We start from the raw sequence: 141176 nt of genomic DNA, 5'->3' as shown, positions 1-141176 counted from the left end.
TCAGTAAGAGTGTGTCCAGATTCCTGAACCATGATGTCCGCATGTTATGAATGTTCGTGGCAGTGCTCCATGGCTTATGTCATGTGCATGCTCACCATTTTTCCTTCAGCTGGATCCTGTGACAAGAGTTTATTACTCAAGCTAGGTCATGCAGATACTCTGTCAGTATCAGAACAGAGCAACCAGAAGTTAACTTTGACTTCTGCACGTCAGAACGTACAACATACGTTGTGCACTGCAATGAGGAAGCTGGTTTAGAGCTATTACTCCTGATCTGCATCATTTGACATCCACAGGAGTCATGCTATACCACAAATTTTAAATTTAGATCACAGGATTGTGTAGGATTAAGGACTTGGACTTGCATCCTGATTAACCACAGTTCCAGTCTCATATTACTCAGCCTAATGTGGACATAAAATCTCATCTGCACTGTCTGCTCTGGAGAAACATGACTGTATGAAATTGATGTTTGAGGGCTGAGAGGAAAGACTTCTTTGAAAGATATTTTAATGGATCTCTAAATAAAATAAGTGTGAAATTGGTGTAAAAAGCATGTTGACGAATGTGTTATTGTTTAAGGTAAAAGAGGAAAAAACCCGTATTATTGGTAAACCTGTTCAAAGAATATTGCACTGTTACTAGGCTGTACTTTATTGAATTGTAATACATTCACTAAATAAAGGTTAAACGAGCTGAAAGGATACCAAGCTTCCCTTGTTTTTTCAAATGTATGTGAGCTCTGTTTATTTTCTCTGTTTCACTTTTGTAATTTTTCCTTAGAAGAGACTAATAATTAAAGAGGAAACAAATATTCTTTTTACCCCAGGACTGATATACTGATCAAGAGCTGAGCATCAGCATAGAGCACTCAGGTGTGTGTTAACAGAATGTTACACCTCCCAGGAGAAAATTCATCCCAAAGCCAGATGGTGCAATGCTCAGAAAAACTACAAATCTCCCAACAGCTACACCTCAAACTCCACAGGCCTCTGCATGTTAAATATTAATGACAGTTGAATTAGAAAAGGGCTGCACAATTATTTTTTTCAATGGTTACCAGGAGAAAACCATTGTTCTCTTTCTCTGTGTATTTGCACAGCAGCAGATCTACAACAGAATGGCTGAAAAACAATTGAACGTTTGAATTGTCCAGCCATGAAGTCTAGATTCGATTTAATTTAAATGCTGTGGCAGAACCGTGAGAGAGCTGTGCACAAGAGAAACTTAGGATAACTTGATGATCCAAAGCAACATTGTGTGATGTAGAAGAGTGGGTCAAAATTCCTTCGCAATGATGTGAGAGACTGATAACGTCATATAGAAAACTCCCTCGCTGAAACACATTCAGTTTCATTTTCCCACACTTCTTACTACTTTCAGTATTGCGTTGTCATTCATGTTTGCGTGACGGAGGTCACACACATTGTGTGTAAAACAGCCACACGCCGGATGTTGCAACACAGACTTCAAAGCAGCTGACTGCTGTTTCTTATGGGCTCATCATGATTCACTCAGGTTAACAGCTGGATGTGGTACAGCTGTGACAACTGAAGCCATCCACATGACCCACCTCCCACGTGATCTTAATTCGGTCATTCCTGATCACCTTAGCTGGTGTCACCCATTGGGGCTTCCAGGCCCCACATCAGCACAAATGTTTCTTTATACTATACCATATTGCCTGTTGTATTGGGTGCAAAAAATTAGGGCTGGGCAATGTGAGGAAAATCTCAAATCAGAACATTTCTTTTTTGCTGTATCACGATATATGTAAATAACCTAAAGATTCAATGTATCGCCCACCCCTACTAGAAATACTTGTAAATATCTTCAAATACAGGAAGCTATCTGGGCAAAGCGATCTGGAACACGGAAAGTAGAATATCTAAACAAATGTAACCAGCTAACATCAAACACAGGTTATACTTTATTTATCTTCTGTGTTTTTTCACTACCGGTTTGTACACACATACAGAAAGACAGTACTATGACATCCACTTCAAACTGGGAAATGATGCTATGATACATAAGATTGAGACACACTATTCTAATCTACTATTGCATTCTTTGTAAATTTACAGCAAATGAAAGGAAGCACAAATTCAAAGGTTTTTTGTTTTTTTTAATTTGTTTTATTTTTTTAATTTCTGGTTTGGTGCTATTTCTTAACTCAAAATGTCCTGATGTAATTGGACATTTGAGTTAAGAAGCACCAAATTCCAACAACACTTCCCTCATGGTGCTTTATATTGTAAGGTGAAGACCCTACAATAATGCACAAAAACTAAGCCCCTAGAGCAAGCACATTGGCGACAGTGGGAAGGAAAAACTCACTTTTAAAAGAGAGAAACCTCCGGCAGAACCAGGCTCTGAGATGGGGGTGGCCATCTGCCTCGGCCAGTTAGTGATGAGGGAAGGAAGTTGGGGTTTTAAAATGTAATTTAGGTTGCTGAATTAAAAGAATATTTGACGCCAGTTTAAGAGTTTTGTAACATAATCACGTGCACGTTTCAGTTCGATTTTAGCGTGCTCATGAGAAAACCCTCAAGATGACATTTTGGCTCCTCAGCTTGGCATGTTTTTTGAATATGCTGACGACCGCTTCGTCAACCACTGGGTTGCTTGACCTCATTAACAGTATTGGAGAAGGCCACTTTTCACGGAGATCATTGGCTACTTTCAGGCCGAGTTGTTCAATGTTTTCCATGGACATTTTGTAGCTTTTGGACAAAATTTTGTTCCAGATCTTGTGGGAAAGCCTCTGTACAATAAACTCTGATGTTCCTGCATTCCATGTAGCTGCCTCATTTTCTCCCTTCATAGCGTGCATTACCAGATCTTTGGTGACATTTTTCACAGCCTCCTGGTACTCTTCCCTGTGTTTAGAGACACTAAGTACTCTTGTTGGTAATGCCAACAGGTGTTTGGTGAAGGTTGGGACAGTAATACTATCAAGCTGTTCCCTCAGATTGAAAATCAGATATTTTCCCTTGCAGTTGTGTGTTTTGCAAAGATCCTTGAGAATGGCCTTGTCTATGTTTTTCAGCCATTTGGGGGATAGATCCAAATGTTTCGGCTCAATTTCAGGCCAAATTTTTTCCATCAGGCGATCGCTAATGCAGTCAGCAGTGAGGCGCTCTGTGAAGAGCTTGTATTTAGTGGAGACTTGTTCTATGGCCTGTGAAACCACCAACTCAATCACTTTGTTGACACACAACTTTTCCCCACTCAGACAATCAGATGAGGACGACTCTGGGGTTGCCGTCTCCTGTGTTTCAGTCTGAGACTCTACTAATTCTTTTCTCTGCGTGTCCAGTTCTGTCTGCATTTCTGGTATGTTTGTCTCTGCCTGACTTTCTTTAATCTCGCTGGAGTCCTCACTCTGTGGCTGCAGAGCTTTCTTGTCCTCCTCCAGTTCTTTCTCTTCTTTCTCTGCATGCTGACATTTTGTGATGGCCTCTTTGACTTCTTCTGTTGTGTCCTTCACCACTTTCTGTTCTTCCAGGAGTTTCTTATTTTGTTCCTCCAGGACTTTTTTCTCCTGCTCCAGATTCTCTCTCAGTGTTTGTTCTTTCCACAGAGCATTCCACATAGTTTCTTTCAGATATCTTTCATGTTTCTGGAGCTGCGTGAACTTGGCAGACAGAGTGTCCTTCTCCTGTTGCAGCATCAGGATTTCGTTGTCCCTCTGCTGAAGCTGCTCTTTCAGACAGTTCATCTCAAGGTCAAGGTTGCTGACCTTTTCCTGATCTGAACACGTCTGTTGCTCTTTTTCTTTGGTGGCGCTGCTCACCTGCGGTTTGCGCGACACTGATTCGTCAGTGACTCCTGCAGCTTGGTTCTCATACAGCTCCAGCTTGGTGCGCATGTTTGAAATTTGAGTCATCATCTGTTTGATTTGCTGTCTGGCTCTACTTTCACCCTCTTTTAAAAGTTTGTTTTCAGTCAGAGAGTTTTGCAAGGCTTTCCTAACCAGCATGAGGTTGTCGAGTGCACTCTTTGGCAGAGTGAAGACAAATTCTGGTTTTCCTTCCTGATTGCTCATTTTTGATATTTAACTTTGAAACAAATTTAGCGTGTTACACTAAATAAGATATTCAGATGTGAATTCGATAATCAAATGTGAATCAGGGTTTGAAGTTGGCTGTAGCAGAACAAAAGTTCGTCTAGTGAATCGCTCGTGACTGTAAGTAAGAAACGTGCTTGACCAGTGTGCTGTTTCACCCCTATTTATAGAATTTTGGTGACTGTGATGTCATGGCCTCATTCTCTTTGCTTTGATGTTTGAAAATAGTTCCCGCCCATTGAAAATAGGTCCCGCCCACAGGCTCTCAGAATTTGTCAGTTAAATTCATACATTAATTTGAAATGTGTTTTTGTTTATTTTTAAATTTTAATTCATCCCTCTTCTAAATTTAACCTAAGCCCATTTTCAGAGCGCTGCGTGTTCATCACAGCCATAAATATGTTAGAAATGAAGAGATTTCACTGTGTTCAAGTACCAGATTTAGTGCTAATTTTATTCAGTCATCCAGGGTTTGTTTAGCTTGTTCAAATGTTTCAGGTGCTGTAGAACATCTGATTAGTATTGTTCATTAATGCTTGTTTCCTATTCCTGTTCAAAGTAATACTCTGCGCACGCAGCCAGTGAGAAAACGTCTAACGCTAGACCCGCCCCCGGGAGTCAAGCTGCTTGCATCTAATGTCTCTCAGTTACATAGTAAACAAAGCTTGCAAGGAATCACGAATCCAGCATCATTACTAAACATCTAACAGGTGCCAAAAAAAAGAGCAACATTGAGCTGTTAACACTTCACAGCCTGCTCGTTAAACAGACAGTAGGGATCCAGTAGGACTGGACACAACATCAAGCCTCTTGGCTTCTGGTTTGATAACTTCACTCATTTAAAAAAAGAAAAATGCTGTAACACATCAGTGTGACATGTTTGCTTTCATCCTGCATCAAATTAAAACACAGAGAATATGTGTACTAGTTTTTTTTAAGGTGATCTTTTTATTTTTCAACAGCTTATTACTAATTACGGATTTTGGGCAATACTAAAAATCATGACACATCAGGAAAACAAAATCTTATAAAGGACGTGAAGCGATGTCACTGATGTTGTCACTGCTGATGTGACGCTATACCTTGTTTATGGTAGTACCTGAACTGCCATAAAGTTATGTTAACGCTGTGCTTTAGATTACAGCCAGGAGTGTGGCAGAGGAGGAATTTTGCACTTTCATATAAAATCCACTTTTGGACTAAGTAGATCAGTTAATGGCTGGACTATGGAGGAGAAGTTTTTGCAGAAGTTCCTGTAATAACCTACCATTCCCAGGAATCTGCACAGTTCTAGTCCTTTATTTAGGTGTGGGATATTCATTAATCGCCACCACTTTGGCGCTAAGGGGCCGCACCTGACCACGTCCCACTTCCCTGCTCAAGTATGTTACAGTGGCCTTGGCAAATTCACACTTTGTCAGGTTGAGTGTCAGCGCTTATTAATCTTGAAACCTGCATGACACACTGGCAGACAGAAAAGACCATTCGGTGAAAATATCAATTCTGGGGATCTGGAACATGGAAAGCAGAATATCTAAACAACATTATTGGTGTGTTTTGCCTCAGTGTTATTGATATTTATATGCTTATATTTTCACAATTGCAAAATCTCACTGTGGATATAAGAGCCAAATTGTGGATATTTTGCATCCACTTTATTGTGTAATATTTTAATTGATTGGGCAGCACGGTGGCACGGTGGTTAGCACTGTTGCCTCACAGCAAGAAGGTCCTGAGTTCAATTCCACCATCAGGCCGGGGTCTTTCTGTGTGGAGTTTGCATGTTCTCCCCGTGTTTGCGTGGGTTCCCTCCGGGTACTCCGGCTTCCTCCCACCGTCCAAAGACATGCACTTAGTGGGGATAGGTTAATTGGATAATCCAAATTGTCACTAGGAATGAATGTGCGAAGGGAAGTGAGTGCGAATGGTTGTCTGTCCCTGTATGTTGGCCCTGCGACAGACTGGCGACCTGTCCCGGGTGTACCCCGGCTCTCGCCCTATGACAACTGGGATAGGCTCCAGCGCCCCCCGCGACCCTGAAAAAGGATAAGCGGAAGTGAATGGATGGATGGATGGATGTATTTGATGGCTTAGGCCCCAGGAAGACTAGCATCCACTGTTGTGGAAGCTAATGGAGTTCCTTATAAATAAGCAGACAAATAAACACTATTCTAATCTTATATTACATTCTTAGCAAATTTACAGCAAATGAAACAAAGCACAAAGTCACAGTTGTTTTTTTTTTCATTTTATTTTTTAATTTTAATTTGTGGTTTGACACTGTTTCTTAACTCAAAATGTCCTGTTGTAATTGGACATTTTGAGCTAAGAAACAGCGCCAAGCCCCAACAACACTTCCCTCATGGTGCTTTATATTGTAAGGTGAAGACCCTACAATAATGCACAAAAACTAACCCCCTAGAGCAAGCACATTGGCGACAGTGGGAAGGAAAAACTCACTTTTAAAAGAGAGAAACCTCCGGCAGAACCAGGCTCTGAGATGGGGGTGGCCATCTGCCTCGGCCAGTTAGTGATGAGGGAAGGAAGTTGGGGTTTTAAAATGTAATTTAGGTTGCTGAATTAAAAGAACATTTGACGCCAGTTTAAGAGTTTTGTAACAGAATCACGTGCACGTTTCAGTTCGATTTTAGCGTGCACATGAGAAAACCCTCAAGATGACATTTTGGCTCCTCAGCTTGGCATGTTTTTTGAATATGCTGACGACCGCTTCGTCAACCACTGGGTTGCTTGACCTCATTAACAGTATTGGAGAAGGCCACTTTTCACGGAGATCATTGGCTACTTTCAGGCCGAGTTGTTCAATGTTTTCCATGGACATTTTGTAGCTTTTGGACAAAATTTTGTTCCAGATCTTGTGGGAAAGCCTCTGTACAATAAACTCTGATGTTCCTGCATTCCATGTAGCTGCCTCATTTTCTCCCTTCATAGCGTGCATTACCAGATCTTTGGTGACATTTTTCACAGCCTCCTGGTACTCTTCCCTGTGTTTAGAGACACTAAGTACTCTTCTTGGTAATGCCAACAGGTGTTTGGTGAAGGCTGGGACAGTAATACTATCAAGCTGTTCCCTCAGATTGAAAATCAGATATTTTCCCTTGCAGTTGTGTGTTTTGCAAAGATCCTTGAGAATGGCCTTGTCTATGTTTTTCAGCCATTTGGGGGATAGATCCAAATGTTTCGGCTCAATTTCAGGCCAAATTTTTTCCATCAGGCGATCGCTAATGCAGTCAGCAGTGAGGCGCTCTGTGAAGAGCTTGTATTTAGTGGAGACTTGTTCTATGGCCTGTGAAACCACCAACTCAATCACTTTGTTGACACACAACTTTTCCCCACTCAGACAATCAGATGAGGACGACTCTGGGGTTGCCGTCTCCTGTGTTTCAGTCTGAGACTCTACTAATTCTTTTCTCTGCGTGTCCAGTTCTGTCTGCATTTCTGGTATGTTTGTCTCTGCCTGACTTTCTTTAATCTCGCTGGAGTCCTCACTCTGTGGCTGCAGAGCTTTCTTGTCCTCCTCCAGTTCTTTCTCTTCTTTCTCTGCATCCTGACATTTTGTGATGGCCTCTTTGACTTCTTCTGTTGTGTCCTTCACCACTTTCTGTTCTTCCAGGAGTTTCTTATTTTGTTCCTCCAGGACTTTTTTCTCCTGCTCCAGATTCTCTCTCAGTGTTTGTTCTTTCCACAGAGCATTCCACATAGTTTCTTTCAGATATCTTTCATGTTTCTGGAGCTGCGTGAACTTGGCAGACAGAGTGTCCTTCTCCTGTTTCAGCATCAGGATTTCGTTGTCCCTCTGCTGAAGCTGCTCTTTCAGACAGTTCATCTCAAGGTCAAGGTTGCTGACCTTTTCCTGATCTGAACACGTCTGTTGCTCTTTTTCTTTGGTGGCGCTGCTCACCTGCGGTTTGCGCGACACTGATTCGTCAGTGACTCCTGCAGCTTGGTTCTCATACAGCTCCAGCTTGGTGCGCATGTTTGAAATTTGAGTCATCATCTGTTTGATTTGCTGTCTGGCTCTACTTTCACCCTCTTTTAAAAGTTTGTTTTCAGTCAGAGAGTTTTGCAAGGCTTTCCTAACCAGCATGAGGTTGTCGAGTGCACTCTTTGGCAGAGTGAAGACAAATTCTGGTTTTCCTTCCTGATTGCTCATTTTTGATATTTAACTTTGAAACAAATTTAGCGTGTTACACTAAATAAGATATTCAGATGTGAATTCGATAATCAAATGTGAATCAGGGTTTGAAGTTGGCTGTAGCAGAACAAAAGTTCGTCTAGTGAATCGCTCGTGACTGTAAGTAAGAAACGTGCTTGACCAGTGTGCTGTTTCACCCCTATTTATAGAATTTTGGTGACTGTGATGTCATGGCCTCATTCTCTTTGCTTTGATGTTTGAAAATAGTTCCCGCCCATTGAAAATAGGTCCCGCCCACAGGCTCTCAGAATTTGTCAGTTAAATTCATACATTAATTTGAAATGTGTTTTTGTTTATTTTTAAATTTTAATTCATCCCTCTTCTAAATTTAACCTAAGCCCATTTTCAGAGCGCTGCGTGTTCATCACAGCCATAAATATGTTAGAAATGAAGAGATTTCACTGTGTTCAAGTACCAGATTTAGTGCTAATTTTATTCAGTCATCCAGGGTTTGTTTAGCTTGTTCAAATGTTTCAGGTGCTGTAGAACATCTGATTAGTATTGTTCATTAATGCTTGTTTCCTATTCCTGTTCAAAGTAATACTCTGCGCACGCAGCCAGTGAGAAAACGTCTAACGCTAGACCCGCCCCCGGGAGTCAAGCTGCTTGCATCTAATGTCTCTCAGTTACATAGTAAACAAAGCTTGCAAGGAATCACGAATCCAGCATCATTACTAAACATCTAACAGGTGCCAAAAAAAAGAGCAACATTGAGCTGTTAACACTTCACAGCCTGCTCGTTAAACAGACAGTAGGGATCCAGTAGGACTGGACACAACATCAAGCCTCTTGGCTTCTGGTTTGATAACTTCACTCATTTAAAAAAAGAAAAATGCTGTAACACATCAGTGTGACATGTTTGCTTTCATCCTGCATCCAATTAAAACACAGAGAATATGTGTACTAGTTTTTTTTAAGGTGATCTTTTTATTTTTCAACAGCTTATTACTAATTACGGATTTTGGGGAATACTGAAAATCATGACACATCAGGAAAAAAAAATCTTATAAAGGACGTGAAGCGATGTCACTGATGTTGTCACTGCTGATGTGACGCTATACCTTGTTTATGGTAGTACCTGAACTGCCATAAAGTTATGTTAACGCTGTGCTTTAGATTACAGCCAGGAGTGTGGCAGAGGAGGAATTTTGCACTTTCATATAAAATCCACTTTTGGACTAAGTAGATCAGTTAATGGCTGGACTATGGAGGAGAAGTTTTTGCAGAAGTTCCTGTAATAACCTACCATTCCCAGGAATCTGCACAGTTCTAGTCCTTTATTTAGGTGTGGGATATTCATTAATCGCCACCACTTTGGCGCTAAGGGGCCGCACCTGACCACGTCCCACTTCCCTGCTCAAGTATGTTACAGTGGCCTTGGCAAATTCACACTTTGTCAGGTTGAGTGTCAGCGCTTATTAATCTTGAAACCTGCATGACACACTGGCAGACAGAAAAGACCATTCGGTGAAAATATCAATTCTGGGGATCTGGAACATGGAAAGCAGAATATCTAAACAACATTATTGGTGTGTTTTGCCTCAGTGTTATTGATATTTATATGCTTATATTTTCACAATTGCAAAATCTCACTGTGGATATAAGAGCCAAATTGTGGATATTTTGCATCCACTTTATTGTGTAATATTTTAATTGATTGGGCAGCACGGTGGCACGGTGGTTAGCACTGTTGCCTCACAGCAAGAAGGTCCTGAGTTCAATTCCACCATCAGGCCGGGGTCTTTCTGTGTGGAGTTTGCATGTTCTCCCCGTGTTTGCGTGGGTTCCCTCCGGGTACTCCGGCTTCCTCCCACCGTCCAAAGACATGCACTTAGTGGGGATAGGTTAATTGGATAATCCAAATTGTCACTAGGAATGAATGTGCGAAGGGAAGTGAGTGCGAATGGTTGTCTGTCCCTGTATGTTGGCCCTGCGACAGACTGGCGACCTGTCCCGGGTGTACCCCGGCTCTCGCCCTATGACAACTGGGATAGGCTCCAGCGCCCCCCGCGACCCTGAAAAAGGATAAGCGGAAGTGAATGGATGGATGGATGGATGTATTTGATGGCTTAGGCCCCAGGAAGACTAGCATCCACTGTTGTGGAAGCTAATGGAGTTCCTTATAAATAAGCAGACAAATAAACACTATTCTAATCTTATATTACATTCTTAGCAAATTTACAGCAAATGAAACAAAGCACAAAGTCACAGTTGTTTTTTTTTTCATTTTATTTTTTAATTTTAATTTGTGGTTTGACACTGTTTCTTAACTCAAAATGTCCTGTTGTAATTGGACATTTTGAGCTAAGAAACAGCGCCAAGCCCCAACAACACTTCCCTCATGGTGCTTTATATTGTAAGGTGAAGACCCTACAATAATGCACAAAAACTAACCCCCTAGAGCAAGCACATTGGCGACAGTGGGAAGGAAAAACTCACTTTTAAAAGAGAGAAACCTCCGGCAGAACCAGGCTCTGAGATGGGGGTGGCCATCTGCCTCGGCCAGTTAGTGATGAGGGAAGGAAGTTGGGGTTTTAAAATGTAATTTAGGTTGCTGAATTAAAAGAACATTTGACGCCAGTTTAAGAGTTTTGTAACAGAATCACGTGCACGTTTCAGTTCGATTTTAGCGTGCACATGAGAAAACCCTCAAGATGACATTTTGGCTCCTCAGCTTGGCATGTTTTTTGAATATGCTGACGACCGCTTCGTCAACCACTGGGTTGCTTGACCTCATTAACAGTATTGGAGAAGGCCACTTTTCACGGAGATCATTGGCTACTTTCAGGCCGAGTTGTTCAATGTTTTCCATGGACATTTTGTAGCTTTTGGACAAAATTTTGTTCCAGATCTTGTGGGAAAGCCTCTGTACAATAAACTCTGATGTTCCTGCATTCCATGTAGCTGCCTCATTTTCTCCCTTCATAGCGTGCATTACCAGATCTTTGGTGACATTTTTCACAGCCTCCTGGTACTCTTCCCTGTGTTTAGAGACACTAAGTACTCTTCTTGGTAATGCCAACAGGTGTTTGGTGAAGGCTGGGACAGTAATACTATCAAGCTGTTCCCTCAGATTGAAAATCAGATATTTTCCCTTGCAGTTGTGTGTTTTGCAAAGATCCTTGAGAATGGCCTTGTCTATGTTTTTCAGCCATTTGGGGGATAGATCCAAATGTTTCGGCTCAATTTCAGGCCAAATTTTTTCCATCAGGCGATCGCTAATGCAGTCAGCAGTGAGGCGCTCTGTGAAGAGCTTGTATTTAGTGGAGACTTGTTCTATGGCCTGTGAAACCACCAACTCAATCACTTTGTTGACACACAACTTTTCCCCACTCAGACAATCAGATGAGGACGACTCTGGGGTTGCCGTCTCCTGTGTTTCAGTCTGAGACTCTACTAATTCTTTTCTCTGCGTGTCCAGTTCTGTCTGCATTTCTGGTATGTTTGTCTCTGCCTGACTTTCTTTAATCTCGCTGGAGTCCTCACTCTGTGGCTGCAGAGCTTTCTTGTCCTCCTCCAGTTCTTTCTCTTCTTTCTCTGCATCCTGACATTTTGTGATGGCCTCTTTGACTTCTTCTGTTGTGTCCTTCACCACTTTCTGTTCTTCCAGGAGTTTCTTATTTTGTTCCTCCAGGACTTTTTTCTCCTGCTCCAGATTCTCTCTCAGTGTTTGTTCTTTCCACAGAGCATTCCACATAGTTTCTTTCAGATATCTTTCATGTTTCTGGAGCTGCGTGAACTTGGCAGACAGAGTGTCCTTCTCCTGTTTCAGCATCAGGATTTCGTTGTCCCTCTGCTGAAGCTGCTCTTTCAGACAGTTCATCTCAAGGTCAAGGTTGCTGACCTTTTCCTGATCTGAACACGTCTGTTGCTCTTTTTCTTTGGTGGCGCTGCTCACCTGCGGTTTGCGCGACACTGATTCGTCAGTGACTCCTGCAGCTTGGTTCTCATACAGCTCCAGCTTGGTGCGCATGTTTGAAATTTGAGTCATCATCTGTTTGATTTGCTGTCTGGCTCTACTTTCACCCTCTTTTAAAAGTTTGTTTTCAGTCAGAGAGTTTTGCAAGGCTTTCCTAACCAGCATGAGGTTGTCGAGTGCACTCTTTGGCAGAGTGAAGACAAATTCTGGTTTTCCTTCCTGATTGCTCATTTTTGATATTTAACTTTGAAACAAATTTAGCGTGTTACACTAAATAAGATATTCAGATGTGAATTCGATAATCAAATGTGAATCAGGGTTTGAAGTTGGCTGTAGCAGAACAAAAGTTCGTCTAGTGAATCGCTCGTGACTGTAAGTAAGAAACGTGCTTGACCAGTGTGCTGTTTCACCCCTATTTATAGAATTTTGGTGACTGTGATGTCATGGCCTCATTCTCTTTGCTTTGATGTTTGAAAATAGTTCCCGCCCATTGAAAATAGGTCCCGCCCACAGGCTCTCAGAATTTGTCAGTTAAATTCATACAATAATTTGAAATGTGTTTTTGTTTATTTTTAAATTTTAATTCATCCCTCTTCTAAATTTAACCTAAGCCCATTTTCAGAGCGCTGCGTGTTCATCACAGCCATAAATATGTTAGAAATGAAGAGATTTCACTGTGTTCAAGTACCAGATTTAGTGCTAATTTTATTCAGTCATCCAGGGTTTGTTTAGCTTGTTCAAATGTTTCAGGTGCTGTAGAACATCTGATTAGTATTGTTCATTAATGCTTGTTTCCTATTCCTGTTCAAAGTAATACTCTGCGCACGCAGCCAGTGAGAAAACGTCTAACGCTAGACCCGCCCCCGGGAGTCAAGCTGCTTGCATCTAATGTCTCTCAGTTACATAGTAAACAAAGCTTGCAAGGAATCACGAATCCAGCATCATTACTAAACATCTAACAGGTGCCAAAAAAAAGAGCAACATTGAGCTGTTAACACTTCACAGCCTGCTCGTTAAACAGACAGTAGGGATCCAGTAGGACTGGACACAACATCAAGCCTCTTGGCTTCTGGTTTGATAACTTCACTCATTTAAAAAAAGAAAAATGCTGTAACACATCAGTGTGACATGTTTGCTTTCATCCTGCATCCAATTAAAACACAGAGAATATGTGTACTAGTTTTTTTTAAGGTGATCTTTTTATTTTTCAACAGCTTATTACTAATTACGGATTTTGGGGAATACTGAAAATCATGACACATCAGGAAAAAAAAATCTTATAAAGGACGTGAAGCGATGTCACTGATGTTGTCACTGCTGATGTGACGCTATACCTTGTTTATGGTAGTACCTGAACTGCCATAAAGTTATGTTAACGCTGTGCTTTAGATTACAGCCAGGAGTGTGGCAGAGGAGGAATTTTGCACTTTCATATAAAATCCACTTTTGGACTAAGTAGATCAGTTAATGGCTGGACTATGGAGGAGAAGTTTTTGCAGAAGTTCCTGTAATAACCTACCATTCCCAGGAATCTGCACAGTTCTAGTCCTTTATTTAGGTGTGGGATATTCATTAATCGCCACCACTTTGGCGCTAAGGGGCCGCACCTGACCACGTCCCACTTCCCTGCTCAAGTATGTTACAGTGGCCTTGGCAAATTCACACTTTGTCAGGTTGAGTGTCAGCGCTTATTAATCTTGAAACCTGCATGACACACTGGCAGACAGAAAAGACCATTCGGTGAAAATATCAATTCTGGGGATCTGGAACATGGAAAGCAGAATATCTAAACAACATTATTGGTGTGTTTTGCCTCAGTGTTATTGATATTTATATGCTTATATTTTCACAATTGCAAAATCTCACTGTGGATATAAGAGCCAAATTGTGGATATTTTGCATCCACTTTATTGTGTAATATTTTAATTGATTGGGCAGCACGGTGGCACGGTGGTTAGCACTGTTGCCTCACAGCAAGAAGGTCCTGAGTTCAATTCCACCATCAGGCCGGGGTCTTTCTGTGTGGAGTTTGCATGTTCTCCCCGTGTTTGCGTGGGTTCCCTCCGGGTACTCCGGCTTCCTCCCACCGTCCAAAGACATGCACTTAGTGGGGATAGGTTAATTGGATAATCCAAATTGTCACTAGGAATGAATGTGCGAAGGGAAGTGAGTGCGAATGGTTGTCTGTCCCTGTATGTTGGCCCTGCGACAGACTGGCGACCTGTCCCGGGTGTACCCCGGCTCTCGCCCTATGACAACTGGGATAGGCTCCAGCGCCCCCCGCGACCCTGAAAAAGGATAAGCGGAAGTGAATGGATGGATGGATGGATGTATTTGATGGCTTAGGCCCCAGGAAGACTAGCATCCACTGTTGTGGAAGCTAATGGAGTTCCTTATAAATAAGCAGACAAATAAACACTATTCTAATCTTATATTACATTCTTAGCAAATTTACAGCAAATGAAACAAAGCACAAAGTCACAGTTGTTTTTTTTTTCATTTTATTTTTTAATTTTAATTTGTGGTTTGACACTGTTTCTTAACTCAAAATGTCCTGTTGTAATTGGACATTTTGAGCTAAGAAACAGCGCCAAGCCCCAACAACACTTCCCTCATGGTGCTTTATATTGTAAGGTGAAGACCCTACAATAATGCACAAAAACTAACCCCCTAGAGCAAGCACATTGGCGACAGTGGGAAGGAAAAACTCACTTTTAAAAGAGAGAAACCTCCGGCAGAACCAGGCTCTGAGATGGGGGTGGCCATCTGCCTCGGCCAGTTAGTGATGAGGGAAGGAAGTTGGGGTTTTAAAATGTAATTTAGGTTGCTGAATTAAAAGAACATTTGACGCCAGTTTAAGAGTTTTGTAACAGAATCACGTGCACGTTTCAGTTCGATTTTAGCGTGCACATGAGAAAACCCTCAAGATGACATTTTGGCTCCTCAGCTTGGCATGTTTTTTGAATATGCTGACGACCGCTTCGTCAACCACTGGGTTGCTTGACCTCATTAACAGTATTGGAGAAGGCCACTTTTCACGGAGATCATTGGCTACTTTCAGGCCGAGTTGTTCAATGTTTTCCATGGACATTTTGTAGCTTTTGGACAAAATTTTGTTCCAGATCTTGTGGGAAAGCCTCTGTACAATAAACTCTGATGTTCCTGCATTCCATGTAGCTGCCTCATTTTCTCCCTTCATAGCGTGCATTACCAGATCTTTGGTGACATTTTTCACAGCCTCCTGGTACTCTTCCCTGTGTTTAGAGACACTAAGTACTCTTCTTGGTAATGCCAACAGGTGTTTGGTGAAGGCTGGGACAGTAATACTATCAAGCTGTTCCCTCAGATTGAAAATCAGATATTTTCCCTTGCAGTTGTGTGTTTTGCAAAGATCCTTGAGAATGGCCTTGTCTATGTTTTTCAGCCATTTGGGGGATAGATCCAAATGTTTCGGCTCAATTTCAGGCCAAATTTTTTCCATCAGGCGATCGCTAATGCAGTCAGCAGTGAGGCGCTCTGTGAAGAGCTTGTATTTAGTGGAGACTTGTTCTATGGCCTGTGAAACCACCAACTCAATCACTTTGTTGACACACAACTTTTCCCCACTCAGACAATCAGATGAGGACGACTCTGGGGTTGCCGTCTCCTGTGTTTCAGTCTGAGACTCTACTAATTCTTTTCTCTGCGTGTCCAGTTCTGTCTGCATTTCTGGTATGTTTGTCTCTGCCTGACTTTCTTTAATCTCGCTGGAGTCCTCACTCTGTGGCTGCAGAGCTTTCTTGTCCTCCTCCAGTTCTTTCTCTTCTTTCTCTGCATCCTGACATTTTGTGATGGCCTCTTTGACTTCTTCTGTTGTGTCCTTCACCACTTTCTGTTCTTCCAGGAGTTTCTTATTTTGTTCCTCCAGGACTTTTTTCTCCTGCTCCAGATTCTCTCTCAGTGTTTGTTCTTTCCACAGAGCATTCCACATAGTTTCTTTCAGATATCTTTCATGTTTCTGGAGCTGCGTGAACTTGGCAGACAGAGTGTCCTTCTCCTGTTTCAGCATCAGGATTTCGTTGTCCCTCTGCTGAAGCTGCTCTTTCAGACAGTTCATCTCAAGGTCAAGGTTGCTGACCTTTTCCTGATCTGAACACGTCTGTTGCTCTTTTTCTTTGGTGGCGCTGCTCACCTGCGGTTTGCGCGACACTGATTCGTCAGTGACTCCTGCAGCTTGGTTCTCATACAGCTCCAGCTTGGTGCGCATGTTTGAAATTTGAGTCATCATCTGTTTGATTTGCTGTCTGGCTCTACTTTCACCCTCTTTTAAAAGTTTGTTTTCAGTCAGAGAGTTTTGCAAGGCTTTCCTAACCAGCATGAGGTTGTCGAGTGCACTCTTTGGCAGAGTGAAGACAAATTCTGGTTTTCCTTCCTGATTGCTCATTTTTGATATTTAACTTTGAAACAAATTTAGCGTGTTACACTAAATAAGATATTCAGATGTGAATTCGATAATCAAATGTGAATCAGGGTTTGAAGTTGGCTGTAGCAGAACAAAAGTTCGTCTAGTGAATCGCTCGTGACTGTAAGTAAGAAACGTGCTTGACCAGTGTGCTGTTTCACCCCTATTTATAGAATTTTGGTGACTGTGATGTCATGGCCTCATTCTCTTTGCTTTGATGTTTGAAAATAGTTCCCGCCCATTGAAAATAGGTCCCGCCCACAGGCTCTCAGAATTTGTCAGTTAAATTCATACATTAATTTGAAATGTGTTTTTGTTTATTTTTAAATTTTAATTCATCCCTCTTCTAAATTTAACCTAAGCCCATTTTCAGAGCGCTGCGTGTTCATCACAGCCATAAATATGTTAGAAATGAAGAGATTTCACTGTGTTCAAGTACCAGATTTAGTGCTAATTTTATTCAGTCATCCAGGGTTTGTTTAGCTTGTTCAAATGTTTCAGGTGCTGTAGAACATCTGATTAGTATTGTTCATTAATGCTTGTTTCCTATTCCTGTTCAAAGTAATACTCTGCGCACGCAGCCAGTGAGAAAACGTCTAACGCTAGACCCGCCCCCGGGAGTCAAGCTGCTTGCATCTAATGTCTCTCAGTTACATAGTAAACAAAGCTTGCAAGGAATCACGAATCCAGCATCATTACTAAACATCTAACAGGTGCCAAAAAAAAGAGCAACATTGAGCTGTTAACACTTCACAGCCTGCTCGTTAAACAGACAGTAGGGATCCAGTAGGACTGGACACAACATCAAGCCTCTTGGCTTCTGGTTTGATAACTTCACTCATTTAAAAAAAGAAAAATGCTGTAACACATCAGTGTGACATGTTTGCTTTCATCCTGCATCCAATTAAAACACAGAGAATATGTGTACTAGTTTTTTTTAAGGTGATCTTTTTATTTTTCAACAGCTTATTACTAATTACGGATTTTGGGGAATACTGAAAATCATGACACATCAGGAAAAAAAAATCTTATAAAGGACGTGAAGCGATGTCACTGATGTTGTCACTGCTGATGTGACGCTATACCTTGTTTATGGTAGTACCTGAACTGCCATAAAGTTATGTTAACGCTGTGCTTTAGATTACAGCCAGGAGTGTGGCAGAGGAGGAATTTTGCACTTTCATATAAAATCCACTTTTGGACTAAGTAGATCAGTTAATGGCTGGACTATGGAGGAGAAGTTTTTGCAGAAGTTCCTGTAATAACCTACCATTCCCAGGAATCTGCACAGTTCTAGTCCTTTATTTAGGTGTGGGATATTCATTAATCGCCACCACTTTGGCGCTAAGGGGCCGCACCTGACCACGTCCCACTTCCCTGCTCAAGTATGTTACAGTGGCCTTGGCAAATTCACACTTTGTCAGGTTGAGTGTCAGCGCTTATTAATCTTGAAACCTGCATGACACACTGGCAGACAGAAAAGACCATTCGGTGAAAATATCAATTCTGGGGATCTGGAACATGGAAAGCAGAATATCTAAACAACATTATTGGTGTGTTTTGCCTCAGTGTTATTGATATTTATATGCTTATATTTTCACAATTGCAAAATCTCACTGTGGATATAAGAGCCAAATTGTGGATATTTTGCATCCACTTTATTGTGTAATATTTTAATTGATTGGGCAGCACGGTGGCACGGTGGTTAGCACTGTTGCCTCACAGCAAGAAGGTCCTGAGTTCAATTCCACCATCAGGCCGGGGTCTTTCTGTGTGGAGTTTGCATGTTCTCCCCGTGTTTGCGTGGGTTCCCTCCGGGTACTCCGGCTTCCTCCCACCGTCCAAAGACATGCACTTAGTGGGGATAGGTTAATTGGATAATCCAAATTGTCACTAGGAATGAATGTGCGAAGGGAAGTGAGTGCGAATGGTTGTCTGTCCCTGTATGTTGGCCCTGCGACAGACTGGCGACCTGTCCCGGGTGTACCCCGGCTCTCGCCCTATGACAACTGGGATAGGCTCCAGCGCCCCCCGCGACCCTGAAAAAGGATAAGCGGAAGTGAATGGATGGATGGATGGATGTATTTGATGGCTTAGGCCCCAGGAAGACTAGCATCCACTGTTGTGGAAGCTAATGGAGTTCCTTATAAATAAGCAGACAAATAAACACTATTCTAATCTTATATTACATTCTTAGCAAATTTACAGCAAATGAAACAAAGCACAAAGTCACAGTTGTTTTTTTTTCATTTTATTTTTTAATTTTAATTTGTGGTTTGACACTGTTTCTTAACTCAAAATGTCCTGTTGTAATTGGACATTTTGAGCTAAGAAACAGCGCCAAGCCCCAACAACACTTCCCTCATGGTGCTTTATATTGTAAGGTGAAGACCCTACAATAATGCACAAAAACTAACCCCCTAGAGCAAGCACATTGGCGACAGTGGGAAGGAAAAACTCACTTTTAAAAGAGAGAAACCTCCGGCAGAACCAGGCTCTGAGATGGGGGTGGCCATCTGCCTCGGCCAGTTAGTGATGAGGGAAGGAAGTTGGGGTTTTAAAATGTAATTTAGGTTGCTGAATTAAAAGAACATTTGACGCCAGTTTAAGAGTTTTGTAACAGAATCACGTGCACGTTTCAGTTCGATTTTAGCGTGCACATGAGAAAACCCTCAAGATGACATTTTGGCTCCTCAGCTTGGCATGTTTTTTGAATATGCTGACGACCGCTTCGTCAACCACTGGGTTGCTTGACCTCATTAACAGTATTGGAGAAGGCCACTTTTCACGGAGATCATTGGCTACTTTCAGGCCGAGTTGTTCAATGTTTTCCATGGACATTTTGTAGCTTTTGGACAAAATTTTGTTCCAGATCTTGTGGGAAAGCCTCTGTACAATAAACTCTGATGTTCCTGCATTCCATGTAGCTGCCTCATTTTCTCCCTTCATAGCGTGCATTACCAGATCTTTGGTGACATTTTTCACAGCCTCCTGGTACTCTTCCCTGTGTTTAGAGACACTAAGTACTCTTCTTGGTAATGCCAACAGGTGTTTGGTGAAGGCTGGGACAGTAATACTATCAAGCTGTTCCCTCAGATTGAAAATCAGATATTTTCCCTTGCAGTTGTGTGTTTTGCAAAGATCCTTGAGAATGGCCTTGTCTATGTTTTTCAGCCATTTGGGGGATAGATCCAAATGTTTCGGCTCAATTTCAGGCCAAATTTTTTCCATCAGGCGATCGCTAATGCAGTCAGCAGTGAGGCGCTCTGTGAAGAGCTTGTATTTAGTGGAGACTTGTTCTATGGCCTGTGAAACCACCAACTCAATCACTTTGTTGACACACAACTTTTCCCCACTCAGACAATCAGATGAGGACGACTCTGGGGTTGCCGTCTCCTGTGTTTCAGTCTGAGACTCTACTAATTCTTTTCTCTGCGTGTCCAGTTCTGTCTGCATTTCTGGTATGTTTGTCTCTGCCTGACTTTCTTTAATCTCGCTGGAGTCCTCACTCTGTGGCTGCAGAGCTTTCTTGTCCTCCTCCAGTTCTTTCTCTTCTTTCTCTGCATCCTGACATTTTGTGATGGCCTCTTTGACTTCTTCTGTTGTGTCCTTCACCACTTTCTGTTCTTCCAGGAGTTTCTTATTTTGTTCCTCCAGGACTTTTTTCTCCTGCTCCAGATTCTCTCTCAGTGTTTGTTCTTTCCACAGAGCATTCCACATAGTTTCTTTCAGATATCTTTCATGTTTCTGGAGCTGCGTGAACTTGGCAGACAGAGTGTCCTTCTCCTGTTTCAGCATCAGGATTTCGTTGTCCCTCTGCTGAAGCTGCTCTTTCAGACAGTTCATCTCAAGGTCAAGGTTGCTGACCTTTTCCTGATCTGAACACGTCTGTTGCTCTTTTTCTTTGGTGGCGCTGCTCACCTGCGGTTTGCGCGACACTGATTCGTCAGTGACTCCTGCAGCTTGGTTCTCATACAGCTCCAGCTTGGTGCGCATGTTTGAAATTTGAGTCATCATCTGTTTGATTTGCTGTCTGGCTCTACTTTCACCCTCTTTTAAAAGTTTGTTTTCAGTCAGAGAGTTTTGCAAGGCTTTCCTAACCAGCATGAGGTTGTCGAGTGCACTCTTTGGCAGAGTGAAGACAAATTCTGGTTTTCCTTCCTGATTGCTCATTTTTGATATTTAACTTTGAAACAAATTTAGCGTGTTACACTAAATAAGATATTCAGATGTGAATTCGATAATCAAATGTGAATCAGGGTTTGAAGTTGGCTGTAGCAGAACAAAAGTTCGTCTAGTGAATCGCTCGTGACTGTAAGTAAGAAACGTGCTTGACCAGTGTGCTGTTTCACCCCTATTTATAGAATTTTGGTGACTGTGATGTCATGGCCTCATTCTCTTTGCTTTGATGTTTGAAAATAGTTCCCGCCCATTGAAAATAGGTCCCGCCCACAGGCTCTCAGAATTTGTCAGTTAAATTCATACATTAATTTGAAATGTGTTTTTGTTTATTTTTAAATTTTAATTCATCCCTCTTCTAAATTTAACCTAAGCCCATTTTCAGAGCGCTGCGTGTTCATCACAGCCATAAATATGTTAGAAATGAAGAGATTTCACTGTGTTCAAGTACCAGATTTAGTGCTAATTTTATTCAGTCATCCAGGGTTTGTTTAGCTTGTTCAAATGTTTCAGGTGCTGTAGAACATCTGATTAGTATTGTTCATTAATGCTTGTTTCCTATTCCTGTTCAAAGTAATACTCTGCGCACGCAGCCAGTGAGAAAACGTCTAACGCTAGACCCGCCCCCGGGAGTCAAGCTGCTTGCATCTAATGTCTCTCAGTTACATAGTAAACAAAGCTTGCAAGGAATCACGAATCCAGCATCATTACTAAACATCTAACAGGTGCCAAAAAAAAGAGCAACATTGAGCTGTTAACACTTCACAGCCTGCTCGTTAAACAGACAGTAGGGATCCAGTAGGACTGGACACAACATCAAGCCTCTTGGCTTCTGGTTTGATAACTTCACTCATTTAAAAAAAGAAAAATGCTGTAACACATCAGTGTGACATGTTTGCTTTCATCCTGCATCCAATTAAAACACAGAGAATATGTGTACTAGTTTTTTTTAAGGTGATCTTTTTATTTTTCAACAGCTTATTACTAATTACGGATTTTGGGGAATACTGAAAATCATGACACATCAGGAAAAAAAAATCTTATAAAGGACGTGAAGCGATGTCACTGATGTTGTCACTGCTGATGTGACGCTATACCTTGTTTATGGTAGTACCTGAACTGCCATAAAGTTATGTTAACGCTGTGCTTTAGATTACAGCCAGGAGTGTGGCAGAGGAGGAATTTTGCACTTTCATATAAAATCCACTTTTGGACTAAGTAGATCAGTTAATGGCTGGACTATGGAGGAGAAGTTTTTGCAGAAGTTCCTGTAATAACCTACCATTCCCAGGAATCTGCACAGTTCAAGTCCTTTGTTTAGGTGTGGGATATTCATTAATCGCCACCACTTTGGCGCTAAGGGGCCGCACCTGACCACGTCCCACTTCCCTGCTCAAGTATGTTACAGTGGCCTTGGCAAATTCACACTTTGTCAGGTTGAGTGTCAGCGCTTATTAATCTTGAAACCTGCATGACACACTGGCAGACAGAAAAGACCATTCGGTGAAAATATCAATTCTGGGGATCTGGAACATGGAAAGCAGAATATCTAAACAACATTATTGGTGTGTTTTGCCTCAGTGTTATTGATATTTATATGCTTATATTTTCACAATTGCAAAATCTCACTGTGGATGTAAGAGCCAAATTGTGGATATTTTGCATCCACTTTATTGTGTAATATTTTAATTGATTGGGCAGCACGGTGGCACGGTGGTTAGCACTGTTGCCTCACAGCAAGAAGGTCCTGAGTTCAATTCCACCATCAGGCCGGGGTCTTTCTGTGTGGAGTTTGCATGTTCTCCCCGTGTTTGCGTGGGTTCCCTCCGGGTACTCCGGCTTCCTCCCACCGTCCAAAGACATGCACTTAGTGGGGATAGGTTAATTGGATAATCCAAATTGTCACTAGGTATGAATGTGCGAATGGAAGTGAGTGCGAATGGTTGTCTGTCCCTGTATGTTGGCCCTGCAACAGACTGGCGACCTGTCCCGGGTGTACCCCGGCTCTCGCCCTATGACAACTGGGATAGGCTCCAGCGCCCCCCGCGACCCTGAAAAAGGATAAGCGAATGGATGGATGTATTTGATGGCTTAGGCCCCAGGAAGACTAGCAACCACTGTTGTGGAAGCTAATGGAGTTCCTTATAAATAAGCAGACAAATAAACACTATTCTAATCTTATATTACATTCTTAGCAAATTTACAGCAAATGAAACAAAGCACAAAGTCACAGTTGTTTTTTTTCATTTTATTTTTTAATTTTAATTTGTGGTTTGACACTGTTTCTTAACTCAAAATGTCCTGTTGTAATTGGACATTTTGAGCTAAGAAACAGCGCCAAGCCCCAACAACACTTCCCTCATGGTGCTTTATATTGTAAGGTGAAGACCCTACAATAATGCACAAAAACTAACCCCCTAGAGCAAGCACATTGGCGACAGTGGGAAGGAAAAACTCACTTTTAAAAGAGAGAAACCTCCGGCAGAACCAGGCTCTGAGATGGGGGTGGCCATCTGCCTCGGCCAGTTAGTGATGAGGGAAGGAAGTTGGGGTTTTAAAATGTAATTTAGGTTGCTGAATTAAAAGAACATTTGACGCCAGTTTAAGAGTTTTGTAACAGAATCACGTGCACGTTTCAGTTCGATTTTAGCGTGCACATGAGAAAACCCTCAAGATGACATTTTGGCTCCTCAGCTTGGCATGTTTTTTGAATATGCTGACGACCGCTTCGTCAACCACTGGGTTGCTTGACCTCATTAACAGTATTGGAGAAGGCCACTTTTCACAGAGATCATTGGCTACTTTCAGGCCGAGTTGTTCAATGTTTTCCATGGACATTTTGTAGCTTTTGGACAAAATTTTGTTCCAGATCTTGTGGGAAAGCCTCTGTACAATAAACTCTGATGTTCCTGCATTCCATGTAGCTGCCTCATTTTCTCCCTTCATAGCGTGCATTACCAGATCTTTGGTGACATTTTTCACAGCCTCCTGGTACTCTTCCCTGTGTTTAGAGACACTAAGTACTCTTGTTGGTAATGCCAACAGGTGTTTGGTGAAGGCTGGGACAGTAATACTATCAAGCTGTTCCCTCAGATTGAAAATCAGATATTTTCCCTTGCAGTTGTGTGTTTTGCAAAGATCCTTGAGAATGGCCTTGTCTATGTTTTTCAGCCATTTGGGGGATAGATCCAAATGTTTCGGCTCAATTTCAGGCCAAATTTTTTCCATCAGGCGATCGCTAATGCAGTCAGCAGTGAGGCGCTCTGTGAAGAGCTTGTATTTAGTGGAGACTTGTTCTATGGCCTGTGAAACCACCAACTCAATCACTTTGTTGACACACAACTTTTCCCCACTCAGACAATCAGATGAGGACGACTCTGGGGTTGCCGTCTCCTGTGTTTCAGTCTGAGACTCTACTAATTCTTTTCTCTGCGTGTCCAGTTCTGTCTGCATTTCTGGTATGTTTGTCTCTGCCTGACTTTCTTTAATCTCGCTGGAGTCCTCACTCTGTGGCTGCAGAGCTTTCTTGTCCTCCTCCAGTTCTTTCTCTTCTTTCTCTGCATGCTGACATTTTGTGATGGCCTCTTTGACTTCTTCTGTTGTGTCCTTCACCACTTTCTGTTCTTCCAGGAGTTTCTTATTTTGTTCCTCCAGGACTTTTTTCTCCTGCTCCAGATTCTCTCTCAGTGTTTGTTCTTTCCACAGAGCATTCCACATAGTTTCTTTCAGATATCTTTCATGTTTCTGGAGCTGCGTGAACTTGGCAGACAGAGTGTCCTTCTCCTGTTGCAGCATCAGGATTTCGTTGTCCCTCTGCTGAAGCTGCTCTTTCAGACAGTTCATCTCAAGGTCAAGGTTGCTGACCTTTTCCTGATCTGAACACGTCTGTTGCTCTTTTTCTTTGGTGGCGCTGCTCACCTGCGGTTTGCGCGACACTGATTCGTCAGTGACTCCTGCAGCTTGGTTCTCATACAGCTCCAGCTTGGTGCGCATGTTTGAAATTTGAGTCATCATCTGTTTGATTTGCTGTCTGGCTCTACTTTCACCCTCTTTTAAAAGTTTGTTTTCAGTCAGAGAGTTTTGCAAGGCTTTCCTAACCAGCATGAGGTTGTCGAGTGCACTCTTTGGCAGAGTGAAGACAAATTCTGGTTTTCCTTCCTGATTGCTCATTTTTGATATTTAACTTTGAAACAAATTTAGCGTGTTACACTAAATAAGATATTCAGATGTGAATTCGATAATCAAATGTGAATCAGGGTTTGAAGTTGGCTGTAGCAGAACAAAAGTTCGTCTAGTGAATCGCTCGTGACTGTAAGTAAGAAACGTGCTTGACCAGTGTGCTGTTTCACCCCTATTTATAGAATTTTGGTGACTGTGATGTCATGGCCTCATTCTCTTTGCTTTGATGTTTGAAAATAGTTCCCGCCCATTGAAAATAGGTCCCGCCCACAGGCTCTCAGAATTTGTCAGTTAAATTCATACATTAATTTGAAATGTGTTTTTGTTTATTTTTAAATTTTAATTCATCCCTCTTCTAAATTTAACCTAAGCCCATTTTCAGAGCGCTGCGTGTTCATCACAGCCATAAATATGTTAGAAATGAAGAGATTTCACTGTGTTCAAGTACCAGATTTAGTGCTAATTTTATTCAGTCATCCAGGGTTTGTTTAGCTTGTTCAAATGTTTCAGGTGCTGTAGAACATCTGATTAGTATTGTTCATTAATGCTTGTTTCCTATTCCTGTTCAAAGTAATACTCTGCGCACGCAGCCAGTGAGAAAACGTCTAACGCTAGACCCGCCCCCGGGAGTCAAGCTGCTTGCATCTAATGTCTCTCAGTTACATAGTAAACAAAGCTTGCAAGGAATCACGAATCCAGCATCATTACTAAACATCTAACAGGTGCCAAAAAAAAGAGCAACATTGAGTTGTTAACACTTCACAGCCTGCTCGTTAAACAGACAGTAGGGATCCAGTAGGACTGGACACAACATCAAGCCTCTTGGCTTCTGGTTTGATAACTTCACTCATTTAAAAAAAGAAAAATGCTGTAACACATCAGTGTGACATGTTTGCTTTCATCCTGCATCCAATTAAAACACAGAGAATATGTGTACTAGTTTTTTTTAAGGTGATCTTTTTATTTTTCAACAGCTTATTACTAATTACGGATTTTGGGGAATACTGAAAATCATGACACATCAGGAAAAAAAAATCTTATAAAGGACGTGAAGCGATGTCACTGATGTTGTCACTGCTGATGTGACGCTATACCTTGTTTATGGTAGTACCTGAACTGCCATAAAGTTATGTTAACGCTGTGCTTTAGATTACAGCCAGGAGTGTGGCAGAGGAGGAATTTTGCACTTTCATATAAAATCCACTTTTGGACTAAGTAGATCAGTTAATGGCTGGACTATGGAGGAGAAGTTTTTGCAGAAGTTCCTGTAATAACCTACCATTCCCAGGAATCTGCACAGTTCAAGTCCTTTGTTTAGGTGTGGGATATTCATTAATCGCCACCACTTTGGCGCTAAGGGGCCGCACCTGACCACGTCCCACTTCCCTGCTCAAGTATGTTACAGTGGCCTTGGCAAATTCACACTTTGTCAGGTTGAGTGTCAGCGCTTATTAATCTTGAAACCTGCATGACACACTGGCAGACAGAAAAGACCATTCGGTGAAAATATCAATTCTGGGGATCTGGAACATGGAAAGCAGAATATCTAAACATTATTGGTGTGTTTTGCCTCAGTGTTATTGATATTTATATGCTTATATTTTCACAATTGCAAAATCTCACTGTGGATGTAAGAGCCAAATTGTGGATATTTTGCATCCACTTTATTGTGTAATATTTTAATTGATTGGGCAGCACGGTGGCACGGTGGTTAGCACTGTTGCCTCACAGCAAGAAGGTCCTGAGTTCAATTCCACCATCAGGCCGGGGTCTTTCTGTGTGGAGTTTGCATGTTCTCCCCGTGTTTGCGTGGGTTCCCTCCGGGTACTCCGGCTTCCTCCCACCGTCCAAAGACATGCACTTAGTGGGGATAGGTTAATTGGATAATCCAAATTGTCACTAGGTGCGAATGGAAGTGAGTGCGAATGGTTGTCTGTCCCTGTATGTTGGCCCTGCGACAGACTGGCGACCTGTCCCGGGTGTACCCCGCCTCTCGCCCTATGACAGCTGGGATAGGCTCCAGCGCCCCCCGCGACCCTGAAAAAGGATAAGCGGAAGCGAATGGATGGATGTATTTGATGGCTTAGGCCCCAGGAAGACTAGCAACCACTGTTGTGGAAGCTAATGGAGTTCCTTATAAATAAGCAGACAAATAAACACTATTCTAATCTTATATTACATTCTTAGCAAATTTACACTGTAAAAAGAATAACCCTATTCAAATTTAAAAAAATGATGTCCAATTGTCACATCCAAAATATTTGGCTTCAGAGAATCCAAATTGAGTCACTTGATTTGACCTGATACTTTTATGTTGATATAAACAATATTACTAGACTTGACTGAAACTTTAAATTTTGCATTGATCCAAATTGATTTTTTTTACATAGAACCATATTTTAATTATTGAACCAAGCTAATATATTGAAATTTAACCAACCTAATGTATTCACATCGAACCAAATTAACATGAACTAATATGTTTGTGTTGAAGCCAGGTAATTGATTTACATATATTCAAACTATATTTTTTACATTTCATTTTATTTCAGTTCAAAAATGCTCTGCATTTCCTATAAAAAACAAGACAGTTGGCCAACCAATTATTTCAAAATTATTTATTGTTCCAAACCATTTTAACTATAATCAATAGAGAGGATTAGTAATATACAGATTTAGTGCTACGACAGAAATGATTAGAGAAATGTTTGTTTTATAAAACCTGCAACCTTTTGAAAACCAGTATAAAACCTGCAACCTGTCTAAAACTGGCATAAAACCATTATAAAAACTCTTTTTAAACCAATTTGCAAGTACTCAAAAATGTTTATATGTGCACTGTGCCTGTACAATGTAAAAAAAAAATCTACACATGTATCAATGAAATCAACTTAAATCTCCCTTTCAAATGGGTGTTCTTATAATTTTTGAATGTAGAATACCACTGCAGGCCAACCAAGAAAATAACCAAGCACACATGCATGTGCACATACACATCCACACATGCATGCAAACACACTACTGTGCAGTGTTAAGTTCACAATTAAGTTTGCGAATCTTAGAGGTCATCTTGTTAAAGTCAAGCTCCATCATAATCTTTTGAAGAGCCTCAAAGGTGAACCTGAATCCTCGTGGATATTCCATTTTAAGAGCATAACAGAGTCCAAAGACCATTGCCACTCCAGCTGCCACAGAAGGCAACTCATTCAGGACTTCCACACCATCAATGATTATCCCGATGTCTCGACGCTGATGTAGGAGGCTTGAGTTGTCCCTGAAGATGAAGAGTGCCATGGTGGTTACTCTGCAGCTCTTCCTCAGCTTCATCTTTCTGGGATATCTTGAGGTAAAATATGGAACAAAATGTACAAGTGAAGAACTGAAGTCTGGCACACCTGATAAATCTTTGACCATAATAAACTACTATTTTGATAGTTGTTTGGTCACAGACTATTAGAACAATTATTTGACTAATCAGATTGTGAATTGCATAATCATTAAATTAAATCAATGGTGGAAAATTTTCATAAATGTTCCACAAAGCCCAAGAAAAAAAAGAAAACAATACAGAACCCTAAGATATTAACTTGATGAGTTGATTAATCGTTGCTGTCCTACATTAATCATTGCATTTAATAGCAGAGTTGTCAAATTTACATCAAGAGACTGCATCTCATGTAGAGACAGAACAGATATGGACATACCATGTATTCTTTTATCAAGTCCTCAACACATCAGCAAGGTGAATGAGAGGATAATGATGGAGGGTCTAGATTATTATGAAATGTTTAAAAAGGATGTGCAGTGTAAATGCAAAATGATACCTGTTCAGATTAAATGAAAATGTATGCTTCAGCCATGGAATGGATGGAGCGATCTGTGGTTCTGAAAGCATACAGAAAAAAAAGAATAATGTTACTTCTCTATAAAACACATAACATAGAAAAACCAAGAAATACGTAACATGACATACACATCCTTATAAAAAGCTAGTACTATAATTTGATTTAGGTTTACCAAACAGTCTACAGACCAGCCATTAGCAACTAAGTTTGGCATAGGGTCAATTTAATGCTGTTAAAATTAAAATTTCTTCAGAAAATGCACATTTTTCCGAGCCGCGCCTGAAAGTCAATTGAAGGAATTAGTCTTATGTCATTGATCTTATATGCTGGCGTGTTATTTCTGTCTCTAAATCATGCACATTAATAATTATCTTTTGCGCTCGGTGTACACACACATAACACACAGATATTTATATGAAGAGAGACAGAGACAAACGTGCGCGCACAAACACAAGCTTGTGTCTAGAAACCGCGCGCTCACCAGAAAAATTCAAACGAAGCGGAGCACGGAGTTATACTATGAATGTTATGAACTATGAACTTATGCTAGCTAGCTGTATCCACCACCGATGCATCGTGGTAACGCTAGCTAGTTAGTATACTGGTAAAAAACGGCTTTTTGCCTAACTTGCATTCCTGACTGTGATGGTCGGTTTCTGGTAACCAGTTCTAACGTCGCGCCGGATAGCTAGCTAGCTTGTAGCTAGCAGCTACAATCATGCAAAAATTAGGGGTGGCTGTCGACCCAGCTTAAATGGGGTTATTTTCTGCAATTTTGGCAATACAAATTATAAAAGCTTTTGTAACACACTTGGCTTTACTTACGTTTATTTTCAGATGAAATTAATCAAAGATGTGACACGATGTTTCCAGCAGCCATGCAGAATAAAAATGGGTCCCGGTCTATTTCTGGTGGGCGTGTTCAAGTGCAAATCACTTTGACTCAAATTAAAGATATTATCTGTTCAACATGAAAAGAAATATGTTTTGAGAGAAATCAAAAACTTTGCGTTGTGTCCTTTGTACAGATATTTAGTTTCATCCAAATCAAAAGTGGTATTTTAAAATGCAAAAAGAAAGGGTTTCACAATCAAATCAATGATTTTATTCTGTTTTGAATGGCACTTATTAGATTGAATGAATGACTGCATGTTAGACTTTTTTCAGTGAAGGGTACAAGAGGTAAATCGAAGAATAACCACACTGATCCGGCCGGGTGAAGTCAAACAATGATTTAATGCACGCGTGGGAAGATCACTGCATACGCAGACAGCAATTGATGATCTTCGACTTAATCAAAGCATAAACATATATTTTATACCATCAGGGCTTAAATTTAATGACGCCCCCTCAACGTCAGATCCATTTCATACATAGGTCAGATCAAAACCACAATAACTTTTAACACAGTTTAAAAAGAACATTGTCTTCGTCTTCCCAGCAGGTACTTCCTGTCACTGCCGGATGCTCGCTTATCATCTTGACACATGAGCAGCAGTTCTGCTGTATATATACAGACACCATGTTTACATATATATTTAGCATCAACATAATGTTCAAAAGGAGTCTGATTCTTCAAGTGATAAACATTTGGCTTGGATGTCCAGGAACTCTCGGCCAGAGCTTTTCAGCTGCCGGCTACACACACACACACACACACACACACACACACTGTCAGATTATAATATTATTTTATGCCATGTTATGCCCCTAATTAAAGATTGTGAATTATTATGTAGTCTTAGTTTGCATTATTCTCCTGAATTAGAAGAAGCTGATAACTATTGCATTAGTTAAACTGATTTGCATTACATTAGACTGCTGATTTATTGTGGATGAATGATATTGTTTTATGATGTTATAAGAAATACTGTTTGCAGAGTCATCGCCTTATTTGTCTGATTAGAAGAGAACAGAACATGCTGGAGTTTTCTGCCCCATCTCAGCAGGAGCAGATAAACAGGGAGCCAAGGTCGTAGCTTAGGCGCCGTGTGAGAGAAAGCATGTGAATGTTTAGGCTTTTGTGATAAGGTGGGGGCACCAGAGGCTATAAGAGTTTGATCAATGCTCCACCATTTTGAGATCTGAGGCTGTCTGCATACAGTGTCCATCTCCCACATGTGTGACCATTAAAATCATCGTTTGACTTAACCCGGCCGGACCAGTGTTGTTATTGTGGTTTTTCCTCTTGTGTTCATCCCCAATTTTTGAACTCGTAACAACACACACACACACACACACAACAACACAACCTCAGGTCCCGACACGTCATATGCAGTGGAGGTGTGATGAGCTCATTGAGCTCCGCTGTGTCAGCCTCACCTGCAGCCGTGCACAAATCAAAGTGAAGTAAGAAAAACCAGAACAAACGCACACTAATCATGAAGCTACAGAGCCCCTTTACTCACATGGGTAAGGAATATTTTCATTGCATGTCCACATGTTGATGTGGCAACAAGACATATACAGCAGGTTACCCCACAGTCAGACGCCTGCCATCTACCAGCTAACTGTGTGAAGAGGAAAAAATGCTATAAATGTCTGTTTTTTTGTTGATACGCCTGCTCAGTTTATGGTAGCAGCAACTTAATCCAGTGCTAAGCACAGTGAGACTGATTACGTGGACATTCGTAGAAACCTTCTTGTCTGGAAGGAGGGATGGCAGACTCAGTCACTGCTGACAATAATTTTAACCTGTTACATTCTTTAGAAAAGATGATCCAGTGAAATAGCCTTTGAAAAAGGGTCTCTTCACATGTAAACAACAATTATTTAATACAGATTTAATAATTAAAGCCTCTCATTTTCCACCTCATTTACCCTTTAATTTACGACTGATATGATGAAATGGTTTGACACACAGTGAAATGATTTAATACACAGCAGAAAGTGCATATTCAAATTCATCTCCACATTAAGATGAGTAATGCCTTGAGACATTATATCTGTGGCTAAATCAGACAAAAGGTCAGAGTCCTAGAAAACACAGCCAAGTGATCTCAAATAAAACATTCTACATGACTCGGTCTCTTTCTAGTCGTCCTGTGGATATCAAGTGCACATCAGGAGTAAAAGTTCTCGGCCAGCTTCCTCATTCTTTTATTGCAGTGTGCTGATGGGGCGGGCGGATGATGAGCTGCCACATTTGCTGCGGCTGCAAACATACAAAGTCCCACTTCACCTTCAGGTTGCTGCTCTGTGCTGGCCCCTTTAAGCTCATCTTTGTCAGGGTTTGGATGGAAGACTTTATAATAAATAATTTTAAGTATTAGACCGAGGACGTAAACTGCAATAACACAGGCAGCTGTGATTAAAGCGTACGTGGGCTCTATCACAAAATCAGGAGGATCTGTGCTCATCTTCCAGCACCACACAGCACAGAGGATGCAAATATCAGTCAGTATATACCCGTGATAGAGCGCAGTCCTGTACCGCGTCTTCCCCTCGGCCACATTAAACCAGTCGAAATACCAAATGATGCCAACAGTGGCTCGATAAAGCCATTCTCCACAAGGACTATCCATGAAGTCCGTCTTGGATCGCCAAGCGAAGAAGAATAAAACCAACCAAGAGCAGATGAAGTGGGCAAAGATGAAGCAGGGCAGCACGGAGGCGAAAAGAGCGAGAGCAGTGAGACGAGAAGAGATGAGAACCAGGTTCCAGATGAAGTAGATGACTGATGAGGATATCTTCTGGTTTTCTTTGGCAGGCAGGAAGGAGCGCAGCGAGCGATGGTAGGTCGTCACAGTGCAGGCGATAGCTGAGGCTGAGCCGACGGCTTTTAGAACTGAGGGAGAACGAGAGGCAGCGTCAGAACAAGCAAAGAGAAATGTTGTGAAGTGTGCCACTCCACATAAAGACAAGCAAACTGGTCCCAGAATCAGCAGACTTTTAATGTATCATAACTTTGGTATATTTAGAGAAATTCTAGGTTCAGGTTGTGCAAAAGTGCAAAAGTCTAGCATAGGCCTCAGTTTTCAACAGAGTCACATATGAAAATTTTAGGTCTGAAAAAACACATTTGAAAATGTTGGCTTCAAAATGCAGATAAAAATCAGACCTTTGATATGGTAGAACTGTTTGGATCAGGCCCCATCACTCACATAAAAATAACCTAAAAAGCACTTTGTTAAGTTTTCCCAACTGAATGATCAGGAAAAAGAACAAGGATCCCATGCATCCCAAGCATCACAGATATTAAACTGGTCCAGGTTTGTGATTGAAACACTGGTTTATGCCATTAGACTAGTGGTTATTTAAAAAAATCTGCTTTCAATTTGTAACATTTGAAGTGGGTGTAAAATTGATTTGAGCTCAAACATGTTTTTCAGCGCTGAATAATTCACGTGGATATCGCCTGTATTTAAGAGTTATCGAAGATCAACAACATCACATTTAAAACCACTCCCATGTACTTCACCAGCCTGTAACTCACAAAGCATTCGTAGTATGAAGGTAAAGTTTTGCATGATTTCAACAAATATGCCAGAGTTCTTATACAAGGAAATCAGCTGATTCTGTGAGGGTCATGTGGAAGACAATGACCTGTCTTGGGTTCCTCTTCAAGCATTGTTCCTTTTAATGGTTAGGGATTTTCCTGCACAAGACATTTTTAGATATGCATGTGATCGGTAGCTGGAGTTACAAAGGACACAAATTACATTACTTTTTTTAAAAAGTTTTTTTTTTTAAACTGTGGCACAGAAGAACATGTGTCTGTATTTGTTTGGATTAGGCTAATCGTTCTAGGCCAAATACATGTTTTTGGTCTCTCACTCTTATCAGTTTTTTGTGCATGTGGCAGAAATTAATCAGGAATAATACTTTAAACAAAAACATGTAAGTACAATAAACATGGCTTTGTTTTTAAATCTTTTAGCCGAGCGCCGGCAAATGTTTCAGCACGTGGTGACCCTGTTGTGTAACTTTATGTGGTCTGCCACTTCCTGTCCAGGTTACTGAGGTTCCTAAACACTGAGGTTGGAGTAATTTCACTTACAGATGATAAAGGAATATCTGGGAGGGGAGACATTTCACAAACTGAATGGTTACTGAACTATGGCTTCATATTACAGCACCACACTTGAATTGAGTGAGCTCTTTAGAACAAAGCATTCTTTTAAAAATGTTTTTGACAGCGTGGCTAGCTACCTTAATTATTTTGTACACGGTGGCACTGAGATCAAAGATCTGTGGCTGAATACTTTTGTATTGTGCATATTGTATTTGTACTGTGTACAAAAAGTGCATACTCTATGTCTAAGAAAGTACACTGCTAGCATAAAAATACTTCGATTTAGTTGAAGTGAATATGGGTGAGCTGATCTTTAATTATCTGAAGACTTTAAACTTACTTTAAAGTAGCAATGAGCCACCCCATTTAGTTTTTCATTAAGAATTTATTTTACAGTGTCACTATTTCTGCCCAAAACATACATGACTTTAACTCGAGTAATAAACTGTACCTGTAACAGGATCCAGATGGCCCTGCTGCAGAATGATGGTGAGCATGAGTGTGAGCTGCGGGGCGCTCTCTGAAAACGTCTCTACGATTCGCAACATGCTCAGATCTTGGCTCAGAAACACAGCTACACTCTCAGGGTCAGGGAGCTTTGTGCGGAAGCTTTCTACAGCCTTTTCCAGGACTCCTGCGTGCCTGAGAGCCAAAATATAATAAATGAGTCACAACCAGGTAAAGCAAATCCAAATGTCAAACACACCTAGTTGAATTTTCCTGAAAGCATTCTTCTTATGGAAGCAAGTGAGCAAATAAAATCAGTTTGCCCGACACACAGTGAAGGAAAGAAAACAAAATGTAGCTTATCTTGTGAAACAGAGAAAATTAAAGCATGACTCGGGAATTCGGGAAGTTATAAATGCTGATTTTCACATAATAGTTCAAAAATAAAATAAAATGAAACTGACAGAACCACAGCACTACAGATGATGAAACCTGTACTCTTGTGGTTTAATGCACAAACCTGATGGAGTTCTTGCACTACAGGCACTTTAAACACGCTTTATTAATTTAATACTACCTGAAGTAGATGCCCAGCTGGAAAACATGCAACAGTTTGAGCAGCCTCTTGGTAGGCCAGCCCTCGACCTTTGTCTTCATCCTGAACTTGTCATAGCTATACCAAAGCCAGCTGTAAGCCTGAGTGAGCAGTGACGAGACCAGGAGCAGAAACAGCAGAACAGCAAGGCACACGTAGGCCTTTTCCTTATAGAAGGACACAGCGGTCCATATATCCAGCCCTATGTCAACCAGGTACAGCGGCAGGCCCACACAAGTGAAGAGGAAGTCCCAGCAGGAGTATTTAAAGTTAGCCTGAGTGCCTGACATGTTCACCCGTCTCTCTGCGTGCCTCTAACACAGCTGCATGTGATGCATGAGCTGAAAGACAACTTATATAGACAGATAACGAAAGTAAACTCAAGATTTGAGAGTTTCAAAACCCCTCCTACCAACCAGCCCGTGTCCTGAAACTTATCTTAAAGGCACATTGTGTTAATTCACACACATACACACCTCCTGCTGGCGAATATCCCGTTAACAGTAAACATCGTATTTGGATGACTTTCAGAAAGACTGAAACTGAAATTCCTTTCTGGATATTTTAAGCATCATCCAGAACTCCTGCCCTTTAGTCTTCTCCTTACCTGGCACAGGTTGACAGCTGTGAGGTGGGAGCACTGCATTAATGCACCCGCTGGTTTACCTAAAGGGGAAGCCCAGATCTTTTTACTGTAAGCCAATGACTTACAGTAAAAAGATGTGCGGATGCTCGTAATCTGAGTTTGCAGAAAGACACAAAAACAAAAAGAAGTGACTTAACTTAGGTACTACTTTAATAATTGCACGGGACAGATGAGGTAAAGGTTTAAAAGGAAGTAATCCCCTTAACCTTTCATACCAGCTGACAGCATGCCAAAAAGTGGCTCCAAACACTATCAACTCTTTTACAGAACAGAGTTTCAACATATTGTAAATGATGTAAATGATGATGTGGAGGCAGGTTTACTGAAAAAGCTGGGAGATGGATGTGCTTTCAGCTCTGTATGTATACTAAAGTAAAAGTATCTTGGCACATGACATATTTGAACAAGCTAAACAGATAGTGGATGGATGAGCGACAATAACACTAGATTTGGCAGCTAGATGCAGAGAAATATCTAAAACATTCGTGTCTGTGACAAATCAGCAGGTTAGCTGAACTTGCTTTACAACACAAAAGAAAAAAGTAGAAACCAAGCTAGTGGATTTAAAACACTTGACCAGCTTTTGAAAAGAAACTATGAACGAACGAACTTACAGTGAAATTTACATTCAAAAAGGTTCCAGCAGCAACTCTAACAAGATAAAATAAAACACACACACGACAACAAAGGTAATTTAAAACCTCAGAAACAAGTTTTGCAGTGTTTCAAAAACAAATTCCAATTTAGAGGGAAAATCCAGATCTCCCACACTTTTAGTAAAAAAGAAAACCCACTAGAAACAATGTACAAATGTAAGATTGCTGTTTTTATTTTACTCTTTAACCAAGTCTCTTTATTAAACCATTTATAGCTTAGTTTTTATAATTACATATTGAATAAATACAATTCTATTCTAAATCTATTTCTAGAAATCCTAAAGTGAACTGAACTATAACACCTATATAGAAAAACTGTCTTTCTGCTCACACTTAACAGTAATATTTAGGCTACTAACAGGCTGGAGTAATAAAACACAATTAAAAAGCACACAAACAGATTTGGTTTAGCTTATGAAACTATTCCTGCTTCAAACAGAATGAAAAATTAAAGCTGTATGCAATTTTTTTTCTAACGTAATTTATACATTAGCCACAACACTAAAACCTTTAGCAGATTTTGTATTTGCTGAGAACACCCATAAACCTACCAACCACCAAACGCTCTCACAGCTCCTGTGTTGGTAACCCAGCAGGTCTGAGAGGCTTTGACAGCATGAGGCACATAATTAGGCAAGTGGTGTTAATGTTGTGGCTGACTAGTGTTTGTATAGTTACAGTACAGTATTTGTGGTTGTAAGAAGCCACTGTGGGAGCATCTTTGTGTAAACACTGGACTGAGCTGAGTGCTCATCAGGTATTTCATTTGACACTTCAGTTAAAAATGTATCCAGAAATCCCCTTTATTACAATATAAACACTGTCTGTATGTTTATGCTTGAATGTAAAAGTACACTTAGTGTAAATACAAGTTTATTATTGCAAGTTTCTTGTTTCATGTACGATTTTAGAATCTGTACTTTGAAGCCACAGAAGGGAATGGTTCACTTCAGACATGTTTGCACTAGTGGGAATATTCGCATTTGCAGAGGTGATATTGTCCTATGTGCACATTGGACTATGAAGCTACAAGTTGGAGACCAGCTAATGTCTGATCTTAATTTGTCAATCATTTATGTTCTTAAGTGCACTTTGGCTGGGAAAACTTCAGAGTTTTAGTGCACATTGGAAAACTATTTTAGTGCACTAAGCCTGCAGAAAAAAACTGCAGCACAAATCTGAGAAACAGAAACAGATGCTTCATTCAGTAAAAAGCCAAACATCACAGATGAGGGGGCTCGGCACCGTTTGTGCCGTGAGGGTTTCGGAGGACTCTTTGATCTGTGTAAAAATTAGTGGCGTGGCAGGCCATGCGTTTGTTGACAAGTGTAGAGGACGGGGTGCTGTCCTGGATGGAAAAGTCTCTAAAGGACACTTCTGCATCAGGCAGATCACTGGGCAGTCTGGGCTCCCTCCCCAGAGGTCTCCACAGTTTAGGGTGGAAACAGCAGTAGTACAGAGTTTTAAAAAGCAGCCCCAGGAGGTAAGTGAGAGGTAGAGAGATGAGAAGTGGGAGGACGAACGCATCAGTCTGGACCAGGTCTCTGTAGCACCACCAGGTCACCAGCAGGATCACCCCATCTATGGTCATGAAGGAATGGTAGATTAGACTCCTGCCACGGGTCTGACCCTCAGCCACGTTAAACCAGCTGAAGTACCAGATGAGCCCCACGGTGGACCGGTACAGCCACTCCCCACCCACGCTGTCCATGAAGTTTGTCCTCTGTTGCCACGCCCAAAGCACAAAGACGAACCACAGCATCAGAAAATGGGCGGCGATGTATCCAGGAAGGACAGAGGAGAACAGGGCGAGTGCCACCACCCGTGGAGCGATTAGCAGCAGATTCCACAGGAAATAGATTAAGGAGGACCCCCATCCCTGCTTGGCTTTCTCTATGAGGAAGGCACGCAGGCAGCGGTGGTAATCCACTACCATCCAGGCTATGGAGGTGGTTGAAGCAGCAATACTTACAACTGAAAAACAGAAGTCAAACCAAGAGGAAGTGAACAAGTGCACAACTGTGATGTTTGCTTGCTGTTCACAGAGAGAGAACTCACACTGAACTGTCCTGGCCTTGTTGGTGCGAAGTATGACGTGGATCATCAGGGTGAGCTGAGGTGCGCTCTCACAGAAGGTCTCGATAAGACGGAGCATGCTCAGGTCATGTGTCAGGTAAACGGCATACTCTGACCCTTCCTCTTTCCTCCACCAGACTCTAAAGCCCTGACGTATGGCGGAGATGTGTCTGAGTGCGGATGGGAGAGCAGCGTGAGAAAATGACACAGCAATGAACAAACCAAACTCATGGAAATAATCGGGTGTGATTCATTAGGAGAGGTCAAAAACAGTGTGACTGAGCTTTTCATACCTCATTAATTCATTTTTATGCAGTCAGTTGTGCTCAGACTTACTGGATTTACAACTTACCACACCTGACACTGACATTTGTACATGGCTTGAGGTGTTTTAAAGAAAAATATATGGTTTCATTTTTGATTAAAAAATAAAGAAAGTGAAAAAACTATGCTAAGGAAACTTTCACAACAAACAGGCAGAGGCCTTAGCTGTTGAAACACTTATTGAGAAACAGATTCAGTGATGAATTCGGAGTGATTACATGAAATGACCTTACTAACACTTAACAGATGTGTTTTACATTTACTTAGTTCCTAAAGCTAAAACCCGGGATGTTTTACTGTTTTAAATTATTAGCACCCTGAGTTTATTTATCATTGCCAAACTTTAAAATGTTCAAAACAGGTACTACTATACCATAACACCTTTATTCATAAAGTACTTTAAAATAAACCGGGGTTCACAAAGTGCTGTACATATAAAATAGCATAAACAGAAAATAAAATCAAACATTAAAAAAAAAATAGAGAATTAGAGAAAACAGAAAAATGGAGCCAACCTTTCAAAAGGTGCCAGAGGCTTCAGCAAATAAATATGTTTTAATACGAGTCTTAAACTCAAAAGGAGAAGACGCGCATCCGAACAATCAAGCAGCTGCATTACCCCGATGTTTATCAAATTACAATTTTATTTCAGTTTTAAATTTATGGACTGTGCACTGTTGCTGTTCAAACATGAAAAACCTAGTGTTAAAGCTAAAATAAAACTGCTTTAACCTTGCCACACTTCCATAAAATCCTGCCATTTAGTCTTCTCCTTACGGTGACAGCTGAGAGTTGGGAACTCTGCGTTAAAGCACCTGCGGGTTTACCTAAAGAGGAAGCCCAGTTGTAGAACATGCAGCAGGCAAGACAACTTCACTCTGTCCCCGAAGAGCACGCTTTTCGCCCCAGTGTGTTCGCTGAAGCCCGGCAGCTCTCGGTCGTACTTGAACCAGAACCAGCTGAACATCTGGACCACGACGGACGACAGGACCATGAGGCCAACCAGGACTCCGAACCAGAAGAAGTCTCCTCGGCAGTAAAACTCAGTGGCCACCCAAACATCGGAGCCCCAGTCTACGAGAAAAGTGCACACTCCGATCACGGAGAAGACGAAGTCGGTCCAGGAGTACTTTGAAAAAGTTCCGCGCTCCATGGCTGAGCCTCCCTCTCTCAGCAGCTAGCTGTCCACTCGAGCTACCTGTTTCTGAGAAGCTAACCTTCAGCTAACGTCGTGTACCGTTATTTTCCTCCCAAAGTGGCTCCACAGTCTTCTTCACCACGATGAAGAGAGGTTGCAGAGGGTTTGACATTTTGAGCTCCAGTAAATTAATGTTACGCCCCAAGACAAATAAATTACGTTTAAAAACTAAAAAATACTTCCAAAGAGAAGAACGGGTGTGTTTGTGTGATTGTTGGCCACGCCCACCGCGGCTCATGCAGGTTTTAAACGCATCACAACAGTCAGAGCACCGCTTTCCGACATTCGCCATTTTTATTTCAGGCATGAGGCTAGCAGTTTCAGAGAATTTCCAGCAACGGCCTCCTAATTGCAGTGCTCTTGGGCCACAAAAAATACTTGTTTCTTATACACTCTCACAAAGTTTCTGTAGTTGTTTAACTACGCTTTTAATGTCTATTTGTTGTTTGTAGTCCGGTGCCATCAAGGAGTGCGTCTTGTCGCAAATCCTTAACTGGCCGATCTCCCACTGTTGTACCTTTGCGTGAATTGCACCCGATAGTTTCAGTGTTTTAAACAAAGCTTGTCATAGCTGTGTATGCTTGTGGATTTATTTGCGTACTTAGAAATCCGATTACATACACAGTGATCTGAATAGTCACACACAGATTTTAATATGCACACAAAAACTGAGATAGACATTCGCACAAATAGTTCTGGTTCAATAATAACCCCACAATGTCTGTGATAACTAGGAATGGAAACTCCTATCCAACGGTGGCTCTGGTCTAACTGTAAAAAGTTATTTTCATTCATTCTTAAAATCGCCTAATCGCACGATATATTTTCTAAAAACTAAAGTTAAAAAAACTAATACAACCCCCCTTTTAGTCGTGGCCTATCATATCAAAGGAGGGCCTTATGTATGGCGGCAGTCTCACGCCTGCGCTGTAGCCGCTTGGTTGTTGTCGGGTTTGTCGTTTCGGCAGCACGCTCGGAAGAGGCAGCAGCATGTCGCGGGTGTATATCGGAAGGTTGAGCTACAGAGCCAGAGAGAAGGACGTAGAGAGGTTCTTTAAAGGCTACGGGAAGATACTCGAAGTCGACTTGAAAAACGGGTAACGATGCTGTGAATTAATCGTGTTTAACATGGAAATTGGTGCTTGAAGGGCCGCGTACGGCCTTGTTGAATCCAAAGCGGGTCAGACTTGCTAATGCTAATATAGCTACTCTACACCAAATTTCGCTTTTCCCGTTATTACGCGTGTTTTTTTTCCCTAAAGTACGCCTTCGTTTTACACGAGTGCTTGTTTTATCGATGTAAAGGATGTAAAGGTCAAGCAAAATTTTCCCATCTTTATTGTTGGTTATTGTTTGCGTTAGCGCCAAATCGCTAGCGAGCTAATGTTGGACGTGGCAAAGTCAAAGGCGGCTGTGTGCATTACAAGCAAACGGTCTGCTGCAGCTGTAACTTCACCCACCGTTATATTTTTAACGCAATATGAAACTGTAGGGGGAATAGTTTCAACCGTATGCATAGCCTTCCTTTACGTTAAATATCTCTTTGCAGTCGTACTGGCGCTAATCTGAACAAATTAACGTGTAGGGCCGCTAAAATCTAAGGCTCCAACCGGATGGTTTTATTGTCTCTATAATATGATTGAATAGTCTGTAAAGTTCGATTACTTGGTCTGTATGTGTCACAAAGCTGTGGAAAAATACCCACTGATGGCTGAGATATAAAATTTACAAAAATGCACAACAAAAATTTGTATTTGTTCACATTTGAGGAAGTAAAATGGTGTATTGAGAAATTTATGCGTTACAACAGCCAACAATATTAAATGAGAGGTATAATAAAAAATTGGTTCAAGGAAGTCGAATAGCTTAATAAAATGTAGTAATTCAATAATAATATATAAAAACATAAAAAAAACATATAAAAAGCTTGATAACATGAAAATGTTTAGAAAAAAAACAATAGGAAAAAGGTTAAAATTTATATTACTAAAATAAAATAAATCATCCAAGTTAAAAAAAAAAAACAACACACACACAACTTGTCAGTAAAAAAAAAACTAAACAGGAGCAAAACTTAAGTAAAATTTGCATAAAGTATTATATCATAAAACACAGATAACAGTAAAAGATGTAAAATGTTGGATTTAAAGTAGGGCTGCTCAATTAATCGAATTTTAATCACGATTACGATCTGGGCTTTCAACGATCATTAAAAATGACTGAGCCGATTATTAGCCCCTCCCTCATTTATCCGCGACACCTTAAAGGCCGGTCCGTGAAAATATTGTCGGGCATAAACCGGCCCGTGGCGCAAAAAAGGTTGGAGACCGCTGATTAAGAGGACCCGAGGGAAGCTCGGAAAGCTAAGCAGAAGTTATTTGGAGAGTGACTGCCGTTGGTTGAAAAGAGAGTTAAAAAAAAAACTTCAGTGGTGTTGCACACTATTTTATATTATTTTTTAAAGTCATTGTTAACCCTTTAAAGCCGGTCAGAGCAGCACGCTCCGTTTTGCGTAACTATTTTTAAATCCCTGTAGAACCTGAACCGTGTAAGCTAGCGCAATAATTTGTTTTGCATATGAAACCGGAGGAGTTGTACTTACATCTGATGCCATCAGCTTGTCCTCGGTCACGGTTTCGTTCCACATATAGCTTTGCAAAAATTGCATAAAAAGCGCTTGCAGGAACAAAAACATAATATTCCAGAAACACGCTTTGCCGTTCCTATCAGCTGTTCGTAACACTTCCCACAGTGAAATGATGCACCTGCTGTTTTCTTTGCAAATTTGCATCATAGGATTGTTTTTTGTTTTTCCTGCAGTATATAAAAATTGCTGTATCTCCAAAATAAAACTATGAAGACACTCAAAATAAATTTCCTGTGGTGGGAAACTATTTTTTGCAACTTTATTGTATTTAAAGTTTTGAGGGATAAGCCTCTTAAATTTCTCCAAGTAGAAATATATGTAAACAAAACAAAAGCGATTTTCAATTTTTTTTGTAGTTTATTGCACTTTTTTGCAATTTATGTAATTACTATGGACTTAATGCATACATATTATTAAAATATGGGCTATAACAGTTGTATTGATGTATAGCAACTTGAAATGCTCCCACAAATGGCACTACAGCATGTAAAAAAAAAAATAATATAAGCTCTGGTGGACTTGGTTCTATAGTAGGTCTTAAAGGGTTAAATAAATATCGTCAAATAATCGTGATCTCAATTTCAGTGAAAATAATCGTGATTATCATTTTTGCCATAATCGAGCAGCCCTAATTTAAAGGACAATAATAATTTATCCTGCTCAGTTACCTGCTGCCATCAGTAAACTTGTTACATTGCTGCAACTCTGCTGTAAAGTCCTTTCTTCTTTTTATTTAAACATGTTTCATTTCCATCTGCAGGTATGGGTTCGTTGAATTCGACGACCCCCGTGATGCTGATGATGCAGTATATGACCTAAACGGCAAAGAGCTGTGTGGAGAGAGGGTCATTGTGGAGCACACCAGGGGACCACGTCGTGATGGAGGCTATGGTGGTGGTGGTGGTGGTGGAGGAGGAGGTGGTGGAGGAGGTGGAGGAGGAGGAGGGCGGAGTAAGTGTCCAGCGGTGTATTTCCCGTATTTCACGTGAATAATAATTTATAAGAAATCTCATTTATTTCAGGGAATTCTTAAATTTCATGGGGGGCAGAACTGGTCCTTGGTGGCTAAAGTGCATTCAGTTTATATCATAATTTCATGGTGGAAACTGACAGAGGTGGTTTTTCTGTAGCTGGTTCTTAGAATTGGGTGGAGTGAGGTGAAGCTGGTTTGTTCTCTATTAATTCAATTTTCGTTTCTGGGTCACACCTTCACAGTAGTTTCATCACAGTTCACCTTTGTTGCAATCTCAATGAGCATTCCTGGTTTCTAGTGGTGTTTTTGAATTGGGGAAATCTTACTCATGTACTACTTAACAGTTGCTTCTGCGATGCAGTCCCTGACAGATGGCGGCATCTTTCTTTCTGTGATGGAAAGCTGGAAACAGGCAAGGTGGAACCTAAGAAAGAAAATGGCGCTGCTCTGCTGTCTAAAGTGAACATTTAACAGTTTAACCACAATTTGGCATGTTATCACGGACTGATTAAGCTTTTCAAATCAGGATTTGACCAATATCTGGTCCTTGTGTCTGGTAGGTGTATCCCCGATACCTCTAGATCGTTCTTTGAGAACCAAAGGGGAATTATTCCTGCTAAGCCACTGACCTCATTTTCTTTGTTTTGGTCGTTGAGACACTCCCACCCGTCCACATTTCACTATTGTTCTGGCTTGAGTGAGCCTTCTAGGTTTCTAGTGGTCTCTTAGCCTGCGAGTACATCTGAGTTTCTGGATAGAGCAGTAATTTGGTTTTGAATTGCTTTGCTATACATCACTTCACAGCTTCTACTCAGAAAAGAACAGCAGGCGTGGGAGGAGGTGTCGTAACGTGATTAAATCTGTGTGCACCAGAGCCACCAATGACTTCTTCAAATATCTTGGGTTTCCATGTGATGGATTTGAAACTAACAATACATGTGAATGTGTGATGATGCAGGAATTGGCTTACTAATTAAAACAGTATAAATGTATTGATTGAGCATTGTAGAGTAACTATTTGACTGTCAAATATCTTGTAATCTATTGATGTCTTATTCCGTTTTTATTTCATTTAAAGTGATTGTCAATTTAAAGGTAAAGATTTAACAAAGAACCTCAATGTTTTAATTGAAAGAGTCCTTTGCTGACTGCCTGCCCCTATTGCTGGCCATGGTGTCCCCCCTTTCCAAGAGTGTGGTTTGACCATTCTGGGCCCCTGGGCAGACCAAAAAAGGGAGCCATTGTGAATGAAGACCGCTTTTCCCATTAGGCCCAGGCCGGGTGGTGAGGATGCCATGGGGTTAGGAACAGATGTGGGTTCAGCTCTTATAGGTGCCTGAAAAAAAACAACATGTTTTGTATCAGTGAAATGTTTTTAGATAGGATAGATTAGACACTTGATTTAGTTCAACGTAAGTACTTCCTCCTTCAGTTATTAATTTGATTTTTATTGCTTTTTTCTTTTCTTTTTTCTTATTAAAATAGGCCTGTTGAGCATCAACCAAAATTTAATATCCATAGGGTTTTTTTTTCTTCTTGTTGGCTTAAAAATTTAAAGAAAGACTAATAGAAAGAAATAATTAGGGTCTTTTTAGGAATTAATAGCTTTTTCTCTTTTTTTCAGCCTTTTTGCTTTTTCCCTATTTTGTTTTCTTTCCCAAGAGATTATTGATATATTTTAATAGTGTGTAGCTGGAAGTTTAGTATGACTGCACCATCCCGGTTGCTTTCCAGTCCTCATTGTTCCTTCTGTTTCCTTGTTACCCTGAAAGGTGGATATGGACGCTGGGGAGGAAGAGACAGATATGGTCCACCTATACGGACAGATTATCGGCTTATTGTTGAGAATCTTTCCAGCCGCTGTAGCTGGCAAGACTTAAAGGTATGTTTTTGCTTAATTCACCCTCCTCTCTCATATTAAATACTTATTGTGAAGGAAGTAAGGCTTACAGTCCTGATTTTAAAAAAAAAAAAAAAAAAAAAAAAAAAATTGAAGTGAACCATTATTTCAGCGTTTTAACATTTCCCATAGTGAGATTTTCCCCGTCTTTTTCTTTTTTTAAAATTTTTTTTTTTCCTTATTTTACCCAACTTTAAGAACGTTGCATTAGATTTTGATTTTTGTTTTTATTGTGGCCACATGATTATATAAACATTCATAAAGCACAACACACCCATTCTGATCAGGTTGTCCATAAGGGAAGATGTAATATGAATCCATGATTCAGAAGCTCTCATGGATTTTATGTAAAATATTTACATGCAGTTTGGTCAGAGCCTCCAGTGGACACATTCTCATGATCTCATCTGTTTCCTCTCCTTGGTAGGACTACATGAGGCAGGCGGGTGAAGTGACTTACGCTGACACCCACAAGGGCCGGAAGAATGAGGGGGTGATCGAGTTCAGGCTCTACTCTGATATGAAGAGGGCCCTGGAGAAGCTCGACGGCACAGAGGTGAACGGCAGAAAGATCCGGCTCATTGAGGACCGTCCTGGTGCCAGGCGCCGCCGCTCGTATTCTCGTAGCCGCAGCCGTTCCAGGTAAAAAAGGCACTGTTGTTTGGTATTATATTAGGAATTGCATGCTGCTGCAGTCGGATCCAAGATCGATAAATGGTATAATATTTTGTCAGGTCTCGCTCCAGGAGCCGCAGGTCTCGTAAGAGCCGCAGCCGCAGTGAGAGCAGCAGTCGCAGCCGCTCCCGCTCCAGGTGAGAAAAACTTTATTTTGCTGTTTTGTCCAGAAACTGATAGATGTTCGATCGATTTGTCCTCTCACTAGCTGCCTTGAGACAGCTTGAGACTTTGTATCCAGTTCAGTTCATTTGTTTTTATAAGTATGTTACAGGAAACGTGTTACGCTCATTTATAGCTTTCATATTCGTAGACTCTACTAGAGTTACTTTGCATGATTCAAATCAAGGCTTATCTTTCTTTCTTATCCTCTTTGTTGTGACTTATTACTTCATCCTGTCTGTAAGAAGCCGTTATAGCTCCTGTGCTCACAGCCAGAGCCGTGAGACTGAGATTGCCATATTAGGATAGATCTCTCGTTCTCACTGTAGAGGAAAGCTAGCTGAAAATAAGGGGTTGCGTTTACTTCTATCCTGACTTCATTAATACAGACTTTGTTTAAATATGACCATCCGTTACTGAAATCGTGGGTGTATATATAAAAATAAGGAATGCATAATGGGTTTAATAATACATGTACAAAAATGTAAATAAATCTTCAGGTCAAACTTTCAGTCTTTGTCATAAGACGATGACATCGCGCATTGGTTTGTAAAGTCGTGCTTAGCTGCAAACGGAGCGTTTTCAGGACTGCAACTGCAATTAGGACTGCATGCTGCCTGGCTAATCCTTTGTCATTAACAATAACAAAGGATGAGCAGATCCTGAATAATCCTCCTTTGTGATTTCTGATTCTTAGTTACTAAATATGACTGAGCGCATAAATTGATCATAAGTGTTTACTGAGGTTAGCGCTGAGGGCTGTCTTACTGTAGACTTCTATAGGGCAAGAAGTCTTTTATTTATTTATTTTTGTATGGTGGCCTTTAAAAAGCATGAAGACTACGTACTTTCTCTTTACTGTCTTCAGACAGGATGTAGAAATTTCTGTTTAAATTATGTCTCTCAGATGCTTTTAAAGCTGCTCACAATCATTCCATTTTTGTGTTGCGGAACATCGAAACAGAGAAAACAGACCTTAGAAAAACCCCTAAAATTCTAGTAATTTTACCCAGCTGTTCAGTGCTTTATGTTAATGAGAATTTTGGTGGATGGGTTGGTGCAATAAGACTTGGTTTGTCTTTTGTCCACAGAGCTGCTTCTCGCTCCCGCAGCCGATCTCGTAGCAAGAAGAATAAGGGAAAGGGCAAGAAGGAGGAGGAGGAGCGCAGCAACGGCGCTCAGAAGAACAAGGATCGCAGCCGGAGCCGCAGCCCCAAGAGTAAAAAGAGCAAGAAAGAGGGGAAAAAGGGCAAGAAGGGGGAGTCCAGGTCCAGGTCTCGCTCTCGTTCTCGCTCCAGGTCTCGCTCTAGATCTCGTTCTGCATCTGGAGCTAAGGATCAGTCAAGGAAATCTGTCTCAAAGGGCCGGGAGGAGCCCAAGAGCGATGACGAGGGCGGCGAGCCTGAGCGAGGCTCACGCTCTCGTTCTCGTTCCCGTTCTCAGTCTCCTGAGGAGTCCAAATCCAGAGCCAGGTCTAAATCAAAGTCCAAATCCCGTTCCCCCTCACCTGCCAAAGCCCGCTCCCGTTCCCGCTCCGCCTCCAGATCGGAGTCCCGCTCTAAATCCCGCTCCCAGTCTCGTTCTCGTTCCCGTTCCCGCTCTTAGTTCAGATTTTGGACTGTTTGTCACAAGCCCTCCTCCCAGTGTCTCCCTCCTGCCCTCTATTTACATTCCCCGTGCCCGACAACACTATCCTCACCTCCTGTTTTTTGATAAGTAGCTGTAGAATACCAGGCGCTCATGCTCGATGTCTCTTATGCACATGCTACTCCATTTCATTTGCCCTTTACCAACATACGTTTTCATTAGTGGTGTTTGTAACAATAACAACAGGGTGCAATGTCAGTTTTATAAGTTCAAGCGAAGGTATGGTATTTGTCTTAGCCTTTTTTAATCAAATGTAGAAGCATACTGTTTTTGTCGATATGCTGGTTGGGAACACCTTCCCCACTTTTGTGAAATCCTTGTAATCTTTGTTTCACATTAAAAAAAAAAAAAAAAAGGCTTGTTCTGGACTTGTTAGTCATGTTTATGTTGGTAATAAATTCGGTGTGTGAGGGAAGCAGGTTGGCTCTTTTATTTATTTATTTATTTTTTTTGCATGATGGTGTAAATATCACTGGGGTGAGTTTGTGTTTCTTTGTTTGCTCAGAAAACAGTTGGAACAGTTTTTAGAAAATGTTTTTGGGGTTTTTTTTGTTTTGTTATCCTATGTTAACATAGGATTAATTAAAAAAAACAACAACAACAACTCATAAGGCAGTTTTATCTGTTTTTAAAAAGCCAAAGATGTGTTTTGTAAAGTAAAAGGCTGGTTTGACTGCTGGCAGGCTTCAGTTTCATAACGTAAATTCCTCTCAAACTCAGCTGATTACACGTTTTCGTCTAATAAACAATTAGTGGGTACATTTTTATTCACGCCAAGCTTAATATTACATTTAAATTTATAAAACTGATTCAAGCCACCTGTTTTCCACGTGACAGAAATTTAAGTAGGATAAATCAAAGAACCCTGTTACCGTGATTCCTTGGATGACATGATTCACGATACACTTAATATTTAATCATTTGTCTAAGACTTACTTTGAAGGTAGAACTGTAATTTGTCAGTAAGATCGCTGAAACAACAATTTAGTCCTTAGGCTCTGATTTTATCCATGATGTGAGAAGAAGAAAACATGCAGTACAAAGTCCCAATTTTTACTTTGTGTGTTTCACATCTTACAAAGCCATCCACTCCGTCTACCCTTTGGCTGACTTCCCTGAGTTAAACTATAGCTGCTGGCAGAATTGGTCAAGTCAGTTTTCCTTAGGTTTCCAATGTGTATCTGCATGTGAGCCATAACAGGAGCTGGCTAAATAAATACTCTTCGCACACAGGAAAGAGAGTGTTTGAGAATACACTAAGAATTATCAGAGTTCATAGAAGGAAAAACTGAGGTGACTCGGATCATAAGAATATTTTCCATTTTATGGCATAAAGTTTGGATATGTTCAGTGACAGATTCTCAACGTTGGGGTGTGAGGACTAGAAGGGTTTGGTTTACAAGACCTGTGCTGCCAAATGGTATGGGGACTGTAATTAATTTTAGATCAGTTTAATAGTTATTTGCACTACTGAGCACTCAAAACAAAAGTTATAGATTCCCATGATCAAGTTGCTTGTGCATGTGTGGCAGAAGGCTGTGTGCGTGAACCAGAGCAAGGTCAAGAAACAAAAGCCCTCACAGATGTTGCCTCAGATGCAGAAAACTAGATAACAGGTTAGAGGGAGGGAGGCAGGTGTATCGGTCCATCCCAATGTGAAGCTCCAGCTGAGGGAGGAGAGGAAGAGCAGAACTTTGCTACGTAAACAACGGCCGCTTCTCAATAGTTTTGACCAATCAGATAAACGCACATTCTCTATAAATCTCTCTCCCAGGAGTTGGCTACAGCAGACTGCTGCTGACTGGTTTTATAACCAGAGGGAGATCCATGTATTATTCTTTGGACCAGAGCTGACCACACAACAGCAGCAATAAACCTTTCTTATCAAGTTCTGGTGTGGAGAAAATATTTTTCTATAAAGATTAAACTTTATTAAATAATTTAAGTTTCACCACAATTCAGTCCATATTAGTCATTTACATTTTTTAATACTTTAGTTTGACCTAAATCACAGAAAGCTTTATTAAAGGCAGGACTTGCACTGGATTATTGATCCAGCATGAACCAGACGATAAGCATTACAAATATTTGTGTTTAACTTTATAGGCTCTTTATTCCATTTTTAAATGTTATTACAACCATGGCAATTTATATTTTTGTCATGAAATGCATTAAACAAGTGTCTAAGATGTGCTTTTTGTAATCCCATCTAAAGCAAATTGTGGTTTTAACACAGAAGACTCACATCAACATCTGCTGTCATGTGATTAAGGCGCCCAGTGTGAATGCATTCATTATTTCCTTGGTCTTATGTTTTCCTTTGAGGGGGAATTTTTAATTTTTTATGATGTTCTATGAAAGGTTTGCAGCACAAACAGGCAGACTTGGCCGAGGATACTAAATGTCCCATTAAACCCCAAATTAGTTGATTCTGCTTTGGACAAATTACAAAAACCCCAAAGCATGTTCAACAGTTTACTGTTCATTTGAGGCCGCAGAAAACAAACAAACAAACAAAGAGTCCCTTTCTTTGCTCTGAGAGCTGTGAATGCTACAATCTATGCAACCTGTGGTGAAAGCTACGTCTTTATGTAAATACAGTCCTATGATGTGCATTTTGTATAAAATACTTTTAATTACATATGAACAGTCATTGAATTACAAACTACATGGGCAGAACTTCCTCTTTTCTGTCACCCATTACTTCAGTCCTCATCCTTTCACACAGCAGAGCACAGCTCCTCTATCTCCCTGCATCAGGCTGACAGCATGCAGGCTGGTAAACAAAGCAGGCAGATACAAGTCGTGCTAGCCAACTTCAGTCATCGTCCTCTTCCTCGGAGGAAGAGCGCATCACGCCTCTGCTGTCGTCTCTGTAACACCGGGCCAGCAGGCGCAGCTGCTCCAGGGCCTCCTGGTAGTCTGACACTTCAGGCCCTTGAGAAAGGAAGCTGGGGGCAACACGGCGGATGTCGAAAGCACTCACACCGCGATGCAGCTCGGAGAGCCAGGGGTCGAGCGCAGGACCCGACTGGAGGGAAGTCATGACGGGTACGGAGGAGACGACACGGGGCGTACCTGCAGAGAAAGATCATTCATGAAAACCTATAATAGAACGGCTCTGCGTTACACACAGACAAAAACAGAAAAACACTCACTGCCAGGCGGGGGCGGCTGGCCCTCCAGGAAGCCCTGAGCACCGAGGGATTGACTGAATATCTGCGGGAAAGGTGGTGCCAGCTCACTGGGAGTAGAAACCAGCTGCAGAGCCCTGAGACAGGGATGACAAGATGATGGAGAGAGCAAGGGTGAGAGATGAGAATTTGTTAGGAAAAAAAAAGAAATAGCAAGTGTCACGTGTCAGTGCAGAGACTCACAGAGGAGCTGAAGGATAGAAGGATCTGATGTAGGAAGCCAGGACGTCCTCTCCGCTGTGGAGACTGTGCAGAGGAGTGGGCGGTTTAGTTCCTGCAGCCAGCGAGCTGGTGAAAAGAGAATAAAGGGGGGGGGAGCAAGTTGTTTATTCAAAAATGTTGACAAAACTGTCATTCACAACCTTAGCTGAAGTTTAACCTAAAGTCATTAGCATAAAGACACCAGAGCAACCTCCCCGAAGAGAGTCCAGTAACCATCACAGTGGCAGACATCCAAGAACGGGTTTCCAGTATGAAGAGCTGGACAACACCTGTTATCAGGTACCCTGCTGAGGCGCCTGTATGCAGTAAGGGTCCTAGGCTAGACCCCTAATGCTAAATAAGCCTCCAGTATGAAGAGTTGGACATGAGGGAGAGAGATAAATATGAATGCTACGGTAAGGGGGACCCAGGACAACGTTCAGGGGGGAGATATCCACCAGAGTGGAGAAAGGCACTAATCAATGCAGCACAGGAACAAGCTCTGAGGCTGGGGTCTATCACACACCAGCTATCATAGATGAAGAAGGTCAGTGGTAATTTCGTAGGGGCAGAAGCAAACTTAAACTAAAGAGTCAGAGTAGAATATAACTGACTCAATAACTTCATTCTGACCTGATGAGTTTCTGGCCTTCGAAGCCTTTGAGCGTCGCCCACTGGCCGTAGCATCGGCCGTCTCCTGCTTCAGCGCACCCAGACAGAGGCCTCCACGGCAGTACGTCGGTGTATGTGCTCAGGGCGTCAGGGAGAGAGGAGCCGTGCATCATGGGAAAGGGGACGGCACCATAAGCAGCCACGACCTGTGATTTAAACATTGGTTACCATAATCTCAGGCATCTCCACAGATAAATAACCTAGCTGCAACATCCAGCTAGCTTGTGAGACTTCATGTCCTTTATATACCTATAGAGCTTCGAGCTGGTTCCTTTCATGACTTGATTAAAAAAATAAAATAATATTTGCTGAAGGGGGAGGAAAAAACCCCCCAAATAAACGAACAATTGTTAAATACCTTCCTCCCTGATACAGCCAAGTCATCTGCCAACTGCCACATGGGGACGCTGTTATTTCTCAGCCTGTAAGGTGCAGTAAGGGTGTCCAATGCCAAAGCCAGGACAGAACTGGAGTGGTACCACAGTGAGGGCTGGCACAGAAGACAGACAGATACATGTTTATATATAATCCTGCATACCTGCACATATAAACTGTGTTTCTATGAGTTGAATTATCTCTTTAATCAGAGCTGTGCCAAAGTTTAAAGTTTGAGTGCTTACATTTGGATAGAACATAAAATAAGTCGGTACAAGGTCTTAAAATAATTGCTTGTTGACCAAAGGACACAATAATAGTACTGCAGCCAGTCTCACATCATAACTGAGGTGGGTGAACGTCGTGGGAGAGGACGGTCGTCTTCCCAGACCACCTCGCAAGGTCAACGGGCAGAACAAAGAACTGTGACTGGCCATGTGTACCATCCCTAAAGTGCAGTTCAGCAGGCGGTAGAGATCCTTCACTGGCGTCTGTTCAAACAGAGACAACAAATATAAATAAAGAAGCCGCGTTACAAAACATTTGCTTTTAAAGAAAGAGACACTCACTGAATCTGGGTGACTGACGGGTAACAACCCCCAGGTTAGGATGCCCCTTCCTCCGTAAGAGTCGTGAAGCAGCTCAGTGACCTTCGACCCCAGACCTGCAAAGCCATCAGCCAAGTCGCACAGCACCTGGAAGCCCTGAAAGGAAAAAAAGGATTGAGGAAGCACAAAGAGATATGCAAGAAGATGGCAGATACGAAATGGTGTACAAGTAAACTTTGATTAGCATCTTTTTAAAGGTCTTACAGTACAAAAAAATATTTCTAATTATAGGGGAGAGTGAAATGGAAGAGTTACCTGAAGGTAATCGCACTCCTCCACAAAGAAGTGCAGCCTGTCCTCCAGCTCCTCGAGCACCGACCCCTGGAGGAGAGACTCGCCCTGGCCGAAAGCCTCCAGACGGTGAGCCTCTCTGAACGCCCATAAAAGCAAATATAAAGCACTCAGTTTAAATACCTCATAACTGTAAGTCAGCAAGTCTCAAGAAGCCTTTTTAAGTGTGGTGGAGAAGCAGTTGTGGGTATGTTTTAGATCTTTATTTCATTCTGTCAACCAATTTAAGAATAGAATTAATTTAGAAAACTAACTGAATGTTCTTTAATTTTATTCTAAAGTATTCATGTTTCATCTAATTACTTTAATAAAACAAAAAAAATGACAGATTGGATATGTGAAGTTGTATAATAAACTTGTTTATACATTTTCTGCCTTTTCTTCCATACTGACCCACAGAGAACAGTCAGTTTTAATCCTGATTGTGAGGGAAGGCTGACATCTAGTGGTGAAACGCAGGTGAGGGCCTTCCACTCTTATTTTGTGGTCTAATATATAAAAAGTTTTCTCTGTCATAATAATCTAGATCTGGAGAAACTTCTTTGATGACAACATACAACAGTTTGCATAATGAGGTTTGGAAAATATTGGGAACATTTCCCAAACATTTTAAGCTGTTTCGATGAGATGTGACAGGAAATTCTGCACCTGCAGTTTTTATGTTGAAGTTATGGCTCTGACTCCTTTAGAGGTTCAAAGTAAGAAGCATCAACAAACTACAGGTAATGTTGCACCCGCCTTACCCATCGTGGTTGTACTGGTGGATGACCGAGATGGTCCGAGGGTGCAGGTGGATCCTGAGGAAGTCAGACCACACCTTCACGCTGCACTCCAGCCTGTAGCTCTTCTGTACTCTAGCCAGGTGGCTGTTCACTGTATCCACACTCAGTGACCTTGCTGCTGGGAGAGATTGGTTTTTTTTTAAGCTCATGTGATGATTTTGGTACAGAAACTTGTTATTTCATGCACGTTTGGTTGAGAGGTTTTCATACCTGAGCACTGAGGCTGGGAGCTGGAGGGAAAATCAGCCTCTGCGAGTATCTCCCCTTTCTACACACAAAGAACAGAATGACGGGCTCAACTCTTTGGAGACGTCTCTATTGAGCTATTTTTTTTCTGGAAATTTGCTCTCGCACAGCCAGTTTCATCACTTATTGCATTCTGTGGATTAATTTGGGAAGCTATGACACACAGCAGTGCGTCCTTATTTATTACTTACTTATAGGGATTTTTACAAAGAGAGAAAGCAACGGTGATCTGTAACCTGGTCGCAGTCAGTGATGACACGCATGTATGCGAGTCCCTTCAAGCAGTCCAGGGCATGACACGCTTCGACCCGACTATAACTGTAATGTGTGTGTTTGTTGTGAAAATCTCTTTGTGTTAGTTTTCATTTCTACTTGAAATACTCACATCCAACTTATCAAGGTCTTCAAGGAAGGAGTTCTTTGCAGGAGGACTTTCTTCGTGCATAGTGATACTTCCATCCCTGCCAAATTTAAAAAAAAAAAAGTTTTCAGTATATACACTAAATATGAACAGTCTTAGGACCAGTGCATGTACTAAATGGATTAGTTAAGAATAATGGCGACTGTCAGTGCAACCCCTTAGCCTCCTAGCAGATTCACCTATGTATCAATTACAAAGTCCTACATTGGCTCATTTTCATGTCATCGTATTCACAAAGTGTCCATACCACCTGCCCAGTGGGGTGACTACAAATACTCATTCCTTTTATCACCACAGGGTAAAAAAGGGATATGCTATAGGATTTGATTTGTCCTATAGATAAATAGATTTAAATGTAGATAAATATCCATATGTAAACAAATAAACAGACCAAAAAACAAAAAAAACAAAACATGTGACAGTGTTGAAACCAGAAAACAACACAAATAAAATTTGTTATACCAGGCAGAAAACAAATAGAAAGGGTCTTGTTTACCATGTGACAGCAGACGTGTCCTTGCCTGCATCGTACAAACTTCCCTCCTGTCGCAGAGTACGAAGACTTCCTGTTACAGAATGAGAGAAAGACGGTCAGAATTCACCAAAAAAAACAAAAAAACAACAACTTTGTAACAAGTGCTCTAAATTAATGCTAACATATTATATTTCAGTCAGTAAACTGGACAAAGTAAAGACACAAAGTTTCCAGTATTTCTAAAAGCAAGTTACCTTTGAGATCCATGGCAATGAGTCGTGGTGTGTAGGTGACGTGGCCGCCCAGAGTCTGTCCTTCACGAAACACGACATCGCTCTGGATCTCACCTGGCGGTGACTCCGGATCGTACGATAAAGATGCATCCTGCAAACAAAGAGAGGAGCACCTCTGTTTATCTGCTAGCACGGTCAAAGCAATTGAACAATGCTTACAGAAATTCACAAAGCAAACGTATCATTGTTAACAATCAACAGTCCCGTTCATGAATGTATATACAACAGGTTGACAGTAAGGTGCAACCCACTGATTACATGGTCGAACAAGAACACCAGTTTAGACTTCAACAGAAAACATTTAAAAGAGCACAAATCTGGGGGGAAAAAATGAAGAAATCTTTGCACAGATGAAACCTAGATCAACTTGAACCAGAACACTGGAAGAGAAAAGTAAGGAGAAGGAGAGACACTGATTGTCATCCCAAGCATACCACAGTATCTGTCAAACATGGGAGAGGCAGTGTTGTTGCATGGGCACATATGGCTGACAGTGGAACCAGGTTATGAGTGTTCGCTAATGATGTGACTTGACAAAAGTAACAGGATGGATGCTGATGTGTACAGGCCTGTACTTTCTGCTCAGTTGAGCCAAAAGCTGGAAAATTTATTAGACAGCACTTCACAGTGTAAAAGAATAATGACCCCAAATCATCCTGCAAAAGCAACCTTAAATATTCCTCCATGACCAAATCAGTCACATGATTTCAACCCAATTCAGCATTTTTATTTTTTTTAGCTACTGAAGACAAAACAAAAAGCAGAGAGACCGACAAACAAGCAGCAACTGAGGGTGGCTAAAGGAATAGCTTGATATAGAGCACCTAAAAGGAGATGGGGAGAACAACACATTTGATGAGGTCCAATTTTGGATCTTTATCCATTTATTAAAAATAAACCTTATGTTTTGAAATACGAAAACTTTTTAATTGAGCTAGAGCCTTTGAAAATGGGGGGACTATATATAATAATATTTGCTTTAAATCTTGGACCAACAAATTATGGACCTAAATGCTCAGGTAACAGTTCTGAGTGTTTTTTATGAAAAGCTCGTAACAGTTTGCTAACCTGCTAATTCAGCAGCTTTAGCCACACAACTGTTGGCGGTTATGCCTCTGTTTATGGTCAATGCCATGCTGGTCAGTTTGACCATACTTCGTGTCCCAGTCTGTCAAACTGAGACTAACCAGAGCTAACGGTTCACAGCAAGCTCACAAGTTTGACAACACATGCACAGCTAACGTTAGCCAGCTAGCCTAACGTTAGCCTTGCACGCGCACTCCTCACCTGTAAATTCCACCAGTGAGTTCCCGCAAAGTTGGAGTAATGTCCGAGCTGGAGGGTGATCACCTCTCTGCAGAGGCTGCTCATCGTGACGAAAATCAACACGCAAGACAGAAGATAAAGCCCACAACTACGAGCATGATGGGCATGTTTAGAATTGACGGCACTGAGAGGAGACGAGCTAGCAGCGGCGACGGCTGCAAGCCATTGGCTGACAGGAGAGTAAGACGAAATGTGATTGGATGGATCAGCGACGTCAGTATGATAGTTTGGTTTCACTGTGCCTTATATTCACGTGGGGTCCAACCATCCAGTACTACAGTACTGCGTGTTTGATTGTTTATTAGACTGTTTCAAACACTCAAAGAGTATGTGACAAATATTTATATTAAAACTCATCTGAGGCTTTTTAAAATAATGCAATAGTGAACACAATAATATGAGTTATGAGTAATAAATATGTTTATATACATTTTTAGGTAATGTGATGTTTGCTTTGAGAATGATTTGATGGACAAGTATAAAAGTAGAGGATGTAGAGAAATTATATGATAGGTGCACCAGCCTCAGAAATTCCTCTGCCACTTCTGACTTCAGTCAAACAACTAACTTTCTGGTTAAAGTTTAATTGTTTTGTTTTGTTTTTTGTTTTTAAATGTATGACATAAGTTTGTAGAAGGTTTACCCGAAGTACTTTGTGTTTGTGTACAGCTGATGCAGAACCTTTCAGATAATTATTCAAATATCCACGCTCCCTGAACTTAAAGTGACGATCAGTTATTTATATTTCCTAATCAGGTTTTTATTTTTACGTTTTATTTTTTTAATTTATTTATTTTAAAGAAGTTTAGTTTCAATGAGTTTCCTGAATGGATTTGCTTGATTTAGTTTCTTTTTTATAAAAACATGGCCAGGTACAAAAACTTAGATGAGAACACACATTTAAAACAAACCCTTTTTGAAGACAGCTGAATCACTGTCCAGTAGACATCAGAATTCTAAGCAAGCAAATACACTAAAGGCAAAACTAATAATTAAAACTAATTATTTGTATATGTTTTGTCTTTTGGTTTATTTTATGAGCACACAAAACAATTCAAGATCCCGTTTTTCTTTCAGAAGTGCAGTTTTTATTTTTACTTCGGTTAACTAAGATATTATTCAAGTTTAAATTTCAGGTTTTAGTTATCATAATAATGGGATTTTAAAAAAGGTATATTTTCTACTGTAGAATCTTTAATATGCTTATGATGGCATACCATTTGTGTTCTGTGCAATTTATATGTCGCTTTTAACAAAGCGTAGCAGTCAAAGGCAAAAATAACTTTCAAACACAAAGTTATTTATTTTCCAGTGTCCATATGCTCTGCAGGAAGTAGTCTTTGTCTTGTTTTCAGGATGTTCATCTCATCAAAGTGTAACTCTTTTAAATCAGGTGTTTGAATGTGAGAGAAGACTGCAAATGAGCTGTCTGAAGACATTACAGAGAACTCAAATGTGAGCAGCTGGTTTTTATTAAAGTCACAGGGAGTGGTCGAACAAACACATTTGATGACTTTAAACTGTTGAATTAGGGTTTTAACTTATGAAGCGATGGATAAATGAGCAGTCCAGGCTAGTTGTAGGGTTTACTGGCTTCCACTGAAATAGGACACAAAGGACTGAAAAATGTCGCGCACATCCTGCATCTTCCCCTTCAGGGTGGATCGCAGGTTGTCAGTGGTGTCCTCAAGGCGATCTTTGATGTCCTCAGCTGTATTCTGAATCTTGAGCTTCATGTTCTCCATCTGAGACGTCAGCAGGTCCTTCAGGGTGGTGATCTTTGTCTGGGCGTTGTCTCGCACCTGAGCAAAGTAAGGGTCCAGTCTAGTCTTCAGGTCCTCCACGTTCTCAGAGGTGCGGGACTGAAGCTCCTCAAAATACTCTGTGACGTGTCTGAAAAATATATGTTTATATTTATATGCTTATTAATAGCTTAATCATTAAGACATTAAGTTAAACTGAAAAATAGACAAAAAAGTGGTAAAAGTTCCCACCAAGGTCAAATTCTTTCCTTCTTTCACACCAAAATGTTTCTTACATTTTAAATTCACCAGCTAAAAAGCATCAAATCCTAATATCTGAGCTGAGTTTGGGTTATTTCACCTGAATAATCCACTCACTATCTGTTCCTTTGTTTTTCTACACTGTTAAAACCCCCCAAATGTTGTTATTTTTCTGGTGAGGTTGTCCCACTCACCTCTTGATCTCCTGTGTGTCCTTGCTGAGGCGCTTCTTCATTTTACGGGTGTAGGTGGCAATTCTGCTCCTGACGTCGTCGGTGTTCTGCTCCATCATGGTCTGAAGCTCCTGGACGTACTTGTCCATCTGCTCTCGGGCCTCAGTCATGTGTTCACGGAGTTTGTCGGCCATGAGCTGCAGGTCTTTTCCCAGACGATCTGTGGCTTCTTGAGTGTAGGGAGCCAGCTTGGTCTGCAGGTCATCCTTGTACATGGCCAGCTCAGCCATGCTGTCCTGGATCAGGGTGCTGTTCATGGACGGGAGAGGAGATGGATCGGTTTAGAGGTTTTGTCTGTGGTTTTGATGCATTCAGGATCCAAAGGGGGTAAAGCACTGAATCATTTAAGATAAGTAGAAATATCAGCAGATTTTAATTGAAACACTGAGAAAGATTCGGTAAACTGTAGGACTAAAGCAAAACTCAGGAGACGCACAGGTCAAAGTTCAGCTCTCAAAATGTCTCACCTCACTGCAACCTGCTGATCAGACTCTGACACTCTGCTGTTATATAACAAAGCCAAAGCCCAGCACCATTTTGTTAAGAGCGTTTCTGTTGTAAATTCAGTGTTTCTAAGTCGTGGAGTTAAACTTTAGTAACTAGATAGAAGCAATTTGTATTTAATTTATGAAGTGAAAATTTCTGTGAACTTAAACTTTAACAAAAATATTGAAATTAATGGTTGGCAGCTGAACTGAGACACTGACTGAGACAATTGCATGTTACTGTTTTATATTAATAAAGGATAAAATCTATGAGCTGGATTCAATTTTTAATCACAATTTTAGTGATTCAAATGCAGCCGACAGCCGAGCAGCACTGATAAAAGTCAGTATGCTCGACTACGATTACAGGAATAATTGAACTCACTCCAGTTCCCTGCTGATCTGGGAGCTCTTGATGTCCTTCACCACTACATCAGCCTTTGAGTTCAGGTCCGTGATGTAATCCCTAAACTTGTCGACTGTGGTTTCCCAGCTGTCCTGCCAGTCCTGCTGAAGCAAGCTTCGTGCGTGGCAGCCTGGTTTGAACAAAGGAAAACATGTCAAATGGTCACTTTTGAATGGTTTTCCATCTTTGATCAAAAGATGCAAATTGTAGTATAAGGCTTTAAAATTATGTTTTAATTTGTCAAATCTGGGACCTATGGCAGCATTTAACTGTTAAAGGACAACTCTGATGACTAAAAAAGCTGCAGAATGCATAGTTTGTTTTATTCAGTATGTAACTAAAAGTTGAGTTGGTGTAGGCCGCATTTTTGCAAAATAAAAGCCCCCAAATGTAACAGGCGCTTACATCTTACGTCCTCATTTTCTTCTCACTCCTGTATTCTACTTTGCATCCACTTTTCTTTCTATTATTTGACCCTAAATAGACAATAAACTCACTTGAGAAGACTGCCAGTGCAAGGATTACTGCAAACACCCTCATGATGACCAGAGATTAGGACACCTGGAATATGATGTACAAATAAATTTTAGTTACAAAAGACTAAAAAAAACGTATTCAAGAGACCCTTTATTGACAAATACATAACATTTTGATGTCTAAATCATCTAACTCTCATTTGATTTGATTAATGAATCTAATAAGTATTCAAATATTTTGGACTGCAAAAAGAAATTCGACTTTTAAAGATTTCAGATCGGTAATCTTACCTCAGCGATCTGATCTGTGACGTCTGTGAGAACGACTGAGCTCGTCTCCCAGTATTTATACAGTATGGGGGCTGTTGATGTAATCACATGGATGTCAAGAGGAATTCTGACCCGTGGCCGAAGTTCCCGACTGCGTTGTTGTAACTTTATTGCTGAGCGTGTCGTTTTGGCTCCACGTCGCACACAGAAAGGAGACGTGCAGACACAGGTCAGAAATAGTAAACACTTTTGGACTCACAGCTTCCTCTCTGGATCTTCTGCTGAACTTGTGTTTGAGTTTGTTAACTAAAATGTGATTCTTTCAGCCACTCTGCCTCGAGCACCATCACATGATCAGAGAAACACGATTTTTGGTTTTCTTTTACCGTGACCTTTTCAGCCAGTGCCAGCTGACAGCACAACAATGACGAGGTTAAAGGTCGTTTTTTTGATATCACTGTTCATTGGATCTGGTTCAAAGTCTTCTTTAATTGCCACTGTGTTCATTTCTAGGACTGATATAAGATGGGAAACTTTCCAGTTAGCAAGTTTGACACAGAACAGAGCAAAGTTAATAGCTTTATTGTCTGCAGATGTGGGAACTTACATGTAGCCTTCTTCTTATTAAATATATATGTAGAAAATGTGATACATTAAACATATAACATGCAAAAAAAAAAAAAAAAAAAAAATCAGAAAAGTCATGAAGACATCTACACTAATATACAAATATATTGCTTTACAAATATTTAGACCAAAAAAAACTTCTATTTTTATTTTATATTTTTTATTTGTAAGAAGTCAGAAATTAATCAAATATATCATTCAACCACTAAAACTATTTTTTCTGTTCAAGAATCGCACTAAATTACTGTCATTTGGCATCTTAATCGAAAAATAATAACATGCTTTACTGGTTTTTTCAGCTGTTTTCTAAAATAGTAAATGTGAAAAATAATTGATAACAAAATTATTATATTTTAGCATTAAAAATATATAATTTTGATTAAAGATGTTGCACTGGTGGATAAACAAATATAGAAGTATAATATATTTTGGTAATTATGAGCATGTTTAACACTGCGGCATAAACCTTACAATAATACATTTGTAAAGCACTGTACAGTAACATTTATGTATTTTAGCATAAAGGAATATTGCAATCCAAGCACATTGTGTGTAGTTGTTTGATTTATTTTTAACAGCCAAATAAACTATTAAATTTATTACTTCATGTTGACATTACTGTTTGAAATTGTGTAATTAAAACAGATAATATTCAGTAGTGCATTTATTACACACTAAATTGTTTTTATGCATTTATTCAGTTTATCGATTTAACAGTTTTGCTTGTCTTATTTTTTCTTCTTCTATTTTGACCTCTAAAAATCAGTAAATAAAAACAGCAACACTAAAAGTTATGTGATCTTTTATTTTAACGAGTTACAAGGCACTTAACATGAATAAAAACGAATGCCTTTATTTATCAATTTAAATAATAATTTTATCATTATTTATTAAGTTTAATATTTATTTGATATATATTTTTAGTGAAACAGCAAAGAAACCAAACGGGAAACTTCTGTATTCTGACAAAGTGTAATTAATTATCTTTGTAACCAATAAAACAAACTCTGTGCTTTGTAATTAAATTAATGCCACAGTATTTTGGCAGCATGTGGAAACACTTTTAAAGAAGTTTACTTACCAATCAGAGGTTGGGCCCTGTGAGTATTTGGTTTGCATGACAGTGAACACATATATTTAAGATATGGGAAAAAGGTGGAGAACTAGAGGATTTTGCTACGGAGAAGAATGAGGGCAAAGAGAGAAACACAATGTGTAAATGATGAAATCACTGGTGACCATGTGACGAGCAAACGTTCAACCAAATCTGAGCCCCTGTACTGTTAAAGATATCGTCCCGATGCATTGATTGAAAAGTCGCTCTCTTCTTAAATCCTACTGAAAAAAATGGTATGATCACCAGCCACACCGACAGGGCGAGGGTGGAGGGGTTGACGGTTTTGTTCAGTATTTACTGAGCTTTTGTTCCTTTGTTGCTTTTTTAGAAGCTGTCTTCCTTTGTCTTGTCTTTGTGTCCCCTTTATTTCCCCTCTTAGAGATTCCAAGCCCTAAGCCTCATTCTTCATTGTGGTTGACTTTGCCCACCTGTGTCCTTTGGTTCCCTGCATACTCGTTCTACTTAAAAGTACTCAATAGTTTATGGAGAATCTGCAATTTTTTAAAAAATTAAAAAAACATGTGTAATGTTTGCTGCAATATTGTTCTTTTTGATGTTTCACCCATAAATACAGGGCAGCTTTCTCATTTCTGTTGAACTGCAGAATTAACAGCTGTATCTGTCTTAACCTTTCCTGAACAGTGAACATGCCGAAAGAGCCAAACAGAAGATCAAAGTTATCACAGAGATAACAGTCTGACCTAGTAGCAAAACCTATGTAAAGTCAGATAACACTGGCTACCAGATCAAGTGAGGCAGTAAATTTTTAAAAAAGAGGCAGCTGAGTGCATTTTGTTACCTGATGGTGATGATTTTTCTGCTCATCATTTAAACGTTTGATTGTTTTTTCTCTGCAGATTTGCTCGGTTTGTGTTTGTGAGATTTTGTTAAACACATAAAGGTGACCGTGCTTGACTTCATTTGCACATTTTTTTAAACATCACATGTATTTTCTCTTTCTAACACAAAGAAAAGACCAAAAGTTCCTTGAATGTGTTTATTGTTGTTTGTCAGATAACACTTTTAGAGGTAAAACGTAACATGTAAGCCAAGAGCCCTGAGAGGCTCTTTCACAGATATAAAATCTGTAACATGAGGTATTGTGTTTTCTATGTAGACATTAAAATCCACCTTGATTTAGCAGCAATCACTGATGACAAGGCAGAAGAAAATATCTGACACCTAGTTTTTATTCTAGTCCATTTACAGGGTCAGTTTTAAGCACGCCCGTGGATCAGACCGTTGATTTTCTGGCTTATCTGGGTCATCTGGGCCTCAAAGCTCCTCTGAAACTCCTCCAGGCTCTCCTGCATCTTCTCCTTTATCTCCTCTGTGTAGGGCACCATCTGAGCCTGCAGCCGGTTCACTTTCTGCTCCAACTGCATCTTCAGCTCCTGGCTCTTCTGCTGCAGAGCAGCCTTCAGGGCCTCTGGGTCCTCAGCGTAGGAGGCCGTGTCTTTCTTCAGCTCCTCCACCTTGGCCAGCAGCTCCTCGGTGTAGGGCTGCAGTCGGGCCCTCACGGCTTCCAGATCCGTCTCCATTTGGGTCTTCAGCTTTTCTGCCTCCTGGGAGAACTTAGACATGAAGTCCTGGGCCAGAGGAGCCACCTGAGTGCGCAGGGTGTTGGTGACCGTGTTGATGGCATCAGTGCTTGTTGCAATGAAGGTGCTGCAGAGATAAGCAGAACTTTGAATTAAAACTTCTTCATCTTCAAGTTTTTTCTGTCAATATAAACTAAAGCCACTTGAAACACAAAATTCAAGCTTTTTAAGCACTGTAGGACTCTTACTTCATTTCCTGTCCCATTTCGGACTCTCTCATCTTCTTCAGGGACTCCTCAGCGGTCGCGGTTACCTTTGCAACGTAGTCCCAGAAAGCATCTTTCACCATTTCAGCCTTCTGTTTGGGCTGGTCGTGCCATGTGACGTTGGCATTGCAGCCAGCTACGAGAAATGAGGCAAAAGCATTTCTCATTCACTGTTGTTTGTGAATATCATGAATACTTCTTGATCAAAGATAATGGATGAGAAGTCTCTCACCAGTGAAAACGGCGAGGACGAGAACCACGAGGACCTGCATGTCTGACGTGGCACCTGTAAAGAAACTCAGTAAAATTAACAGTTTGTGGTGATTTTTGTCAGAGAAGGCAACAAATCTCACTGCTGTCCTAACTGGTGCACCTTCTGTTCAGTCTATCAGCTGCTGAATGCTGTGTGTGCTGTCAGGACTCAGTATATATAGGCAGCCGGTCGTGTGGAGGAATCAGGAGTAAAGTCCAGCGCTGAGTGCTGTTCTGTCATGGCTGCTTCCACATCACAGGAGTGCTAACAGTGTCACTGCACACATCTTTCAGAGCAGCATCTGACCTCTCTCACTGCTGACATGACTGACATTTTGGTGTTTATTTTGGAAATCTACAAATTCACACATGATCAGAACTTTAATTCAATTTTACATCATGTTTTTTGATCTGATCAACTCTGTGAGGCTTTCTGTTTTCTGCATACAAACATCTGTGGGTTGGCACTGAATGGAAACTCCTTTTTTCTAGTGCACAAAAAGGTTTTTATAAACTCTTTCATTTAACAAACTATTATCACCAAAAAAAACTCCAAGACTGGTTGAAATCAAAACTTTGATGCTCTAAAGACGCCAAAGGAAGCACACTGGTGCTGGAAAAGAGAGAGGACAACACTTCCACTAAAGGCAATGGTGCGGATCGCCTGCTGGGGCCATAACTAGACAATAAAAGCAAGTATCACACAATTCTTTAATTTAAAAAAACAGACCTAACATGCAGAATTGACAACGAAGGGCAGGCAGGGGGTGAACAACAAAGACTAATACTTACATAATCACTAATAAAACATACGAAACAAAGAGAAAAGAACTGCATTTTGATACAACATAACACAAGTCCAACAGTGTTATTGTGTAATAGGGTAGAATTAGAGAAAAGGAAAACAACAAAGATAGATGAGACCACGAGGAGCAAACCCTCAAAATTAATATATAATAAATAAATAATGAAACAGTTAACTCACTGAGACAACACTGAGATGTAGAGAGGGGGAGGAAGAAAAGGGGAAACACTTCAGAGCAAGGAAGGAAGGACAGTAAAGAAAGTAAAACTAAGCATTAAAACACATAAATCACAAGTACAAAGACTCTGACAGGCAGGTAATTTAAAATGAATGTTTCTTTCAATTCATCCTCTGAGGGGATGTTGGAGCCACATGTTGTGTTGGTTTTTAACACATTTCCATAAGCCAGACTAGCATCGTCACCATCGTCTTCATCTTCTTCTCCCAGTGATTTCCAGTCCTGCAACAGTTATTCTACTGCACCGGAAAATCCGGAAGTTTCCCCTACTTTAAAAAGTTATGCAAACTTGCTTCCTTAAAAAAAAACTAAAAAACAACAACAACAACAAGTACAGTTCACATACTTTGACTCAGGACAGTCATGGTAAGGGAACTCTTTCACTGTACTTAGAGTAATTTAATTTCTAAGAACTGGCAAATATTTGTCTGGAACTAATTCATTTGTACTCCTAAATGAGAAAAATCAAGTTAATCTAAATGTCCAGCTAAGTACTGGCAACTTTAAGAAAAAGAAGTTTTTCACTTGTTAAATTGATTTATTTACAGTAGTGGATTAAAAGAGCAGCTAAATACTTCCCTAAAAATTTTCATTTAAAACATATTATTGTTTTTGTTAAAGCCTTAATGCTATCTTTATTTTAACTTAATTTTAATTATCTGCTTCTTTTTCTTCTTCTTTTTGCTGCTATCCATCCACAGACCTTCTCTGAGGTTTCCCTCCAGCCTGGCAGCTCCATCTAGTGAGAGAAAACTAGAATTTTTATGAGTTACACATTAATAATCAAGTTGTCCATGTAAACAGTCGAGTTTCTACCATTTCTCTATTGTACATATGTAACTGACCCATCTGGTTTTACAGATTCACTTCATCACAGAGTCTCAATAAAGGTTGAATAAAAAAAAACTTTAGGCATTGTTTTGATTTTAAAGTGAGAAACAGTAGATGTAATTTGTTTTACTGCAGTGCAAACAGCGTGTGTCACAAAGAAATCTCAGGTCAGTCAAGTGTGAGTCAGACTTGGTGCCCTCTGATCTGAAAATTATCTTCACTAAAGAACGTCCTTTGGCTGTTCCCTCTCAACAAACTGATAAGAGAAGCTAAAGTCTTCCTCTCAGGACAAACTGCTGATAAACACCACGCTGTTTTCAAATGATGTATATATATATATATATATATATATATATATATATATATATATATATATATATATATATGAAAAAAGACCTTGAAGCAACTGAAACAAGCGTGTGGAAGTTGGTAGACTGAAAAGATTTTCATTCAGTTTCTAATAGTTTACAGAATTAAAATTGTGTAGCTGTACAGATGTTAAGTGTAAGGCTACGTATTTGGGAAGAGTGAGGTGGAACTATGAGGGCAGCGTGTACGGGGTTAGGGCTGGGTTATGTTCTCTGAGACGTGCCGTCCAATCACGTTACAAATCCTGGAAACCTTCGTAGCTGTAAAGCTGTGTGGTCAATGAGTCTTGCTTTTATTAGTCTTTCACTAACTTCACATACTGTATATGTAAATATTTCTTTAATTTCTCTCATGTTTTAAAGCCCTCACTGTGTGCATATTTTTATTCTTTAGTCTGCTGCTGTAGCACAGTAATTGTGGGATCAATAAAGTATCTGTCGAGCCATCAAAAAGCCATAGACTGTATATAAAAGACAGAAACCATTCATGTGCAAGATCAGGTACAAAGGTCCAGAAAATGGTACAAAAATAACTTGAAGAAACATTAATAGTTCATAATTCCTGGATTTGTGGTATATGAAGCGTGCTATATTCATTTAGTTAGGTTTAAATTAATTAACAAAGTGTCTGAGAGTTTGCTTGTTGGTCTCTGAGATCAGATGGGCAGATATTTAACACACCGATCAGCACAAATAGTAGTAGGCATCTACTAATTAGGGCAACAGAAGACTTCTTCACCTCTGAAAATCCACCAGTGGTTAAAGTTTGGGTTCAGTTAACGTCCAACCATTGTTATAGACTTTTCACTTGGTTTATGTCAGTTTGTTTCTATTTCACATGCAACTTTAAAAGTCTAATTTGTCCCAAATTTCCATTAACACAGTCTCAGAAGCCACGAGCAGAACAAAAACGGTAAATAGGTGCAGTTCAGTGACTCATATCAGTGGAGGTGAGGTCAACGGCTGCTTGTGTTGGCGCACCTGTCAGTCAAAGCGGCCACTCCCCTTAACTCTAAGCCTTTAATAAAATCCAAATAGATGATTAAATAAAAATAAAAGAAAGACCATACAGTTGTTATAAAGGTGTAAACCAACCAAAGAGACCCAAAACAATTTTTGTACCAGTCTCGTCTTTATTTCATCAATACAAATAAAGACTTAAACATGGTGGTCTATGGAGGAAATCTAGCCAGCCTCAAATGGAAATTACAGGGGAGGCAACCTGGTTTTCCTGTTTCTCCTGAAAAAAAAGCTTTCACGAGTTGTTTTCTGCTGCACCTGATTCTGTTTAGGATGTTCAAACCTAAAGAAAAACTACTCTAACCAAGCCAGATTCCAGTAAGCCTGTATCATAAGATATGGAAACACTAAGATTGTGACGTGGAGTCACAACAGTGACAAGAAACTGTCCAGCGGGGCAACCAGAGGAGGACTTTAACCTTCAGCGTCGCTATAAAGCCCGCAAGCGGTCGTCTGCACAGCACAAACCATCAGACAGTGAAGAAGAGACAAGCTGCATCTGTAAGGTAAAAGATCTTATTTCAAACTATATAATCTTAAATCAACCACTAAATCCAGCTTTAAACTAAGCACCTGTTCTCTTCATCCAACAGCATCAACTTCAATCATGAAGACGCTCATCGTTCTCGCTCTTTTCTCCAGTGAGTAAATCTTCCCTTCAAATTAAAAGCGGAACCCATTTTAAATCACAGCTGATCAAATTAACCGTCTGCTTTCATCCACAGTTTGCAACGCCAACATCCTGTGGCCAGAGCCTCCCAAGTCCAACCTGGAAGTGGTGAAAGATGCCTTTTGGGATTATGTTGCAAAGGCCACACAAACCGCTGAGGAGTCCCTGAAGCAGATCAGAGAGTCCCAGCTGGGAGAGGAAGTGAAGTAAGAGTCAGCATGAGGAGTCTGAAGAAGTACAAAATATGTACATATATTATATGTTTTCAGTTTAATAACTTCCTGTTTCTGTGTATCAGCACCAAGATCTCTCAGAGCGCCGACACCGTGAATCAATACGTCGCTACGCTGCACACTCAGGTGGCTCCTTTGACCCAGAACTTCATGACTCAGTTCTCCCAGGAGGCCGAGCAGCTGAAGGCTCGCCTGGAGAAAGACCTGGCCGCTATGGGCACCAACGCAGAGGAGATGGTGGCGAAGATCCAGATCAAGGTGGATGAGCTGAAGAGTGGAGCTGAAGCCTACGCTCAGGCCATGGACCCAGAGCCCATGAAGGCCGTCCTGCAGCAGAAGAGCCAGGAGCTGAAGGAGCAGCTGGAGCAGAGCATGAGCCAGCTGCAGGCCCAGATGGTTCCCTACACCGAGAACATGAAACAGAAGATGGAGCAGAGCCTGGAGGAGTTTCAGAGGAACATGATGCCCCTGACCCAGAGCTTTGAGACCCAGGTGGCTCAGAAAACCCAGGAGATCCAGCAGAGGTTGGCTCCCTATGGAGACGAGCTGAGGGAACGGCTGGACTCCAGCGCTCAGGACCTGCAGACTCAGCTGAACGCCCTGTGGAAAACCTTCACCAAGATCGGCCAGTAAATGGACTCTGTCTCAGTCTTAAGCCTTAAGCGCTTTCTCTGTATCACAAACCAAATATTTATTTCATCTTCACTCCTGTCTGTTTTATGAAATAAAAATCCAGAAGTTCTGCATTTTCTGCGTCTTGATTATCATTAAAGGTGTGTCAGTAATTCAACGAGCATGTTTAATCTCTGAAAAGCTTTACTCATAAAAAGTTGAACATTGATCTTACCAGTTGGGGAATGGGGGGGGGGGGGGGGGGGGGGGGGGGGGGGGTGGTCAAACTCACTTTAGTTTTATGATCTTGTTTTTTTCCACATTCAGTTTGTAATTACACAGCACAACAAACCTTTAAATTTAGAGCATTGTGAATAGTTAAAATACTTCTCTGGAATTTTCATACTTTGCAAAGGACCTTTTGGTGGGCCAAAGGTTTGACACCCTCCATCTAAAATAGCATAATGTATCGCTCACCTACAGATTAGTAGTAGCGGTAAATAGGTGCCCCAAGGTCAATAACTATTCATCATAAGTAAATACCAAGCTTCAGTGGCGCTCATATATGTACTGGTATACATGTTAAGCTTTAAATGCCACTGGAGGAGTGCAATTTGTCATGATGTTTATGTTCTATAGGCTGATAATCCTGAAGGATCACTATTTTCATACCAATTAAACATGTGCATCTCTCATGTCTCAAATTGATTTATATCTATTATTTATACTTCCACTTGTTCTATTTACTTTTTCCATTAGTTTTTACTACCTGTCTCCAACTTCTTTTATTAAATACATCTAAAAATATTGCTGTTGTGACAAACAGCCTCTGGGATGTACTTCTGGTTTATGGATCTAACATGCGGGAGAAAATATCTTAACAGAGAAAAGTCCTTTGGCTGTTCCCACAACAACCTGATAAGACAAAGGAGCAAAGTCTCCAACCCAAGATAAACTGATGAACAATTCAAATGACGCATAGAGAGATTGAAGCAAATGAAACAGTTATTCAAGCAGCTCACTCTGTTGTACTCCGAGCACAAAATGATATATGTGAAAGATTTCATTCAAAAGTTCTGTTTTACTTTCAATTTGTTAGAAAGTGATTAATGCCACCTCTTATTGATTTGTGGGTTTTGTCTTCTTTTTAGGACATTGTAAGGCAGACTAAGAGGGGCTAATTCTGATCTATTTTCCACCATAGAATATATTTACTTTCAGTTTCTAATAGTTTATGATATTAAAGTTAAACTGTCGTTGGATCCTAATGGTGCAGACCAGGAGATGTGATGCCCACAAACTACAATAAATATAAGGCAAAGAGTTTGTGTGGGTCAATGAGGGGCATTTACCAAAGCTGAGCCTGAACTTTTGACATTAAACATTAAAACTGCATGTTATAGATTTGCCATTTGAATATGACAAATAAGCTGTAATTTATTACAGTTCCTCAACTTACTATAAACATGAATGGAAGCTGACGTTTCTTTCTGAACTTCTGTGGTATGTTCATTGCACTTGTGTATTCCTCTTTTTCTATTAGAACTATTAACGCACAGCCACAAACAGTTTCAGTTGTACAGTAGAAATCGATTGATCCTCTCTTTGAGCCACATGTTTCTTGTGATGCATTTGTGGACATCTGGAAACTAGAATCAATCAAAATGTGGGATACTGATTCAGTACATACCCATACTACAGTACCGATTGGCAAGCTTAGTTACACTGACAACAGAAAAAAAAACTTGGCGTGGTAGATTGTTTATACGTGGTATGCAGATCAGCATTGCTGCCTCACAACAAGAAAGTCCTGGGTTTGAATCCAGCGTGGGATGTCTGTGGGATGAGTTTCCATGTTCTCCTTGACTCTGTAGCTTCCTCCCCCAGTCCAGAATCACGCATTTTTGGTTAATCGGTGATTCTGCTGCCTTGTCTACTCATTTAGCTCCACTCAAACAGAACTAATCCAATAAGATAGCGGTGAAGTAACCAGTTACGTGCTGTGAGGGGTGAAATTGAAGTTTTTTTGTCATCACAGATGATGAGAATGCCTTTAGTTCCTCCTCACAAACCTGTGATCAGGTGTAGGCTTCTTCTCGCCCTATGACACCCAGGCTCCAGCTCTGCTACAACCCTGAAGCAGACTGATGACAGATGCTGATTATCTGCCAAAACTGGGTCATTCTTGAAGGTTGCCAGGCAGAGGTAATTCAAATTCTGTGAAATAAACGATATATTGTTGAGGAGAGCAACTGATGCTTTCACAATATGCTGCAGGAGTATAAAGGCTAAAAAATGGTCATGGTAGTGCCATTGCTAGGTGGATGTCAGGCAGCATATCATAGATAATTTAACAAGTGGGTATGAATAAGATGTGAAATAAAAAAGTGATACAATAGTTTTTTATAAAGTGTTGTAGGTGGCTAAAGCCTAAAAACATTTATCCCATTGGTAGAGTGTTGCTAGGCAACATGGCAACAACATGGCAACAACATAATATCTGATATTAGATAAGATGTACCTGTGTGCAAAGTATGATTGCTCAACTCCTGAAGGTTCAGGAGTACGCACACAGCAGCTACAAATGGCTCTTAAAAAAAAAAGTTGACGTTGACAGAAGGAAACGAGCACAACGTCCAGTTTTTGTAAGAAATTGTATTGATCAGCTTTGAAGAGGTATATACAGCTCATATATACTGTTCAGTATGTATGTAACATAAAAAAGGCAACAAAACAAGTGATGCATTGTGAACATGACATACAGTACAGTACACTCCTTCCTAACACCTGGTAAACTTGTCTGTAACCAACAACTGATACTTCTTTCACTCACTGCACACAAAGACAGACTTAATGGTAAAAAAAAAAATATTAATAAGAGAAATGTTTAAATCAGGAGCAAAATAAAAAATAAACATGACAGGCACTGAACTCAAACAAAGAGCTCTGTAAATCTGTCTTCTAATGTTACGTCCGCCTGCTGTCTATGTGTCTGTTTATGACGAGGGTCTGCTTGTTCCTGACAGGTAACATTATTCATCACACTACTGATCATCGAGGGGATTCGTCTTTAAGGATTAGAGTCAAATGTAGATTTATATTAACCGCTTATATTCACCAGATGTGGTGAAAAATGATTTGAGGAAACCAGCACTATAATTATTGGTCAAAGCTACCAAAGAGGTCACCGGCAGTTTCCGTGGTAAAGTCTCTAGGTCAGTGGTGCGTCTGCGCCGTTTGTGAGCCGGCACTACGTCGGCCTAACCGATGTTGACGCCAAAACCGCACTGGAACTTGTTTTTGCGGTGGTTGAGGAAGCCGGAGAGGGCCAGAGAGAGGGGCAGCGGGAGCAACTTCTTTTCCAACGTTGCCCCAACTATCCAGTTACTGTCAATTGAACCTGAAAGAGGCAGAACGGCAGATTTAAAGTAAGAAAAACTCTCAAATTGAGAAAGCCTTTGTGTATATGTACACCTCTGGATTTTTCTAACCTGGTGCGTTTCACAGCTGGGTGTGATCGTGTCAGTTTTTAACCTCCATTTGAATGATTTTGGAACATTACACTGGGATGAGACTTTGTGGGGGGGAAAAATACACCCAGCAATGTCTTTGCTTCCAGTTCTGGCTTCTTCTCTTCCTACATTAGCATTATGTGGCAGTAATGTGGCAACATCTATCATTCAGCAGAATACTGTAGCGGCCTCCTCTGCCTTAATGGCGGTTCTTGTCCAGAAAGTGAGTCGCTTTCTTGTTATTGGGCAGCAGTATGACCTTAAGCACAATTTAAGTGGACACACAACAAGGGATCGTTGTGTGTAAGCTCGCCACACCACAAACTCATCTGTCCATTGGTTGGATGAGATAAAAACTAATGAGGACTTATTTTCTTACTGCAGCAGTTACATTTCTGTTTGGTAAACCTACCAGATCCCATTGACAAAAAACACAAATGTTATCTCACAGAACATAAACCATGAGGGTTTGTCAAGCTGCTGTGATGCTAGTTTGACTCCAAATTTGTCTTCTTTCAGGAGGCAGATCACACTATCCCAGCATCCTTGTGCCACACTACATCCGTGAATCTTCTCTTTCCCAGCAGCTCCATATTCAGCATCCTTTGTCCAATATATTCACTATCCCAAAACTCATCCAACTTCACTCAAACAAAACTAACCCAATGAAGCAGTGGTGCCCTAACCAGCTGTGTGTGGGGGTGTCAGCACAGTCTGGAGGCTGTGATGAGAGTTCCTCGTCAGTTCCTCATCACCAAGAGCAGTGAGACAGCAGCTCGAGAGCCAAAACTCATCAAATACATCCTATACTCACCCTGGAAGAAGTGAACAACCTAAGGATGGGACGACGGGGCAGATTTAAGCTCGACTGCTTTAAAATTACCTTTTTTTTAAATGTATAACCATTTGGAAATTCTGAGGGGCTTATAAAACTGGGACACAGTTTTGTTGCTAGGTGGGCAATTTCTGATGCAAGCAACTTCAGATCTTCACAGCTCATATTTGACACCACAAGGTTTATAAAAACTCTAAAAACGCTATAAATGACAAAGCACATTTATAACGTCGACTTTGTTCTATAATCTGTCACAAAAATTTGGCTGCAAATAAAATGCAGCGATGGATGAAGATGAAACTGCTCTCCTGAAATTATTTTACCAAACGTGCACATCTTTACCTTTAAATTGTAAATTTGCTTTAGGGACATCTAGCTGGTAGCCAAACGACATACTGGTGTCTTGCATGCGGGCACTCGCCTCAAACTCCACACCGACCTGTAACTGTAGAAGAGACCGATCATCATGAAGGCCGACTGTAAAAATACTGAGTCCTTTCTTACAAAAAGGATGCATGCGGATGCGGTTACCTGATCGTTGGCTTTATGGTAGTAAGATGCATGAGCTCCCGCTGAGCCGAGTGTTAAAGTGGCGATGTAGTTGTTGCCTACAGAGAAGTAAATCTATCAGTTAGGACATGTGTCTGACGTTATAGTTCAGGCTTTGTATTAATCTTTAAACTGTGTCTCACCTGTGTATCTGCCAACTAAAGACATTACTGAGCCCTCCTCTCCAGGCCTGCGGTGATAAACCAGCTCCCCTCCCAGAGCCAGAGCCGGCGTTATGGACTGGAGGTAGTGTGCGACGACGATACCTGACAGGTGCACGACAGCAAGATGACAACAGATGTTCAGATGCAGATCACAGTTTTGTTTTTGTCTGACTACATAGCTGCTTTTCACCAATTTAAAAGAACAGACAACAGTAACAGTGACCTGCACAGCATCTGTGACTGATGACCTACCAGAGCCAACAAGGACATCTGGGTTTCCGAGCGTGACAGTTGCAGTAAAATCTTCTCCCCTGAACTCAGCGTCGCCCTGCCAGTTCACAAATTTGTTTTGCTGTGTCTGAGGATACAACATATTTAACAGTTAGAATCATGCAAGAACAATAACACATAAAATGGAAACATCTCAGAAGACATTTTTGAGCGTAGAAACTTCTCGCCACATGAAAAAATAAAGATAAAAATAAGAATCTGACCATGAAAAAACCCAGCAACTTCTACTGTATAATGATGGAGCAGATATAGACACTCTGCACATCTGGTGCTTAATAATCAAAGATAACTGGAAATGTGGCTGCTAACAAGTGACGCATCCCTAGTTTTATCCCACAGGGTTGTGTCAGAGAGTCCGGTGGAAAAATCTGTCAAACATGCAGAGGTGCCTGCTGTGGTGACCCCTGGTGAATAAGGGACCAGCTGAAAGCAGGTTTAACTGGAAATGTGACTGGCACAAAGTGCTCCGAGGGGATTTATGTCAAAATGGCACGTCTTATCACAACGGAAAATATATGAATAAACTGTAAATGTAAAAAGTAAAAAAATGCCAACATGACACATTCTTTTAGTCTTTACCCCTTGAAAGCCAACTAGGAGTAATCCATGAGGCTGTTTGTTTAACAGAGAGGTTTCTGTAATATTTCAGGCCTGCTTATGGAACAAATTAAATGGGTCTGCAACAGAGGGTACAGAGGGTGGTCTCTGCATAGGCAGCTACCCTCAGAAAAACTGAAAACTATTCTTATAGTCATCAAACACATCTTAATTAATATATACTTATGTGTCAAAATTGGCCATTTAGGGTACTGGGGAGGTCTTCAAACGTTGCCTTTATATAATATATAAAAACATCAGCTGACTCTAGTCTGAAATTAGTGGGAACCCCCCCCCCCCCAAAATCAATCATTCGTAAAGTGTAAACTGTGATTTTGTGAAGACTTCAAAATATATTAAAACACTGGCTCAGTCTGATAAAGTCCAAAGCCTTTAACTTGTTTGAACTGTTGAATGATCTATTAAAAAGTATGGTGGCACACTAGACGGCCAAAGTTGGTTGGATTGTTTTTATTATTTTCTTTCTATGGAGTAAAACATTTTTATTTTTAAAGAAATTACTAAAAACTGCAGTGAATTGTTAACAAGAGTCACTGCAGAGCCCCACTCGACCCACACATTTTGATGGTTGTATTAAAGGGAAAAAGTCCAGACAGCAGTAAGAGGTTTCACCTGGAAGGCCACTTTGGATCGTATCCTGTTGGTGATCTGGTGGATGATCTGGGCGTTAAGGCTGCCGCTGTTGTCCATGTCTCCCACCATGACTGGAAAAGACTGAACAACAGGAGAGTGTTTGTATAACAGTTTAAACCACAGCGTAAAGATGAGATTCACATTGAATTTAAGGCTTCACACCTCTGCTGGACCCGTCTGCTTCGATCCAACATACGTAGCACCGAACCTGTAGAGGGAATCTCCAGTGGTGCTCAGCAGCACAGTGTGAATCACCTGCAAGCACGCAGATTAAAAATGCACTTTATTCACATTTATTACAGTTCGCTGAAAACAGTCCAGTGACGGCAAAACTTTAGACTAAAACGACACCGTAAAATCTGAGTTTGAAATATGTTGCTGGACTTCATGAATCGACATAAAGGAGAATCGCTTCAGTCATGCAATGACTGTAAAAACCTGCGTCAATGCCAAAGTTTGACACAATCTTATTTTGCTTCCAGTATTTATTCCCCCTCTCATTCTACAGACACAGGGAATCTTAAGTGTATATAATCTAACTATCTTCATCACACCATCCTTGAACATTTGGGTACACAGATATCAGTCGAGACAGCCAATTTTAGCCAAGCTAATAACAAGGTTAAATGAGCTTAACTGACCTGGAAGTGATTGCTAAGACCTTTATTAACAACTAGCTTCACGCCTTCCATCTGCAAAGGAAAAACCTCTGAGGAGAAAACACACACAGGTAAGACAAATCGAGAGCAAACAGACATTCCACTCCAATAAACATTTTTTTTAAATCTGCTCCTCTTACCTTTGCACTTCCGATGACACTCGTCAAACGCCCCTGGATTGGGCAAAGCATTTTCTGACTCCTGCTGCTGAGCAGAGGTTTCCCCAGACTGGGGTATAACTGCGGAAACTGGAGGCATCCCAAAGCCCGGAGGCACCGTCAAGCCAGGGGCAGGAGTGCCGCCCGAGGCTGGTGGTGGTGGGTTGGGGGAGCTGGCAGCCAAAACACTGCCCATTCTGAATAGCCAGGACAGAAACACAGAGACAGAGAGGGAAGGACAGAGTGAGTAGCTGATTTATAACGCAATAACAGACTGCCAGTACAAGCTGAGGAAACGTTAAAGGAAACTTGTTATGGTTTTCTTCATTTTCTCTCATATCCTGTATATATACTGTTACAACACGCACTCAAGTCATGGTTCCAGCAGCTTTTCTACTCTTTGTGCTGTATGATGTCAATAATAGCTGATATCCCCAATATCTCCAGGCAAATAACTCTGTCTGTGACCCACTTACTGTTTTAACCTTCTGTTTGTGAGGGTCAGCCAATCAGAACAATGTTGGCTTACAGGAAAAGAAGCTTAAGCAGCTAGTTACAGATGGGGGAGGAACTGAGAGTATATCAAGGCCCTGAATTAAAGGCCTAGGTCTTGGATTATTTTGGACTAGAACGCTGTAAAGCCTCTGCAGTAAACATGTGGAGCTCGATATGAGCAGAATAGGTTTCTTTTCAACAATCAGCACTGTTAGTATAAGTATAATACAAATATGTCAATAACACAGGCAAACCTAGAGACTACTCATATTTTATCCATATCAATTACAACATTATCAACTAACTTTGAGCATCAAAACTGAACCCAGCACAGTAACAGAGCCCCACCACAAAGAGTCAGATGCTATTGTTTAGCAACTGTCAGAAAAGCACTTCAGTATGGATACAAGGGATTCATAAGCTTGGAGTCTTATGATTTAGACCAACCAGTCAATCATCCTGAGCTGGTTCTAGTTCCCCAGGACGGCAAAAAGTTAATGAGCTGAGTTATCGGTCCACTCCACACTTAAAATAGTCCTGAGTGACTTGAGCAGGGTATGTTGTTGAACAAAACTGGAGTTTTAAAGTCAGAGTTTTCATGTCATGATGGTGACTCTCTTAACCTGGTAAGATCACTGTGGTGACTTCAGCTGAGGACATGAGCTGGTCCAGAGGAGATTATGTTCAGATTTGGGTTTAAAACTGAGAGGAACCATCACCAATTCTCCTCCCTCTAAATGTGATATAAATCAGATAATGTCTGATCAGACATTTCCACTCACCCCAAAACAAATCTGTGATACAAACCATTACAAAATAGGCCCCACAAGCACTGAAATTATGTAGAAAATAGCAGCTTTTGAATGAATTCAGAAAATGAATTATTTTCTGCAGCACCAGGAATACCTTTAGGTTTATCTTATATGCATCCCCTATTCTCTGATAACATCACTGAAGCAGCTTGCATTCAAGGGATCCATTTGTGCAGAGGCGTCAAATGACACAGCCTTTTATGTTAGTACACAGAGCTTGGAGCCGAAAGCATGGGCTGGGAAAGATGATAACCACTACTGTGACACTTGTTGTCTTTGACAGGGGTTTCTGGTTTTGTTGAACCAGCAAACACAAAGTCAGTCTGACTACATCAGACCTGTGTTGTAGCCCACCCCTCTGTTTTCACACTAAAAACTCAAGTCAGCATAGTTTCCAAAATGACAGTAATAAATCGCATACACTTTAAAATATTAGTGTGAACATACAGAGCTGTAGATTTTTTTTCGCCCTTTCTTGTTTCTCTTTTTTTTTCTTAATTATGAAGGAATAACGTTATCCAAACATACCTGGCTCTAAAAAACTACCTGCCCTCTATACCTAATAACTAGGTACCATTGGCAGCAAAAACTGCAATCAAGCAACAAAGCAGCCCTGGACCATCACACTACCACTGCCGTGTTTGACTGTTGATATGTTTGATATGTTGTTTGTTTAAATAAAACGCTGTGTTAGTTTTACTTCAGATGTAAAGGAATTCAAACCTTTCTAAAAACGTTCATCAGTCCACAGAATATTTTCCCAGATATCTTGGGGATCATTAAGACGTTTTAGTAAAAATCCTGGATGCCATTTTTGTCCAGTCTCTTTCTTGTGTTTTTTCATCATGAACTCTGACCCTGAGTGAGGGTTAGAGTGAGAGCTGTTCTTTAGATGTTGTTTTTGGCTCTTTTGTAACTTCTTTTGGAGTAATTTTGGTAAACTGGCCACTCCAGTGAAGGTTCATCACTGTTCGAAGTTTTCTCCATTAGTGGATAATGAGCTTAGCTCTCACTGTGGTTCACTGAAGTCCCAAAGGCTTAGAAATTGCTTTGTAACCCTTTCCAGAGTGACAGATGTCACTAACTTGGTTTCTCATCTGTTCTTGGTTTTCTGTAGATCGTTGCATGATTGCAGATCTTTTAACCTACTGCACTTTGTCAGAGGTTCTATTTAAGTGATCTGATAATTCATCAGCTCTTGCATTAATCAGGCCTGGGTGTGGCTACTGAAAGTCAATTCAACTTTCCAAAAAAATGTGATTAATTACAGTTTGGCTTAACAATAAGGGGTAATTACTCTTTCACAGCACTATACCTTTAGCAGCAGCACCCTGTACCACTCTGTCCCACCACCTGCCAAGCGCCACTAGGAGGATCCCGTTTCTCTCTGATGTTGCCATTAAGTCATAAACTTATAATTATGTAAAAGCATATCACGGTGACAGATCAAACTGATCCTTTCGGAGTTTGGGAAGCGTTTGCTTGAACTAATTAAGCATTAAAACAGCAGTGCCTCAGGTTGCTCATGAGTGAACATGTGCAGAATAGGTGTAGTGTCCCTTTAACCTTCCTTCCACACAGCTCACACTCATTCATTTGCAGTTAAGGTAAAAAGAAGGCGGTTAAATTAAACTAACAATGATGCAATAAGAATGAAAATGTCCACAAACCAGCAATTATTATATACTCTCATAATTTTTTGTAGCTAACACCCTGAATGGGAACTGCCTCATGTATAAGAAAGCATGAATGCGTTAGCCGTGCTAGCTCCTTTAGCACCTGATTAGCTTGCTGGCTAGCTTTACAAACAGCAACTGACAGCCTGGAGATGAAACGCTGCTGCTTATGGAGGAAAACTGCGGCCGATCTGTGAGACAAAAGTTGCCGAACAAAACCGCCAACACGCTTCCACTGAAGCGTCACGTTATATAAAATACAGAGCTTTCAAATGCTACTCACGTTGTGATTTCCAGAGGACGATACAGCCGGAAGTTGAAGCCAATGGCACCAACGAAGAAGACGCGGGAGCCCCGCCTTTTTCGTCAATGCAAAATGATGATTGGATGAAGGAGCATGTATCCGCGGACATAATTGACGAAGTCATCTATCAGTCATATGAGGCGTCCTTGACGAATCGCAGGCCGGGCTTCGAGATGATGTAATGCTCATTCTCAAGCATTATTGGCTAAACAAGGAACGGTCAGCCGTAAGGGGGCGGGGCGCTGACGCCGATTAAGAGAGAATAGGCGGGCGGTTGGTTGGAGTTTTAAGGGCGGTTGTAGTAAAAGGTGAAGAAGAAATACTTTCAAGGTCAAAAGGTAGCCTGAGGATCTCCAAGCAAACAAAAAACATTGTTTTCAAACAACAGGCCTCTGTCCCATTATGGCTACACAACGAGCAGCACCTTTACATTTTTTAGCTGGAGGCCCAAAACAGTAGATGAACAGTTAGCAAGGTGGAGAAAGACGTACACATACAAACCCAGAGTACACAGAGAAAAATGTACTATCATCTTCCACTAGTGAAGTGCAATACTGCAAACTTTGGTATCCAGCCCACACCAAGTAAATACAGGGCTGATACCAAGAAGGACACTGATACAAGTTTAACCTATAAAGGTAGCTTGAGTGACCACTAAATCATGATTCATACCTTCTGTAATAATTACTTAAATAAATAAAAATAGATGTTCAGATATTTTTCATAATGTATGTTTGAGGTGTGGCTTTTCCATTTCCCCAAAAATATTTTATTTACCACAATTCACATGCAGATAAAAATGGGTTATATACTGAACTTAGAGGATAGACACAAGGTCTTAATCCTATTGTGCTAATATCAATCAGATACGAGTACCAGCATTAGTGTCCACACTATCGATATTTGTATTGATCCGCCCACCTCTCTCCCCAAAATACAGCATATCACTAGGGTTTGGATAGCTCAGTAGTCATAAAAATGAAATGTTTAAATTCAGTGTCTGACTCATCAGATTGTTAGAGGCCCTAAAAATTATCCTGGAAAAACATTTGTGGAATCAGAACTGCCAACAATCCAACAAACTGACATTTCAGATCTTTCTGCTTCTTTTGGCGTCTTCAGAGCACAACATGTTTAGCTTGGTCCCATCAGGTCGCTACAGATGTTCATCTAAAGTATGTGTGAAGTTGTATGGAATCAAAAAGGTGGAGAAATAAACAGCCAACAACAGCAGCCAGTAAAGTTCAGGTCAATTTATTGAGTTTCTTATCAGGCCCTGAATATGCGTTTCCATGTTACAACAATTGAGGACAGAGTTGCTGGAATATACCTTGTGCCTCTTTAATGCATTTTGTAGGCAAAGAAACCCAAAAGCATTTTTTAATAGTAACAATGGAAGAACGTGTTTTTAAATGTCATCCAATCAAAATCATTTCAGTGAAAATAAAAATGGGTGAAATTATGGGAAAGAGGGAGGAAACATGGAATCTTGTTTTATACCAATTCAGGTCCAATCTAGTCATGGTTTTAGGAAAACAGGGCCAAAAAAAAAAAAAAAAAAAAAAAGTACCAGTAAGTACAAGGAAGGAGAACAATTCAACAAAAGGATAATTTAAACCAACACTTATCTGCCAATTTAGATCATAAGCACCCACTTCTACTCATGCGACTTTGTCTTCATCTACTTTTAATTTTACCGCCACTGTTCTGCATCGAAGCTGCAGGGGGACTGCTGCTCAGCTTACAGCAAATCTGCTGAGTGTGTCATTAAAATCTGGCAAAAACCTCCAGCAGCAGTGGTCGAGTCTATTTTAGTGCAGCAAATCCACGGTAGAAATATTAGCGGCATTTAAGCCTTTAACACTAATAGTCCACATTAAGATGTTAACTTTTGTTTTACACCAGCAGGGAAAAAAGAAAATTCATTATAGTATCCAAGTCCTCACCCTTTCTCTGATTTTAACTTTGAATATGTTTCTGATAATATCCCTGCCTCCCGCCCCTGTCAGCACTCCATTTAAAGAGTGCCAACACTCACATACAAAGACTTTATGACGACAACAAAAACCAACATTCATGACTACATTCAGCATAACTTCCTCTGTGACAGGTTAAGCCCGACAAAACAACAACATCGACTTAATGCTGTAGTTTCTATCGGTTACGACTCTCCCCCCCAATTCAAAACATTCGACTGAGTCGAAATGAGGCTGCGCTCGTTACTTTAGAGTGTAAGAATGTTACAACTGACTGCGCAAACAGCAAATATATAGCTAAGAAACAGCTGGCAGATTCATTTCATCTCATCCCTAAAGTAAAAATCCAACCATTTCACAAAGATCTCGGGTGTTCAGCTAAATATCTAATTTTCTGTGTCACAGAGGAGTTTATGGACTGACTGTCAGGGAAGTGAGTAGGAACACAAACCACTGAAGGGGGAAAAAAAGAAAACAAAAAGAAAATCTCATTAGAAATTATTTTGTGTGTCCACAAACATCAACTTCTGGAGCAAGCGGGAGATGGAAAAAAACAAAAGGAGAAAAAAAAACTAAAAAACAAATCACATCCCTGACAACTGTAAACACCCACATCAATACTTAAGACATCGTACTTGACCAACAAAACAGTCTGCACGATAAGCTCGCGTACACGCAGCCTCGAGCTACAACAACAGGTCAGTTTGATTCTTTTAAAATCATGCATGAGTAACAAATTTGGCTCCAAATCAACTGAACCTGTTGGATTTATCCACAGAGATAAAGCTGTTTGGATGAGGCTGCATGTAAACACGATGACTCTTATCAACTGCACACACACTCTTTAAAACACCCATACCCACAAACACACACCCACCCCAGATCAATCAACTCGCACGCACGCACGCACGCACGCACGCACACACAGATCCCACATCAATCAACTCACATGCACACACACACACGCGCACACAGATATCCCAGATCAGTCAACACACACACACACTCGCTCATACGACATTCAACTTTTTTGGTTTTGCTTCAATGTAAATCCTGAAAATCTATTTCAAGGAAAACAAAAGGAAACAATACAAGTCTACTTCCTCTTCCACCAATGAAGCAAAGCATTTTCATTTTTTCTTTTTCCTTTTATAACTGTAAACAACGAGTGTAAACAATGAATCATTTACCATTTTCTTTCCTCAAAATGATTCAGAATACCTCGTATAAAGATTGCCCTACTGGGGGAAAAAAATAAAATAAAATAAAAATCACGGCACTTTGATCTTCCATCACACAAACGTTGAACAGGTTCAAGGAGATCACAGTGCTTCATCACTTTCCACAAACTCTTATTTGTTTGTTTGTTGTAACTCTCTGGCAGTCAAAACATAAACAAGTTTTCTTTTTTTCCCCCAACTTCTGGGGGAGAAAAAAAAATTACAAATAAAACAAAATCAATGCTTTTTGACTATGCTTTAAGTCCCAGAGAGATGATTCAAGATGCTCGGTGAGCATCTGATAAAACACTTGGCTTCTGCAAAACTCACCCCAAAAACTCCAACGGTTACCCAGTGCTAAAGCCTCACCCTGTCCCCACCCCCCAAACTGCTTAGAGCAACAAAAATAAATCTTAAAAAGCAAAATTTCTTTTTAATAATTCGTGATGATCTGTGAGGGGGCAGGGGAAAAAAAAATAAAAATAAAAAAAAAAATAAAAAAATCAGCTGCCCATTCAAAGATGCTACAAGTTTGCTTAAAAGAAATCTACCCCTCACAAAAATTGTCACTTAAAAAAAAATAAAAAAAATAAAAAATGTGTAGGCTGTGGAGAGAAAAAAAAAAAATTGTTGCCGCACGAGAGAAAAAAAAAAATTAGTTGTTTCCAATTGACTTTATATGTGGTCTTTTAAAGACTGAGCGGGTTTCATTCCTCTGTGGTTCATGAAACCAGCTCACATCCAGTTTGTATTTCATTAAAGCAAAGCCTGAAGCGGAGCCTCTACTGCAGCAGCAACGTGAAGAGCTTGGCATTAAACCACCGGGCTGCACAGCTATTATTGGCAACTAATACATTCACCGACGTTAATTTTGTCATGAGGGCTTAAAAACACATTTCCACCGTGCGTTTCCTCGATTAAAAAAACAACAACAAAAAAAAAACAAGCAAACAAAAAAACCCCAAAAAAACCAAAACCAAAAACAAAACAGAAGCTGTGTGGGGAAAGAAAAAGTTAAAAGTGTTGTTTTGCACCAATCGTGGACATGCTGAAGCTCATTTATCAGCTGTTTTGAATGAGTCTTGAATGCATCATCCTTTTCAGGAAAAGAGAACATATTTTCATCCAGCAGCTACAGCGACCAATAGATTTACACTATTTACCAGTCAATATATATATTTTTTTCTTAGCTGTAAAAGAACAACAGCTTTAATTTAATGAAGCTGCTACTCATCTCCCATGCTGCTTGTGTGTATCTGCAGGCCAACATACTCTACGAATCAGTACAGGGGCCGTCTTCTCACATTAGCTCTGCTCATGTTTTATTCATGGTGGAAGGGAAAAACAGTCACGTAGTATTTAAATAAAGCTGCCCTTTTTTATTTTTTATTGCAACGTTCACATTAAAAACAAACGTTCACATTCAGGATGGTTTTGAGCCATGTTTCTGCACACCTCTCAGCGGGAGAGCAGTGTGTTGTCCTTTTTTCCTTTGCATAATGACTAAAGTTTCAATAAACTCAGGTTACTATTGATTCGTCTTTGTGCTCGTACTCTGCTGCGTGACAGTCGGCAGCAGGCTATGAATGGATGAGTGCACACGGGAGTCAAGTAAGGCACTTAAGTGACCACAGCAGTGTGAGTGGACAGAGTGATGGCTGGTGTAAGTGCACCACTTTAAAAAAAAAAACAAAAGAAAACAAAAGAAAACAAAAAACCCCAAAATAGACCAACTTTGCTGCTGGAAGTGAAAACTGTCTCCAAAGGCGACGGGTTCAAAACAGCTCATTTCTCTAATTCTAGGAATTGTTAAGCTTTCTCGCGGTCCCAGCTTGGTGCAAAGCACACTTTAAACCTCTAAATGTATAAAATAATGAGGCAGCTCTTGTTGAGGAAAAGCTAAAGAAATGCTCCAAAATAAAAACAGCCTTTGTTTCTTTTTTTGTTTGATTTTTTTTTTTTTTTTTTTTTAAGACATCCATTCCACAGGCTCGGAAAACAAGTGACGAATGTAAAAATGAAGAGTTGCCTGAAGCCTGGGTGCAAGCGCTGATGTCTGTGCAAAAGCCCGGTGTGTCTCAGCGTCCTGAGGAAGAGGACAAAACATGGATTAGGAGCACATCGTCAGTCAAGTTACCAACACAAGGAGCCACACTGCATCTGAAATCATTCACTACTCACTTGAGTGGGCTGTATAGTGAGTCCGGCTATCTTTCAGTCTGAGTAAGATTATACCCTACATGGCATTTGTCCTCATAGGGGTAAGAATGACTTTGATAAAGCAAGTGGAAGGCCACACATTGACAAAAACTCCCCCCAAAAAAACCAAACAAACACGACACAGAACTGGTAAGGCAAGTTGCTGCAAACTCTTCCATGGATCAGCTGATCCTCGCTCCATGATTTCAGTCATTAAGTGTTTAATTTTTTTTACACATCCTTTTGTGCAAACAGATTAGTCCATCCTGACAAAGCTACAGCTGTTATGATTTTTGGGAGAGATTTTAGGCCGGATTTTTAATATGCTGCATCAGCATAACCACCTCTGCAAATGACAAAGTTAAGAGAAGAAAAATTTAAGAAACTGTTTTGTGAGCCAATCCCAGGCATGTGTCCCCTACCCTACAGCATTTAATGCATCTCACAATGCCTCAGGAAAAGTAGTGTACAGCTGATGTGCACTGCCCTCCACAGAACCCCATCATACGCTGAGCAAACTATTTTTTAAGCCAGCTGTGATTAATAAATGTAATTGTGTGCCAGCAAAGACATAACAGAGACAAAGGCGCGAGTAGTCTCTGACAGCATTTCATTTTACTGATCTAAATCTTTCACAAATCTAGCAATCTTTGGCAATTTTTTTTTATATAAAACTCTGTTTTTTTCCCCATGTTAGAAATCTAGTTCACCGCTTTCTTTGCCCACCTCTACATGCCCAAAGTTGCTTGCCATTTAATTTAGCTCATGCTAAACTATATATTTAAAAGGTAAGGAAAGCATTTTAAAATGAACTTGTTCACATTTAAAATCATGGTAAATATTGACCAACTATCACCCTGAATTTACTTTTAATCATAGCTGTGAAGCTCAATACATAGAACTCCCGGGATAGGGAGCAGTGAATGATTTCAGACAACCTCGCTTTTTCTTGGCATCGCACCTGTTTTAGGTGCTGTCCTGTTGGCGCTTCTCCTCGACCTCCTCCACGTCACAATCTCCGCTAGTTGAGTGGTACTCGGCCACATAGAGGCTCTTGTCGATGCTGCTGGGAATGGGCTTAATGTCGGTCACCAGCTGGTCTTCAATGGCCTTCAGGTTGAAGCGATCCTCCGATGTGATCAGGTTGATGGCCAAGCCCAGGTGTCCAAACCGCCCTGAGAAACATGAGAATGTGGTTAATATACAATGTCCAGTTTAAACTAAAAACAAAGTATGTCATTAATATTGTGGGGGGAAAATAATCAAATAAAATAGTACAGTAGAGAAACTGTTCCCAAGGGACATCAGAACATCAAAACCATGACATCAGTCACAGTCTGAAGCGCTGTGAGCGTGTCAAACATGAAAAAACAAAAAAACAACCCCATGAATTTGGCAACTTGTGCCACGTGGCGAGACGTCACAGATGCAGATTGCGAAGTCCAAGCCTGTAGTAAAGCTTTAGTTTTGTGCTTTCTAACTAGTTTGCTTTTTCCTGTTTCACTTCATGTGGAAATTTTGGTTTGTGTTTACTTTCATTTCAGTTACTTTGCAGATTGAATTCACTCGTTTCAGTTTAGTTTTTAAAATAGTATCATAACACAGACCATATTTTTCAGAGGCGGCTTTCACAAGTTCAGAACGGACGTAAAATTACAAAAGTACTTTTTGAAGGCAGTTGAGTCACAGATTAAAGCGCTAAAGCCTGACATTTACTCTGTTAAAAACAGGGCAATTGTTAGAGCAAATAGCAGTTTATGCTCAGCACTGTCATCCTTACAGGCAGTAACACCAGTTTTTGTAAAGCTATGACACTCTTTTCAACTGTGGCTTTAGGGTTAGCGACAGGATATTTAGACCTCTGATGGTTAAAATGAGAGTTTTAACTGTGACATAAGAAAAGAAACACTTTTCTCTCATTGTGCATCAGGGGTTGCTGTGCGCCATGGTTTCTAGCTAAATACAAGCCAGTTATAAACTTTCAAGCATCCTGGAAAACAATTTCATTTACAAAAAAAAAAGCAGGTAAGCTTTAATGATTTACATTTACAAACAAAAACAAAACATACCTGATCTTCCAATACGATGCAGGTAAGTCTCTGCGTTCTTCGGGAAGTCGAAGTTGATAACCACGTTTACCGCCTGGATGTCAATTCCTCTGGTGAACAGATCTATTGGAAGGCAACAGAAGATTACAGCAGTGCTACAACATATCCTGGATTAACTCTGAGGCTTTTGTGATGCACAAGTAGATATTCCAGTTAAAACTCACCAGTGCACACCAGATTTCTGCACAGTCCATTTCTGAAGTCGTGGAACACACGGTTTCTGTATTCCTGGAGAAAACAAATGATCGCAAATCATTACTTATCCAACATCGGGATTTGCTTTTCTTCAGCCTGAAGAAAATGTATTCCTCATTGAAATATTCAGGTATTTTAATACCGTGATCAAAGTAATTTTAAGGTTTTAAAAGAATCTAACATTAATATTTATATAGATGGAGGATTACGAGCAGGCATATTCTTTTATTTTGCGCCCGTCATTCATTTGAGAGCCCACTAATGTTCTGTTAGCATAAAAACATTGTTCTCACCTGCATCATTTTAGCGTGGATGTAGAAGCAGGAGTAGCCCAGCTGAGTGATCTTCTTGGCCAAGAGCTCCACTCTCTGAGTGGAGTTACAGAAGATGATTGACTGGTTGATTTGAAGCTATGATGGAGAGGAGAAAAAAATAAGTTATTCCTAGCTCAGAATGAGCCTTTGAGGGCATTTTCATCTGTGGAAAGTAAAAGCAATAAGCCTGTGTTTCCTTATCTGATAAAACCTTTTAAAGAAAGGAATTAAAATAAAAAAATAAAGGTAAAGGGAGTAAAATTTAATCAGGAAACACTGGATTAACACGGGCTAACTTGTCACTTTGAAAGAAGTGTACTTGTGGTCACAAAGTAACCGCAGTTAACAGAGAGTCGGTTACCCTGGAGAAGAGTGTGTTGAGGCAGTGAACTTTCTGCCTCTCTGTGACGTAGGCATAGTACTGAGTAATGCCCTTCAGAGTCAGCTCCTCCATCAGGTTTATCTCATAGGGCTTCTGAAGGTGCTTGGCCTACAGCAAAGACACAGAGAGATAACAGTTCACACAGTGCTTTTAAAAATGTGTTTTCAGAACTGTAAAAGCTTCTAGGACATTTCTGTCATGATCATTTTCTGCTCTTCTTTATGGAGAAATTTCTTTTTGGATGCACTGTCACTGAAACCACCACACAAGTAGTACCTGCTTAGATACTCAGAATTTCAAAAAAAGACTTGTACAAACAGTAAAAGCAATCGTATCCTGTGACTGTAAACTAAATTTGCTTTAGCTGAATCAACCCTGGAAATGTCCACAACAAAGAAAGAAACAGATTTGGGCGCGACAGGAGCGGAGCTCGGTCTGCAGTGTGAGCTAAGTGGAGCCAAGTGGCTCTGAGCCAGCAGGCTGGACAAGCAGCGCAGTAATTAGCCGTCTACTCACCATGAACTTCTGCACACTGATGGGGAAGGTTGCAGAGTAGAGCAGGATCTGTCTGTTCTTGGCCAGGAAACTAATAATATCTTCAATAAGCACCACAAAATCCTGAGACAGCAGCTTATCCGCCTGAAGAGAAACGGAATAATAATTACCACGAAGCAAGCCTCTTTTCTTACCCGATACAACACAATACATGAAATAACAGCTAGTTTCTGAAATGACTTTACTCATATTTACCTCATCCATCACCATCATCTGGACTTTATCCACCTTTGCCACTCCCTTCTTTATCAAGTCCAGGATCCTGCCAGGCGTGGCAATGACCACATGCACTATTGTGAAAACAGAACTATGATTATCATCAAAACTTCCTTTTTACGGGGCATTTTGTGACAATATTTAACAACAGATAACACACGGAATTCAGAGTGACAGCCTCCATAACCTCTCATGGATAAAAGTACCACAAAGCTGGTTGATATGAATCTTTACCGGTCTCATCCAGACGCATGATGTCATCTCTCAGGTTGGTGCCCCCGGTGGTGGCCATTACTTTGACTCCTCCCAGGTGTTTGCTGAGCTGGATGCAGATCTGGCTCATCTGCAGTGCCAGCTCACGAGTGGGCACCATGACAATGGCTGGAAAATTTAAAAAAAAAAAAAAAAAGAAGTAGAGATTACAAACATGATAGATGGTATGTGATTTCACAAGCTGTTTTCACACATGAAATTAATCTGGCTTTTTAGTTTTACAGTTGTCCTTTCTGCTAGGCAGCACAAAGATGGCCACTTGCTATATTAGCTGTGCCTTCAAACATCACAGAGACTTTGCACTTGAGAACTTAAAGGTTAATGTCAGGCTGAGGTCCATCCCTGTTGGCTCAGTCCTAGAAAAGATCTGGGCTGCAATGCATGTGTGAAATCTGCTTTGAAGGAAAAACATAGAACCAACAGAAAAAACAAGGCTGGCGAGACAATGACGATGCATTAGCTTCTCTTTCTATAGCACGTGCTTTGTTTCCTAGACAAACTGAAGGAAATGCCATGTCAGGTAAAATGGAAGCATAGGAAAACAACACAAGTTAAAAAACACCTTAAAGAAAAAGGTAGTTAAAACTGTAGTCAGTAAAGCTTATATTTGGAGTCCAACTATAAAACCAAAGGCAGTGCCTCACCCTGTATGTGGTCCTTTTTCAGGTCTATCCTTTCCAGCAGTGGGATGAGATAGGCTCCACTTTTCCCTGTTCCATTCTTGGCTCGGGCCAGAATGTCCCGTCCAGACAGGGCGATGGGAATGCTCTCCTCCTGCAAGGAACCAACAGGCAAACCGTCTGTCTCATTACACAAACATACTTGCCTTTTTTATTTCATGGACACAAATGAAATGTGTGTCTTTGTCTTACATGTTTAAACCATGGCATTTGTGCTTTTAAGGTAGACCATAAAAACAACCCGAATTGTGTCAGCATGTGTAAGCATCTCTCAAATCAAACAAACAAAATAAAATGTATAAAACTGTATGACCGTACAAGTAACCCAGGTTTTTTTCCCCCCATCATCCACAGTGATAGTTAAAATTAGGTAATGGAGATAAAGCCACTATTGTGTTAGATTCTTGTAATAATTCACTTGTCTTGTCACCAGGCTGTTACATTTTTATGTCAGTTCACATTTATATTTTCTTTTCAGTTAAATTATATTTAAAGTTTAAGGAAATTATTTGTTTAATAAGACAAGATTTGTAAAGTTTAACAAATCTGATTTACTTTATAATGAGAAATAATCCTGATCTAAAAAGTGCACCACATCAACCGTGCTGCAGATGATGTTTACTTTTAATGTTAATTTTTGATGAGTTTTAAAGAGAGTACAAAAGAAACAGGATGAAAACACCTATTCTTTTTAAAAAAAAAGTCAAATGCTGACGCACAAATCAACTGATATTGGCGTATATACTGTCAAAAATGATTCTCCCCCCCCCCCCCCAAAAAAAACACAACAGAATACAGACAAATGTGTTTGTCTAATACAGAAATGCCCAGCAGAATGGTTACATGTGTTGGGTTTTCTGTCAACATAAAATTGTAAGTTAATCAATGGGGTCTATTTGGAAAGAAGATAAATGATAATAAATATTGAGCATACCTGAATAGGGGAAGGTTTCTCCCAACCCATCTCAAAGATGCCCATCAGGAGTTCTCTTTTGAGACAATAATCTTCAAACTCATTCCCCTTTGTGGACGTCACATCCTGCAGTGGTCACAGAAATGGTTAGGACATCAGGAGAAAACTAGTCTGAAGCGAAAGCATGACAAGAAACTGAAATCAAATTTTAACTCACTGAGGTTTTGACCCTGTTGTCTTTGGGAGGGAGCTGTAGGCTCTTTTTCCAGTCATCTCCAAACTTAATACCACCTCCGTCCTGAGAGGCTCCTCCTGCTTTCTGGGGAGCACCCAAAGTCTTTCCTTGAGTTGTTGGTGCTGGCTGGACTGCAGCTGGTTTGGTCTGCCCTCTGAGCTGCCCGTTCTGCTTATTCAGTCCCATGACGACCGGGCCCACACTTTCTGTTCTGGCGGTTGCCATTTTCCCTGTTTTTGTCTTCTTTTTTTCTGTCCTTTGAAGTATTAGATTTTTGCGTCTTAGGTTTAATTTTTAAAAATTCTCTTCAGATGTAAAAAAGTTTAATAAAGCATTAACAAACGATATTCTCTCTCTTTTTTTGTTTGAAGTCCAAAGCTGACGACAGAAGTGGATTCGTAGTATTTACATATACACACGTACGTGCAGTTCGGTCCCCTTCAACAACAGAGTGACTGACGTACACAAAACAACCAAAAAAAAAAAAAAAAACTTTTTACAGAAGAGCTCTTCAAAATGAAGAGAAATTTGCATTCATATGCATGAATATACTTGTCCACAATATAGAAAAATTATATGTGAACAAGTATTGAAGCAGTTCAAGTCCTGAAACAGAACAACTAAGGCAATCTGAACTTGGGGATCTTCAATATAATCTTACTTCAATACTTAAACTTCTCTTTGTGAATGGAACAGTATTTCTTATTTCCACTTTTGAGTCCATTAGAGTTGCTCAATATCCCTGTTCTTGACAAAAAAAAAAAAAAAAAAAGGAAAGTAAATGCCCAACTTTGTACAAGTATCTCCCCAAAATTATAGTCCGTAATGCTTTCTGTTTATTTCCACTGTGTGGGTATAAGTCACTCCAAAAAAATGGATCCTGAAATCAAAAATCACACAAGGGGTAACTGAGTCCAAAGCCCAAAAAGCTTTCCACCCTTGCTGAGTCTTCAGTGTGTGTGGGGGGTGTGAGTTTCCTTTCTCCTCCAGGTGTTTGACCCTCTCTCCTTCGACACTACAGGTCTTCAGCTCAGTCTGAAGTGTGAGAGTTGTGGCCTGATCGCCTGCTGCCTCCTCAGAGTCAAAGCCAACAACTCAGACTCCTCACCTAAAAGAAATAAAAGCACGAGATTTTACATTTTTAAATGACCATGAACAGCTGACTCTAAGTCCCAGTTATAAGTAGTTTACCTATTTACTCTCTTGATCATCAGTTGCACTGAAGATGACATCATAACCCAAAATAGGTAAATAATGATTACAAAATGAGAAAAAGAAGCAAGATCTCATAAACAAACAATTCGGCATTTTTGGGATGTTTGCATTTAAAGCCATCAGGCTGCCATGTTTAACTCCTTATCAGATTACTTGTAATTTGATTTCTTTGCATAAAAACAGGTAGGACTCACAGTGGCCTCCATAGCTTTAAAGTTGCCCTGTTCCAAAGTAGACCCAAACACTAACAAATATTTTTTGTTCCGTTTTGTTGGTAAATAAATTTACTTTCAGCGCTCGTTATCTGTGACAGCAGAGATGACAGCGTAGGTGGGGATGTTCCAGATCCTGTTTTAACTTTTCATAATGCCACCAATAAACCACTACTGTTTCAACTGAAAACTACCTCTAACTAAACAAAAGGGAAATTAAAAGGATTCGCACCATCAAATTTTACAGGAGATTAAAACTCCTGAGTGTCAAAGACATGCCTGATCATCTACATCAGAATTCCCTACAAAATTTGAGATCTGCAGCTTCTCATTTCAACTTATTGAATTGCAGATATCGCCAACATCCTGCAGTCAAAAACAATACACAAATCAATCACAAAATACACTAATGTGACATGTAGTCACGTAGCTGGGTTTCAGAGGGGTCTGTGGTTATGATGTACCTATGACATATATCTAACCCTTAAGTCTAATCTGTTCTGTTAAGGGTGTCTCTGAAGAAATGTTACACACACAGTCAGTTGGCTTTGAAGTAATGGAGCAGCAGCTACAACAGGCCACACAGAAACCTAGTCTGCCAGTCATTCTCACATATTTGACAACGGTTAAACTCCAAAAGCCCACAGATGCAAAAATGCACTGGGAAAAAAAATTCATCATCAAAGCGGACTTTTCTTTCGAATCTACTGTTACTAATATTTATTAATTCTTTATTTAAACTGGCAGCATTCTTACGTGATTTCATATTAAATATTGATGCTAAATGCAACATAGTGAAATAATAGTGCTATATTTTTAAGAAGTGAACAGTTAGTAGTAGTTCGTTTATAAGCATACAGATTAATTACAGAATACCTACAGAGTAACTAACTAATGAATATTCAGTATATAGAAACACTGAATATTTCCGTATTAAAACACCATACTCAACAGGCTGTGCCACTTTTATTAAAAAGCTCAAACTGCGTTTTCGGCTTCTTGCAGACCCTTCCCCCTTTAGATAAAGTTGTTGAGAATCTGCTCTTTTGTTAGTAAAGTTGGCCGACTTCTGCCCTGAACAGTGATAAATAAAAGCGGCAGTTATTTGCAGAAAGCGACACGCTGCTTCAGCACTCCGAGGTTAGAGAGGTGAACCTGCCAGGTGGCAGCCCTCAGATTAACGAAGCCCAAACTGTCAGGATTTTCTTCTTTTTTTAAATTGAGTCTATCCTTTACTGAGGCTCAAATCAGCTTGAAACAAATCAAACAATCACAGTTTGAATCGATTGCCAAAAGCTGCTCACAGCGTCATAACTTTACCAAGTTTTTTTTTCCTCCACCGTTCAGACTGCACATTAGCTTAAACTTAATTTTCACGCAGTTTTCCAAACGCACTCTGAAATTAATTAACTTTAACACACCAAAACAATTACTTTGGATTTGATAAACTTTACATACCTTCATTTATTGATTAATATCTTACATTAACGCTGCCTCTAAGGAGAAACACTAAATACGTTATGCTAACGGAGCTAAAGTTAACGAGCGACTGAGCCGTTAAAACGTTCGTTCGTCTTTTACTTTTTATGATCTTTTAATTTATCATAACGATAACAATGCGATAAAAATGTACTTTGACTGGGTTAATTCTTTTGCAATGTTTCCACTAAAGCTTCATGGAATACGGCTATCCTCCGGACTAATTTAGCACAAATAACTCCACTCGCTAACGTTAGCTACATGCTAATCTGCTCATAGCAACTCAGATGTTTTTTACAGAAAGTAAACGCCTCAAAGCTCCGCAAACCTACCTTTATTGTTTTATTTTTCTGCAACGAACACTCACTGCGCGGTCGATCAACTATTTCCTTTACAATAAGCTTCAATCACTGATTTTTTTTCTGGATATAAATCTCCTCTATTGTGTTTCTTCTTCCTTTAAATCAACATGGTCGCCTCTTCTTCGTCTCCTCTTCCTCGTCGTCTCTCTGCTGTTTATCACACGTGAGACTCCAAGACGTTGCTGCCACCTGCTGGCGCACCTAGTTACTGCTACATAGGATTTATATTTTTAACTATAATTATATTATTCATATGTTTATTTTTATATTTTATGGAATGATTAAATAAAAGTTGAATATAAAAAAAGCTCTGTAAAGCGATCAATATAGCAATATAGCAATCTAATCAGCCACAGAGTTTTCTTCTCAGTCATAAACGCACCTTTTTGTGACTTTTATACAAAGTCACAAAAAGTGCCTAATTACCTGAAACACAGCTCACAGTTGTTTTAGATCTTTGCCCACACATTCTTTGCTCAAGGTTACAATCACCTACCGATCGTAATGGGTTCAAATGAGTTCAAATATGCACTCTTACTGCTCTGACTCCTTAACATTGTAAACCTGTTTCCCATAATGTTTGGTACAGAGATGAATGGTAAATAAAAGCTTCCTAGCTCAGGCAACATTTCTGGCAGCTAATACTGAGGGAGCAACAGCTACATTCTTGCTAAAAAAAATCTAACCTACATCCCAGAGAGTGTCAATAATAGAGGGTTAATTTGAGGATGGGTACCTAGAGGGATGAAGTATCTCGGGATTAGGCTAAGCCAAGATATGGAGGACCTACCCCAACTCAATTTTGACCCAGTCCTACTAAAAATAAAAACGTCTAAGGAGCTTGGAAAGAAAAGCGTCTGGACTTCTTCGAGGTGTTTGAAGATGTTTCACCTCTCATCCAAGAAGCTTCTTCAGTTCTAAGGGTCAATGGTGGGGAGTCCCAGATTTAAACCCAGTGGGAGTTTCCCCCCAAAGAGGGACAAAGGACCCCCTGATGATCCTCTACCTAATCACATGAGCCAAGGTGTGAAAGCGGGTGTGGTTCCCAATCAGCCAGGGTTTCGGGTGAGCTCATTGTGAAACCTGGCCCCACCCTATCATGTGATTTCCCGAGGTCAGATGGCCCAGGATGTGAGTGAGTGTTAAGGCGTCTGGGAGCAAAAAAGTGGAGCAAATTAAAAATCTCATTGTGGGGCAAAATAAATATTGTAAAAATGAGTATAGCTCCCCAATTCAACTACGTATCATGTTACCAAATGTGATACTGCCTGTTTTCTTCAAACAGAATGAAAACTTAATTAAGCAGTTTCTGTGGGATGGGAAAAGGGCAAGAATCAAGCTAAGTAAATTATATGGCCCTAGAGAGAAGGGCGGCTTAAGTTTACCCGATCCAAGACTATATTCAATCTCATTCGAGGTGGCAAAATTGGTTAATTACTGGGGAAAAAAATCAAGCTGGACAGGAATGGCTGAGTATAGAGTCTGAGATTTATACCCATTATGACCCAAAATGTATGCTGTCTCAAAGCCGCACTTCAACAAACGCAATTTTGCTTCACTCTAGCCAGGTATGGCTGAATATAGAATTCTTAAAATATCACCTCATGTGCAGTTTTACTCATCGCTTTGGAACAATCCAGCTGTTCGTATAGGGGGGAGAAAATGGTGTTTTGGAAATTGTGGCAGTCTCATGGCATAAAGGTTATTAGTGACTCATTTAAAGATGGGGAATTTATGTCCTATATAGATCTTGTCCAAACATACAAATTGGAAGGGAAGGAACGTCTTTGGAGATATTTGCAAATTAGATATTGTGTGATGTCCAAGTTCAGAAGGGGACATGGAAATCTTGTTCTAAATTTTATAAATATTCCTCGGGAGCGCCACACAGCATAATGCTTTTATAAGTTGGTAAATGATAATAGAAGTGGGTGTTCGAATATTAAAACTTTGTGGCAGAAAGATTTAAATGCACCAATTCCAAACATAAAATGGACGGGAATTTTGGTAGAAAATGGGATTTATGTTAAGGAGGCGAGGAGCAAATGCATACAATATAAAATTGTGCATAGATATTATCATACTCCAACAAGATTACACAGCATGAAGCTTATGCCTGACTATCTCTGTTGGAAATGTAAAAGTGAGGTGTGGACTTTCCTACATTGTTTTTGGAAATGTTCCCTTAAAGCTCCTTTTTGGAAGGAAGTCGTCACACTTTTAAAAGGTTGTTCAGGATCAGAAGTGCCCTTAACTCCTGAATTGTGTTTGTTAGGAGACCGTTCTCATATTCCAAGAATTCATAATAATGTTTTTACGGTTGTTATGGTTGGACTGGTAACTGCATTGAGGGTTATCCTCAGGCACTGGAAGACTACAGCACTTCCTGAGCTGAAAGACTCAGAGCAATGGCAGAGACTGCTTCCTATGAGTCCATGCTGAATAAACTTAAAAATGATACAAAAGACAAAGATAAAATTTGGGACTACTTTTGGAGCTATCTGAAGCACACAGGAAATCACGACCATAATACCATAATCTGAAGGATTATTAACTGTGACTACCAGCCAATATGTTACTTTACTGTCATTTTTAGTTGCCCGTTTCTGTGTTTATTCTTTCAGAACCTACTGTAAGTTAGCTTCTCTTTCCTCTCTTAGACTTTTAAGGAGGGATGCACACCAGCAGTTTTCTTGGTTTCTCCCCCCCCCCGCTCTTATACAGGTTTAAGTACCGTATATGTTTTCAAAAAACTTGCAAAATATGAGGATGTGAGAGCCATGTTACATTCCCTCAGATTCACAGGTTATTCTGATAAGCTAAGGTGATGCACACTGTGACCTCTGGGTTCAGAATGTGTTTCACTTTTGTTGTCAGTAAAACCTGCCATGCAAGCTTATGTAAAACAGTAACACTAGAGAACACAGAAAACAGTACAAAGACCACATATTAAATGTTAATACTGAAAGGTCTTATTGTTTTCTTGATGGACAATAACTCAGGTATAATATTGTTTTTCTTTTTAAAGACTGGAAACGTTGACCCAGATAGATAAAGACACAGGCATATCCAAGATGTGTTTGAATCACACAGTGACTGCTGACTCCTGTTCCTCAGACTTACTGGTGCTCTTGGTGACAATGGTATCCTAGATGCTTATTAAACTCTAAGAGCTGGCTCAACAGGTTTGATCCCAGTGACGTTGCTGCTGATGGTGGAACTGTATCGCCATGTGAGGCTTTCAATGGGAACAGGAATTATAAACTTCTCGTGGACATTTTTGTAATTGATGTGACACATCAACGCCCTCACTCAAGGACAACGAGGCAAACGTAGAAAGAGTGGACACACAAATTCCTTTTCTAATAGAGCTAGATGGTTGTGTTTAAATCAGTTTTGACTTATTTATAGCACTGATGACTCTGCCATCATTGATCGAGGTTTCCTTCAGAGTATTGCCAGCTGCTGTTGAGTGACATAAGCCAGGAAATGGACTGAGGTCTGCACTTGTAGCAGACAAACATTTTTATCTTAACATTAAAGCTGAGCGCAGCTATTTAGCTGACAGAGTCCGATTAGAGGACGCAGACAGATAAAGGGGAGAAAAAACTGCAAGAATGAAGGAAATGACTGGCAACAGAGCAATCCGTATGAAGGCTGTGATCCTAAAGTTGCACACACTTGAAAATTTGAAAACGAGAAAAGCCATCAGTGTGTTAAAAACTAAAGCGTTTATTTCACCATTTACTGCCACCAACATAAACATTGAATTTAAACTAATCAAAAGCAAGTTTACTTCCTGTCAACATCTGTGACACCTAACGTTGAAGAAGGACAGGTAATGCTCAGATTCACTAATCTGAGTTATCACCATGCACCTCATTAAAAAAAATGCAAATGCAAAAACTTCAGAGTGTAGTTTTATTCAACAGTTGTGAAAGAATAACAACATGATAAAACAGTTAATTTACACCTTATAAAGTTACTTTCACGCTGGTACCAGATACTGCTGGTAAATACAAGGTGATGGCCTTTTTAATGGTAAGTAAACATGTAACAAACTGTAAAAAAAAGAAACAACAAAAAACCCAACAACCCAAAACAGATGACACACCTTATCCAAATAACAATAATAATGATAATAATAATAATAATAATAATAATAATAATAATACTACAGTGCATCTGGAAGGTGATTCCTATACAAGTAAACCATTAACACCGGTCAGTTTGACGTAGGCATTGTGAAATAAAGTGTTTCTAACATAGATCGTATATGTTTAGACAGCTTTGAATTTTAGGCACAGCAGCTTACTGACTTCAGAAATCTTCCATCAGGTGATAAATTACTACAAGAGCTGGTTATTGTGATTTTCTGAGTTAAATTTCTGTCAGTCTGTGATACTCTGAATGTTCAACAGATTGTAAACATGTAAATCCTGGTAGAAAAATACTTCATAACTATGTTTTTTGTCGTTATTATTATTATTAGGATCCTATTAAAGCTGGTTGTAAGAAGTTTTCAGTGGTTCTCTTGAACGCGACTACCTACAGAAAACGCTGTGCGGGGTTAAAGTGCAGAACGACAAAGCTTCCTCCACTTTGTGCTTGTAATTCCTCCTCATTTGTTTCTTTTTCACTTTTCTGTCAGATCTTTCTCTCTCTTTTTTTCTTTATTTAGAAGTCCCAAGAATATTGGATCAGTCATCCCGATAAGTTGGCACTCTTAACACATGTTTAATTAAGTCTCTTCCACAAGATCGTGCGGTGGGTTTTCTTGCTCAAAAACCTCCCTTATTCGTGCTACGCAGACTTCTGCAGCCACATCCGTCTCCTTGGAGAGCTGGTACAGGCTGAGGAAGCCATGTGGGAGGTCCTTCGCCACTGTCAGACTCACAGGTTGGCCCATGTCTCGAAGCTTCTTGGCAAACATCACAGAGTCGTCCAGCAGGGCATCGAGAGCAGAGGCCTGCGTGGGAGGAAGAGTCAATTCAAATTCTGCTGTGAGTAATAGACTGCAGTTCAACTCACACTGGACTTTATGAGGAGAAATCAAGTAAGCTAAATGTTAAAAGTGCCTTTTGTATCTAGTACATTTTCTAGAGCATCTGTCCCGTTGAGCCACTGTGTGACTCAGCTACCAATGATCTGTGAGTGCTACATATTGTCTCAAATGACAGTCTCGAAGCACATGTGATTGGACCTCTGCCTGTGGTCAAATTTTCTCCTCGTTCCTCTCACAAAACTTTTCTTTTACCCTTTCTAAATGTATCTAAATGTGTTCCATGTGCCTCCCTGTTCTGCAGCCTTTTGAGCCAGCCACAGCAATAAAGTTGCTTTAGAAACACTCTCTTGTTATGTCTTTCTGCTGGAGTCATAATCAATGTTTTTCTATTCCACCTATTTTTTTCTGTTCAGGCGAGAGATCTGGGGCTCATCCCAACTGTCATAGGACAGAGACAGGGTACACAATAGACAGTCTGTCAAAAGACTAACACAATAGCCCTTTTCCAGTGGTACCTACTCAGTTCGGCTCAACTCAGTTTTTAGGGTTTTCCAATAAGTGATAGTACTTGGTAACAGGTACTTTTTAAGTACCTGCTCAACCGGGATTTCAAATGAGCGAAGTTGATCTGAAAAGGTGACGTCAATGGACTGCATGCCACTGATTGTCCAATCAATGGCATCACTCAATGAGTCATGAGAGCAACTCCTTCACAAAAAAACAAAACCAGCATTTCGAAGACCAGAATAAAAACGAACAATGTGGCTCATACGTCAGACAAAAAGCAATACACAGAGCAGTAGGTACAGTGGCTTGCAAAAGTATTCGGCCCCCTTGAACTTTCCCACATTTTGTCACATTACAGCCACAAACATGAATCAATTTTATTGGAATTTCACGTGAAAGACCAACACAAAGTGGTGCACATGTGAGAAGTGGAACGAAAATCATACATGATTCCAAACATTTTTGTTTTTACAAATAAATAACTGCAAAGTGGGGTGTGCGTAATTATTCAGCCCCCTTTGGTATGAGTGCAGTCAGTTGCCCACAGACATGCCTGATGAGTGCTAATGACTAAATGTGCACCTGTGTGTGATCTAATGTCAGTACAAATACAGCTGCTCTGTGACGGCCTCAGAGGTTGTCTAAGAGAATATTGGGAGCGACAACACCATGAAGTCTAAAGAACACAGCAGACAGGTCAGGAATAAAGTTATTGAGAAATTTAAAGCAGGCTTAGGCTACAAAAAGATTTCCCAAGCCTTGAACATCCCACGGAGCACTGTTCAAGCAATCATTCAGAAATGGAAGGAGTATGGCACAACTGTAAACCTACCAAGACAAGGCCGTCCACCTAAACTCACAGGCCGAACAAGGAGAGCGCTGATCAGAAATGCAGCAAAGAGGCCCATGGTGACTCTGGACGAGCTGCAGAGATCTACAGCTCAGGTGGGGGAATCTGTCCATAGGACAACTATTAGTCATGCACTGCACAAAGTTGGCCTTTATGGAAGAGTGGCAAGAAGAAAGCCACTGTTAACAGAAAACCATAAGAAGTCCTGTTTTCAGTTTGCCACAAGCCATGTGGTCCATCTAATCTGACTGAGCTGGAGCTGTTTTGCAAAGAAGAATGGGCAAGGATTTCAGTCTCTAAATGTGCAAAGCTGGTAGAGACAAACCCTAAAAGACTGCCAGCTGTAATTGCAGCAAAAGGTGGTTCTACAAAGTATTGACTCAGGGGGGCTGATTAATTACGCACGCCCCACTTTGCAGTTATTTATTTGTAAAAAATGTTTGGAATCATGTCTGATTTTCGTTCCACTTCTCACGTGTGCACCACTTTGTTGGTCTTTCACGTGGAATTCCAATGAAATTGCTGTAATGTGACAAAGTTCAAGGGGGCCGAATACTTCTGCAAGCCACTGTATACCATATCGTCTCGATGTCCTCCATTGTCACTTGTTGTTTGTGTCAGACACAGATGACATCACAGGACTTTTCTCAAGTTGAGTCAAGGCGAGCAGAGAAGGCACTAGTGGAAAAGAGGCAACAGACCCGCTCATCGATCTAACCCCATGCATGGAGAACCAGTCAAGAAGGCCACCGCTAGTAAGCAGTGACTGAACTTCAAAATAAAAGTGTGGGGATTGTTGTTATCCACTGGTTAGAGTGATAATTAAGTAAAGAAAAACATTAGTTTCAAATATACTTTGGGCAGCCTTTAGTATACATGGGCGAATATATGTATACACCCATGTATACTGGATGTCTATGAGTGTGAAGCCCATGGGCAAAACTAATCAACTAAAGAAAAAGACAGAGGTGTCTATTGTGTGACAACAAATCGAGTTTTATGGCTAGAAATTCCAAAAGTTGCCCAAATCCTAATCTAAACATGAACTCTTTCCATCTCCTTTCTTACCACTATGTGCACAGGTGGCAGGCCTTTCAGCATGCTGTTGGGAGCCAGCAGGGGTGACACAAATGGATTCTTTATAACTGGACAGGATGTTGGGTTAACCATAGCAAGAGACTCAGAGCGCAGAGGCTCAAAGCCTTGTGGGTAACAAAGCTGAGCTCCAGAGTTGGGTACGGAAGCTTGGTTGGACATGTGGGTTTCAGTCTGTCTCTGTGAAGACGAGCGGGAGAGCGAGCGACCTGAAGTCCGCCTTGGGTCCAGAAAGGACTGGATCCAGTTAGAGGCACCCTGAGTGAGATCACTGAGCAGCATGGCCGTGTCTCTACTCAGAGTGCTCAGAGTGCTGCTCCCCATTGCAGGCTGCACCGTCTGGTAGTCTATACCTGAGAGGATACCAACGTTTAGTCAGCAGAGGAAACAGCAACCGTAAAGAAAAACAAACAACAAAAACAAAAAACCCACACACGAGTCTGGCACACACTTGTGAATTATTAGAGAATATCCACTGAACTACAAATCAGCAGATATGCCCAATACCTAAGAGTTTTACAAGTACTTTTTAAGGTACTTTAAAAAGAGGGTGTTCTATTGCTTATACATGAGAAGAATTTGTCACATATGAACAGAGGCTTTCTGTATCCAGCTCAATCCCACAGTCCAAAAACATGCTATTAGTGATTTTAAAGTGGCCATGGATGAGAGGTAGATAGAGGGTTTGACTGTGTAACTATACAGAGCACTGTATGGTTATAAGAGGGTTGTATTTCAAAGTCTTTTCAGCGGTTAGTAAGTTGTACTTGAGAAAAACAACTGAAAAAACAGCTTCAGAAGCACTTGGTATTAAATCCACCGAACATCTATTGAATAACTCTTGGATTATCTTTGACAGAGACCTTCTGCTTCAGTCTCAAATATAACTGATGATCGTGAACAGTTGTATCACAACTACTACCCAACTACAACTTTGAGACTTTATTCCAGTAAGTCTTCTCATTTTCACCTTGATTTAAATCTAGATGTACTATTGTCTGTATACCAATAGAGTCTTGGGGGATTACAACACTCAGTCTCTTTTTGACCCTGAAACACTTCTTGGGTGCAGCTGGGTGCAAGAAGACAAACGCAACAAGTGCCATCGTTAAAACAACAACAACTCAGGAACCTAAAAGAAACCAGATGAAGAACAGCAAAACAAATGTAAGATATGTGAAATATGAGCATTAATGGATTGGTGAGGCTGTGCTGGCTTTATCTTTTGGCTTATTACGCCAGTAATGAAGTCAGAGAATGAGAGGCAGTGGTGGAGTGAGCCAAAAAATAAATAAAGAGAGGGAGCAGTGTCAGTAAAAACAAAGCGGTGAATCATAAAAATAATGCGTTATTTTCAGACTGTTTTACAGCAGTTACATTCCAGAGCGCTAATAAACACACCCAGATCTCTGCTGCTCATAACTGACGAGCAGGCTTCATCACGTCTGCTGCGGCTCCTTTGTGTGTATCAACCGTCACATTAACATTCAGCTCTAAAATGCATTGAGACAGCCAGGATGTAATCTGCTCTGTACATTTTTAATAATAGATTCTGTGATTCGTCTCTACGCCGGCTGACTAATTTGCCTATACAAGCCTTCAAATTTTAGCCAAAATGATCTTTTTAAAAGTTAATTATCTGGAAATGATCAGAAAGCAGATCAAACTTCCAGAGTACCAGTGCTGGTTTTTGTTACTCTGCATCACAGACATTAAATTGGTGCAGGGCTGCTAGTATATCCCATGATATTGATGCTTATAGAAAAAAAATGTGCTTTTGGCTTTAGATTGTGACACTTGGATTAAGTGTAAAATTGTTTGGTTCCAGTTTTTAACAGAGCTTAAGGTTGTTTATTAAGAAGGTATATCCTGAATCTATGACGGCTACAACTTACATGAGGATGTAACTTGTAAATATATTTACAGATATTAAGGAAAATGTTTGCATGGCTTCATTAAATATACCAAATTATACCCAGTCTGCCCAGTCTGCCAGCAGACTCAGCTCAACTCAGTTCTCTTTATATAGTGCCATATTACAGCAACAGTTACCTCAAGGCGCTTTACATTGTTTTTGTAGGCTAAACCCCAACAATAATACAGAGAAAACAGCGAAAACCCAACAATCAGATGTCCCCTATGAGCAAGCGCTTTGGCGACACTGGAAAGGAAAAACTCCCTTTTAACAGGAAGAAACCTCTGGCAGAATGAGGCTCAGGGAGGGGCGGCCATTGTTGAAATTATGTCATTATTTCCCGGTTTAAAAATGGTTGTGGTATGACAGCAAAAGCAGAACCACATATAGTACAGGTCCACTCAGACAAAGCATGAAACACTTATATTATTAGAATGATGGTGATAAATACATGTCTTTGTTTTTGGTAATTAACAACAAGTGAACAACAGGTCACATGACTGAAACCTTCCAGTTTTTGCTTTGGCAGTTATGCGTGGCTGACAACAGGAAGACATCTAGGCGGTGCAATGAAGATTAAATCGAAGGTAGGCACGGATTTTGTTTTTAGTACATGCTTAATTAGAAGTTTGACAGGGCAGACAAATCGTAAGTTTTTCCTCCCGCATTTGACGGTTTATACATAAATCCTCTTAATATTCCGTGTTCTTGTCAGGTGGCACCTGGATGTACTTGTGTTAAATGATCTGTAAAACAACACACCTGATCTCCATGCAGGCACACACGCCCTGCACACACACATACCTGCATAAGCATTAATGCACTTGGTGAGTACACCTAGAGGCAACAGCGGGTCAATGAGAGTGAGCAGGCGGGAGGGTGAAGCATCGGTGGTGAGCAAAGTGGCGGGGTAGGCGGCCATAATGCCATCAGGGATTCGGATGCCGGTGGATATGGCCTTCATGGACACGGTGATGCAGAGATTCCCTCCAGCACTGTCGCCTGCCAGACAAACTCGCTCTGCAGTGGAGCCTGACAATAAAAACAAAAATAATTCCCACAATAATTCTTTGGGGCCATGGCTGCAGATTCAGATGTGCTGTTGTGATATTTTTAAACTGTAAAAATACTTCCTGCCATGATTTTGTCAATCTAGTGCTCAATCTACTACTTGCAGTAAATGCAGTCATTTATGTGTGGTGTACTGTTGTGTACTTTTTTTAACTTAAGATATCTCAGACTATTTATCATCTGTTTTTAAATTAATCTCTCATGAGAAAAAATTAAACAAGAGAAAATTCCTAAAGTATAAAAAGTAGAGAGTGGGGTAAAGGATGATTTTATGGCTTTCTTGGCTTTGGGGTTCATGAACAGTTTCAAAAATTCTCAGAAAAACTTATAAGAAAGACGAAATTTGAAAAAAATAGGTCATTATGGACTGGTTTTACTGGTTTGCCCCACTTTAAATCAAATTAGGCAACATGTGGTCCATGAATTACAATGAGTTTAGCTTTACAGTAAGATAACACACACTGACCCAGCAGGTGACAGTTATTCAGTGCCCAGCAGTAGGCGTAAAAACATTCCTCTAGAGCTCTGGGAAAGGGTGCTTCAGGTGACAGAGAGTAGTCGACGGAGAGGACCGGGACATTCAGCTCCTTCGACCAGCTGCGAAGATAGTTCTGCAACACGAGTGGGTTAAAAGGCATGCGATTAATTTATTTTCACAGGAATGCAAGATCTAATGCTACCTGTTACTATTATTATCATTGGAATTTGAGTAGAATTAATCAGAACAGCTATGACAGATAAAAAAGAAAAAAGTCTGTCTTCTGTTTTGTACCTCGTGAGACTTCGAAGTCTGGGCCACAAAGCCCCCTCCATGGAAGTGGATGAGCAGCCAGGGGGAGCGAGGCTGTTTCTGTACCCAGGGCAGATGGGTGGAGATGGGGGGAGGCTTAGCACGGGACAAAACTAGAAGCTCTTCACTGTCCTGTAAAGTGAAAGGATGAGATCATAAAATAAAGTAAACAAAGCAATCAAGTCTTTTAACAGAAGTCATCTTTCAGCATGTGTACAACCACATTTTTGCAGCTCTCTAATGAAAACCTTGAATATTTCCCCTGTGCTCATTTTTCATTGCCCATCCATAAGCAAATTTTACTGGTTACTAAAATAGCTCTACTAGTTTTATCCAATCTCAAAAACACATAATACAAAAAATACAGAATTTATTTACTGCACTTATTCTGTAAAAAGTCTGATCCTCACCATATTGGTCAGTCGTGTCAACAACTGTATTTACATATTATAGTCTTTTAAATGCCTTCTCTACATAAAATGTCTTTTTTCTTCTTCTTCTACTCTACGAGTTGTTGACCTTCACCTGTCCTTCTCGGAGTTCATAGGAGATCAGACGCATGTGGACTGGCCCGGGGCCCCAGTGAGCTATTGGAGGTGACACGGTGACAGAGAGCCTGGGGTCGGAGGCCAGAGGAAGGCGTAGAGTGACTGGAGGCACGGTCATGGTGAAGTTTACTTGCACTTGTTTGGAGGCTATTCTGTTGAAGCCCTGAAAAGAGTAAGAAATGGAAGAAAGTTCAAATGCTGAAGATAACTTTAGGTAAAAGACAAGCAAAAGAAGGAGTCTGTGATTCTGCCTACTGTTAATAGGCCGGACTCTGTGAGGTTCCAGAAGGACTTCCAGAACTGCATGTCCAGATTCTGGGTAATGCGCTCAAACTCAGCGCCCCGGAGCTCTGGATCAATAACATACTTCCCTGATGTGAGGAGAGACAAGGCTGCTGTTCCTAAAGGAGGACAGATACTTATTTTAAAGATGGTTAAAGGTAAAAATGCCCATTCAGAAGAAGGAAATGTAACTTTTGACAACATCCTAAATAAAATAAAAAAAACCTCACCTAAGCCTGACTGTTGTTTACCATAGGTTTCTCCATATGAAACCATACTTATGACAACAGTCTGCAGGAATGGGCGAATGGAAGGGGAGTACTGTGAAACAAAATAAGAGGGGCATTTAATAAATACATTCAAAAGACAGGGCTCTTACTTATTTTTAAGTATTAATTACAACCACAAAACATAAGAGACTTGTGTGAAAGACCTAGGGATCGGTTCACCCTGCCTGGGACAGGGTTACCAGGGGCTCGCCCTGGAACCAGGCCCAGGAGCATCTGGTGGCTGGGCCTTAGTTCATGGGGCCCAGTGTAAACTTGCCTAATCTGCATATAGTAAGCGTAATGAGCCTATATTACAGTACTTAATGATAGTCTGTGAAGCCTTTGCTTTTATTTCTAAATAATAAAAATAAATGTAATTTAAGCTGCCAGAAATTAAATCGCAGTTAAAATCCTTGTCATGTTTTTATTAGGGGAAAAGTCTAAAACCTACTGCAGGGCTGCAGGTGGCAGAATTGACAAATCAAACCAACAAAAAAATATATATATATAATAAAACAATAAAGTTGATTACAAATATGTCTCCACTGTTAGCTGACCTGAAAGCCCAGACAGCGGCCGTAGAAACACGCTTTGTGCATGGAGGAGTACTCCTGCACAAAGCTGCGGCTCAGGTCCTTGTCCTGCAGGGAGTACAGCTGGCCGCAGTCGTTGTCGTTGATCAGCTGCTGGGCGAGATGGAGAAGAGCTCGGAGCTGGCAAAGGGCGCTGCAGTACGCCTCCATCTCAGACGTGTTGTGGTCAACCCTGAAGAAGGGGTTGCTGTAACTGGAGGCAATGTAACGGGCTTTGTGGATGATGTGCAAAAGGCAAGCCTCCAAGACCTGAAAGAAGAAACAGGATGAGAGGTTGGAAGGCATACATGAAATGCACATGTTTATTATGGCTTTTCATGAAATATAGTTAATTTTAAAAAAGGCTCTCATGCAGCCCAATCACACACTGAGATGATGGGCTTTTTATATCTGTAGTGATTATTATAACATTTATGATGTGCTCCAAAACCTATGAAAATTTAAGATTGTTTTAATCTTGGTTCAATCTTGGTACCTACTATATAAACTTAAGGAAGAACTACATTTCACAGTAGTGTAACCACCAAACCTTAAACCACACAGGAAGTCAACCATTTTTAAACCATTAAAGAATTTTGTGGTTGTTTTCCAATTTGCAGAGTTTGTACTTTAACCCTTTAAAGCCGGTCGGAGCGGGCACGCTCCGTTTTGCGTAACTATTTTTAAAACCCTGTAGAACCGGAACCGCGTAAGCTAGCGCAATAATTTTTTTGCATATAAAACCGGAGGAGTTGTACTTACATCTTATGCCATCAGCTTGTCCTAGGTCACGTTTTCCTTCCACATAAAGCTTTGCAAAAATTGCATAAAAAGCGCTTGCAGGAACAAAAACATAATATTCCAGAAACAGGCTTTGCCGATCCGATCAGCTGTTAATAACACTTCCTACACTGACGTCAGCGCGAACTATCGCATGTCCGCCATTACCTGCCCGTAACCGGAAGTGACGTCATTTTCACAGAAAATGTAGTTTTTTATTTATAGGCCTTATAAGCCTATTCTGGTGTTTTTAAAAGTCATGTTAGACTTCATGCTTTTCTGAATAGTTTCTGGGATGCCTAGAACTCAAATTGAACTGCTTTAAATCGTTTATTTTGATGCACCTGCTGTTTTCTTTGCAAATTTGCATTATAGGATTTATTTTAGTTTCTTCTGCAGTAAATAAAAATTGGTGTATCTCAAAAATAAAATTATGAAGACACTCAAAATAAATTTCCTGTTGTTGTAAACTATTTTTTTGCAACTTTTTTGTATTTAAAGTTTTGAGGGATAAGCCTCTTAAATTTCTCGAAGTAGAAATATATGTAAAAAAAACAAAAACGATTTTCAATTTTTTTGTAGTTTATTGCACTTTTTTGCAATTTATGTAGTTACTATGGACTTAATGCATACATATTATTAAAATTTGGGCTATAACAGTTGTATTGATGTATAGCAACTTGAAATATTCCCTAAAATGGCTCCACAGCATGTAAAAATATAAAGTAAGCTCTGGCGGACTTGGTTCTATGGTAGGTCTTAAAGGGTTAACTCACTGCAGACAATTAATCAGACTGATATCATATTTTGTCAGTCTTCTACAGACTTTTGCATTACTTAGTTTGTTTGTTAATTGTTAATTTGTTTTATTCCTATGCACAATGTCTACTATTTCTCATGCTTTAGGAGTGTCTGTATAACTCAAGATATCAACAGATTTTTTTTAAATTTAAGGTTTACACATAAAAAAGATCTCCTGAACTGAATTGATATTTTTATATTGTTGCTGAATTTCTATAAACTTGAAAAAAAAAAAACTCAAATGAAAAACCTAAATGGAAAAATATGTTAACTGAGCAAAAACAATAAGGTCCAACCCTCCCATTATCCTGAACTCGATAAGCAGAAGAAAATGGATAAATAGATCAATAAAAATGAGTGAATCTGTACTTGAATCATGTGAACCCCACACTTCTAATATTTGCAGAAATACAAATATTAAAATGTTGTTGTTGTTAAAATGCAATAACCTACAATCTAATAAACAGATTTTTTTCTAATGATTTAAACCAAAGATGTGAAAAACCAAACACACTGTTAGTCACATAACACACACGGTCCAGCCACCGTCATACCTTGACCAGCGTGCGGTAGCCATTCCCGGGTGTTTGTGCATCAAAGTCATAATGGTGATAGACGGCGGTGAAGCTGGTTACTACAGGCTCCAGGGCTCGACCATGTTCCTGAATCTGTTTCACACAAGTGACCAGACGCTCAACAGCAGTGCCGTGTGGCAAACGAGAAGGCCCGCAAAAAACAGAGATGTTGTCTTGGCACACTTTCTCCAAGGTTGCAAACACAACCTCGTAATCCATTTCTGGGGCTGTGAAGGAAAGAGAGAGAAAGAAGAAGAGACCGCCGAGTGAAACTTGTCATTCATTTGAAGCTCTCTGTGTCGATACAGCAAACCTCTGATGTGCGCTTTATACATCTAAATAAAAGACTTAGGGGAAGCCCAAAGATCGCAGTGATCTCATTGCCAGTGATTACTCTGTTCAAGGGTTGAAGTTCAACTGACCTCATGAGAGCAGCTGACTGTTATGCAATAAAGAGCAATAAAGATAAGGAGAAAACGTGGCAGTCACAAAATAATAAACAAATCTGTGGAAGACTTCTGTAATGGCAAAGATGGTGCATCTCCAAATGAAAATGAAATGAATTCACGCCCTTTATTATAATATAACTGGGAAGGTATCCAGTAGTGTACTGGCCATTGGGTCTGTGCTGCATCATATTGTCAGCAATTAATCTTGAAAAAAATGTTTAAGTAATATAACAATGTCACGTTGCAACATCTTTGCTGTAACAACACTATTTACCTTCCCTGACAACGACACATTGCATGATGTCTTACATTTGATGATTTAGCTGTGGGTCGGGGAACTCCAGGGCTCAAGGTCCGGTGTCCTCCAGGTTTTAAATGTGTCCTTGATCCAATACAGCCGATTTAAATGGCTAAATTACGTTCACAACACGTTATGAAGTCCTCCAGAGATCTGGTAATGAACTAATCATTTGATTCAGGTGTGTTGACGCAGGGTGAAATCTAAAACCTGCAGGACACCAGACCTTGAGGCTTGGAGTTCAACAACCTCCAACACAGAACTTTGCAAAACATGAAACAAAAAACAAACTTCCAACTAAAAAAGGAAACAAACTACATACACAGGGTTACCCAAAGTGTCGTGGGATTGTCCACCATGGATGCACCAATTCGATTCGGATCTGATACCCATTCAATCCCGACTAACAAAAGCTGGATCGGCTGTCAGTGGTAAAGAGCTGATCTATGGGCCCATCTGTTCACCCGTTATGTTTGCTGTAGCACTTGTTGGAATGCTTTTAATTTTTTATTAGGATTATTTCAATTTAACAGTCATGTGTCATAAAGCAGGAATAGAAACTGCTATCCTGCACTCCAGAATCAGCAGACTCTGATCAATTAAAGGAAAGTCAAACTAGATGTTTCTTTACACATAAAGAATTCTTCCCAGTCTCTTCCCACAGTGAGGAATAGTTTTTTAATTCAACACTGGTGTCTAATTGGCACCCTATATTGAATTAAAACTGGAAAAAGTTGAATTAATGCGTTCCTAAATATCACACACACACACACACACAACACAGGAGAGGACATTCACCCACTAAAGATCATATTGCATATGATGATTAATAAAAAGAGCAGTCACAGTTTAACATGCATCGTCGTGCTACATTAAAAGCCATTGTGGAAATGATCATGGAGACAATGGACCAGTGTGTGTGGTGTGGCTTTACTAAAAAAAGAAAAGTAAAATCTTTCATGTCAGCAGCAGCTGTCAGAGCGCAGAGCCTGCAGCGAAGAGTGAAATCGGGACACCGTGCCAAATGTGGAGATGCTCATAAACACTGAAAGCTTTGTCGCAGTTTTGACACATGGTCGATTGTGTTTTTCCATTTCTGGGCAGCACTCCGTGCCTTAGAGAGATGACCTTTAGGCTTCTCACAATATTTTAATGCTATAAGGGCTGCAGTGTGATGCACATCTGCCTGCAAAGCCCACTAAACAGCAGTTAGAAACAAGCTCGCACAGAGGAAAGGGCTGCAGCTATAGATTATAGTAATCAGCTATTCTATCGCTAATTGAGCAATAATAAATATTCAACAGAGTAAAATGAACTGCTGATTTTTGACATTGCAATATTTTTATTAGTTTCACTGCAATCCACATTTGTCAAAAAAAAACCTTACTGCTGTATTTGCGTGCCATATCAAAAACATATTTCTTAAGAAAATATTTTCTTAAATGCAAAATTAAATAATCTGAAGTATGGTGATATTAGATAAAAATAGGTATACATACTTACATTAACAGATGGAAAAATAAGAGTTCTGACATTATTATATCTTCAGGATGAAGTAGATTTGGTGTGTGTTGTCTGTGTGTTTACATGTGGTAGTGAATAAGTGAGTTTGCAAGCCTATAAATGAGCATGTGCAATGAAGAAAAGCGAGTACATCAGCATTCTCAGAACTGAGGCTTAACCTGCGGTTTGATGTAAAATTTCATGGTGCAGAAAAAGTTCTGATGGTGTAGATGCTGATAATGTTAATAATTGATGTTAATAATAATTCAGTGCCCAGCCTTACAGTGCCAGGTCAGTGGCCCATGCAAAACTTTACTGGTTTGCCTTTATTTTTAGATGTTTAAGTAGTTAGTTAACTACTGTGTGTGACTAGCCAAATAGTTGACTAACCGTTGCTACTGTCACTAGTCGGTACCAGATGTAATAGTCATTTAATCTAATTGTTTTATACATTAATTGATACACGATGCCAGTAAATAGTTGTGTCCTAATGTCATGCAACCATCTACTACCAGATGCATATGATGAGAAACGACATTAAATCTGTTAACCTCGGCCTGATTTGTTGTTAACGCTATTATTGCTAGTTCTTTTAAAGGTGAAAAAATTAGATCGCAGATAAACGTATCATGTATGCAGAGGAGTCTAGTCATACATCGAAAGGAGTCAGCTGAGGCCTTCTGGGTAAGCTGGTCCGACCGATGTATGCAGCGGCTGGCCTGGGAACACCTCGACGTTTCCCTTGATAAGGTGGAGGAGGTGGGTGGGGAGAGAGAATTCTCGGCTTCCCTGCTTAGGTTGCTGTCCCCATGACCCAACTTCAGATAAGCAGAAGAAAAAGGATGGATGACTTATCTTTTTGTTATTTTAGATTTGAACTTTCATTGAAGCGGTTGCCATGAATTTTCAAACAGCGTGCAAAAAACACGGCACAAAATCACCCTTTTTAGTCAGGGTTTATTCATTTTTCAGGTGGTAATTTGTCATGTTTTTAACAACCCATTAACATGTTTGCAGTAACATGTTTTTATATCATATTTAACATTAATTTAGTGTTTTTCTTCTTCACTGTCTGGACTACAATGTGCAATGTTTATAAAGCACCATGCAAGGTGCTGCACAGTTAAGCAACATGACTCGTTATTGAAGAATGGGATTAAAGGTTTAAATTGTCTTTGTTTAAAAGGCTTTGGACATAAAACAGTTCCCAAATTTGGCTTTATATCTGAGTGTAAATTTTAGTTTTAGCCTAGTTGGTTAGTCTAATTTACTTTCCTTGTTTAGTCGACAAGGAACTTAGTAGCCAGGAACATCCGTAGTTGTAAAACAATTTAATTCCGATTTTATAATAAATATGCAAAATAATGTTATCAAAGAGTTGAAATAATGTCACCCTCTTAGATTCCCCCCTGCTTGTTGTACCTACTGTTGTGACAGAAAACAGCACTGCTTTCATCAGCTTTCAGCAAATTGCCCAATTCAAACATGGTATCAGATTGGGTTAGGAGTTTATCTGAACTTCTCCAGCTTTAGCTTCACACTCAACTATGACACCATCACTGTCACTACTGCTGTTGTGTTATCAGTCTTTTTGTTGAAAAACTGGGGCCTGGACGGATTTAATGTTGTAATACTCTGCATTCACAGTGGGGGCTCTTATATACACTTCTACTACAGGTTTATTTTTAGTGGAAGAAACACTTGCCTTTGAATGGTGACAACTAAGTGTTACAGAGTTGTGGATTAAAGAAATCACCAAAGCAAATAGATTGTGTTGAGGTTTTTTTTGTGTGTAATCAAGTTACTTGCTGATTCGCTGCAGGCCTACAGATAACAAAAACTCTGTTCACTTCCCTTTTCTGAGACTGTTCCCAATGTAAAGGTCAAAGTGAAATTTCAAAGAATCATTCAGCTCCACTGTTTCTTAGAAACACCAGTGGTAACTAGGACCCCAACCACAAATAAACCTCAGTTCTTGGGAACATCATCAGGAAAGTTTATTCCTTATGGCTATACTTCGAAGATCTGTGTAAGTTCTTCGAAAACCCTACAAAAAGAGATCACTTGCACTTCTTTGCATTTTCTTTTTTTCTCCTGTTGAGCTTTTCAGAAGTCTGATCAGACGATTAATCTTATTTTGTGCTTTTAGACACTATTTAGCTGCAGCTCTTGATATTATTTGGCAACCACTGCCTTTCATATGCTGCAGATCCCTTTTCCCCTTCCTTCACAAACTTGAATGAAGCTGCTTTCATGTTAGCCTACTTATCCTCAGCACAGGGCCATCTATCTATGTTTGTCTGTGGAAAAACAACAAAAACTACCTCACAAAAGGGTGGTGCTTGTGGCTCACCATCCATGGCTCCTCACATATGAAACTGCAACTACTTTATCTTTTACATATACATATATTTTAATACTTGCTACTAGTTTATGTTGTCTAAAGGTAGGATTATTACTGCTCATTACTAAATGAGTCCGTTTTGTTTACATTTTAACAACTGGAGTTTAAAATGTAAACGAATATCAATGGACAACGCAATCAACACTTAGACCGAAACAACACCCTAAATTATAATTTCACTCTGCCGCTGGCCAGATGTGAAACGTGACTCACTGTTCCACCTGCAATGGTCCGGTTTTGTGATAATATTACAGTGATTCCGTGTTTCAGTTTCGAAGTTACATAACCAAAACTAAACTAAATGATCATTCGTGGCAGCTTGGTGACATCTGTTTAACGATGAGTCCACGCCTCTTTCGACGTGAGCAAACTTGCTTCCCTGCTAAATCTCTTTATTTATCAAAATAAAAAGCCTGGCTTGTCACATGGCAACCCCTTTCAAACTAAACAGCTAACAGTAGCAAACACTTGTCAGCAACAGCGGTAGCAGGCTGCTCTGTCCGCTATCACTATCACTTGTCTTCCCGGACATTGGTTTCACATTTACAGTCTGTATCATTCCGCGTTTTAAACAGCAAACCGGATATCTTAAACGCTGAAAACGCGCCCACTGTCGAAGCTAACAACGAGCAACAGTTTGCTACCGGTGACAACTTCGCCCATAACGCGAAGTTTCGGGACTGTAAGCGCGTCCTCCTCCAATACTGCCAAATGCCACCGTTTACAAACAGATACAACCACCTAAAACGTCGCTAACGTTTGTTTAGCTGGATAACACTGTGCAGATGAGCCTAACACGACAGATGTTATGTTATGTGGGCGGTTATGTAGTAAATGCCTTCACTCACCTTCCCGCATCTTCTTCCTTGATCTTCTGACGATCTCTGTGAGCTCGCCCGCAGAATGCTGGGTAACGTCATGTGAGAAAAGCGCGTTCACGTGTCTACCATGACACCAGTTAGCATTATTATTAATCCACAGGTGGGATAAAAACAAGGATTGTCAATACTGAGCTGCATATTTTGATGCCATGGCAGCCATTATATTATATAATCTGATTTAAATCAAAGTTCTGATGACTAGGACATTTATTCACTATATATTAGTGACAGGACAGTCAGGACAAGCAAGGCAATTGGTGTCTTCCTTGACAAATTACAAAGTAAAGCAATCTCTGTTCTTTCATCTTAGAGGCCTCTACTACTACTATCAAGATAACTTGAGGATTAACCCTGGGTTGTCTTTACTAAAAAAGGTGGCTCACTTCTTATCGGGGTCCCAAAAAGGTTGATTCTGTTCATTTGGACATATCGTTTTTGTAATAGAGTGAATTGTTGCCCTCCAGTATTCAAGAATTTCACAACTAGCGACCAGGATTTTAAAAAAATTTCAGTGTTAAAGAGGCTGTTGAGGGACTGTTCAAACATAAGAAAAAACACTGTGGGTCGTGTTGTCGAATATAATGAATCGAAGGAAGGAATTTTGAGTCATATTTGGAGCAGTTGGAGAAATTGATGTGGGCGAATGATGTTTCCGATGAGAAGAAAGTGTACCCATGAAAGACAGACCAGACAAGAGGGTAATAACAAAATAAAAAGCTGGAAGGGACCTAAAAAGACACAGGAGCAAAGCAACCATGCTATCAATGTGTTGGAAACATTCAGGACATGAGTGCCTTCCCTGTGTTCCACGTTTAGTTTAGTGAAACAAGGGAAGGCACTAGACTAGAAACTATAAATATAACATAAGCAGAAAACAACTAAGAACCATGAATAGTACGGAATCACACAGTATGATTAAAACAAGAAATATACAAACATTGAGTTACGATTTTGTTTAATCATATGTTTGTTAGAAAGTAATCATATTGCATCGAAGGAGGAATTTAATGCGGAATCCAGAAGTTGTTTTTTATGATTGTTTATCTACTAATAGTAATTTTGTTTGCAAACATTCAGAATCTCTGAAAACTGTTAACAGTCAAATTTAAGAAGAACATTTTTGTCATAATAATAATTATAAAACAAAAGAATCAAACAGTGAAACAATCAAAAAAAGATTCAGAGACAGGTTGCTTATGTACTACAGTTAAAACATTCACTCCATGGGAGTCTCTAGTGGCCATCAGATTAGTTGCAGCTATCAGGACATCAACAGTGTACAGAATATTTACTAGAATTTAAAAAACGGACAATATGCAAGATTTTAAGAGTTTAAAACACAGTGGTCTGTAATTGTAATTTTCTGATATTTATTACAGAAAACAATAACATATATTTCGCAGGAAGCAATGTCATATTTGAGACACTGTAGGGAATAAAAGGCTGTAATGCAATTGCAAGAAAAAGCCTGTAATGTCCAATAATGCAGTTGTACAACTAGTTGATTAAAGTTAAGTAACTACCCAATTTTGTCAAGGTTAGCTCAACTTACAATAGAAAAACATAACTAATTATATTTTAAGAAGATTTTAAATGATTCGTCTTGGGTAAAGAAATATATATATATATATATATATATATATATATATATATATATATATATATATATATATATATATATATATATATATATATATATATATATATATATATATCCTGTGGGACTTCCAGATACAGACGGACAAAATGGTGGTGGCTAACCAACCGGACATAGTGGTGGTAGACAAACAGAAGAAGACGGCCGTAGTGATCGATGTAGCGGTTCCGAATGACAGCAATATCAGGAAGAAGGAACACGAGAAGCTGGAGAAATACCAAGGGCTCAGAGAAGAGCTGGAGAGGATGTGGAGGGTGAAGGTAACGGTGGTCCCCGTGGTAATCGGAGCACTAGGTGCGGTGACTCCCAAGCTAGGCGAGTGGCTCCAGCAGATCCCGGGAATAACATCGGAGATCTCTGTCCAGAAGAGCGCAGTCCTGGGAACAGCTAAGATACTGCGCAGGACCCTCAAGCTCCCAGGCCTCTGGTAGAGGACCCGAGCTTGAAGGATAAACCGCCCGCAGGGGCGTGCTGGGTGTTTTATATATATATATATATATATATATATATATATATATATATATATATATATATATATATATATATATATATATATATATATATATATATATATATATATGTATAAATCTTAATGTTGAATAAATACTGAATGAAGAGTTTAAAAACACCCCGCAGATTAGTAGATGTATAAAAAAGACAAAGAAAGCCATTTAAATAAAGAATTCTGTGCTTAAATTATGAATTGTACAATATTGATATTAAAATATACATTTGTAAATTCATTTACAAATTCATTTTTAATTCGTTTATTAATTCAAACATGACTAAAGTTTTTTTTTTAATATTTAAATTTAAAATAAAAACATTATTTTTTAACCAATATTTCAAAATGAATTATTAATCTATTAATAGATACTTCAAATCGAAAATGAATTTCCCAAAAAAGAATTAAACTCTCATTCAAAACCAAATTTTAAACATTTTTTAATTCCAAAATAAAAAAAAAAACAGATGTTCAAAATCGTTTTTTAAAGCACAATTCAAAAAGAGAAATAAGTATATGGATTCAAAATTCAGAGATTAATTTTTGACATTTAAACTGGTGATTCCACAACTCATATGAAAATCTATTTCCCTTTCCTGTTAGTTCACAGATGAGCATTTATATTAGCATATTGATTAGCTCTGAGATTAAACAGGATTAGCTGCCTGGATTTTTCTACACTGCTGTTTGTGCTCATAACTTTGTGTTGCTAATAAGTGTAAGCACGCACAAAAGCTGAAATTGATTCAGTTTAGTAGGGGAGACCGGGGATAGTTGTAACGTGGGTCAGTTGTAACACTTTCAATTTCTCCAATCAGGGCTAAGTTTCAAATGATGTGACTCATCCTGTGCATGCCCAATTCAGTTCTGCTATCACATGTGAAAAATCAGCACATTTCGTCAAACACAGACAATTTAACACGAAAAAAGTAATTTGTATGCCAAAAAGTAAGTTTTTCTACTTTATTTCAATTTGTAATAGCATTATCTGCTTTGCAGTTAAACTCATCAAACTTAAATTATGTTATTTGTATGTCTATGGGGATATATTCTGTGTAGGTCTTTAGTGCTAATGTTTTAGCCGTTGGCTGTAATGTTAGCTAGTTCATGGCTACAGGAGTCTGGGTCAGTTGTAACAGCAACAGTCTGGGTTAGTTGTAACAATAATGCAGATGTTACAACTTACCACACTATTACTTTAACTTATATTAAACAAGTTGGGGCAACGACATCAGCAGAGAGAGGTTCACTGGTCGCTTTTGTATATGCGGTTAATGCCGTTGGCAACACAATTCCTCCACTGTTTGTGTTCCCACACATACATTATGCAGACCTCTGTGTCAGAGATGGACCAGTAGGAAGTACTGGTAGTGGAAATAAATCAGGATGGGTGCAAGAAACAGATTTCCTCATCTTTCTGAAGCACTTTGCAAACCACACCAAGGTAAACCATGATAAAAAGTAATGGAATTGCGATGCTGGTGAACAACTACATTTTTTCAGCTTCATTGTTATGTTCAAAATTGGTGCAAGAGCTGTAGGTTATAATGCCCACTGAGCCAATGAGGCCAAACTCAAGGAAGACCAACCAAAATTAATGAAATATTCAGTTGCAGAAAATTCCATAATTTGTCTTTTTTGGGGGGTTGGAATATGTTCAAAAGTTAGATGTCTGCATTCTGTCACACACACACACAGCTACATAAATGGCTCTAAGTGCATTCATGTGTTGAATAAACAAAGATTACATGTTAATGTTTTGTTAGTACCCTTATTTCATTGTGTTACATTTTACCCCAGGATATGTTACAACTAACCCAGACTATGGGGTTAATTGTAACATTTCACTCTTTGTGTTTGAGACCATACCATGCAATGGGTAATTGTGCTGCAGAGAAAATAGCTGCACTATTTAATAGCAGAGACATGTAAATACTTTGCATTACATTTTGAATCCACTACCTTAAAAGAGCTCCAATTTACAGACAGAAATGTCAAAAATGTTACAACTATCCCCGGTCTCCCCTACCTTTCTCTGTACGTTCTGTGCTTATAATGGCCCTGAATGCTGTGATATATTGAGCAAATGATGTAGAAATAATTTTAACAGAGGTCATAAAGTAATTAAATCACTGCTGTAATTTTATTTGTTTATATTTTGTTTTTGTGTGAAGGTTTGTTTGATGACAACTTGGACTCCTCCGTGAGATGAGGACACACCCACATCTGTTCCATACCACAGTCATGGAGGATGTTACAGCTCATAGTCAGCTTTGCGGCATCAGACACACACACACACACACACACACACACACACACACACACACACACACACACACACACACACACACACACACACACACACACACACACACACACACACAGGAAAACCACCAACTGGACTTCATGCAGGAGAGACTGCCTCAGTGATGATTGTCTCTGCATCCTCTACTTTACCTCCTAACCATTATCCCCTTTAACACACAATATAAAGTCACACCAAAAGTGTTGTGTAGCTTTATTAAGAATGACGTCTGTAACTTGTACACATTTGTACTTTTACTTGTTTTATCAGCTCAGTCCGCAGGCACACACGTGGAGGTTCAGCTCTCTGTTTCACTGCAATTCAATTCAATTCAATTTTATTTATATAGCGCCAAATCACAACAAAAGTCGCCTCAAGGCGCTTCATAGATACAGAGAAAAACCCAACAATCATATGACCCCCTATGAGCAAGCACTTTGGCGACAGTGGGAAGGAAAAACTCCCTTTTAACAGGAAGAAACCTCCGGCAGAACCAGGCTCAGGGAGGGGCGGGGCCATCTGCTGCGACCGGTTGGGGTGAGAGAAGGAAGACAGGATAAAAGACATGCTGTGGAAGAGAGACAGAGGTTAATAACAGATATGATTCAATGCAGAGAGGTCTATTAATACATAGTGAGTGAGAAAGGTGACTGGAAAGGAAAAACTCAATGCATCATGGGAATCCCCGGCAGCCTACGTCTATTGCAGCATAACTAAGGGAGGATTCAGGATCACCTGGTCCAGCCCTAACTATATGCTTTAGCAAAAAGGAAAGTTTTAAGCCTAATCTTAAAAGTAGAGATAGAACTGCAGGGTCCCTTCATTCTTCACATATCCGTGTCGGGCAGAGTGTCACTCTGGAGGCTGAATGGCCCTTGTGCAAGCACACACACTTCTTAGCAGTGCATGCGTATGTCCAACCAATCAGGGAGCTCCTTACACTGTTGCAAAGCTAATATGTATTGCTTTGGGATTTCAGAAATCAGATAGCTAATCCAATAATTAATCTGTCAACTAATCCAGGATATAATCCAGTAGTTAATCTGTTAGCTAAACCACTTTCGAATGAGTTGTGGAATCGCCATTTAAAATGTCAGAAATATATTTGTTGAAAATCTTTGATTTTTTAATCCATTTACTTATTTGTCTTTTTAAAATTGTGTTTTTAAAACAATTTTCAAAATCTGTTTTTTAATTTTGGAATTCACTTTTTTTTTTGAAATGAGGGTTTGATTGAGAGTTTAATTCTTTTTTGTGAGCCTTATTTTTGATTTAAAGTATTTATTAATAGATGAATAATTCAAATATGGCAGCACGGTGGCACGGTGGTTAGCACTGTTGCCGCACAGCAAGAAGGTCCTGAGTTCAATTCCACCATCAGGCCGGGGTCTTTCTGTGTGGAGTTTGCATGTTCTCCCCATGTTTGCGTGGGTTCCCTCCGGGTACTCCGGCTTCCTCCCACCGTCCAAAGACATGCAGCTTGTGGGGATAGGTTAATTGGATAATCCAAATTGCCACTAGGTGTGAATGTGAGCGCGAATGGTTGTCTGTCCTTGTGTGTTGGCCCTGCGACAGACTGGCGACCTGTCCAGGGTGTACCCTGCCTCTCGCCCTATGACAGCTGGGATTGGCTCCAGTGCCCCCCGCGACCCTGAAAAGGATAAGCGGTAGCGGATGGATGAATAATTCATTTTAAAATATTGATTTAAAAACAGTGTTTTTATTTTTCATTAAATTATTAAATAATATTAAATTACTTTAGTAGTGTTTGAATAAATAAAATTAAAAATGAATTTGTAAATGAATTTACAAATGTATATTTTATTGTACAATTCATTATTAAGCACATAATTCTTTATTTTGATGCGTGTGGCTGTGTGATCCTCCATATAGCACTTATAAGTAGCCGATTCAGGGACATAGGTAAGGTCATCACAGTCACAGTGTGTTTATTCAACATTCGGTGCTACTTCCCTGAACTGTCAAACAGGTCACACGTCTACTGATATTCATGCAGGTGCTCTTATTTAACATCCTTTCCTCTGCAGTTTCATACCATAAACAGATTTTATAAGACATAAACATGTAATGACTGTGCTTAAACAGATACTTTCAGTAGCGGGAAAAATACTGGTATATTTTATGTCTTCTAAGTTTGAGCTTGTAAATCATCACCTTGACAGGAATGAGGAAAATTTCTTTGAGTTTTTATTTGCTTTGACTTAATTCTTCCGCTCTACCACTCAACATTTTCTCCTGCAGACTTTTGCATCACACTTAAATTACGTTTACATTTTTAACATGTTAACAAAATTGTTAACATGATTTAACACAACTTGTATCTTTGTTGCTCTTAATTTAGCAAAGCACTATACTGTTGAAAAGACTTCTGGGGTGCAGGATAAAATGCGGTGAACCATATTAAACCAAAACACAAGCCACTGTCCAATCTCTGTGTGCTACTGTTCAAAGTAGAACCGCCTAAGAAGTGAACATAACTTTCTATTTAACCTTTGGAGTGCAAAAATCCAACATTTTATCATGTAAAATTATGACTCAGGGTTGCATGTGTTCTGGAGCCTCTCCAAACTGTGATAGGGTAAGAGGCAGGGTACGCCCAGGCAAGGTCACCAGCCTGTTAAAGGGCTCAAAGTATAACAAGTATCTTATATATGTGGTAGTTATGACAACTCGGAAAAGTTGTAATCGACAATTTAGAGCTTCAGCTTATGACAGTTGGTCTTGATATTTAGATTAGACCACTACTATTACTATTTCCAGCACACTTGCTTGATAAACAGTCAATTGGCTACTGAAACTCTAAAATAGATAAAAAGGATTAAAAATCTGTCATAATTACACTAAACTTAACAACAACAACAATAATAATAATGATATATTTATTTGTATTAGATAGTATCAGATACCATTCATGTAGGTCTATCTCTTGGGTTATAATATCTATTGTCTGCAAACTGCAGTGAAACAGATAAAAAAAAAAAAAATCTTTATACCAGAATTTAAAATCGCTCATGCTGGAATGCTCAAACAGTATTTATAGTTTCTATTATTATTTTTTATTTATGAAATACTCTGTGCTGCCTTGTTCCTCCTGAAAACACTGTTTTTTACTGGCTTATGGTCGGTTGCAGGATAAAGGACTGTGAAAATGATTCAAACCAGGTTTGCTGCAGCTACAGCAGAGTACTATCCACAAAACAAAAACACTATAGTGAACACAACTATACTTTTTGTCACGATCCGCAAGGCAGAGCATGAGGAGATCACTGGTGAAAGATGTGGATTCAAGAGCAGACACTGACAACCGACTTACTGAGCGTGAACTTTATTCACAGTGGGAGGCAAAATACGAACAAAAGCAGAGAATGGCAGAAACTCAAACTAAGAAAAGCCTAAACTGACAAAATTAACAAGAAGCATGCAATCTGAGGCAAGGAACTAGAAAAACTCGAAACGCAGGTGAAAATTTAGGGATGACAAGTAGATGAACCAGCAACAAATAGAGGAAGACACAGGGCTAAAATACACAGGCAGGACAATGAAAGGCTGGGCAATGAGTGGGAAAACAGCTGGGACAAATGAGACATAACAAGACAAAGGAAGCTAAGCAGAATACACTGACATAGGACAAGGACAACCAAAGTAAAACAGGAAGCACGAGACATTAGCAAAGACGCAGACTTGATACAGAGATGTGGAAACCATGACAGACTCTGTAACATGAAGCACAGACAAAAGTAACTAGATGAGGAACACAGGGAAGACGTAAAGACAGAAAATCAAGACTAAGCATACAACAGAATTAAACCTTCATCGAGAACACAGCGACGGCACAGAAACAGAACAGAAACCTAGATACCAGGAACTATAAATGTAAACAGAAAACCATAATTCAAAGAGTATAACTTAAACCCAAAAGACAAACAATGGGTCACCAGACCCAGTGCCGTGACACTTAGAGTGCATCTGAAATGACCATAACATTTTATTATGTAACATTACGACTCAGCATTTTTGAAAGTTTTTAGTTTTCATGTTATGCTTAGACTGTTATGAAATATCATACATTTAGGATTTATCTTTTGGGTTGTGATATATAATATGTGATTTTCCATATGCTTCCAGACTAAAAGGAAAATAAAGATGTGGGACACCTGTGGAGGTGATAAAAGAGATAATTATGAGTCTGGGCTTGCGGTGTGTAAATCTGACATTTGAAGAGTAATACACATTTGAGAGCTTAAAAACATAAATTGGCAGGGATTTAGGAAATATTTTGAGCACTAGTCATCATTCCTCGTAGTATGGGCCAGCGCATGACATATATAAATACAGGTCAACACAGCGGTATCCAACTCCAGGCATCGAGGGCAGGTGTCCTGCAGGTTTTAGATGTGTCCTTGATCCTACACAGCTGATTTAAATGGCAAAATTACCTCCTCAACGTGCCTTGAAGTTCTTCAGAGGCCTAATAATAATTTGATTCAGGTGTGCTGAACCAGGGTGCTATCTAAAACCTGCAGGACACCGGCCCTTGAGGCCTGGAGTTGGACGCCCCTGGGCCAACACAGGGACAGATAAAACAGATTCCCAGTAAACAGAAAACCATCCCATCCATCTATTGTCTTCCACGTATCCAATGGTTATAGTGGATGCTGGAAGCCAGCTCTCATGAGTGCACAGAAAGGTTACACCCTTTGACAGGTTGCCAAGCTATCATGAGGCTCAAAGTATAACTACCATCTTATAGTTGCTGAGAATTATGTATGAATCAACTGAGAGTGTCAGCTTCTTAGAGTTGGCAATGATATTTACTTCCGAGCACCACTAATCTAAAATTTGTAGTTTTAGGTAATACATTTAAAGCTTTTAGTAGCTTTTAGAGGAATTGTTAGATAATGAAAACTGCTCTCCATGTTCAAATTCATGTTGGTTTCTGTTACTCACATGAATTCAGATTAGATAATATCATTTTTAGGTCTTCAATTTCTGTGTCAGTCTGTTGCTACCGTTTTGTTTTTCAAGCAAAAGCTAAAGGCTAAAGCATCACAGAAACCATGTGATAACCAGTAACCTTGGATAAATGTCTCAGACCTATCTTTAGTTAGTCTAACAACTAACGCAGCTAGTTTACCCATAAACTGTAAGTTGTTGAGCAAACACCTCGGACTTCCGTGAAGTTCATGCCGGCCTCAGTAAAGAGAACATAAAACTGACTCAGTATGTTTTTTGTATGTTTTTTGAGGGGTGAATTAAAGAGATATATAGAAATATAGAAATAATTATGCTTTCCTTCAGCTCTTATGTAAAATAATATTAATGGATTATTTTTAATAGGCTGTGTTTTTGGTCCCTGACCTTTCTGGATTTGCTTATGTTCAAACCTTAAGCAATTTTAAATGAGAACATAATTTGTTGGCATTTTGCCTTTATTTGATTGAAGAGTGAACTTTTTAGGATTGGAGTGTGGGGAGAGAGACGGGGTAATCCACATGCAGCAAGAGGCCCTGGGTTGAAATCAAGCCCAGATCAATGCATTGAGCCTTGTGGCATATGGCCATCTGCTCAACTATCCGCTCAACTAAAGAGACCTGAACATCACCATGAACATCACCATGAACTAGTGATGTGCGGATCGATACTGAAATATCGATTCCTCCGGTACCAGTCATTTATGTTCTAGAATCGATACTCATATTAAAATATCGATATTTTAGTAATTTAGGGTAAATTTGTAGTTATCATTAACAGGAACAAAGTGCAAATAAACTATATCATTTGGATTGTCTACATTGGAAGGAACTACTTAGTCTTCTGCCTGTCATAGTCATGTGTGACGTACGTTTGTATAAATGTGTCCAGCCCCTTGTTGTGCACACTCACAACAATGGCTGAGCATAAATGGAGTCATGTGCAGACGTATTTTACTTCCACAAATGGTTGAGACGTAGTTTGCAATACATGTGGCAAGAAAGGGAGGTGTTGTGGCAACACTGCTAACCTCATCAAGCACTTCAGAGTAAATCATATCACAGAATATGACGAGCTTATGTTGAGGTGAACTGAAGAGGAGGACAGGGACAGGGACAGGTGCTGCAAGGGTGAGACAGACGTCTCTCACGGAGTCCTTTAGTGCTGCAGGCAGGCAACGTGTTCAAATAGCGCACAACTTCAGTTTTTTTTATTTCTATATGATAACTGTGCATTATTAAGCGATAAGAACAAGTAATCTGATGTCCTGTAATCATTATGAAGCTATAATTTGAGATACAATAACTGAAATACGTTTTTGTACAAAGTATCGGTATCGGATCAGTATCGTCGATACCACCCTGAATTTTACTTGGTATCGGATCGGAAAGGAAATCAGTGGTATCGCACATCACTACCATGGGCATCACCATGGGCATGAATTTCGTAGTAATTTCAGGCTTTAAATTAATTTTGTGGACTTTTATTTTTCCAGGATTAAATGACTTTGCAGCACATACAACTTTAATGACTTTGTTTGAATATATTTAGAATTTTCTCTAATCCACCAAGGCTCAAAAGTATGCATACACCGCCAGTAATTTATTTGTTAAATGCCCCTTAGCAAGTTGCATCTTGACCAGATACGTTGGTAGCCATCAACACGTTTCTGTGTCGATATTTTGGCTGGAAAACTCTACTTTCAGTTGACTTTAGTGGACTTTAGTGCCGAATAGAGCTTTCTTAACACCATGTTTACTTATCAGCCAGGGATTCTGTTGGAGAACCTGCCAGAGCCTCTTCAGGTTTCAGCTCGAAAAAGTACTTATCTTGCCAGTATCACTCAAAAAACCTCACTGAGTTTCTCAGTCTGTTTATCTTTGACATACCTAGCACACCCTGGTACAGAGGCTAAAAATCCATAATGCAGGCATTGACCAGTCTTGGAATACAATAACTGACTAAAGTTCATTCTGTCACCAGTTCTGTCTGTCACTGACCTGTTCTCGGTATCCAGGAAATATGATTTGGAGGAGGTGTTTCTAATGAATGTGGCTTTCTCTCTTCCAGCACAGCGATTGTATGAATGGGCTGTAGACATTTACACTTTAATTATTGCAGGAAGCAATAATTAAAGTGTAAATGTACATCTTTTGGAAATGTACATCATGGGTTCCCTGGCAGTGGGCATCATCATGCCTTTGTCATATCCACTCTGTTTGGGCTTTTTCTTTCTGGAGAAGAAGGGTGAGAATCTCAAACCATGCATCCGCATTTGAATCAAATCTCTGTTAAAAACAAGTATCTGTTGCCTCTGTTGTCTTCCGCATTTGAACTCTTGCAGGGTGCCACCATTTTTTCAAAGTTGTATCTCAGTAACGCTTACCACAGGGTGTGGATAAAAGATACTTCAAGTATTTTGGGATCCCTTTTATGCATACCACTGCTCCAGCTGTGCTCCAAGCCATGGGTAACAATGTGCTGACTTCACCTTTGTCTGCTTGGATAATATTTTCATCCTCTCCAAGACCATTTCCAAGCATCAAAATCACACCCTCCAGGTACTGGAATGCTTATTGGAAAATGAACTGCATGTCAAAGGACAAGGATTTATATTGCGTGTTGATTTTGTGGCACTTTGGGGATTTATTACTAAGTACAGGTAAAATGACACCCAGCTTAGGTTCAAATGGTGGAGTAGACAGTTTTGGCAATGATGAGAAATCTCCAGCATTTCTTGGGGTTTGTAAACCTTTACAGTCATGTAATTAAAGATGTATGTGAATGTACTGCATCTTCTGTCCAAAACAAGTCCTCCAGTTTACTGTTCATGGGACCGCTTAGACCTCTATCTGTTCCTGGATGGCCATGCTCCCACATTTCCCTGAACCTCATCAGTGTCAATAATTGACCAGTTTTCCAAAGGTGCTCACTTTGTGGCTCTGCAAAAACTGCCCACAACTATAGAAAGTGCTCAGCTTCTAACTCGTCATGTATTTTTGCTTCATCCTACCGGAAACCATTTGGAATCAAGGGCCTTAGAGTTAGAGGTATCCCTGGTACAACAGCCACTTCTATTCCCATCCAAGAAGGTTTGTTTTGCAGCTCCTTCTGAGCAGCTTCACCTCTCCCACTGTTGTCAGCTTTTGATGGCGGCCCGTGCAGCTCTATTGACGACACAAGAACGAAGCAAGCGCCTGGCTTACCTACGGCATGGCACCCATCTACTCTGCAGGTTTGATTATCTTCCAAAAATATCCAGTTATGAAATGTATTTCAGAAACTATTTTAGAATTGCCCTAAGACCTGTCAGGCCTGAGGCAAATGAGAATCATTCTAAATCTTGTTCAGCCCAGTGCAAAGTTGCATAACCTTTCTGTGACTTACTTGCAGTCACAGTTAATATGCACTTTCTGCTGTGCATTAAAACATTTCACTGTGTGTCAAACCATTTCAACATATCAGTCGTAAATTAAAGGGTAAATGAGGTGGAAAATGAGAGGCTTTAATTATTAAATCTGTATTAAATAATTGTTGTTTACATGTGAAGAGACCCCTTTTCAAAGGCTCTTTCACTGGATCATCTTTTCTAAAGAATGTAACAGGTTAAAATTATTGTCAGCAGTGACTGAGTCTGCCATCCCTCCTCCCAGACAAGAAGGTTTCTACGAATGTCCACGTAATCAGTCTCACTGTGCTTAGCACTGGATTAAGTTGCTGCTACCATAAACTGAGCAGGCGTATCAACAAAAAAACAGACATTTATAGCATTTTTTCCTCTTCACACAGTTAGCTGGTAGATGGCAGGCGTCTGACTGTGGGGTAACCTGCTGTATATGTCTTGTTGCCACATCAACATGTGGACATGCAATGAAAATTTTCCTTACCCATGTGAGTAAAGGGGCTCTGTAGCTTCATGATTAGTGTGCGTTTGTTCCGGTTTTTCTTACTTCACTTTGATTTGTGCACGGCTGCAGGTGAGGCTGACACAGCGGAGCTCCATCAGTTCATCACGCCTCCACTGCATAAGACGTGCCGGGACCTGAGGTTGTGTTGTTGTGTGTGTGTGTTGGGGGGGCGGGGGGCAGAGGGAGTGTTCGCCTAGGGCACCAAACAGGCTAGGACCGCCCCTGCTTGCTTGTAACCAAACCTGTTGAAAATTTTATCTCAACTCCCAAGGTGGAGTCCATCCTAGTGTTGACCCTTCACAAGAATTCTCCTCAGGTCTTCCCGTTCCTTTGACTTTGCAATTGTTCTGAGGATTGGTTGTTAAACAAATCCTTTTTACGGTGCCAAAGAGAAACTACTGGTTATAGTCAATCATTATCACTAACATGAAGTTATGGGCTTCAGCCTTGTCAAGTTAAAAGACATTGTAAAACCTTTAACATCACTTGTTTATTTTATATCACCGGAAGGGCTTGTCCATGTCCCTCTTTGGGAAAATACAGTTACAAAGAAACAAAGAAAGGCGTTAACCACTTTTAGTTTTTTCTTTCTTTTTTTTTTTTTTTTTTACCTTTGTGCTGAAAACGTTTCTAGAAAATTCCTAATTGATTCCTGATCCTGGTATCAAAGGTATTCAAACGTTAACTCCAATGAAAATAGGAGCTGATATGGGTGATTTATTGGTTGAAAGGCAAGCCTTTATTAAGAAGTCGGAAAAAGAATCGCCGCATCTAAACCACGGTTCATTTATAAACCTCTGTCACCTAAACACGCCTGTATAGTGGCAATGAAGGCTCAACACAACTTTTGTTAAGTATAGGAGAAGAGGGGGTGATGGGAGCACAGGTGATGAGTCGATGAGTCAAATCACCTCTCGGCCCTTTTATCACTTGTGTCACAGACACACACACACACACACACACACACACACACACACACACACACACACACACACACACACACACACACACACACACACACACACACACACGCATAGTTAAAAACAAACAATTCTACAGGAAAGATCTGCTCTGCTTGTGTTCTTTCTGTTAGCCAGGAAAGTCCCCTTTAAATACTGCATTCAAAGATGATGTGATGGAAACTGTATGTAAAGTTAATTCTAGCACAACACATGCTACAAAAACTTTCATAACACTTAATGCCAGCTGCTTAGGACACCAGTGCATTGGTTTTGATTAACTTGATCTCTAGTGATCTGTTGGAGAAATGGCATTAAAGTACCTATTATGCTATTATGCTTCCCGTTTATTGCACTATAGAGTGCATCACGGTCGCTTTTGTCATTCTCAATATTTTGATGTAAAAGGTTACAAGGCAATGCTTGTTTGTTTTGGAAAATTAATGGCTTCATGAATAACTTCATAAGGGGCGTCTCTGTGAAGAAAAACCTAGGAAGATTTACATTTTTCTACTTTCGACTCGGTATGATTTCATGGAGACAGCCTGAATACGGTCATGCTAGACAGCTTTAGCTGTGAGTCATAAATCTCCTGATATGACAAATTTCACATTGTCTGCTTCATGTAAATTGACATTCTGTGTTTCTGGGCTTCCTCTGTACTCCTGCATTGTTGTTGTAAACTAATGTCTTTAGATTTGACTACAGATGCAATCGAGCTAATGCAGAATAGCACTGAGATGTAATTCTTACTTTTCTCTGATAACGGTAGGCTGTGTTTAGTCTTTGATTCATGGCTAATTCAGAAAATTTTGAACATTCTGAGTTCATCACAAAGTTAACAGCTTTCAGCTAACATCAGCTTGAAGAAAACCGGGAGACAAAGGCTCTTAATGGTCCTGATACAAAAACACATAAAATCAAAAAGATGGCATTATGGTTAACGACATGCAATATATTTACAGGTGTTTTCTTTTCTGATACGTGTAATAAAAACAGTCAAAGCAAGCTAATTCTGAATGGCTGGTAGGTTTAGATTTAGTCAGCTTTAGGATGTGTATTTAGTTTATTCAACAAGTATACAGTAATAAAATCATCTGTCTGCTGTTTTAAATCCTGCTTCTATTTTAACCAGCATTTTTTTTAATTTTTGTGTTTTTTTTAATGAACTTGGACTAAACCATGCCAAATCTGACTGTTCCTCATGTTCTCTTGACAGCGTGACCTCCCCCTCCCCCCCAAGTGCAAGCGGTTTAAAATAGTTCAGTAACTTTATTACCTATTAACACTTTATGAAACTATTGCTTTATAATTACAAATTGTGCTGGCTCAAAAAGGAAATAACATTTTTATGGAGGCTCAGTGGTTTGTGCCACTGTAAACCATTAACTGTCCTCCCAGTCTCCCTTCACGGTTCAGACTATCAGTCTCTGCAAACCTGCACAAATATCTATCTTATCAAAAGAATATCTGTGTTTGCTTCCTCTGCGTGCCAACTACTGTTGAATTTTATTTTGCATGAAGTTTCATCACTTTTCTCCTTTTTCCACAGGCTTTATTGAAACACATCACAGGAAGAGTGAATGTGTTTCGTACATAAGCTCTTCAACACACAGCTGAATATTTTCAATTGTGAGTTTGTATGTAGTAGAGAAATGGTTTTCAACTCCGTTACAGGACATTGCTCAAAAAGAAGGGTTTAATTGTTCAGTAGTGAAGCTTAATCCATATTCCCCACTATTCTCTGTTATATTTTCTTAGAATAAGTAACAGGGACCAACCAAAGTCTTATGTAAGATTTAAGATAGATATATAAATTAAATCTTCAGCTATTGTTGGCAATACAGAAGTTTTATGCTGCATTTTCTAGAAGGCAGTTTAAAGTGCTTACAAGAAACATTAAAAGATATGATTAAGGCAGGTCTTCCGGGTGCCGCTTTAGCCCACAGGGTGATTGGATGACCACATGCTAAATGGCACTATGGCATGTGCCTTCCTGCTTTCCTGTCCAGTATTTGTTATTGTGCGCAATAAGACAGGTCTTCTCTCTTCCTTCACAGCTTGTCTGCATAGTTGTAATAGTAAAGACACTGTTCGAACACATTCTGAATATCAAAGCTTGTGTTTCTGAACTGCGTTGTTTTAGCTTCTTTGTACTGGTTTCCACTATGTTTTACAGTAGATTTATTGATTTCTGTACTGGACATTGCATCAGAATAATAAGGGGTGTATTTTCAGTTCACTTGTTTGTATTTGGGTCCTCAGCACTCCTACACTCTACATACAGCTCATGACACTTCTTTTAAAGCTGACATTTTTATGTTGTGTTTGATTTGCTGCCCTTTGAGCAACTTTGCGGGGTGAATTTTAAAAATTGCTCATTGTTGTGATATTTTTAATATATTTTTGCTCTTTTTAATGTTAAACCAAAAAGTTTTTGGTTCAGTTAAAACACAGATTGCCATCATCTAACCTGATGTTAGCTGAGAGCCAAAAGCTTCTGGCTTCAGGAAACACTGTCACAAATACTTTTTAGACAGGACGCTTTTTGAAGCAAAGATTATTTGCTTATTGTAACTCAAAAGTTACACACAAATCATTGTACACATTTTTAAATTTTCGCTCATGCTTGTATATCACAATACATGTGTTTATAACCCGATCAGTATATGCAACAGCTTAGTTATATCTGTAATGTATGGATATCATATATTACATTGGATCAAAATTTTCATTTTATTTTTATTTTTTAAAAACATGAATCATCTCAACTTATGACATAATAAAATCAAAGTACACATACACCTGCTTCAAAAAAGAGCTTCATAAGTATGTATAAGGAGTTTCTTCCAAAATATTTCCATCAACTCCATCTGAGAAGTAGAAATTTTATGAAAACTTGCTAATACAGACATTCATAGAATTCACTGAGTAACGTGACTAAACTTGCTGGTCTGGGTACAAAAGTGGGTGGAGAAAGACCAGCATCATAATGGGCTGAGCTTCACCTGCTGTAAAAGCTGTATCCTTGACAGAGAGGAGAGCAGAAAGTGGATACCATGCTCTGGTCAGATGAGGATATGGATACATATGTGAAGAGAGTGACAGAGATCTGAGTGAGAAGAAGAAGGCGCAGAAAAAGGAAATGAGACTTTGAGCTGCAGTCTGAGGCTGACTCGAGCATTTTCATCAACAGTCTAAATAGCAGTTTGATTAAAGTTTTAAGATATTTTATCCAATAATGGCAACTCTTTGGCGATTTACACTTTTTCTCTGCATGCTGCTGATGGCGTGTGGAGGCTTGAGCCTGGCTAGTGAAGAAGCAAAAACCCGAAATACACAAACAGAAACTGGGACGGCCTCAAGCTCTAACACAACTGGAGAAGGTGGTCATGGAGGGGCGCCCATCACTACACTGCCTATTGTGACCTGGAAGTGGGATCACATCAGCGTACAGTACCTGGTGGCCCTGTGGGTTTTGGTTTGCTGGCTCTGCAAACTCCGTAAGTCCAATTCATGGAAGTGCTCTCCTTTTCTGAAATCTATTAAAAATAATCCTCTGCACCCAAGATATTTAAAAAAAAATTTTTTTTTGAAGTAGTAATAATTTGTTTCTAGTTTAGGGCTATGCACAACATGTATTTTTGTCACTGGTGCAATTATTATTATTATTTTTTTTATTATTTCTCAGGTAAGAGCTCTTAAATGTATAAAAACGTGTGTGCTTATACACTTTAGTGATATTTAAATAGAGCCAAACATATGTCCTCTCAGGGCACTTTGCAATCTAAGATTAACCCTACAACTAGAATTTTAAAAAATCATGCAATTCTGTTTAATTAAAACCCCATCATCTTATATTTCATGGCTTTTCCTGAGCTTACTCATCATATAGTGAATTTTTGGATGTGTGACGGACGATATGGACGATTGGACGATATTTGAACCTCATAGAAATCAATGTGAAATATCGGCAACCCGGCATGCCGCGTTGCTTAGCAACACTTATTGTTTAAGCCGACTTTTACTTAATGGCCGCTCTAACACGAGCCAAGTCTGCGGAGAGTCTATTTACAAATATAAGTAAAAATATTGGCCGTTAAAAACACATAAAAACATAGGAAATCACTTTTTTTTTTTTGGCAGACGATCCCTTTTTGGCAGGATACTCGATCAGACAGAACTCGCGGAATATCTGCCAAAAAGTGAGCGCCTGCAAAAAAAAGTGACTTGCAGAGTTTTCGTGTGTAATGTCCTTATCTATATTGTTTACATAGAGTTTGATGAACAGGCTTTACAAAGGGGTTATATATAACATGCCCTTTTTTCATCTTTATGACCCCGTGTTATTGCACCTACATTACAACCAATCCAATTATATTTGCCACTTAAAATATCTTTATAGTACTATTGTTATATTTTTTGCAGTTCCTGTAAGCCTCTTGGCCAGATTACCCTTTAAAAAGAAATGTTCAACGTCAATGAGACTTTTTAACTGGATAAATAAAGGTGATGTTAAACTCACTTTAAAAAAAAAAACTGATTATAACTTTTTCCTTGTGACTGGAATGTTGTTTGGGGCTCCAGATGACATGACATCATAAGTTTTCGTGTCCCAGGATACGGGGACATTTGTTTTGACATATTATAGGCCAACAAGTTATTTATAGCAGTTTATAAATGGGTAGGCACTTTTTGGTATACACCACTCTTTTTTGTCTTCCAAAAAGTGATTTCCAACGTGTGTAATTTTTTTTTTTTGTAATACCTTTACTTATAAATAGACTAAATAAATAGAGAAAATAGACTTTAGCGAATAGGATTTACAAAGGGGTTACTTATAAACTAAAGAAATGACTTATTTTGCAAGTATTTTACCCACTGGGTTATTTTACCTACAATATAACTAATCCAGTCCTTTATAGCCAGTTGAAATATCTTTACAGAACTATTGTTATACTTCTTGCAATTTCTGCTGCCCTCTTGGCCAGGTCTCTCTCTCTTTAAAAAAAAGTAATGTCATTGTCAATTTAACTGGATAAAAGAAGGATATTTAAAAATCACTTTGCCAAAAAATTGTGGCTTCTACCTTGTGACAAGAATGTTGTTTGTAGCTCGAGGATGAGGGATAGTTAGTGGGGGTAGGTTCACTGATCAATCTAAATTGCCCATAGGTGTGAATGTGGAAGTGAGTGTGGTGTACCCTGCCTCTCACCCTTTGACAGCTGGCATAGCCTCCAGCGCCCCCCACAATCCTGAAAAGGATAAGAAGAAGCGAATGGATGGATGGATGGACATGAGGGATACATTTGACATATGTTTCACATATCATAGGCCAACAAGCCATTAAAAGTAATTTAAATATGGAAAATCACTTTTTGGCAAATACAAGAAATCACTTTTCAGCACAACACTGTCTGTGCAGTGCGTCCAGAGTGTAGAGAATTATTTCAATCAAATAAAAAGTGAAATTCAGAGCATAGCAGCCAAATCAGACTGTTTTTTTGATCCTGAGGTACAGAGCTGAGGATGTGAAGCTGCAGACTAAGGCAGAGCAGCGTGGATGGTCGAGGAGAGGTTGCAGTACTGGTGATTAGAAGCAGACATGGACGAGATGATCTTAAAAATTGTTTGTCCAGCTGTCCACATATCCATCCAGCCCTTCTGGCTCTCTGACAGCTGGCACAGCTTCCAGCCTGATGAATATGTTGGCTGAGGGCGAGGAGCTTTCTCTAGCCCAACCAACTACTTCATCTAGGAGGAAATGTTGATCTCATCATCGCCGTTCCAACATCGGCCGTCCAAGTCCACACTACTGAATACTGATGGATATGTGGACAGCTGGACAAAGCCTCATCACTGCAGCAGCCTCCTCTGCCTGAAGCTCTGCTGATCAGGGTGGGTTAACGAAAACCTTTGGCCAGCTCGTCAATGCCACTGCAGCTAGTCTCCCACAGAAGGACCCTTGATTCTCTGCCGTAGAAATGGTGACCTCAGACTCCCCCAAAGAACTCATATCTAAAACAGAATTTCCAGTTTTGTTTTGCTGTTGTGAAATATAGGTTACTGGGGTCACTGGGGACACATTTAAATTTGTAAAATGTAAAAAGAAAAAAACAAACCAAAAAAATCACTTAGAACTATGACAAATGCAATTAAATGAAAAAAAAAAAGGTTTAATTCCATATTTATACATACATTTTTTTCACAATCCATGGGATGCATGAAGCTCTCACATTCAAGACCCTTGAGTTAGTACATTAAAACCTTGTATCTGTCCACAGACCCTAATTATAGTCTGAATCTGAATTCTCCCAATACCAACAGCATCGTTATTTATGTTTCCAGTAGTCAGAATGAAACTGTCCAGGTTTGAGCAGGAAGCAGTTTTGCTATAGCTGAAAGGCAGAAAGTGACAAAGTCCAAAGGGGTTATGTCCTGCTAGTTCAGGGCATAACAATTAAAATACAAAGTTGCCTGACAGTCAAATGAAAACTCTGACATGGAGCAATAAAGGAGAAACACACAAGGCAGGGTAAATACACACAATAACAAATAACAAAGACAAGGACATGGTTATATATGCAGGAAGGTCAGGAATGACAGAAACTAATCAAGGAGGTAAAACTAAACACAGCACACAGGAGACCAGAAACTACTGTAACAAAATGAAACCTCAAATGACTCAACAGGAAAATACGTTACACAGAGGCAGGAATTTGACAAGAAGATACAAAAAGGCACGGCTAAACTGAACCAAAACACAATAAAGTAAATATAAATAACAATGTAAATTCCAAAGTAATAAGAACTGGGGACTAAGAATCGTAACACAGAGGGTGACAGGAAACCTGATCGGAAATGGAGTTAAAAAAACTCAATGGAATTCAAAACCCCTGGACTACTATGGAAGAGACAGAAATCAAGAGAAAATAAACAAACCTAGAATAGAGGAAAAAATAAGATAAAACCAAATTAGGTTATTAATTACAGACTCGATAAGAAGTCTACACAACAAAACTCAGTGACCGTGACACCACACACCTGTTGCAACTTTTCCACACATTATACGGTATACACAGATGGATTTTGGCTCCATCTCATTTACAGTATATGTTTGAATGTATTTCTTCATTTAAAGGAAAACTGGTGAAAATGCTCCTAAACCCACAAATTTAACAGGTATCCAATGACCTCTGTTCCATCACTGACTGTATCACAAATCCCCGTGGACGTGCCCAGAAAATACAAACAAAGCAATAAATTGTCAAAGCAACAACTAAACCAGACAGTCACACACTGCAATCTTGCGTATGGTCAGTCGGCCTATAGTCTACTGGTTTTTAATTTAGAGCTGGTCACTAGATAATTGCATGTCTGGCTCTTGTTGCTGGTCTGTTTGGTCATCCTTTTCTTGAGTTAAACCTTTTTAAACGTAAAGCTAACTCCTCAAAATCTCAGCTGATCTACTTCACGAGAGACTGCACAGATGTGGTTTTATAAGGAGTCAAGTTAGTGATCAAAAGTGAGAGTTTAAAAGTGTAAGTGTTTTGGTTACCTCATTATTTTTTGTTTGTTTATAGATTTCCAGTATTATTATTTTTTTTACAAGAGGTTCCTTTGAGTTAAATTTAAAAAAGTGATTAACCTTTGCATGGTGTGGAGAGAATCTTTAACTTGTTGGAGGTCCTTGAGTGAATATGTTTTAGTAATGGGAGAATATATTCACTTTTACTGTGATATGAGTCTTACATATATATAAAATTGGAAGCTTTATGATTGTTTTAGCTGCTTTCTATATGTGTGGAATGACACACAAATTTGTACATTAACTCAAAAACCTGAAAGCAAAAATTCTCATTTTTCATCCTCACTGAAGTAGATATTAGCAAAAATATTCATTTTGATTCTGTGCTTGCACAAATGTAAGCTGTATTGGGGACTATAGTTTTTGGAATTTAATCTTCAACTAATTTTAAATACAAATGTGCACAACATAAGTGCAACCCTGTGGGGTAAGAACAGGTGTACACTGTGGTTCAGTAGTTTTTATTGTTAAATAAATTTTAGTGACACTTTATGAGCTCATTAGACATGTGGTTATCTTTGGTTATGCAGACAGGTTTCACACACGATCCAACCACCTCACGTGTTGCTCATATCCCCAGATGCTTTTTTTTAGATGAGCAAAAGTTGATCATTTGCAGAAGTTGCAAATGGTCAACTAGAGTTTTATATTTAAGTGAACTGAAGTGAACTGAGCTTTGAACATTTGCCAGCTCCTACCTGACAGGAAGAAGAGCGGCTTAAAATCAAAGGTTGTTACAATTGATTGATGGTTCTTGTCTTTGTCTTGATCTTTTTTCTCCTCTCAGTCATTGAGGCCAACCATAATGTCACCAACTACATACCTGAGAGTGCCCTCCTCATCTGCTCTGGTTTCATTTTGGGTGGCATGATTTGGGGTGCAGACAAGGTGCAGACCTTCTCACTGAGCCCAACAGTCTTCTTCTATTTCCTGTTGCCTCAAATCATTCTGGATTCAGGCTACCACATGCCAAACAAGCTCTTCTTCACAAACCTGGGTGCTATTTTGATCCATGCCGTCATTGGGACCTGCTGGAATGCTGCCAGTTTGGGGCTGTCGCTATGGGGGTGTCACATGGGAGGAGCCATGGGTAAGAGAGGATCTTTGATTTATTCCATTTCAGCACACCTGCTGCTGCGACTCACACAGAGGAAGCGATCCATTCTGAGATGTTTAGACTGATAGCTACGATTTGTGATATTTGTAGTGTTGCTTAGCATACTAAAGGATTATTAAAAATCTAAGTAAAAGAAGGAGACATTTAAAAATATCAGTTAGTTACTTCGTTGGAACTAACAATCCACATTTTGAGGCTTGACTGATAAGGATTTGGTCGGCAGCATGTTGGTTATTATAATCCAGAAGGGGCCAAATTTGGAAAAAAGGGTGGATTTCTACATTATCAGCTACTGATAGAAAGCTTGGTTATTAAGCTGTGTGCATAAACTGGAGGCTAATTAGAGCTATTTTCTTTTTAAATATTCACATTTAACTCACAAAACGTTTTGCACAAACTCTGCATCGTAATAATTGAACTGTGCATAAAACATGCACAGTAAATCTTGCTGGCTGCACAAAACAGAGAAAAAAAAAACTTTATTTATATAACAAAAAACTAAAATACAAATTCATGTTTCTCAACGTGTAGCAGACAAATAGTGGGAAAAAAAGGCAATTAACAATGGAAGCGAGACAGACCATCATAACACACACATTGTTGTGACACAAATGACACAAACATAAGCACTTCAAACCTGGCTTTATATTTTACCCCTGAAGGCTGTGATTGTTCTGGAACAAAGACATGAGGAACAAATGAAAGTTGTACAGTCACATGACTTAAGCAAGCTGCCTGAAAAGAGCTTTCTTTAGTATTACAGAAATCCTTTAATACTTTACTTTTATTCTTTGTTTGAATACATTAAACAACAGCATCAGTAGCTGCTAATTTGGTTTAATTCCCAAACTTTCTCCAAATGCAGACTTAATAAGTTTATTTTATGCTTAGGCCTTGTCCACTGCACTGGACGAGACTGGAGAGAGATTTGACACGATTTATTCTATTAATGAATTAGAATGCTTACTTTGTAATTCTCAGCTACAGAAAATATGAGCTAGGTTTATTGTATTTCCGGCCCTCTGTATCTGTACAGGTGACCTGGACATCGGTCTGCTGCAGTATCTTCTTTTCGGAAGTCTGATGGCTGCTGTGGACCCCGTGGCTGTCTTAGCTGTGTTTGATCAGGTCCACGTTAACGAAGTCCTCTTCATCATAGTGTTTGGAGAGTCGCTGCTCAACGACGGTGTGACAGTGGTTAGTATGATAAACTCTGTAAACGCAAGCTTTTCACCAAACCAAAACGTGGAGTCTGCTTACACACCGCAAAGAGCAATGAGGCCGAGACCTTACCGAGACGGGGAGCTCAGGTTTCTAGAATCTAAAACAGCAGCGCCTGTTCCTTTAATGACTATTAAAACCTTTACTGTGAAAAAGCAAGCCAGAGTCCTTTAACAGAGCACCTGGTTAACTTTGTTAGGCTGGACACTGACTCAGTATTAATATTAATGTCTAACATCCAAAAACCTGCCTCCTAATAATGTCAGAAAGCTTGACATAACAAGACAGAATAAAAATTGCGTTTACATTGCAATTCATTTGACTTTGACCTTTGACTGTACTTGACATCATTTTTATACTCTTGCATTTAAGAAATTTTTTCTTTAAAAAAATCACATTACATTTAATACATTTAAAGTTTTAATTGTTTTATTATTATTATTATTATTATTATTATTATTATTATTATTATTATTATTATTATTATTATTATTATTATTATTATTATGTTACATATTTTGTGTGCAGGTAAACTTCTAAAATGGGACCTAAAATGGGACCTGCCGAGCCTTCTTTACGAGGGTGTTGGTGTTATGGATCCAACATTAACATAAGACCATTGGAGATGTGGGTGCCCAACAAATTAAAGATTGAGACAGATTCCATCTGTTCTCCTCCTATAAGAGGGGAGAGGACCCGTCTATGCCTCTTGAAGTCTCTACCTATGTCCTGAAGAAACTGGACCTTTGGTGATTAGGATGTCTGGACTTATGGTGCTGAATGAGCTGTAGTAGTGATCATATTGGGCAAAGGTGTGAGATCCTCTGCAAGTTGGATGCTGCTGTTGTGGATTGGGGGGCTCTGGCCTTTGTAGTTGGTGAGCGTTTGGATGCCCCTCCACACCTGAGGAAGTGAGGAAGCCCTCTATCATTCACCTGAAAGCCTCCTTGGCCTGTTTGATGCCCCTCCTCAGGTTGGCAGGGATGTGGAGCAGAGAAAGTTGGTGTACCAAGTAGTATGGTAATCTTTGATGATGTTGCAGGCTCTGATGAGCTCTGCAGCAATTTCTTTTCTGAGACACTGGAGCTGCAGAATAAGATGGAGATAGAGCTACTCAGCAAGTTTTCAAGGTGCCTCATTAGTAAGTGGAGCGAATGGGGAGGGGAAGGTGTGCTCTCCTCATCCGGCACAGCGATGCAGGTGCTTCCGAGCCCGTTTAACTACTGATGCTGTATTAAGTGACCAGCCCAGGCTATCAGTTATCTGTACTCCCAGAAACATGATGCTGCCAACTATCTTCACCACTGCTGTGTCATCTGCATACTTAATGATGTGATTAGAAGCAAGTGCAGCACTGCAGTCATGTGTCAGCATTGTCAACAGCAGTGGGCTTGGGAACGAGGCCTGTTTGCCTGATTGAATTCTCCTACTACAATACAAACGCCCTCTGGCAAAGTGGCTTGAAACTCAGTGAAGGTCTTAAAGATCACTCAGGGTCTATTTTGTGTTTGCACTGGAGGGGATGTTTACAGCCATAATATTCATAGTGGTAAATTCTCTGGGCAGGTCACACAGTCTGCCATTAACAGTGAGCAGCTCTGTTTCAGGAGAACACTGACTTAAGACCGCTGCTGTGTTTGTACTTCATCTGTTGCTTGTGTAAATACAAAACCCACCTCCACAGAATTTACCACAAAATGTTTGGCTCCTGTGTAGCCACATTGTGATTAACCCCATGCAGACTAACTACATAATCAGGAACAGGGTTCAGCCATGTCTCAATCAGAACCATGGCACAGGAGTCTCTCACCTCCCGTTTTGATGTTAGGTCCAGCAGTGAGAATATGATGGAAGTTTATCTCCTGTTGAGTGCTACATACTAGAAAAGAAAAGTCTGAAAACATTCCAGTCTGACTGTCCAAACGCTGACAGTTTTTGTTTGTTTCT

General features: G+C 39.9%; 11 protein-coding genes and 1 long non-coding RNA gene across 18 annotated transcripts in view; 3 read left to right on the top strand and 9 right to left on the bottom strand.

Annotated features, from left to right (window-relative positions):
• Positions 1 to 28208: 28208 nt before the first annotated feature.
• LOC146643364 (uncharacterized) lies at positions 28209 to 29809 on the bottom strand. 4 transcript variants are annotated; one of them, XR_014909269.1, is made up of 3 exons: positions 29671 to 29809; positions 28825 to 28885; positions 28209 to 28340 (listed from the first exon to the last, which is right to left on the bottom strand). It is a non-coding gene; the product is annotated as an uncharacterized LOC146643364 (long non-coding RNA). The 4 variants fall into 4 exon arrangements; XR_014909268.1 differs by lacking the exon at positions 29671 to 29809 and adding an exon at positions 29327 to 29648; XR_014909266.1 differs by lacking the exon at positions 29671 to 29809 and adding an exon at positions 29474 to 29643.
• A 1846-nt stretch (positions 29810 to 31655) lies between these two features.
• Positions 31656 to 35304, bottom strand: LOC146643363 (XK-related protein 8-like). Its single transcript, XM_085396026.1, has 3 exons — positions 34884 to 35304; positions 34311 to 34501; positions 31656 to 32632 (listed from the first exon to the last, which is right to left on the bottom strand). The coding sequence occupies exons 1-3, from the start codon at positions 35189 to 35191 to the stop codon at positions 31908 to 31910; spliced, it is 1224 nt and encodes a 407-aa protein (XP_085252152.1). The 5' UTR covers positions 35192 to 35304; the 3' UTR covers positions 31656 to 31907.
• A 375-nt stretch (positions 35305 to 35679) lies between these two features.
• Positions 35680 to 40048, bottom strand: LOC146643362 (XK-related protein 8-like). Its single transcript, XM_085397128.1, has 3 exons — positions 39431 to 40048; positions 38262 to 38449; positions 35680 to 38177 (listed from the first exon to the last, which is right to left on the bottom strand). Exons 1-3 carry the CDS (start codon positions 39754 to 39756, stop codon positions 37426 to 37428), a joined length of 1266 nt encoding a protein of 421 aa, XP_085253254.1. The 5' UTR covers positions 39757 to 40048; the 3' UTR covers positions 35680 to 37425.
• Positions 40049 to 40734: 686 nt separating this feature from the next.
• On the top strand, positions 40735 to 48220 carry srsf4 (serine and arginine rich splicing factor 4). Of its 2 annotated transcripts, XM_085397129.1 has the most exons (6): positions 40735 to 40898; positions 43209 to 43399; positions 45194 to 45303; positions 45749 to 45963; positions 46056 to 46133; positions 47250 to 48220. In XM_085397129.1, the coding sequence occupies exons 1-6, from the start codon at positions 40792 to 40794 to the stop codon at positions 47761 to 47763; spliced, it is 1215 nt and encodes a 404-aa protein (XP_085253255.1). In that variant the 5' UTR covers positions 40735 to 40791; the 3' UTR covers positions 47764 to 48220. The 2 variants fall into 2 exon arrangements, with proteins under 2 accessions (XP_085253255.1, XP_085253256.1); XM_085397130.1 differs by lacking the exons at positions 40735 to 40898; positions 43209 to 43399 and adding an exon at positions 43410 to 44753.
• Positions 48031 to 56841, bottom strand: msto1 (misato mitochondrial distribution and morphology regulator 1). 2 transcript variants are annotated; one of them, XM_085397126.1, is made up of 14 exons: positions 56651 to 56841; positions 55325 to 55454; positions 55092 to 55161; positions 54560 to 54635; positions 54139 to 54196; positions 53890 to 54046; positions 53111 to 53225; positions 52817 to 52951; positions 52586 to 52738; positions 52231 to 52362; positions 51834 to 52018; positions 51183 to 51287; positions 50964 to 51076; positions 48031 to 50883 (listed from the first exon to the last, which is right to left on the bottom strand). In XM_085397126.1, the coding sequence occupies exons 1-14, from the start codon at positions 56732 to 56734 to the stop codon at positions 50624 to 50626; spliced, it is 1773 nt and encodes a 590-aa protein (XP_085253252.1). In that variant the 5' UTR covers positions 56735 to 56841; the 3' UTR covers positions 48031 to 50623. The 2 variants fall into 2 exon arrangements, with proteins under 2 accessions (XP_085253252.1, XP_085253253.1); XM_085397127.1 differs by having other exon boundaries at positions 53890 to 54043.
• A 1302-nt stretch (positions 56842 to 58143) lies between these two features.
• On the bottom strand, positions 58144 to 60704 carry apoea (apolipoprotein Ea). Its single transcript, XM_085396715.1, has 5 exons — positions 60584 to 60704; positions 60314 to 60377; positions 59796 to 59946; positions 58887 to 59174; positions 58144 to 58582 (listed from the first exon to the last, which is right to left on the bottom strand). Exons 2-5 carry the CDS (start codon positions 60354 to 60356, stop codon positions 58276 to 58278), a joined length of 789 nt encoding a protein of 262 aa, XP_085252841.1. The 5' UTR covers positions 60357 to 60377; positions 60584 to 60704; the 3' UTR covers positions 58144 to 58275.
• A 2585-nt stretch (positions 60705 to 63289) lies between these two features.
• Positions 63290 to 64526, bottom strand: LOC146643358 (apolipoprotein A-I-like). Its single transcript, XM_085396700.1, has 3 exons — positions 64346 to 64526; positions 64096 to 64249; positions 63290 to 63974 (listed from the first exon to the last, which is right to left on the bottom strand). Exons 1-3 carry the CDS (start codon positions 64383 to 64385, stop codon positions 63524 to 63526), a joined length of 645 nt encoding a protein of 214 aa, XP_085252826.1. The 5' UTR covers positions 64386 to 64526; the 3' UTR covers positions 63290 to 63523.
• A 2366-nt stretch (positions 64527 to 66892) lies between these two features.
• Positions 66893 to 72073, top strand: LOC146643357 (uncharacterized). The gene is made up of 4 exons (XM_085396699.1): positions 66893 to 68133; positions 68221 to 68268; positions 68353 to 68503; positions 68596 to 72073. Exons 2-4 carry the CDS (start codon positions 68235 to 68237, stop codon positions 69161 to 69163), a joined length of 753 nt encoding a protein of 250 aa, XP_085252825.1. The 5' UTR covers positions 66893 to 68133; positions 68221 to 68234; the 3' UTR covers positions 69164 to 72073.
• Positions 71780 to 79965, bottom strand: tomm40l (translocase of outer mitochondrial membrane 40 homolog, like). Its single transcript, XM_085396695.1, has 10 exons — positions 79828 to 79965; positions 76544 to 76758; positions 76386 to 76453; positions 75907 to 75999; positions 75724 to 75825; positions 74455 to 74560; positions 74182 to 74304; positions 74021 to 74097; positions 73832 to 73934; positions 71780 to 72542 (listed from the first exon to the last, which is right to left on the bottom strand). The coding sequence occupies exons 2-10, from the start codon at positions 76755 to 76757 to the stop codon at positions 72403 to 72405; spliced, it is 1026 nt and encodes a 341-aa protein (XP_085252821.1). The 5' UTR covers position 76758; positions 79828 to 79965; the 3' UTR covers positions 71780 to 72402.
• Positions 79966 to 81086: 1121 nt separating this feature from the next.
• On the bottom strand, positions 81087 to 94501 carry LOC146643355 (putative ATP-dependent RNA helicase ddx6). The gene is made up of 13 exons (XM_085396691.1): positions 94353 to 94501; positions 91097 to 92222; positions 90901 to 91005; positions 89931 to 90060; positions 89248 to 89394; positions 88993 to 89087; positions 88759 to 88881; positions 88222 to 88350; positions 87840 to 87956; positions 87516 to 87579; positions 87313 to 87414; positions 86205 to 86418; positions 81087 to 85130 (listed from the first exon to the last, which is right to left on the bottom strand). The coding sequence occupies exons 2-12, from the start codon at positions 91337 to 91339 to the stop codon at positions 86210 to 86212; spliced, it is 1464 nt and encodes a 487-aa protein (XP_085252817.1). The 5' UTR covers positions 91340 to 92222; positions 94353 to 94501; the 3' UTR covers positions 81087 to 85130; positions 86205 to 86209.
• A 3593-nt stretch (positions 94502 to 98094) lies between these two features.
• Positions 98095 to 114985, bottom strand: lipea (lipase, hormone-sensitive a). 2 transcript variants are annotated; one of them, XM_085396689.1, is made up of 11 exons: positions 114945 to 114985; positions 109422 to 109669; positions 107272 to 107556; positions 106676 to 106766; positions 106419 to 106564; positions 106141 to 106326; positions 105598 to 105747; positions 105292 to 105436; positions 104559 to 104786; positions 101813 to 102192; positions 98095 to 99351 (listed from the first exon to the last, which is right to left on the bottom strand). In XM_085396689.1, exons 1-11 carry the CDS (start codon positions 114952 to 114954, stop codon positions 99124 to 99126), a joined length of 2097 nt encoding a protein of 698 aa, XP_085252815.1. In that variant the 5' UTR covers positions 114955 to 114985; the 3' UTR covers positions 98095 to 99123. The 2 variants fall into 2 exon arrangements, with proteins under 2 accessions (XP_085252815.1, XP_085252816.1); XM_085396690.1 differs by lacking the exon at positions 114945 to 114985 and adding an exon at positions 112348 to 112529.
• Positions 114986 to 132329: 17344 nt separating this feature from the next.
• Positions 132330 to 141176, top strand: part of LOC146643353 (sodium/hydrogen exchanger 3-like) — a 16720-nt gene continuing 7873 nt past the window's right edge. The window contains exons 1-3 of the mRNA XM_085396683.1: positions 132330 to 132806; positions 137679 to 137981; positions 139045 to 139205. Of these exons, the coding sequence (XP_085252809.1) occupies positions 132545 to 132806; positions 137679 to 137981; positions 139045 to 139205 (726 nt within the window). The 5' untranslated portion in view covers positions 132330 to 132544. The remainder of the gene's footprint in view (positions 132807 to 137678; positions 137982 to 139044; positions 139206 to 141176) is intronic.

The sequence above is a fragment of the Rhamphochromis longiceps genome, linkage group LG22, assembly GCF_057381845.1.
Source record: "Rhamphochromis longiceps isolate RC_006_pf linkage group LG22, R_longiceps_female_GT1.1, whole genome shotgun sequence".
Lineage (NCBI taxonomy): Eukaryota > Metazoa > Chordata > Actinopteri > Cichliformes > Cichlidae > Rhamphochromis > Rhamphochromis longiceps.
Note: the sequence above shows the minus strand (reverse complement) of the source record. Positions and strands in the feature narration are given on the sequence as shown.

Coding starts and splice junctions, on each gene's coding strand:
- lipea (XM_085396689.1), bottom strand. Junction 106,327..106,418: donor CAGAGTCCGGCCTATTAACA/GTAGGCAGAATC, acceptor TACTCTTTTCAG/GGCTTCAACAGAATAGCCTC. Junction 104,787..105,291: donor GAATAACTGTCACCTGCTGG/GTCAGTGTGTGT, acceptor TTTTATTGTCAG/GCTCCACTGCAGAGCGAGTT.
- apoea (XM_085396715.1), bottom strand. CDS start 60,356: ATGAGGGTGTTTGCAGTAATCCTTGCACTGGCAGTCTTCTCAA. Junction 59,175..59,795: donor CAGATCAGCAGGGAACTGGA/GTGAGTTCAATT, acceptor GTCCATGAACAG/CACCCTGATCCAGGACAGCA. Junction 58,583..58,886: donor GACACACAGGAGATCAAGAG/GTGAGTGGGACA, acceptor TATATTTTTCAG/ACACGTCACAGAGTATTTTG.
- LOC146643357 (XM_085396699.1), top strand. CDS start 68,235: ATGAAGACGCTCATCGTTCTCGCTCTTTTCTCCA. Junction 68,269..68,352: donor CGTTCTCGCTCTTTTCTCCA/GTGAGTAAATCT, acceptor TTTCATCCACAG/TTTGCAACGCCAACATCCTG. Junction 68,504..68,595: donor CAGCTGGGAGAGGAAGTGAA/GTAAGAGTCAGC, acceptor TCTGTGTATCAG/CACCAAGATCTCTCAGAGCG.
- LOC146643358 (XM_085396700.1), bottom strand. CDS start 64,385: ATGCAGGTCCTCGTGGTTCTCGTCCTCGCCGTTTTCACTG. Junction 64,250..64,345: donor CGTCCTCGCCGTTTTCACTG/GTGAGAGACTTC, acceptor CATTTCTCGTAG/CTGGCTGCAATGCCAACGTC. Junction 63,975..64,095: donor GAAATGGGACAGGAAATGAA/GTAAGAGTCCTA, acceptor TTATCTCTGCAG/CACCTTCATTGCAACAAGCA.
- msto1 (XM_085397126.1), bottom strand. CDS start 56,734: ATGAGCAGCCTCTGCAGAGAGGTGATCACCCTCCAGCTCGGACATTAC. Junction 54,197..54,559: donor AAGACCTTGATAAGTTGGAT/GTGAGTATTTCA, acceptor CTTTGTGTGTAG/AAAGGGGAGATACTCGCAGA. Junction 53,226..53,889: donor CACCAGTACAACCACGATGG/GTAAGGCGGGTG, acceptor ATGGGCGTTCAG/AGAGGCTCACCGTCTGGAGG.
- tomm40l (XM_085396695.1), bottom strand. CDS start 76,757: ATGGGCAGTGTTTTGGCTGCCAGCTCCCCCAACCCACCACCACCAGCC. Junction 74,561..75,723: donor GATCCAAAGTGGCCTTCCAG/GTGAAACCTCTT, acceptor TTGTATCCTCAG/ACACAGCAAAACAAATTTGT. Junction 74,305..74,454: donor AGATGTCCTTGTTGGCTCTG/GTAGGTCATCAG, acceptor TGCACCTGTCAG/GTATCGTCGTCGCACACTAC.
- LOC146643355 (XM_085396691.1), bottom strand. CDS start 91,339: ATGGCAACCGCCAGAACAGAAAGTGTGGGCCCGGTCGTCATGGGACTG. Junction 90,061..90,900: donor AGAAACCTTCCCCTATTCAG/GTATGCTCAATA, acceptor GGTTCCTTGCAG/GAGGAGAGCATTCCCATCGC. Junction 89,088..89,247: donor CATGCGTCTGGATGAGACCG/GTAAAGATTCAT, acceptor TTTTCACAATAG/TGCATGTGGTCATTGCCACG.
- LOC146643363 (XM_085396026.1), bottom strand. CDS start 35,191: ATGTCAGGCACTCAGGCTAACTTTAAATACTCCTGCTGGGACTTCCTC. Junction 34,502..34,883: donor CAGCTGGGCATCTACTTCAG/GTAGTATTAAAT, acceptor TTTGGCTCTCAG/GCACGCAGGAGTCCTGGAAA. Junction 32,633..34,310: donor CCATCTGGATCCTGTTACAG/GTACAGTTTATT, acceptor GTTCTCCCTCAG/TTCTAAAAGCCGTCGGCTCA.
- LOC146643362 (XM_085397128.1), bottom strand. CDS start 39,756: ATGGAGCGCGGAACTTTTTCAAAGTACTCCTGGACCGACTTCGTCTTC. Junction 38,450..39,430: donor CAACTGGGCTTCCTCTTTAG/GTAAACCCGCAG, acceptor ATCCGCACTCAG/ACACATCTCCGCCATACGTC. Junction 38,178..38,261: donor CAAGGCCAGGACAGTTCAGT/GTGAGTTCTCTC, acceptor TCTGTTTTTCAG/TTGTAAGTATTGCTGCTTCA.
- srsf4 (XM_085397129.1), top strand. CDS start 40,792: ATGTCGCGGGTGTATATCGGAAGGTTGAGCTACAGAGCCAGAGAGAAG. Junction 45,304..45,748: donor GTAGCTGGCAAGACTTAAAG/GTATGTTTTTGC, acceptor TCTCCTTGGTAG/GACTACATGAGGCAGGCGGG. Junction 46,134..47,249: donor CGCAGCCGCTCCCGCTCCAG/GTGAGAAAAACT, acceptor TTTTGTCCACAG/AGCTGCTTCTCGCTCCCGCA.